Genomic DNA, 137,057 nt, shown 5'->3' on the forward strand with positions numbered 1-137,057 from the left:
AAATTTTTGGTTGTTAATTTATTTTTTTAATTACTGGTCCATTTACAAACATGTTGTTCTTTCTTTTTATTACTTTTAATTATATTTTGTTTGTATTTTAAACAAAATTTTTTAAATAATAAGTATTTTCATCAATGTTTACCAAATAAGACTAAAGTAAAAAAAAACTGTTTGGAAACTATCAGGCTAATTTTTGTATTAAATACAATTTTTTTAAAGAAATTTAAATCGAATTTTTAGAAAACTTAAAGGTCATTCTCAAACAGTTTCCTTTTTTCATATTTTGGAAATTATAGTTTAAACAAATTTCTATAATCTAGCACCAAATCGATAAAAAAAATAATAAAATAATGTGATATAATATATATTAATAGGTAAATACATAATTATGAATATTCATAAGATTTAACATGAGATATGTTGTACTATTTCTATTATTTCATGAATGATTTATGGAATGAATCCTTATTCAATTTGAAACGTCAATGTCTGCCATTTATACCATGTTCACACGAACAGTTGAATAACTTGATTCGGTCATTGAATTACAATAGCCAATAAACCCCTTTTCACGACTCATTCGTAATTTGTTTTGACAGTTCAGTTGAATGACGAATGATAGCGTGATTCACGAATAATTGTTTCGTGTGAACGGGGTATTAATCGTGAAAAGATATACGCCTTAAGAACATCTGTAAATTATATTTTATTATCAAAGTTCTCGTCACGACTTCGGTTGACGAAGTTTAATCACTAGACATAATATATATTGAATAAAATACACTTGCCGATGGTACAACGAGGAGGAGAAAGATACTTTTCTCTGTCAATAAGTAGCATTATCAAGCTATCGATTTAATTGTTTTGAATCTTATTTCTTTCAGGACCTTGAAGAGTTAAGCAGAATAAATGCATTTACAGTAAAACGATGATATATGAGCAAAATCACTAAAATCCTTTAGGATAATAAAGATGAGCACCACAACAAAAGTCTATTGTCTCCCAGGATACCGAAACTTAAAGACGCTTTTACACTGCATACACTGAAAATAATACATGCTTAACTTTACGTAAAAATCGCAATTACTTCTTTTCGTAATATTTGCGAAAATTTCGTACATAATACGAAATATTATTTAAAGGTCCTTCAGACTATCACACTTTACGTAAAGTCTAATGAAAAAGTAATATGAAATTCCTTCCGTATGACAAAAAAGAAAATAAAAGTCGTATGATTTATATTTTTTTGTGTTTACTCGATTGGTATAAAACAATAACAAAGTAATACCCCATTTACACTACATCGAAATCTAGTAGATTTCAATCGAAATCTTTTTTCAAATCTAGACCGTTTACACTTCGTACTTTTGATATTTGGGAAGATTTCATTTGTTCTAATATTTCCCCAAATTGTGTTTGATATGAAAAATTAGAGGGAAATATGAAAAACATGAATTTCATTTAGAATAAAAAAATAGATATTTAAATATTACATTACCTTCTATTTTAAATAAACTTTTCATTCATGTTTTCCAATTTATTAAAATTTTGTCGACATTTTGATTTTTCTTTGTTTCTTATTTCTTTTGCAGCGTCGTATTTTTTAGTATTATTTAGGAAAAAACAGAGTTGCATTTCTATTTTTACTAGATTTTGACAAAATCTACTAATGAAGTAGATTTTGTTTTGTATGGGAAATCAAGTTAAAATCAACTAGATTTGCTCGAAATCTCATAAGTACTAGATTTCGCTGTAGTGTAAATGGGGTATAAGAGGGAAACAGCTGTTTCACTTTTTTTGTATGTGTTTACATAAAAATACATCCCTGATCTAATGCGACTTGCTTGTTTTTTGAATCATTTCAAAAAATGAAGAGAGCCATACGACTGACAAATTTTCCATCCGTATTTTCTCTGAATGTGTGAAGATTTCACAAAATTTTGACAGATCATATTACTTGTGTGCATTACATTTTACAATTTATGTAATTTAAACAAATATTACGCAAAGTAAAGGATATTTTTCTAAAATTAGTTTGCATCATACATATTGAAATATTTCCTAAAATTTCGTATAAAACGTAAGAAACTAAGAAGCATTTCGTACAATATACGACATTTTTCGTATATATTAGGCATAGATTATTTTCAGTGTGCTATATCGAATCGATAAAACATTTCCTGTTTTACAAAATTTACATTAAATCCAAATCTGAAAAACGTTCCTTAACCAAAGATATTTTATGAATACTCGTAGTAAAAGTTTTTAGTTTAAAAGCTTTATAATAGAAAACTTATATCCTCATTGGTAGACACTTTCTTATCCATAAGGACATCAAGGTCATTTAAATATGGGTGCAAATTACTACTTTACGACATCGATCGAAATTCCTATTAAAATTCTATAGGGATTTCCAGTGATATCGAATGTCTTAGTTTGGCGCCTGATGTTTATTTAATTGGTCAAAGTTCAATAACTGTTTTTGTAGTTAATTATAATTAAAATGATTATTATACATACATATACATATGTATATGTATGAATTTCTAATGGCAGATGTGCATGACCCCTTTTTTAATAACGATGATAAGATTTATATTTATGTATGAATATGATTGAAAATGATTGTATGTTTTTACTATATAAATGGATTTTGTAAAATGTACAATTGTAAATAAATAATTCTTTATTTATGTACATGTGTAATTATGTATAATATACATATTTATATATAATATGTATGTGTGTATTTGAATTAATATTTTTTTTTTCATTTATTAAAGTATCACTTGAGGATGAGTTTTTTTGTTTTTTGTTTGTTTTATTAATATTTAATTTTATAAATTTTTGTTTTTATTTATGATTTAGTAAAAAAGTTAATCTATTTATTATTTTATATTAAATTTAATTATTTAAAATTGAAACTTATGCTTTTAGTTGTTGCTGTGTTATTATTTAACAATCAAATTAATTAATTTATATGAATTTATTTTACTTAAAATAATCATTCAATGACTATAGAACAAAGTTACTTTAATGCAATTTTATTAAAATTATATTGAGTTTTGAAAAATAATTTTTCATAAAATTATTTTAAACGATGGCGAGTATGATTTTAATTTGTAATTTTTTTACATTTATAGAAACACATTTTGTTAACAACAAAAAAAGAACAAATATTTTTAACTTTTATTAATTTTTGGAAAATTTTCGAAATTTTTATACAATTTTCCTAAATATAACTCCTTTTTATATGTATTTTTTAACTACGAGTAAAAAGTTTTGGTGTCCAGTGTCTTTTTGTGGAAAACTTTGCCTCAAAGACACTAAATTAAAAAAAAAAAAATCACTTAAATTCTTTCCTTAAAGGTACTTTAGTAATTTTATATTTAGTATTAAAATAAACTATTTAAACTTATGAGTAGTATTATGTAGAATTAACAAAGTGTTTTTTTTTTCTTCCTTTTAAACAATGTGTATGAATGTATGTGTACGTAGTAGAGAGGTAATAACATATAAATATAATATACATTCATGTACTTTTAATAAGGGTACTCACAGTTAACGTAATATTAAAAAAAAAAAAACATTTTAAATATCGAACATATTTGTGGACCAGTTTAATCACAAGAAGTAAGCTTGAATAATCCATAAACCGAAATCAAACAAGATGTCTGTTGTGTCTGGAATCAATACTTAAGTAAACAAATCTATATTATTTAATCATGGTAGTTAGTCTCCGACCTATTAAATACTGACAATAACGGACAAGATTGTAATATTGTGATTATCAGGTAAGTCCTGATTAAATTAATATCAATCACGATTTTCACTAACCCATTGCCCCAATCGAGTTGGAGACTCTGTTATACCAGGTCGGATTTTTTTAGCTGACATCTACAAAAGTTTTAGTAAAATAAACTAGTATAAAGTGGTAAAGATTAAGAAATTACCATATATTTGAGCTCCTAACCTTCATCACAAGTAGACTGTAGTCGGTCCGAAAAACAAAAGGGGTATGGGCTAGCAACAATTAAATTACTACCCAATTGCAAAACACTTTCTGAATGTATGGTTAATTTAAAATTTGTCAAATATTAATGCCAAGCTAACACGAATAGTTGAATTAATTGATTCGGTCTCAGAATTACATGAATGAAGAATGAAAGCTTGAATGGCGAATGATTGCTTCGTGTGAACGGGGTATAAGTATCCAACAATTTATTTAGAGACCGGCAGAGGAAAGATGTTATAATGAGAGCGTGTATGACGGATAATTCCTTCGTGTGAACGAGGTATAAGAGTCAAACGATTTACGGGCGACTTAAAGGAAAGATGTTATAATTCCATTCAACATTTAGGAAAAAGTAAAATAATGGGATTTGATATTTACATGGCATTCGATAGAGAGTGGTATGGTGGACTTCTTGATCTTCTAAAATAACTACTACTTCTTATATATCTTAGTGTTGTTATACAGAGACAAGTTTTGTGGGTTTGAGAATACAGGGACAAGTGTCTCGGTTTTATTAAATGCTGTAAAACACCTTACTACCTTATATTTGATTGCATATATATACTCTCACACATGGACCGGATCTTTGTATTCTATTTGGTTGTACTGGAGCAACGTGCAATGTAATTCGCTGTTCTATCGATATTAAAATGGAATGTATTCTTTTGAACTTGCTCTTCAGACGAACCGTCCGTAAGTGGAACAAACTTCCTGCAGAAGTATTTTCTGCCACTGTAAACATATTTAAACACTACTCCCTCTATCCTCCTTCTCACCATCAATTTTCCCAGTTCCAATACAATGCACTGCATGAGTAGTGGTAATACAATGAGTGCTGGTCCAAGAAAAACTATTCCTATTGTAATGTTAATTTAATGATGCCCATATGATCTGATAAAGTTTCATTTCTGTTCTTTAGGCAGAAATTTACAACATTTGATAGATTTATTAATAAAAGGTTCCTAAATCAAGATTTGCCAGAAGTACTGATAGTAAAAGTTATTTATAGATATACATACATATAGTTACCTGAAACGCAAACGGACCTAACTACATAAAAAATTGGACTCCTCCGACCAAGGTTAGGTTAGGTTGATAGAAGGATGTATACTACATCAAATCCGTAAAAATACACCTAAGCCACTATCGAGCCTTTTGTGCGCTCCTTTTCACGAAAGAAAATAATTCACTGAATGTATTATGTTTCCATGTTCAGAAATTTAGTATCCTGGACGAAATTCCTAATTATCCAATTAGTGTTAGTCAGGAATGTTATTTCTGGAATAACATCACTTCCAAGATACTTGGATTTAACTTTGACGAATGCCTGACAGTGGCAAAGAAAGTGCTATAGAGTTTCACTGTCCTCTCCACATGCTTTACATTCGTATGAATCCGCACGTCCAATTTTGTGTAGATGAGCTCGTAATCTTGTGTGTCCACTCAGAATACGTGCCATCATACTAACCTCAGACTTCCAAATTTTGAGGGCCACCCCATAGGATCTTTGTGGTTCGACTCACCGTTTCATTATTCCAAGAGGATTCTCTCGCCCATATTTTTAGTTCAGCTTTTGTTGCGTCGAAAGGTTTTGCGTTCGTCAGGTTAACTACCTCGAGCCCCCTTCCCTTTATAGCAATTACATTCGCCCTTTCGTTGCCGACTACTCACAAGTGGCCTGGTACCCATATGATGAAACCTTACCTCTGGGAAAATAATCAGTTAAGGCTTTCTTACAATCCAATACGGTCTTAGATTTGATTCTATCTCCTGATACCGCCCTAATTGCCATCTGGCTGTCGGTAAATATATTAAGCCCATATATATTCTAAACCAATTAACATATTCCGTTATTGCTCGGACTTCTGCCTGGAAGCTTGTGTTATGATTAGGAAAACGGTGGTATATTTCTGTTTTGGGTCTTCAAAATTGAATCCCAGGCCCACTTTGTCCCCCAATTTAGAGCCATCCGTGTTACAACGGATTCCTACTGGTATTTGCTCTAATGTTCCACTTGACCAAGACACTCTGGGTTACCACGATTAATAGCCTCCTTGGCAAGAAGATACCGCTGGCAGACAAAGTTAAGTACTAAGGTGTAATCCTTGACCGGAAATTAAAATGGAGATTTCACATAGAGGATAGGATCAACAAGGCACATCGATGCTGGGCGATATGTAGGATAACTATAGTCATGACTATGACAAATTGGCTTTATAAAAGTGTAATTAGACCAATTCTAGCTTATGCTTTAATAATCTGGTGGACAAAAACTATAATATCAAACTCTTACAGGGAGTTTAGCGTACATGCTGCTTGGGTAAAAGTGGTGTTATGTGTACTACTTCAACCTAGGCTCTGGAAACGTTACCAGATATTCCACCCATTGAAACATATTTAAGATATGAGGCGGCGCTTACAGCCGTTATAGGACACGTCGTCATGTATACTGAACACATTGGAAGGTTATACACAGTCATAGGACGTGCCTGATCGCATACCAGACACAGAATATGTCGGAAACTTTGAAACGTTGAAATGTCTTGGTCAAGCATCCGTTCAAAATTAGCGATTTTATTGACAAACAAAAATTTAAATATTAAAGGTAAAGAGTCCAATTTATCCATTTTTATATACGCCATTGTTTATTTACTACAAATAAATCGCGTTGATAGAAACAAACATTTTAATTTCAATAGTTTTTTGCTTATCTTGTGAAATTTTAAAAATGTTAAATAGGGGCGTTTGGGTTTTAGGTGACGATATATACTTCTGTAAAGATTCTCTATTAAGCGAAATAAATTTTGAGGATATGGTCACAAAATATACACTGAAAATAATCCATGCTTAACTTTAGGGAATAAAATTTCTTAACAACTTTTTCCTATTTCTTATTTTTATGTTGCAGCGTTGCCATATATTCATAATATTTTGCTAAAAATCATGCAAAATTGCAAAAACAGGGTTGTTATAATGCGCATTTTTTGAATGAAATAAATATAAATTAAAATGAGAAAACATATTATATTTGTTCCCGTATTTTGTTTTGAATAATTTTTTAATCATTTCTATTTATTTCTTAAAAAATAATTATAATTTAAAAAATAACATCATTTTGCATTGATTTTTTGTGGTCTATCGACAGTAGCTTAATTTTAATTCGTCGCTCGCTCTTTTTGTGTGGTTTGTCGACAGCGGTTCCAATTGTATTTAAGCTGTTAAGCGGGGATTATTTTCAGTGTAGAGTGTCCGGCAACCGATATCATTTTTCTTTATTTATAAAAAAACTGTTAATTTTGAAAGATTATTAGGTTTAACATGTATATTATTAGTGTGGCAGTTGATTCTAACAAAATGGTGGTATTTTCTTAAAATTTTATATCTTTTTACTTTACAACAAACTGTGAGTAACCTGTAATTTAAAATGAATAGTATATTTTTTTTTTTTGTAATATTTAATGTACATGTTTGTATGTATGCGTGTGTGTAGTACTTTATAAGTATGTTGTACAATAGTTGATTTCCTTGTTTATTATTTTATTTATATTTTGGATTAAAGTCTATTTTATAGAGAATTATTTTTGAAATTGTTGTTAGATTATTTTTGTTTTTTAATATTAAATGTTAAAAATGTTTTTTATAACTGTTTGTTTTTTTTCATATTTCGTTTCATATTTAGTCTACTATTAAAATTATTATCATTATCATCATAAATTGGTTACATTTGATTTATTTTTTTTATATTTGAAATTTTTTTTATTAAAAAAAGATTTATTTTTTTAATCATATTACATATTTGGTTGCAGTTGTTTTTTTGTATTTATTTTAGGGATTTTTTTATATTTGGGAAATTATTAAATATTTGAAATTTTAAAATGTTTTTTTTTTTATTAAATTTTAGTTTGTTATTTATATAAAAAAGTGTGCTAATTAAAAGTTAACTAATGCTAAGAATTGTTAATTTTCTTTTTTGGTTTTTATTAAATATTTAATTATTTCATATTTATAACAATTCGTTTTGGGAGTGTTTTCAGTTTTATATTTTAGGTTTTAGGGATTTTAATATTTGGTATTAGTTAATTGTTTTTTTAATTTTTTACATTAAAGGTCCAGTTCTTTAGTGTCTTGAAATGACTAAAATTTATTTATTGTTGAGTTTTCTTTTTTTAATTAAAACTAAAAAACTGGTCCTAAATTATTTTAAATTGAATTTATCTAATTAAACACCTGGTTACTTATTTAATATTTGGCTCAAGTTATAAATTGAGATACGTGTTGCCCAAGAATGTTAACATAATGGTGGAAACCGCCAGTGGACTTAGAGTAGGGGAGGCCGTACTATTGCCAGCTAAAATTTCAGCCCTTTTGCGCATACGTTCCTGTTTAAAAATAACAAATAATATGAATAAAAATAAAACAAACTATAAATAAATAAACACACCCGATATTTATCATCTTCACCCGGTGGATCTAAACATTCAAATTCACAACATCTCTCTCCAACACGAAAGTTTTTACAAAACTTTACATTTCATTGGTCATGAAATTGAAAAAAAAAAATTAAAATAAATTTGAAGGAAAAACATGTAAATTAAAATAATAACTGCTTAAGTGTCAATGTCAAAATCAAGACTACATCAACAAAAAAAAAAAAAACAACAACTATATTAAACTAGTATGAACTAAGTAAAAATTAGTTAGTCCTTCAGTCATACTCCAAGGAATACTTACGTAGGGGGGATCACAGTAAATTGCTTTACACCACAAAGGCTCCGAATGGTAACACACACATAGACTGCACACACCTGGCCCTGGTACATATAGCATGCCGTGATTTACCGAATTACCTTGAAAATCAATACAGTCTTCCTCCAGACACGCTATCAAATGAAACGAAAAAAAAGAGAGAAAACAAATAAAAAAATTATATTCATAAGTTCAGGGTAATTGGCGTTTTTTTAGTTTTCTGTTTTCGTTTATTTTATACTAAATATATCGTGCATACATATAGATGTTTGTAAACATATTTAAAAATAAATTTGAATTTAAACGTTTTTTATTTTTATACTATAGACCTAATTTGGTAAATTGGTAATTTTTTAGGTTTCAGTAGAAATGACCAAGAAAATTTGTTTTCGTCATTGATCCCACTCTTATTTTCCAGCGTGCTTACATGTCGGCAGTTTTGTAAGTACTTACTACGATTACTACAGCTATTAGTTTTGACAAAAAGGAGGCCCGATAGTGGCCTAGGTGTATTTCTTCGGATTTGATGTAGTATACATCCTCCTATCAACCTAACCTAACCTAAGTAGAAATCATTACCATATTTTTGCTGGGATGTTGTAACTGCATACATAAACCTATAACACTATCAGCAGCTTTAATATTTGTTTAATCAAAAACTAAAATACACAATTAAATCATTTAAATAATGTCAAACATCAATCAATTTGATTAAATATGTAAGTTCAGAAAAGTTATCGCCCTTAGTTATGTGAAAAATAAAAAATAAAACAAAAATCTAGAAAATATTAAGAACATTTTATGCTAATAACGTTTTCCTTTTTAAAGTTCACTTTGGAAATCTGTTAAATAATAAGTTTTTTTCTTATTTATAAAGCATTACGTATAAATTGCTAATTAAAAATTTTTTTTTTCTTTTTTATTATTATTTGTAATCTCAAATTAATTGAATTTGTTTGAAATAGTTTTTCCAATAAAAAGGAAAATGCAATAAATAGAACATTTACATAAACTAATAGATTTACATTGTACATATTTTATAATTAATGAGTTTTACTATTTGTGTGAAAGAAAATATGTGACGATCCACTGATTACTTTTTGTACCATTCGTTATATGAACATATGTATCTGTGTTCAAAGAAATATGTAATAATATACATAACTCGAAAATCATAGTTTCAATATTAATTAGAAGTGCAAATTTCACGTAAATAAATCATTAATAAATTATATAAGAACATGTAATAATTTGATATTCGGCTATGTCGAACATAGAGGATAAGATCAACAAGGCACATCGGTGCTGGGCGATATGTAGGAGAATTATAGGCATGACATGGGGTCTTAGTCCTACTATGACAAATTGGCTTTATAAAAGTGTAATTAGACCAATTTTAGCTAATGCTTTAATAATCTGGTGGACTGCTTTGGAGAAAACGTGTAATATCAAACTACTACAGGGTACTACTTCATGTGTACTAGGTACTTCAACCAAAGTTCTGGAAACGTTGCTAGATATTCCACCCATTGAAATATATTTAAAATATGAGGCGGCGCTTACAGCCGAACGTCTCTTTACTTTAGGCTCACTGGCCAAAAGCGGTTATAGGACACGTCATCAATGTATACTGGACACATTGGAAGGTTATACACAATCATCGGATGTGCCTGATCGCATACTAGACACAGAATGTATCGGAAACTTTGAAACTCTGATCCCAGATAGAATGTCTTGGTCCAAAGGTAAGGGTACCAGAACACTCGGGAGTAGTCGGCAACGAAAGGGCGAATGTAATAGCTTTAAAGGGAAGGGATGCGAAATGATCGGCGGCGGCGGCGCAACCATTTTTGGGTCGGCGGCGGCTTAATTTGTCGGCTCAATTTAACTTTTTCTTTAGAAATTGACCTTATAAGGTTTATTATATTGAAAAATCTTTGTATAATAGTCTGTTACATAGAAACCTGTCTCTATATAAGTTTTTTCTGCAGAAAATGGACATTTATAGAAGTTTTCACTATTTTAATATTAGCACAATATTGTGTGGCAACTCTTTTCAATTTGCCATAAGAATTTAAAATAGTGGCAACTCCGTTCAATTTGGTGAAATTATGTTCTGAAATACATGTGTGATTCTAATCTTTATCAGCGGCTACGTTTAAGCCGGCTTAGCTTTTGAGCCGAAAGACGTCGACGCGGCTTGCAAAATATTACCGGCGGCCAGCCGCCGCCGATTTGAGCCGTCACGGCTTGTATCTCTGAAGGGAGCTCGAGGTAGTTAACCTGACGAATGCAAAACCATTCGATGCACCAAAAGTTGAATTAAAAATATGGGTGAGATAATCCGATAAGGCCTCTTGGAGTAATGAAACGGTGGGTAGAACCACAAAGATCCTATGGGGTGACCCTGATGAGAACAAGACGAGAAATCTCCTCAAAATGAGCAAGTCTGAAGTTAGTATGATGGTACGTATTCTGAGTGGACACACAGGATTACGAGCACATCTATAATAAATTGGCAGTGCGGATTCAGACAAATGTAGAGCATGTAGAGAGGACAGTGAAACTCTGGAGCACTTTCTTTTCCACTGTCAAGCATTCGTCGAAGATAGATCCAAATATCTTGGAAGTGATGTTATTCCGGAAATAACTTTCCTGACTAACACTGATTGGAAAATTATTAGGAATTTTAAGCATGTTATAGGTGCCTAAGTAATTTTCTGAAGTGGACCTTATAATCAGTCCACATTGGATCCAGTACTCGATCCAATATGGTCCTACTAAATTTGACAGATAGATTTAAGTTCTTTTAAAACTTGTTTATCTTTAATTTTAAGCAAGTTATAATCTTTAAAGTAATTTTCTGAAAGGGTGCTTATAAGGGATAGGGTCAATGGGATCGATTCCTATAAAATTAAGTTTGTATTAAACTTGTTTATGTCGTATTTCATAGTTATTCATTTTTAAGAGGGAACTTTAGGGTAGGGTTAATTATGGACTAACTCCTTATAAAATTAAGTAAAAGATTCTATTGTCTATGAAACTTGTTCATGTCGAATTACATTGCTATACTTGTACTTTTAGACAAGTTATGAACTTTGAAGTAATTTTCTGTAAGGGCATTTTTATGGGTGGTAAGGTCAATTATGAAGCGCTTCCTTTAAGCAGATTTATGTTCTTATAAAACTTGTGCATGTCAAACTTCATTGGTATTGCGGCATTTTTAAGCGAGTTATGAGCATTGAAGTTATTTTCTGAAGGGGATCTTATATATGGAGTGGGGAAATTTTCATTTAACCATTATTTCTTAAGCCCAAGATAGCTTAATGAAAGTAGGCACATGGTTTTGTCTGATAAAGGTTACCACCATTCATCCCATGTATGATATTGGAAGCCAAAGGTTACAAATAAAAAATTTCAAATCTTTTTTATATGAATCAGGAAAATCATTCAAACCAACTAAGTGCGTTTGTTGAAAAGGAGTTTTTACTTGTTAGTGGACATATTAGGTTAGGTTGATAGGAGGACAGAAAAAATACACCTAATCCACTATCTGAAATGTTGTGCTCGATATTGACGAACAAACATTTTCATGTAAATATGTGGTATTCACTGAATGTACTATCGCCCGATATTAAGAAACTTAGATTCCAGGATGTAATTCCCAAGAATTTTCCAATCAGTGTTCTTGAGGTATGTTATATCCGGAATAATATCACTTTCAAGATATTTGGTTCTAATATCGACGAAAGCCTGACAGTGGCAAATTGCTCCAGAGTTTCACTACCTCTCTCTCTACCTGCTCTACATAAGTCTTAATCCGCACGTCCAATTTTGTAAAGCTGTACCCGTAATCTTGCGTGTCCACTCAGAATACGTATCATCATACTTGCTCATTTTGAAGAGGCTTTTATTCCTACTCTCGTTAGGGTTACCCCATAGAATTTTTGTGGTTTTACCTTCCAAGATGTCTTATGGGATTCTCTTACCCATATTTTTAATTCAGTTCTCGTTGCAATCCCATACGGTCTTAGGTTTAACATTATCACATGATATCGCCCTAATTGTCTTCTGGCTGTCGGTAAATATGTTAACCCCTGTTGGCGCTATATTTAATCTAATCCAATTTACGGACTACGTTATTGCTCGGACATCTGCCTGAAAGCCAGTATTGTGATAAACTGTAGTATATACTTATTTCTGTTTCTGGGTCTTCAATATAGGACCCAAGGCTAGTGGATAAACCTAATGGTTGTAATGGAAGATTGGACCCGGATAACCTTTGGTTTCAGTAGCATTGCGCACCATATAACACATATATATCGTTCTTTTGCTCACTAAGTTGATATCAGTTACGTAAAGTTTGAATGTTTCTTTCTAGACTGTATGCACGCGATCAAATATTAGAGGAAGTTAGTGAGATAGTTTGAAAGGATGTATCTTAGATCGGAAGAATTATAAACGGTCTTTTGCGCTTTCTTTACAAGAGTCTTTGATGTAAATCGAAATCACGACCTCCGTTCTGTCAGACTAGAACACCTCCAACTAACCTACCGAAGCACACTATAGATTCGTTAGCACGATCAATGATTACAATATGATTATTGGAAGTTATTCTTAGTAAATTTCCAAGAGGGATATTGGGGTATTTCGAAACTAAAAATCCTATGATAAATATGTTAAAGTGTTAATTAATTACATTTGATATTTGATTCAATAATTTAATATTGAATACTTGCTAACTATAACAATATATGGCAGATCCAGACTTTGGAAGTGAAGTTGTTCTAAAAAACTAAGCATTTAAATAAATTTATGTATATGTAATAAAATTTAAAGATTGTAACCAGTATTCAGTTGTAATATTGAGTTTTTCTACTGAATATGTAATAAGTAGTATGCAATTGATTCTCTTATAGAATGTTTCTCTTAATTTAGTTTTCTCTTTATTAAAATTTAAGCAAAGAAAATGGAACAAAATAAAAAAAGAAAAATAAGGATACGATTTGTTGGCTTTTACAACTAAAGACGTCACGTGAAATTAGTTTGAAACGAACATTAGAAAAACGTGTTGCGGCACATTTTTTCGATTCGACGAGGTATGACAGACAGCAACAGCAGCAATTACAACAATAATATTTATAAGCAGCAACAACTACTATATACTTAAAATCATGAGTAGGACAATAATCACACACAAATACTCAAACACTCAAACCTTTACACAGATGTTTATAGCAGAACAACAACAGCAAAATCAAGGAATAAAACTGAGAAGAATGAGCTTGAGGTTGCAACATGCTAAGACTGGGCTAGGAAAAACTAACAGTGGCAGGGCAAGGCAGGACATTATTATAATATGTGCGGTGAAGGTGAAGCTTTACGTACGTATGAGAGTGGAACCTAGGAAATCAACACAAATTACTACCAGACGGCGTCGTTGCAGGAGTAAGGAGTCATCACAAACAAAGTGTAAAGAAAACATATCCGTAGAAATGTTTTCATTTATTTTTTTCCAGTTTTGTTCTTAGAGTTGATGTATTTTATTTTTGTTACTGTTGGTTTTGGAATCATTATGAGTACTCTATAGTAGGCAGTGTGTTTTAAATAGGATAATGATTTAATTTATCTTTCGTGTTGATTGTATTTTCGTTAAGATGCAATTATATAGTTTCTATTTTAGAGGGTATATGGAGTAGAAATTAACGATCCAGTGATTTCCAAAGAACGTCGTTTTAAGTGATGCAGGTATCTGAGAGTAAAACTGAAATAATCAACCAGTATTACACCATCACCTGAGCTGCAAGTCAAATTGGGGGTACAGTTAAAACAGGATATATTTAGAGGATCCTAGTTGACGACCTCGCTGTGAGCTGCTATTTCCCAGTAAAATATTTTCACATTTTGGTAATGAGTATTGCAGGTAATGTAGTTATTTCACACATTACTTGGTAATGAGTGGTATTTTTTAATAAAATAATTTCATTTTTTTGTATAGGCCAGATGTATAGAGCGTATGTCTAATAAGTTAATTAATGGTTTTAAACCTAGTTGATATTAGAAGATTTTTGAATAAATATTGATTTTTACCTTTGTGTAAAAGCTATTCCAAATAGCACCACAAAACAACTTGTTAATGGAGCATTTGGGTAATAGAATAGACTAATAAACACAGAAAATAACTGTAAAGCCGGTTTTAAATCCGGAAAAGTCTGGTAAGCACATTTGTAACCAGTTATTTTTTGGTCATCGTCAAACAAAAATAAGTAGTTATTCACCCAAAAAGAAAGTACTTACACTTTGCTCCAATATTACTTGCCTACTTACCGGGTAAGTAAAGATTTTGCTGGGTTGGTTTAAGGGTGCCGTTATTATTGGATCAAATACCTTTCTGTACGAGGGTCCTTCCTACAAAACTGTCAGAATTGGGGACTTGAAACACAATAAAAGACGACTAAAAGAAAAATCAGAATCTCTCGACTCATACATTCCTCTCAAAGTGTGTTAAGGGCCTATCACATCTTAAAAAGCTGGAGCAGAAATCCAAACGCACTTCGGGGGATGTATGTAAATGTATTAGCATCACAAGTAGTAGCAAGAAATGAATAGTTGCGTTTCATAGAAAAAAAGTTCCACCAATGATGGTGAACTAAGAAACTGTATTTAAGTAGGCAAAATTACCAGCGAATCATCTCATAATATTTCAACCGATCTATAAATTTTTATACTATTTTTTTTTACTTGGTAAGAAGAAAACATAATAAAAGGTAAGAAGAAAACACATAAAAGAAACTCTATTTCCTTTACCCGAACAAACAAGGCATTTGAATATTCTGCTAGATTAAAAAATAGTTAAACCCATTGTACAGAGTCCAATGAAGAGTGCATTCGTATAGTCGTTGTGGCAGAAACATTTTATTTTTCTTATTTGTTTCATATCATGTAGTATATGAAATATTTGTGTTGAACAAAGCGGATGGAGGCATCATCTAAATATTTGGTGGTTGTGGAATGTAATGAAATAAAAAATACTGCAGCTGTTTTTATATTTTTCGTTCTATATTCTTTTTTTGTATTTATTTCTCTGTTTTGTTTCGTATTTTTTCTGTTTCATTTTCTATAAAAAAAAACTAGAAAATGTTTTTTACTGATTTAAAATATAAGATGAGGAGTGAGCGGCCAAAGGCATGACATCGTACTAAAATAGAATTTTTGTTTATTTTTCTTAATTTGGAACACTGAGCCTTAAATAACCGTTTAGAGGAAAAAAGGGTTAAATTTTGCAATTGTATGCATTCTGGTCTTTCACGTTTCCCACCAGCAACTACTAGCAAATACATACATATGCATGTATGTATGTCGTATGTATTAATTTAGTATCTGATACTAGTTGTTGCTATCATCATCCTAGTCGTCATGGACACCGTCATATTTATATTTGTTTCCTATAAAATACAATGTAGTACAAAACTTTATGTAGTAAATAGAAAAATTTTGATGTAACTATATCAAATCCGAAGAAATACACATGGCCACTAACGGGCCTTTTCATGGATAATGTTCAGAAACTCAGTTTTCTGGACATAATTCCTAATAATTTTTCAATCAGTGTTCGTAAGGTTTGTTATATCCGGAATAATAAAACTCCCAAGATATTTGGATCTAATTTCGTTAAAAGCCTGACAATGGCAAATAAAGTGCTCCAGAGTTTCACTGTCCTTTCTACATGCTGTGCCCATAATCCTGTGTATTGAGAATACATACTATTGTACTTACCTCAAACTTGCTCATTTTGAGGAAGTCTCATCCTGTTCTTGTTAGGGTCACCCCATAGAATCATTGTGGTTCTATCCACCGTTTCAATATTCCAAGAATGGGTTTCTCTCACCCATATTCACAAATCTGCTCTCGTTGCGTCAAATGGTTTTGAGTTCGTCAGGTTAACTACCTCGAGCTCCCTTTCCTTTAAAGTTATTATATTCGCTCTTTCGTTGCCGACTACTGTAAACCTTACCTATGAGAGTGTATTCGGTTAGAGCTTTCTTACAATCCAATACGGCTTGATTTTATTATCTGATATCGCCCTAATTGCCTTCTTGCTGCCGGTTAATATGTAAGAGCAGCCTTATATCTTATATATATATATTTTTCAATAGGTGGAATATCTACAACGTTTCCTGAGCCTTGGTTGACGTAGTATTTGTTTATCCTTTCCTCTATGTGGTGTCTCCATTTTAATTTCCGGTCAAGGATTACTCCTTGCCTAGGAAACAGGTTCAGGTTCATAGAAATTGTTGTCTTTCTTGTGAAAAGACAGATTTTCACTTTCGCCGAGTTAACATTGAAATAAGAAGTGTGTATGAGGCCTCTCGGTTTAGCCCAGCTCAAGGCCGTATTCAGTATTCAAGTAATTTGGATCCTTTCCTCTTAGATGTATTAAGACATCGTCTGCATGAAAGACAGTTCTAAGTCCTTTCTCGGTTAGAGTCCTTAGGAGGCTATTAATCGTGGTTACCCAGTGAAAAGGTGATAAAATGTCACCTAGTTATATCATACATCTCGCAGCTTATCCATTCCTTAGCATGTAGTTTATCCAGATACGGAGCACCTGGTCAACATAAAACTGTTCTAAGGATCGGATAAGAGTATCAGTGTGCACGTTATTGAAGGCGTCTTCAATGTTAATGCATACCGCCATTGTATACAGTTTGCTATCGAAGAGTTCACCTAAATATATTGGACAACTTCGTTTAACGCGGTTTCCACCGATCGCCCCTTTACATGTGTACTAATTACCTTGACATATTTTGTTTTCAATTTGTATACCCTTCACCTTCGTGAGAAGGGTATATATAAGTTTGTCATTCCGTTTCTAATTTCTATAATATAATTTTCCGACCCTATAAAGTATATATATTCTGGATCCTTATAGATAGCGGAGTCGATTTATTTCCGTCTGTCTGTCTGTCTGTGTGTTTGAAGTCGAAGTGCTTTACGTGCGTACCTGGCGTGTAGCCCTATCTCACGGTGGTACTTTTTCAACCACTGGGTGAGTATCAAGTAAACAACTCACCACTGCCCCTTTGTGTTTGTTACACGCAGGTCGCAATTTTTGTACATGGATATGCCGGTCCATGTACAAGCACTTTGCTCAAGTACTCGAGCTATCTAATCTCTTGCCAAAGTAGTCACGTTGGGGAAAGACAGGTGTCATGAGCAAGCTCAATCTACCCCGACATAATGTCGCCCAACCTCACTACTATGGCTCTACAAAAGGTACTTTTTGAATTTTCTATAATATTGAACCTAGAAACATGAAATTAAGTACGTAGAGCCCGGATTAGGCCAGAACACATAACAGGGGACTTTTTGGTACTTTTTCGTTATACAAGAGGTACTTTTTGAATTTTCTATTATATTGAACCTAGAAACATTAAATTAAGCCCGGATTAGGCCAGAACACATAAAATGGGACTTTTTGGTACTTTTTCGTTCTACAAAAGGTACATTTTGAATTGTCTATAATATTGAACCTAGAAATTTGAAATTTAGCATGTAGGACCTTGACTAGGTAAGAATTTATAAAAAGGTACTTTTTCTTTGGTGCTTTTTTGTTCTACAAAAGGTACTTTTTAAGCCCGGATTAGGCCAGAACACATAAAATGGGACTTTTTGGTACTTTTTCGTTCTACAAAAGGTACATTTTGAATTGTCTATAATATTGAACCTAGAAATTTGAAATTTAGCATGTAGGACCTTGACTAGGTAAGAACTTATAAAAAGGTACTTTTTCTTTGGTGCTTTTTATACCCACCATCAAAAAAGATGGGGGGTATATTGATTTTGTCATTCCGTTTGTAACACATCGAAATATTTGTCATAGACCCACAAAAGTATATATATTCTGGGTCCTCATTAAATTCTAAGACGATCTAGCCATGTCTGTCCGTCTGTCCGTCTGTCCGTCCGTCCGTCTGTCTGTCTGTCTGTTGAAAGCACGATAGAGTCCGAATGGAAAGAGCTAGAGGGTTGAAATTTCACATAAATATTTCTTATAGGTAAGGTTTGTTTGGTATTGAAAATGGGCAATATCGGTCCACGTTTTCGGATAGCCCCCATACAAGTGGCCCTCGAAAAGCAGCTTTAACAGCCATAACTTGTTTAAAAATACGAATATAGCGATGAAATTCGACATAAGTAAGTTTCTTGTGATCCAAAATCACTGTGCAAAATTTTATGAGGATCGGTCCATAATTGACCCTACCCCCCATATAAGGTCCCCTTCAGAAAATGACTTTAACGCTCATTACTGGCTTAAAAATTCTAGTATATAGATGAAATTCGTCATAAGTAAGTTTCATACGAGTCAAAATCTATCTAAAAAATTTTATGTTGATCGGTCCATGATTGACCCTACCCCCCATATAAGGTCCCCTTCAGAAAATTCCTTTAACGCTTATAACTGGCCTAATAATACGAATATATAGATGAAATTCGACATAAGTAAGTTTCATTCGAGTCAAACGAGGTTTGATGGTGGGTATATAAGATTCGGCATAGCCGAATATAACACTCTTACTTGTTTGTTCTACAAAAGGTACTTTTTGAATTTTCTGTAATATTGAACCTAGAAACATTATGTAGAGCCTGGATTAAGTGGGAACCCATAAAAGGGAAGTTTTTGGCACTTTTTCGTTCTTCAAAAGGTACTTTTTGAAATTTTTATAATATTGAACCTAGAAATATGAAATTAAGCATGTAGAGCCCGGATTAAGTTAGAACGTATAAAATCGGATACAATTGGTATTTTTTGATTTTTTGTAATAAAATTCGTACTGACTGTTTTTTAATACATCATGGTGAAGGGTATAACGGATTCGGCACAGCCTAATATAGAACTCTTACTTGTTTTTTGTGAAAACTAATAGTAGACACACACGACATATCCGTGTAGGATTTGTTTCTTAAAAGCAAAACTACTTACTTAACTCATTATTCGCAGGAGTTCGAAGGAAGCACTTACCTAACTCCCTATTTGTAAGCGAGCCTAGTAAGTACTTACCTCCAATATCCAATATCACCGTGTATAAATAATAACTTAAAATGCTATTGTGTAAGTAAATTTTAGTTAGGTGTTAATTAAAGTTTTTGCTAGGATCATAATTGTGTCTCACTGTATATATCATAATCCATATTTTAAACAACACGTGAGAACTTATTTTTTATCGTTAGCTGAAACATATAGGAGTTTTATGTAATTATTTTAGAAAATTAATAAGTAACTGAATAAATAGTCCTTTAAATAGTCCTTTGCGAAATTTTCAAATATTACTTAGGTCTTATTTAATTTTAATTGACGATATATTCCAATACCGTTATATTCTACTAACATATACACATAGATATATTCTTACAACTCTTTGTATAAACTGTCTTTGGAAGTCAGTCATTTGTTAAATAATTAATAACAAACTGAGCCATATGTTTTTATGTGAATGTTTCTTTTAGTATAATAATCAAGTGGTGTATAATACTATTTTAAAAGTGTACCAAAAAGCTTTTAAAATGGTACCTTTTGCTATTTAGGTGATATTTTTTCTGAACTTATAGTAGCCACTGCACATTGGGGTCTCCTTTAAGTAAACTTGGCATAAAGTAAATATTTAGAAATAATTTTTTTGATAAAAAATTAAATATGCCTGGAAAGATAAGACTTTTTTCTGTATAACCCCATCATTAGTTTTCCCATTTTTATTGTATAGGCCTTTAGATGATGCAGCAAAGTTTATGTTTTTATGTATATTTTTCTACAAGTTTTTTTTATTATTTAATACCATAACTTTTTTTGTACGAATCTACCATTTAATACAAGTTTCTAAAAATTTCCTTTTTTTGTAACAAATATACTATTGTTATGTATGAAAAGGTGTTATTTTAAATCGTCTTTACAGACAAAGATTTAATTATTAACGACTTTTTAAAATACAATTTTTTATAGATATTTATGTTTTTTTGAAATTTTTAAAAGTGCAACTTTTTCTTTTTTACTTCGTATCTAGAGGACTTCCTCTATCCATCGATACCCATAATTTATACCAAAACATTATAGCTTAGTTAATGCCAAGTTTTGTTCAGGGAGACCCCACTGTGCAATGTTAGTGTACAATGTTTTCAGAATCACTTACTTAGGCAAAAATCAATCCAGTCTGGAGGCAACGACAATTATACACGACCTTAACATTTATATCAATTGTATATCTGCTAAATCGCATAATAGACTAAAAGAGTCAGGAGCACGATTGAAGTCGTCTAATGGTGCTAAGACGACTTTTTTTAGAATAACCCCAGCTAGCATTTTCTGAAATTTTTTATCACATACGAGTGACTTTTGTATTTATTTCTTTCTATCATTTATGAGCCCCACTTCTGATCAGTTCTGACTCAGTTTAGGCCACACAACTCTTCTGAAAGAATCTTTTATGAGCCCTTTTTCTAATCAGATTCGACTTATTTTAGATTAGAGTTACGAATAATTTTTGAGTAATTGTTGTTATTCCGTTACAAACAAAAACAACAAACTATATCAAATAATCAGTTTTTAGTCACTTATCGTCATCATTTTCGAATCGTTTTTTTAACGCGCAACTTATTAGGTGATCAAAGGAGTCAAAAATGACTCAGTTTACTGATTAATCATCCAACAATCTTCCAAATGATAGATTTATTTTTACACTTGTTTAAAAACAGAAATAAGATTTTGTTTTAATTAAATTATTCCCGAATTAAACAAAGCGGATTTAAAATACACCTGCCCCTCATGATAATAACTATACTAATTCTAAAAGTTTCCTCCAATATTTCTGATAAATTTTAGATTCTTGTGAGATACAACTTAAACAAATTTTAAACATCATTGAGACAATCTAGATCATTAAAGTGACTTGTAGCTTGTCGGAGCTCTTGTAGGGCGCGTCAGCAGTTCTTATTCTTTTGAACAACTCATATATTGAAGTAAAAATAGGTTGGACTTTTCGAGAAGATTGTAAAGGAAGTTGGAAATATAAGTATATGGTACATGTTTTTACTTAAATTGTCCCCATTTGTAGTTACTTTATTATCCCTGTAAATTTCTATTTTTATATTGCAGGAAATGTGTTACTTGTCTATCTTTTGCTATTTTCATTTGTTCTTCATGTACATTTTCATGTCACTTTCAGACGTAGTACAACTTTAAGATTTTAAAACATAGTAGGTACGACAATTCGAATACTATGGTATACATATTAGAGTGGTTCAGCGGTATATGGTATAAATTAAGAATATATTTTTAACAATTATGTTTCTACTTTCGCGCATTTATTACTTTTTATGTCCAGTTTCGGAACACATTTATATTGGCGCTTGGCAAATTAATGGAGCGAAGTCAAAAGGCTAGATACAAAATTTGATTGAAGTACATATTTTCAAAAGTGCGATTGCAAGATTCAAATGGACGGACATAGGTAAATGGACTTCGAAACAGATTCTGAGTCGATTGGTATAATTAAATGTGGATTAATCAATATTTTGTGCTTTTACAAACATCAATACATATCAACTCAATGGTGTAGGGTATAAGAACAAAGTAGATCGTATAAGTACATCGTATCTGATGTGGCAACTCTTTTCAATTTGTTTGAAAAAAATGGGAACTCAGTTTAAATTTTTTTAAGAAAAACATACGTTTTTGAGTCGGCGCGGCTTGTCAAAACTTGGTGGCGACCAGCCGCCGCCGATTTGAGCCGAGACGGCTTGTATCTCTGGTACATACCCATCAAAAACAGGGTAATCACTTGTAATTACTCAACAACTTACTTTTCAATAACTACTACTTACATACCGTCTGCATTACTTAAAAGGAGTAAGTAGCAGTAATTACTTACGAATAATATGTGATGTAAGTACTTACTTTTTAGCCTTGACATATTGTTTTCGTACTTTGTTTTTAACATAAACGAAAACAAATTATTTTTGTTGTAAAAAATAATAGTAGACGCAGTGGACGTATCCTCGTATGTACAAAACTACTTACTTAACTTTCTATTTGTAAGCGAGCGTGGTAAGTACGTGCCTCCAAAGTCATCACTGTGTTAAAATAATGACTTAAAATGCTGTTGCAAGTCAATTTTAGTAAATTTTACTTTTCAATGTAAATTTTTGCTGGGTATATGACATTATGATAGAATGAAGACTATTACATGGTTATATTTGTAAAAAGTGCATTTGAACCATTCTAATGCCCGTAGAAGTGTGAGAGCGCGTGTGTTCGTAAAAATGTTTTTGTGAAAATTATAAAAAATTCAGTTCTCTTTGAAATAAGAAATATACCGTTAACAGTCATACACTCAGAGGGTTAAAGGAAAAGAAAAAAATATGTTTTTGCAATTGTTGCAGGATTAAAAATATACATACATACAAACAAACATATAAAAATGAAAAATGCTGAAACTTACTAACACAGATTATAAACAATGCTTTCTTTAAAAAGGGGAAAATAAATATTGTAGTTAAGCATTAAATAATAATGCTTTCAAAATTACCACATCCTCGCTACAACATAGCACAAGGACTAGTATTTTCTACTTCCAGAAGAACTTTTTTATAATGCTTGTAGCTATAAAGAAAGAATTCCCAAACTGGGAATATTACGAGGAACTAATTAGAAATAAAGAAATGTTTTTTGTTTTTCAAAAGATGTACTCCTACTACCTTATTCATAAGAATTTATCAAAGGTTTATAGAACAAAATTTGTATGAAAATTTGATAAATTGTTATGAATAAGAACTCTAATGTTTAAGTATGGAAGCAAAATATAAAAAAATGTTTTAAACAATATGTAGGCCAGTTTATATCGATTGTATTCCAGACGTTTTTCACTCCCGGCAACTGATATTAAAAATTATACATTCCAGGGAAATTTATAAAGTTTTTCAATACATAATAACCTGCGACATTTTTAAGGAAATATTGTATTTTTCTTAGGTTATGTTGATAGCAGGATATAGCAGGAATATCGGGCCTATTGTGCGCTGCTTTTCAAGAAAATATTTTGTTGGTAAAAACAAAAACCTTATATAGTTTTCACTGAATATATTGTCGTCCGATGTTCAGAATCTCGATTTCCTGGACCTAATTCCTAAGAATTTTCCAATCAAAGTTCGTGAGGGTCATTGGTCAGCGAAAGCCTGACAATGATAATGAAAGTGCTCCAAAATTTCACTGTTCTCTCTATATGATCTCTATTCGTCTGAATACGTATGTATAGCCATTCCCGTAATCCTGTGTATTCACTCAGAAAACGTCCCATCATACTAACCTCAGATTTGCTCATTTTGAGAAGGCATCTCGTCCTGCTCGTTAGGGTCATCCCATTGGATCTTTGTGGTTCTACCCATTGTTGCATTATTCCAAGAGGCAGTATGGTTTTATCTCATCCATATTTTTAATTCTGCCCTCGTTGCTCTCTATGACAATTATATTCTATTATCTTTAATTCCTCTCGATAAAGTTATAGTTAAATTTGGTCAAATCTTTAAGGAAATCAAGAGAAATTTAACATGTTTATTAAGATTATTGTTAATTTTTACATACATATGTATGTATTTGTGAAAATGCACACATTAATACAAATTTGTACTAATTAATATTTGTGCCTACAAAATATGTATTTCCTGTGTATGAAATAATAATGCTGAAAATAACTTTGAGAAATGAGAATATTTAATACCCACTACATTAAGGTCATGTCTGAACGTTTTCAATATGTCAATGGCATATTTATTATTTAAAATGTAAATACTATGTGACGTTAATATTTTAAAAATGTCAAATCCATATGTTTCATTCGAAAGTAGATAGTAGAGAGAGAGAGAGAAAAACCTTCAAGATAATTTTTTGAAATTTTAATCAAGTCAAGTAATTCTCGAAATATTATTCCCACGTAAGATTTGAATTTGAAGAATTTACCAAATTCGTTAAGTCTCTCTTTTTTAGTTTAAATAAGTAAGAAATTATAATCGGACGAGGCCGACCATATAATACCCTACACCTGTTTCAAAAATAAAATGTGATTAAGTTTTAATTTGAATTGTACATTGTCTCAGATATACTTAAGCCATTTAGTGTTGAATAAAATTGTGGACATTTAAGTCATATTTTGAAGGGGGCTTTGTGTAGGGGCTATGGTCAAATGAGAGCCTATAATTATAAAATTCATGAGGGTCATTAAGGCTAGTATAGAACTTAATGTTGCAGCTTTTTGTCGGGTTCAGTTGTATGGGGGCTAGGTGAAATAATGGACCGATCGATAGGCTTTGTGGGACCATAGAAGATCATGTGCCAAATTTCATTCAATTATCTTCAAAATTGCGACCTGTAGGTTGATTACAAAGTTTACAAGCCATATTCGGGGTTCAGCTGTATGGGGGCTAGGTGATCATAGAGGATTATGTACCAATTGGGACAATAGAAGATCATGTACCAAATTTCATTGAATTATCTTCAAAATTGCGACCTGTAGTTTGATTACAAGGACATAGCTGGAATACTCTAAGGTTGTTATAGGACCAATATTATTGTGCGTTATAAACATCAGCACAAACCCAATATACCCTCCTCACTAAAGTGGTGTAGGGTATAAAAAGCCCAGTCACTTTGAAAGCGATTCGCATGGATCCATTATAACAGTGATATCTGCAAACTGAATAGGAAATAGTGGCTGTGTTCCAGATGGCTCATCCAATATTGTAAGAGAAGAGTTATCAAAATATTATCAGCAATTCGAGAACAATAACTATAGTTCGGCTGTTATACAGTTGCCTTCGCAAGTACTAAAATAGCAATATCCTTCAGAGATAAAATGAGGAGGAATTTACAGCCGAACGGCTCTTAACTTTAGGCAAAAAGCGTTTATAGAACTTGTCACTAATGCATACTGGGCACTTTAGAATGCAATGCAAACATCGGAGATGCATAAACATATACCAGTTATAGCATACGCCGGGAACTTTGAAACAACGATTCGATTTGTGTGAGGAGTCCTACAAGGCCTCTTAAGCAGGACTAGAAGCGCCCTCAAAATGAACAAGTTTGAGGTTAGTATGATGATGGGTATTTTGAGTAGATACACAGTATTACGGACACAACTATACAAGTTTTCAGACAAATGTAGAACATGTGGAGAGGACTGTGAAAATCTTTAGCACTTTCTTTGTCATTGTCAGTTTTTATCAACAAACATTTTTAATGAAAAAGAGCATACAGCAGGCTCGATAGTGGCCTAAGTGTATTTCTTCGGATTTTATGTAGTATATGTAAATCAACCAACTTAATACTTTTGTAATTACCCATAAATGTTTGATATGTATGACTTTGAAAACGCCTTTTGAAGACCTTTCATATGAGCCAATATTGTAATTACATTGGATCAATTAAATTTAATACGCTTTGTAATACATATTAGTAACAACCACTCAAATTCATTCAGAGGGAAAAATCCTTTTTTTGTTCTTACAAATAGCAACACAACCATAATATAAAATCGCAAAAAAATGTACATATATATTATGATATATATCGCACCTTTATTTTTGTAAAAAACTGCCTTGTACCATAAGAGCATTTAATGCTCATTTAAATGACAAATTGTTAGTCATATAAAAAATATAAAACCCATTATTATAAAACAGTTTGAATGAATACCTTTTTAAGTATCTATCAATTACAATATAGTTTCCTATAACACTTACAGTTTGTACTTATGTGCATTCAACCACCCTCCCAACGATAAGAGCCAAACAATTACATTTATATACTTGTCAATACTCTTTCCTTCATCTGCATGTCAACATATCCTTAAAGGATCCCACACCACAGTAACATATGGATGTATGTAAATATGTATAACTATGTATAACTATTTGTATTAAATATGTATAACTATTTAGATATATTACCCAATATACAATATAATTTTTGACAAATAATAGAGTTTATATATGTTTTTAATATTAGTGTTTCAAAGTACAAAATATGTATATATGGCACAGCCGAACATGTCGATTCGTCATTTACGCTATCTACCTGTTCACGGAAAAGTTTCCAGGAGTCTTGTTTAGCTTTTCGAATGATTTTCTTTTATTCAACAAGTTTATTACGATAATCATCCCAATAGTTTAAGAAGAGTCTTCCCAAGGTTCCGGATCTCCTGGGCAGATCTTCGCTTTCACAGAGGGCAGCTGTCCTTGAACGATTCAACTAGGGCACTTGTAACGTTTCTACTTTCGCGTCTATATCCTCTTTACTTCGACATTGAAAAGTGTCCTGACCTAAACGGTTCTTCAGTAAGGTTCCGAATATTGTTCAATTAGTTTTAGACCTATTCCGAAACTTTATCGGCTTTGTATTTAGTATTTTAAATCTCTCTGAAACTCTCCAATCCTGAATTTTGTTTATAATATCTCTGAACATAAAACATATAGTAGTATAGGTACTTTTTCTCTAATTCTATTGATGAATGTAGCTTTATTACCTAAGTTCAAAGTGATCAAGTCTTTGGTATTAAGGAGTCCCCTGCGATTGGTGTTTGTACATGGTGGGAGTTGGCATCACAACCTATTATAATTTTCTTTTTTTTCATTTTTGCCTCTTCAACCAGTTTCATCATATCCGACGTTGGTGGCAATGTCGGAGAATCGATGGGTAGTTTTTGAGTTTTCTATTATATTGAACCTAGAAACATGAAATTAAACCTGTGTAGGACTTTTTGGTACTTTTTCGTTCTTCAAAAGGTACTTTTTGAATCGTATTTTTAATATTAAACCTACCGTCACAAAGTATACAGAGGTGTCACTTTTGACATTTAAAAAAGTCTAAAATCAGCATTTGTTTGATTTTGAAATTGTTTGGTGAGAAGAGGTATATAAAATACAGCTAAAAAAATTATTGAATTCGTTTTGTGCGAAAGAGAGGGAAATAGTTTTTTGCTCGTGACGCCTCTGTATACCCTGTGCTACCGTTTTCTATCTGGTATTTGTTAATTTTTTGTAATAAAATACGTATCGACTGTTTTTTTGTGGTGAAGTGTGTGGATACTATGTATAATTAATATACTTTGTAAATTATATACTTTAGATATAATTTTATTTTAAGTTTTCTTTGAGTTTTAAATTTATTAATATTTTTCTTGAGAATCAAATAAATTTTAGAATTATATTTTACTTTCAAAAAAAGAAACATTAAATTTAAATAAAACTTTATATAATATTTATAATACATTTATTAAAAAGAATATTAACTACAAAGTGTATATTAGATTCGGCCCAGCCGAATATAAAACTCTTACTTGTTCTATATATATCAGGTTAGTATGTATAAGATTGGATCAGGAGTAAGTTTGAGTCGAAAAGATTCGAAATTTTAGGATTAAGTCATTTACAAAATGTAGATTACTTAATTCCTTTCCTGATACATATACTACTGAAATGATAGTTGAACTTTAATTACACATGTGGTAGGAATTATTTATTTTGTCTGTCCATATGCCAAGTGGGTTGTTTTCATGTAGTGACTACTTTTTTTTACAAAAAAGTACTTGTACTTAAGTGTCTTCCAAAGACAATCATCAACTAACTACGAATGAGAGTGGGTGGGCTCAGGGAGTGTGTATTTTGAAACACTGCTTACAGAAACTATTCTTAACATACATACTTGCCAGTGAATGTAATATATATTTCTATGGCTACCCTGCAGATTGTGATCTGCTAGAGTTATATATGTACATAGCCCATGAAGCCAATATTATTTGCTTATTTTGTTGTGTCGCTTTCATTCAGTCTGGGGAACCCTAGATTAGGAAAGATCCTCGCCAGCTATGTATGTATGTATGTACATCCAAAGAACTGTTGTCCGATTTTTATTATACTCTTAGACTTCATAGTTTCACGATCTTTAAAGATATTTACCCCATTTGCAGAACCACAGTTTGTTTATTTAATAAATAAGAAAATCGTTACAATAAATTCCAAATGGATCGATCCAATCATAACCTAAGTCCAGAATAGTGTGTGTCCATCCGTAAAAAGTCACTAATAACCCAAACTAAAATAATACTTATGTATATACGAATTTGCAATAAGCAATCACCTAATGGAGGCGCTACAGCTCGCTGAACCAAAATTCAATATAGGATTTAAAACTCCGACCCTACTTTTTAAAACTACAGGGTACATAAATAATATCCTTGTAATGATATACATATGTATGTAAACAAATCCATGAGTGTATTAGTGGTTTTTAAAGAAATTGTCAATATATCTAATAGAATAATGTTTTAGACCTCGTAGTCGTCGTCAACCTTTCGAATTATATAGACGAAAGAAGCTACTGTTGTTTTTAATAGAATTTCAGGATAAGTGTCTTTGTCTTGCATGAATATATCTATGTATGTTTGTATGGATAGGAACATATGTATATGAAGAAGTGTGTGTGTTAATTTTAATGATTACTTTACTACGACTTTTGCTGCTATAAACAACTACTTGACATGTTGTCACTGACATTATTTAAATATTTAATAACAAATTGTATAAATATTTAAATATGTAGTGCCTTTCTTTATTTTTCTTTCTTTGTTACAATTTTTGTCTTTTCATTGTTGGTTCTTTTTTTTTTTTTTGATTTACAAATAAAAAATGCGTGTTAAATAACAAATATTTTCATGACTTTGAACATACATAAATTGTAATCATTATAGACCGGAAGTAGGCAAGACATTTTTCATATATTAACTTTGAAAGTTTTATTTTTATTTTTAAATACACTTGTTACATAACTTGGATGTATGAATTTAAATAACGCTTTTATTTCACTGTTTATTGTTGTCATTTTAACTTGAATATATTTATATAGTCTACAAGTAAGAATATTTATCAGAGTACCAAATATTCTTTCATTTATCACTCACAGAAATTGCTAATTTCATTCATGTCTATTTATTACGAATGTATCGATCTATATATTCGTACATGAATATTTCTGAACCCTGATATTTATATAATAATTTTTAATAATTCAAGTGGAAAATATACTTAGATGCACAGATAGATAAAGAATGTATGACAATGTACGATGGTAATATATTATGTTTTAATGTGGATTATATGCGGATATTACATACACATATGTACATATATAAACATGAAATACTAATACAATTCTGCTACTTTATTCAAAATTTACTTTAAAAATTATAAAATAAATGTACGCGCTTCCATAGACCTTGATTTGTAATGCATTGTCAGTAGTGAACTACATACATATCTATTATATTTGGGATCAAGAAATAAAAAGGTCCTTTTTGAGGTTTTTATATTTTTTTTTTCGACATTATTACAAAGAAACTACACGCAATTATATTCTCATCTAATTTACCTTGCATGGTGATAGCGACCGTACGCTGGTTGTAGTGAAGCAGATTAGAGCCTCTAATGGTAATCGAACTCACAACATTCACACTCATAAGCTAGACCATTATCGACTAGCCGGGGCACCCACTTGGTATTCTAATTTTAAATATGGGTAATTTCGTGTCAAGTGACCCAACTTTTAAAATCGATGTCTTACGATTTGAATGAAATTGTCCAAAGGAGAATTTTTGCTAGGACCAATAGGTGAAAAGTTACACTCATTTGAATTAAACCCTGTATGATCAAAATATCCAACTTTGACCCCCTCTAAGTCCGGCAGTTCTTGACCGATAGCACTGAAAATTTTGTGTCTTACCTACTATCCAATAGTACTTGGTGCAAATTTTTCCGAATTCAATTTTTTGAGTTGGGTCACTTGACATGAAATTGCCCATATATATGTACTTCTTCTCCTTGTAACATCAAAAAATTGGAAACCCCTTAAAAAATTAGCTTTTTATCCTTTGACCCAGCTCATCAAATATGAAACGCAGGATACAATTTTTGAGAAATGTTATCTTGGAATGAATCAAGTTTTCATTTTCGGCGGGAATATCAGTACCTTAGTGTTATCCTAATGTGTGTACAGTAACCTGCATTATTGCAATATAAATTCAGATACTAGATATTTAACGAGACTCTTAAAGAGGATTAAGGCGTTGTATGCGTTTCGGATGCTTATGATAATTCAAATCCTTAATAACCTACTGTGTGGGAAGCACAGATGTATGTAGCTAATAGCTATCATATATCATACCGAAACAAGTATTAGAACACGACTAAATCCATGTTGTATATGTCACCAATGTATCAATTACGAACACCAACTTACAAACTCGTGTTTTACACTTATCAAAGACGGCGTAATCAAGACAAAAATGCGGTGGTGATCAATGACAATAAAGCTCATAAGTTACAAGTAGCTATCCATGACAGCCTAACGGTAAATCTACTACAGACAGATGACTACTAGCTCGGAATGAGATTGCTAACTTTGTTGTATTATGGATAACAAGTAACTTTATTCGATGTGGCACTGAGGGAGTCTCTCTCAAAAACTGCATTCAAGTAGTTGGAGACTTTATTTTAACGCCGGTATAGAAATCGTCCAGCTAGCATAAATTTCTTTTCAACGACAATGAGAGTGATAGTGTAGCCATTCATCAATTTCTAGGATATAATGATGCATCACTAATACATGTTGAGCAATAGATTAAAGGGCAATTAAACGAGGATACAGGAGAGAAAAGATCTTTGGATCAGAAATTATTAAAAATTTGTTATCTTAACAAATGTACTCAAAAATATATGTATGCATAATTGTTTATAAAGTAATTGTCTAAAGAAGTAAGGGCTTGATTGGAGTCAGTTAAGGACCTCCGTTGCTCTTACATGTTTTATATTGCAAATTTATTACTTACTTGCTATATCCAGTGTGCTTCGCTACCCTCATCGTAATGAAATAAAAGAAATATTATTATACATATATACATATACTTATCGGAAATATCAAAAAGTCCCCTTTTATATAAGTTTGATTTTATGATTCTAGTCTCAATATTACAGACAATTAAAAATTATAGATTTTAATTAAATCAGGATGATGCATGTTTGATTTACAACCAGAAATTCCTCGCATACAGATTTTTATACAATCAGGAAGCTGCGTGTCCAATTTTATGTTTTTAGGGTCAATATTATAGAAAATTCGAAAAGTATTAGTAAAAGAACAAAAAAGTACCAGAAAGTAACCCTTTTAAATTTTTGTTAAATCAAGATACTTATATATTCAAGATGTTTATATATTCAATATTTTAGAAAACTCAAAAAGTACCAGATGAAGTACGAAAAAGTACCAAAAGACCTCTTTTATTTAATTTCATGTTTCTAAGTTCAATATTATAGAAAATTCAAAAAGTACCAGTTAAAGAACGAAAAACTACCAGAAAATACTCCAGTTTAAATTTGCATTCACTCAAGTCCCTGATTGCGTAGTTTTATGTTTTTAGGTTCATTATAATAGAAAATTCAAATAGTACCAGTTGATGAACGAAAAAGTACCAAAAAGACTAGTTCAGTTCCAGTTTAATTTCATTTTTATAGGTTCAATATTATAGAAAATTCAAAAAGTACCTTTTGAAGAACGAAAAAGTTCCAAAAATTTTCTTTTATATTTTATCACTTACTCAGGGCGCTACATGCTTTTATGTTTCTAGGTTTAATTTTATAGAGAACTCAAAAAGTACCAGTCGAAGTACGATAAAGTTCCAAAAAGTTCCCTCTTATAGATTCTCATTTACTCCAGGCTTTAAGTGCTTAATTTCATGTTTCTAGGTTCAAATTTTGTAGAAAACTCAAAATGTACCAGTCAAAGAACGAAAAAGTACCAAAAAGTGCTCTTTTATAGATTCTCATTCACTCCGTGCTCTACGTTCATAATTTCATGTTTCTAGGTTCAATTTAATAGAAAACTCAAAAAGTACCTTTTAAAGAACGAAAAAGTACCATAAAGTTTTTATAGGACCTCACTTAATCCGGGCTCTACATGTTTAACTTCATGTTTCTATGTTTAATATTATAGATAATTCAAAAAAATCCTTTTGAAGAACGAAAAAGTAACAAAAAGTCCCCTTTTATAGATTCTCATTTACTCCGGGCTCCACGAGCTTAATTACATGTTTCTAAGTTCAATTTAATAGAAAACTCAAAAAAGTACCAGTCGAAGTACGATAAAGTACCAAAAGTCCCCTTTTATAGATTCTCATTTACTCCAGGCTTTAAGTGCTTAATTTCATGTTTTTACGTTAAATTTTATAGAAAACTCAAAAAGTACCAGTCGAAGGACAAAAAAGTACCAAAAAGTCCCCCTTTATAGATTCTCATTTACTCCGGGCTCTACATGCTTAATTTCATGCTTCTAGGTTTAATTTTAAAGAAAACTAAAAAAAATACCTTTGTAGAACGAAAAAATACCGAAAGTCCCCTTATTATTAATTTCATATTTCGATTTCAATATCATAGAAAACTTAAAAAGTACCAGCTGGAGAATTAAAAAGTACCAAAAATATCATTTGGTACTGGTGTTCCAAATAATACCCCATTAGCATATTTAGTGTTTCTAAATCTAAAAATTTTATATAAATTGGATCATTATGTTTGAATAAAATCAAATTTCCCATTTTTAACCCATTTGGTACTATTTTCCTCCCCATTAACGAAATACAAATCCTGTTCCAAAAAGTTCCAACATCGTATTGGGAGCCCGTTATTATGTATTCATATGTATAAGTTAAAAAATCAAAAACAATGTTTTATGAAAAAAGTACCAAAAATAGGTACAATTTTCACCCCTTAAACGTCCGAATATTCAAAAATTATTTCGTCAAGTTATGAAGGAGTCAAAAATATTTTTTGAGAGACCAAAAAAGTAAACTGTTTTTGTATCTTTTCTAGTTTAGGAGATATAAGGTTGCCAAATTTACCCGTTTTACCCCTTAAACATTCGAATTTCCGAAAATCCCGTCTTAGTGGATCAAACTCCTGTCCAAATTTCAGCTCTTTAGCTTCGACCGTTTAGGCTGTGCGATGATGAATCAGTCAGTGAATCAGTCAATCAGTAACGTTAGAATTTTATATATAGATAAATAAATTCGTTGGGCTTTTAGGTCAAATTCGGGAGTTCTAAAATGTGTAGGTGTCTAACAGTATCGGATTTTTTTTAATAATCGGACCTCATTTGTTCCTAGCTTCGTACGAAATCCCTTTTCAGATATTTGATTTTAATGAATAGTATTGTTAATAATAATATTTTCTAAATGATTAATGGAAGCCCTGAAAAGTAATTTAAAAATGTTAAACATGTGTTTTCTTAAATTTATTATTCTTATTCGAAGACAGCTATTAAGTTGACCAAGTTCTTATTGTATTCAATTTGTTAACCAGAATAATTAAAGGATCTGAACTATCTGAAAAAAACTAATTAATTATTGTTTGTGACTTTTTAAATGACTTTAAAAGGGAAAACCACAAAAAATGCAATGTCTTTTGAAAATATGACCACGACATTGAAAATAGAAAGAAAAATTATACCAATTATTTGTCGTTGTTTTGGTTGTACTTAATGAACAATAACGAAAATAATGAAACTAAAAAAAAAAACGTTTCAGAGGAAAACGAAAACCAACAAATTGCATTAAGAAAGTTATAAGTCAAAAGTCTCAATTTCGAGTAAAATATCTTGAAATATTGAGTTTGTATTATTGTCAAAATTCTTTAAAAAAATTTTGTTTTTGCCTTTTCTCCCTATTTGCTTTAAATTCCAAAATGTTGACAAAATGTTGCCCTTAAACTTTCTTGTTGCCCTCATGCATGTTGTGTGTGAAAATAAATTAAATTAAAGATTAAATCCCCATTAAAAAACATCTACAACTTTTCAACCGTAATTCACCTTTGTGAACTTTTTTGTCCATCTGCGGTTAAGCGTCACATGCTTGACCAAAAGCTTTTAAATACTTTTGTTGAATTTGAAAAACTACAAACAATTAATTTATTTGTTTTAGTTTTTCTTCTGGTGTTGTTGCTGTTGTTGAGAACCTTAAACAATACATTTGTTGATTACAAATAATTACAAGACTACATGTGGTTGTTGTTGCAATTGTTTTTGCAACATTTAGTGTGTAACATGCTGTGAATAAAACTGTGCAAAATTTACAAATACTTGTTGTAAATATTTTATGGAAATTGTTGTAAATGGAAGTGTAATAGTTCATGCGGAGCTCTAAAATGTAATTAATTCTTCAGTGGTTTCAGAAATGTTCATTATATTAATGCATAACAAAATTACTACCGAATGAATGGACTCTTTTATATTCATCGTCTCAAAAAAAAAAAAAAAAACAAACACATGAGCAAATGTAAATTTCTATTTCATCAGTTTCATGCATTTTTGAATTTTTGCTTTATTTTCCTCGTGTAAATAGATTTTGCAATATTTTTTGACCATTTGTTGACACAATTTAATTATATTTACGCACAGTGTTGTGCCAAAACAATCAACTAATTTTTGGTGGAAACTTTTTTAATTGACAGGAAATTAAACATGAACATATACATATGCATGTAAGTATGAATTAGTTATGATTGTATTTATCAAATATGTGAATAAAATTAATTAATTCAAATTTATGTATTTTAATTCTTACAATAAATAATTGTATTGTAAGAATTAAAACACATATAATTGTCAATAAAGGGAATTTTACTATTATTATGTCTAAAATTGTAAAAAAAGTTAAAACTCTAATACATATTTTTCAATAAGGGAATAAGAAGCTTAAATGTCATGTTCTGAAGGGTAGGGTCAATTATGAACCGATCACTATAAAGTGTTTTTAAATGATTTGTGTTCTTATAAAAGCTGTCCGTGTCGAATTTCGTCACTGTACTGCTATTATTAAACCAGTTATGAGCTTTAAAGTCATTTTCTGAAGAGGATCTTAGGGTTAATTATGGTCCGATGTCAGGCATACATCACAACATATTTTCTGGGTGGATAAAACTAATTTCTGCCAAGTTTTATTAGGATTGTTTGATAATTAACTTATTAATGGCTCTTTAAACTGTATTCCGGCGGCCCTCTTGATGAAAGACTCCATCTTGGTGTGATTGCAATCCCGGGGAAAGTGGTGCTACCAATACCTCTAGTCGGCCGGGACTATAAACTGGTGATGATCAAATGTACTCTCGGCCTTTCCTTGGAATGATTTGACATGAGGTCGATCCAGTGAACCACATAATCCGGTGCCACGGGTACCGGTAGCCCGCGGGGCAGAGTTTCGGACTTTGTCTTGTACCTGTTATCGGAGAGGTCCCTTTGGGGAGCACGTGGTGGCTGTGTCTTAAACTAAAATCGCGGAAGAGAATGTCGGTTAAAAGACTGATGCATGGAGAAGTCTATAATTCGGGATAAGTTCGGTGCTGTTGCCGATGTCAACAGACCACCCATAGAGGACGGACAGTGGGACCAAGCATTGGAAATGAGTTTGTGTTAAGTGTAGCATATATGTACATGAATGTAGGGGCATACTGATCTTACCCTCCAGCATACCAGAGTGAGTGTGTCAGATGTTGTTCTCTATTAGTGTGTCGGATGAATGAGAAATGTGCTAGGTAGAATGGTGATGGGTGAAAGGTATATTATACAAGTAATACCATTGAATTTTCCTTCCTTGTCTAGGTATGTTCAGGGAAATCTCTCTTCATACCAGATTTACCGCAGTGTGATCTTTCTGAGGAAGAACAAAGTCTTTAGCTTATTTGATAGATTCGGGTTTCGGTCTACTAAGTGCTGTTGCCGACTCAACAGAGGCCATCCCATCTGAGTGGCTGTAAATGGAAATGATGTTTTTGCATACCACCCCAGGCCGACACAGCAGATGTTCATCTTGTATTCCGAGCGCCCACTTGTTAGGGGTTAGGAGAAATCGTGGATCGATATTGCTCATTTTCAATACAAAACAAACCTTATCAATAGAGTATAAATGAGCAAAATTTAAACCGGACGGAACGGACAGACGTGAATAGATTGTCTTATAATTTAAGAAAGTCCTAGAATATATGTATATACGTTTATGGGTCTACGACCAATAAACCATCTTTTTTAATGGTGGGTATAAAAATACTAAATGTTACATTGAACTTTGTCAATGTCATGAAAGTGTGGCAGTTTTTGTTATAAATGAATGAACATATGTATGTATTAAAGAAAGGTATCCTTAATGTGAAAGTGTATTTCTTCACAAAATCATAAATTTGTTATTACAAACATTTACATATATTTTACAAGTGCGAATCAAATTTTCTTCTTTTGTGTTTCCATAAGTAAGTCCATACATCAGTGTGTATGTATGTATATACATACTGCTGAAACAAATGCCATTTGTTAACGGTATAGAAATACACGGCGTAAATTGGTAAAATAAATAAATAAAAAAGAAATTGTTAAAAGGTAGGAAATAAACTTAATACAATTATGTTGGTCTATTAGTGGTTAAACAAATTATAAATATGTAACGTGCTATTTCTACTTTCCAGCCATATTGTTCTAATGACTTTGTTATGTACATCCGAACATACTGACTGACGGGCATGAACATGGAATTGTGTTTGAATATATTCGATGCCAACCATGAGCAACTGAATATTCCATGTGGAAATGAACGAAAGGAAAAGTCAAGTATTCACTTAAAGGCAATTAACCTTTTTCTACAGCAATTTTCTATTTGTAATGTCTAATATAAAATAGAAAAAACCTGTAGAGGAAGCAAAATTTGCGTTAATTTCTCTTCACTATAAACAATTGTACTAAATTCACACAATCAGGTAACAAATTAATTTTATAATCGTCTCAACATTTGTTGATTGAGTTAATTTGTGGTCTAATAAAAGTTTGCATATTGAATGAATTAAAACACATGGAATAGCTAAACACCTCACTAAAATGTAAAAAATTCAGATTTTTTTTAGAAAACGAGGATTTGTTTTGAATCTCTCAAGTTAAGATCTCAAAAAAAAAAAAGAGTTTTATTCAATAAATTTAATTAGTTTAAGCAAATTATTTTTCAAATATTGGGTTTCGATTACTTATAGTAGACGAACAACTTACGACACAAAACACAAAATATGCATTTAGTTTGTAACACAAAAAAAATATGTTTTTTAAAAAAGCATTTTCCCAAAACACTTGAAACAACAGTCAAGGCTAAAACTATGAACTAATTACAACATAAGGAATGTTAAACACTTGTACTATGTAAGTGTGTACGAATACTAAAAGTACTAAAAAAGAACAAATAAGCAAAAAGAAAAAAAAGAATGAAATGAACCAAATTGCATGTAGTTCAAGGTAATTAAATTACAAATATTAAGAGAACTATCAACATTAGGGTTACAATCAAAAATAGGCCCTATCACTACGCGTGTCCTAATAACAAAAACATTTTTCTCTGGTCATTTTGATGCAACAAATTTTCTTTTTTGACGTTGAGCCCTATATGAAAAGCAAATTTCAATCAACGTTAATTGAATCAGTCCTTAGCAAATTTATGTTAGGATGTGTGAAAAGTTTTGATTAATTTTTATATTATTTTTCTGGAACCAGCACTGGGGGGATGACCCCGACTTCTGGCAGAGTAGATGGAGGGAGTAGTGTTTAAGGACATTTACACCGTTCTTATAAGCGAAGACACTTGAATGCTTCTTTCGACACTTGGATTTTGTATATTATGTATAGTCCAACGACTAAGTGGTGTCTGCACGATGTCAAACTTAGGGCAGGGCACCCCTTAACAAGATGGCGAAACATTCCACAATAGGACTGTATTGGATTCCAGGACATCAACAAATTCCTGGTAATACCATCGCGGACTCTCTTGCCAAGTTAGGCTCCTCGCTTGCAAGAGAGCATACCGACCCTTTTGTCGGTATACCGCTTTCAACCTGCAAACGCTCGATACGTGAAAAACTATATGAGCTTGTGCAATGCAGATGGTCGACTGAAGCCACCTGTAGATAGGCAAGGATCATGTGGCCATCTTTTCTACATTCCGAGAGATAATCTACGGAGCTTAACGGCAGTGGTAACTGGCCACTAGCCTAACTTACCCAGTAACGACTTCTGCAGGAGCTGCCAGGATGAAGAGGAAGAAGAGAGTATAACTCACTTCCTGCCTACCTAACCTAACCTATAGTCCAACGACATCGTCCTATATTTCCATGTCCAGAACATCCAGAGTTTCTGAAGTTCCTCAATATTTACACCAGTCATAAGTATAGAAGGAACAACATTAACTGTCTTGCGTTTATGTGTTAAAAAATTGAGTTGGGTCGAACATTAAAATCAACTCTATTAATATAACCTAGATTTTTAGTAGAATGTTATCAAGTCGTGGTATGCCTCACTGCCCCAATATCCAAAGAGGAATTGAATGAATAAGAATGGCAAATATTGCTGTCATCGTTAAAAGAATACAAATTAAAATTTGACATAAATGTTTATGAAAGTTAAAAATAGAGTAGGGGAAAGAACGGAGTCTCGAACTCGATTGACGAGATCTCATCTGTAACAACTTGTATAGTGCGACCTCTGAGAAAACTCGAAATAAATCGAGAGAAATTTTACCGACATTAAGTCAATCAAAATATCAAATCAATCATGCCAAAATCAATCAAACTCACCACTTTACTGTAGCCAACATAGTGAATGGCATGACATTCCTTTTTCCGAATGAAGGCTAGCAAGTCTCCCATAAAACGACATCTACGAAAGTCATACCTACAGGTAGTCATTAAGTAAATTGTTGATCTCTAATGGCAACCTGTGCCTGTTTTCTGTAACTTTCGAATCGACAAAAAAATTCTAAAAATTTATAATCGTGTTCAGTTAAAAAATTATTTAAAGCACGTAAAAGGCTCTAATATTTCAATGTTTTTTCCCGACTCGAAAGTTACAGAACACGGGCACTGTTCTGCACATTTCAAAGTTATGGAGTGTATGGTTAAACATTCCATAACTGTGGAAAGTACATAACAGATTTCTACTGGTCGATAATTTTCAGAATTATTAGCCTCTCCCTTTTTGGAAATGTTAAAAAGATTAGCTAATGAACGATCTAGCATAGAAAAGCACTGTTTTAAGACAAGTGTCAGTAATAATATGCGCTCGAAATAGTAGAGTTGGCATTGCTAGTGATACTCTTTCGAGCTCGGGCAGTAGTGGATCACTTTCCTGCAAGCAGAAATTACGTGCAAATAACTCAGCTAAAAGGTATCAACCGGGTAAATGTTTGATCACACGTGAAAGCGTAGGAATTGAAAAACTATATTTTTAACCAATGACCAAAAACAATTTCCATAGAAGCAGTAAAAGCCTTAGCACTAGGGCGCTGCTCTGTTTTGCATCTTATCAGTTTTTGATAATACTGGATCTTCAAAGCAACGGAAAACGTTTCTCATTGTGTAGCCATCGAAAGTATCCTAGGAAACATTGCAATCCTGATCACGGGAGCAATGAGGATGACGCCAACGAAGGCCCTGAATTGCTTACCAGCTGACCTGAACACTTCGAATCCTTGCATCTTAATGTAGACTATTGCGTTGCGAAACCTCACTTCGACAGACGCTTCCGTATCCGAGTTCCTGCTAGGAATTCAGTATCCGAGTCCCACTCAACTAATGGTGTAACAAATGTTTAAACTGACTGCTCCAGTTTATGGCTTTTATATTGAAAGAATACTTTTTGGCAGAGATATCTGCTGTCAAGCGAGTCGCCAACTGGCTGAGGTTTTATCAAATATCCGGTGATATATGTATATATACGGGCAGCAAAGCTGCGATCACAAATCATGCTGGCGTTTTTACGACATTTAGGTTAACCGAAGAATGGCGGGTATCTCTGAGGGAGATAGCGGGACATTCCAGGATAAGCAGAGAATATTGTTTCGACTTTGCTACTCTATCTTGTTTAGATGAGCTATCCTAAACTTTGTGAATCAAACCGGCTGGTTTAAATCTGGAAGTAGAGAGTAATACTTAAATAGACCCCTACGACCACTAGGGTATCACAACGGGACCACAACTAGGTGGACCCATGGGAGCTATCTTTCTTACCTAAACCTAACCTTGATACTTTTTGATGTATTTCCTAACGTTTGCTCGTATTTCTTAACGTTCATGGAGGCTTATCTAAAAGCTGCTAAATCAACAATAACCACAAGTAGCTTAACCATGCTGTCTGCTTGTAAATCGAAATCCTCCATTTATGGCGTTGGTAAGTTTGCTACCGGTTGGGTACCTCTGTCCGTTATTAAAAGTAAAAAGTTGCCTGTTTACTTTTTGTTGAAAAGTCTGCCACTTTGCTTTCGTCGGGACACAATACTGTCTCCCATGTTGTGCACAAGGGGAACCATTGATCATGACGTTGGGTTCCTCTCTACGCTAGAAAAGTCATTGAACTTGATGCCGGAATCTTCCAGTGACCCCAAACTGTTCGCCCTTGGCACAAAACTGCCTGGGCATTTGTCGAAGAATGTTCATTCGATACGCTGCCAACGACTAAACGTTCAAAAAGGAACGCCAACCGTTATTATCAATAGGCCATTCATTAAGCTTTATCGACTGCTGCATCAGCAACGGGACCCTATTGTATAGAGACTTATTATCTGACCTTAGCTTCCTACATATGTACGTATCGTTGTATTCAGTTTTGTAGAATATAATAAATATTTAAATCAATAATCGTCAATTAGGTGTTTTAAATCTCTACTTAAGTATTTGTTAAAAGCAAAATACGTAAATGAGGTAACAAACAATTGTAAACTAAGGCATAAATACTTATTTATTTATGAAATACATACAAGTATCTACACGGTATGAATAGTATTTTAGTATAAAATTCTTTAAAATATTTATTAAATAATGTGCACTCACCCGATAATGTTATGCACATGCAACAGAATATTAGCAACACTTTCTGCGGCATAGTTAAGCACGTGAAACATTGCATGTTAAAATCAGCTGCTGCTCTTCTTCTAGGCGACGATGATGATGATGAATTTGATGATTTTGTAGACGATTTCGAATCGTCATGTGTTAAACGAACATACATTTTAAATTTCTTTTAAATGAATCTTTTTAGACCAATTTATATTTATGTGATATTTTTCACTATTTAACAGTTTAACAGGCAGTTTATTTTATGTTTTTTATCTAATTTAATTTATTTTTATTTATTTTTTTGATAATTAAGTGATTGGCAGAGCTTGTATTGTATTTTAACAGATGAGTACTTTTCTTTTTGTTGAGAAAAATTTACAAGTAAAAAAGAAATTGTCAATTGAGATTAAACGATAAATTTCTTTTAATTTAAGAATTTGTATTTTTTGTTCATTTTGCAGTTTCTACTATAAGTAGATGAGTGTGTGTGTGTTTGACGTGGCATGAGAATCAACGAGAAATTTATACAAAATGTTAGTTAATATATCTAAATATTGGGGATGAGAAGAATAGAAATGTTTTTTGGTAATGATATTAAAATAAATTTATCTAGAAAATATTTTGAATAGAATAATTGGCATCCATGTATTCAAAACTTATGTAGAAAGTTATCGAAAACCCTTTATCGTAAAGTTTTAAATATAGAAAATTAATCCAACATAAACATGCAAAAATCGTACACAGAGGGAAAAAGAAATATACACGCCTGGTACCAAATTGACACCAAACTGTTTATAATGTTTCAATAACATCCGTTGCCAAAGTATATACAAACGTACGACAACACTATGAAATGTTGACAACATTGCAACAATTCGTTGCGAAATCTAAATTTTATCCACATCCGTTGTCAAACAAACAATCCGATGCCAATAGTGAGCTTACCACGTTTGTTAACATTTAGACAACGGATGCGTAAAAAATTTAGATTTCGACAACGAATTGTTGCAACGTTGACAAAGTTGCGTTGTCAACATTACATAATGTTGTCTTACGTATGTATATACTTTGACAACGGATGTTATTGAAAAATCAGAAAATCTTTGGTGTCAATTTGGTACCAGGCGTATATATTTCTTTTTCCCTCTGTGTATAGATCTTTGTATTTGTATTGTTGATATTTCGGAAGAATGAGGTGAAATGGAAGATTTCTCAGGAAAATTTTTTGTAAATTTTAGTTTTAAAAAGAAAATTGTCTTAAATAAAACTAATAAACTTGGGGGAAAAAATTAATTAATCAATCAATATAAAGAAGGAAACTAATGAAGCTTAAAAATGCAGACCAAAACTTTTTATCATATCTAATAAATTTTAAACATCTGCACATCCAAACATTTTTACAAACACACACACTTACATAAATACCACAGTCATAAATTGTTGAGCAACAACAACCACAACAACAATGAATGAAAAAAATAAAGAATATAATGACAAAAGAAGAATTAAATGAAAATCGTTTATCTTTAGCTGATAAATTACAAATGTCTTTTTGTTTGTCTGTCTGACTACCTACGTCTCTCTCTGTTTTCCTTGTTCTAAATCTTATTAGTTTGTCGAGAGCAAAAAATAAATTGAGGAAGAAAATGCAGAAAATATGCGGATAAAATTGACACACTGATCAGAAAGGAATTGTTTTTGTTTCTCCTTATTTTCCTTTATTTTGGTCGTGTGAAACACACGTTCGCTCAAACACACAAATAAACACACCACAGCAGACATGGTGACAGACAATGAAGAGGGCGTTAGGAATTGCAAGGCAAAGAAAATACTAAAGACAACAAGAAATTAAAACAGAAAAAAAAATTACAAAAACAATTCTCAATTGTTTTTCATAATGATGTTGTTGGCTGGCAAATGATTCTGAAGATGTGGCAAATGATGGTGACGATGTTTTGTTTATTTGTGTTCTTTACAATAATAAACAAAAATAACAAAAACATTTCTTTGGGGAGACAACTCCTTTCCATTTCTGTTCTACATTTATATGTAACACTCTGTCTGTGTGTGTGTGTGTGTGTATGTTTATTTTGGCATCTTCTTAAAAGCCAACCAAATTTTCGCTTGGTTAAACTCTTTACTTTTGCTGACGTTGTTATTGCTGTTGTGTCGAGTGTTCATGTGTATGTGATGCATTTGTGAGAGAGTTGAGTGAATTTGTGCAAGTGTCAGTATTATCATCGTGGCGTGAGTTGTTGTAAAAATATTTAGTGAAAAGTGTATAAACGCGATGCTGTATTTACTGCTATAATAAATTTAAACAAAATGGTTGAAAAAAAAAGAATAAACTACGATGGTTGAAGTCTTGGCTTCATTTCCACTTATACAAATGGCCAAAAGAATATTACTGAGTGTTTGTGTCTGTTTGTAGATCAGTTTGTTCCCTGCCAGCAATTTTGTAGTCGACTACGAGAAAAATACACTTCTAGTTTACTTTTACAGACTGACTATAAGCTAACTACAATGTAGTGCAGAGCTATCCCGAAATTTTGTATTTGGCAACGTAAAGAACCGACTTTTAAATAATAACTACAAGCTAACTATAATGTAATGCAGAAGTGCCTCAAAATTATCTGGAGAGAATTAATTGTATTTCAACATGTTTTCTCTTATTTCTCTATTATTATAATTTTATTTGTTAACTTTGACTATAAACGAACAACAATGTAATGCAGAAATGTTCCAAAATTTGGTATTTATTAACGTAAACAACCGACTTTTAAGGACTAGCTACAAGCTAACTATCATATAATGCGGGAGTACCCCAAATTATCTGGAGAGCATTTTGTTTCGACAAGTTTTCTCATGTTTCTTTATTATTTGGTATTTTGTTTTACATTTTTGTCATTTTCTTGTATACGTTGTGAAATTAGAGTCAGTAAATTGGAAAAATGAATTATGAAAGGTTAAATATTTCAAAACTCGGTCCCTAAATTCTAAATTCTGCTGATTAATACTGTAAATATAATATATTAACAGTTAACATTACACATAACATTTTAGAATTTATTTTAGATTTGGATCAATGGGAATCATGGAAATAATGAACAAATCATTCATAATTTTATGGATACCGGTGTTATTATTAGTTCCCCTGCAGAAAACTGATGTCTATTAATTTTAACGAACTAATATCATAACTTGTATTAAAGCGAAATGTAATTTAGATAACTAGAAGTTAAATTTTAAATATATTTAATTAAAATGTAATTAATTAATACAGTAGGGAATACAAAAGAAAACTATTACTTGACTTTTCTGCAACTAACTTTAAGTTAGTTAATAAAGAGTTACCTTTAAGCTAATTTTTTAGTAACTAACTTTAAGCTAGTTGAAAAGTCATGCAGAGTCGGACAATTGACTACTGCGTAGGACATAGCCATGTTAAAATAGTCAGTTGGCTCCATTAAGAATAATCCAAGAATCAACCATAACTAGTTGATGAAAAAGTCTGCTTATAATGCATTTAAAGTTAGTTGAGTTGCTGGCAGGGTTATTAAAAAAATTGTATATTGTTGTCATTAAAAGGAATATTTTATAGTTTATTATCTTATTCTTTCATTGTAAGTGCTCTGAAAGAGGCTAAACCAAATTGTTTCACCTAATTCTTATATTATTTAATGTGAAATCAGATCAGGCTTAGGGGGTAATGATTTCCGAAAGTAATTCATTTCTTCTGCCAATACATAAGAGTTTTATGTATTCTATTTTCCGTCAGATGAAGTGAAAGAATTCAGGACTCTTGAATGCTTCTTTCGACACTTGAAAATATGTTTTTTTTCAGCGGATATCGAACTGTATTCTCATGCCCAGAATATTAAGGTTTTCAGAATCCTTAAATATCCCAGATGCGGTAATGCAATATTGTTTCTTATGTGCGTTAAAATTGACTTCATTTGCACGATTCTATTCAGAGATACTAAGTCCTGGTTGAGCGATTTATTCATGTTTTGCCACATTTGTCAATCTTCAAAGGGCTTGGCGTACAATTAAATAAATGGAAAGCTTATATTTCCACATTGCACTGACATTACTGACACTATAAGCTCATCACCCTAGGTGAGTTCTTAGGCAATGCTGATTGATGCCTAAATCAAGTGCAATTTTGGTTGTCCATAGCACCATTGAAAACATACTAGAAATACTATGCTGGCTTATTTTGGGGCAGCAGATGAAACAAAAAAAGGGAAAGATTTGTCATCATACACTTCCACCGGGCGAAAAAGAGATGCTGCTCATTCCTCTAGTCTGTCGGGACTCGAATCTCGAAGTGCTTTACGTGAGTACCTACCGTGTTGGCCTATCTCACGGTGGTCTTTTTCAACCACTGTGTGAGCTTTGTAACGACTCACCACCTCCCCGTTTACAACCACACAGATGGGATGGCCTCTGTTGAGTCGACAACAGCACCTAGAGGCGTAACCGGTACACCGAAGTACGAAGTAGTCTGTCGGGACTATAAACTGCTGGAGTCATATGTATACTCGACGTCATATGTTTATATGGAGCCTTATAATCTGATATCACGGGACTCCGAAACTCTGCCTTGTACGCAGATCCCGATTATTTGGAAGGCACCTTCAGGGTCGTATGCTTTAAATTCGCGGTAAGAGAACGTCGGTTAAAAGACTAATACATGGTAAAGTCTATAATTCAAGATAAGTTTGGTGCTATTGTCGAGACAACAGATACCCCTGAGAGAAGTGACTGTGGCACTGAGCGTTGGAAATGAGTAAGTGTCAAGTGTATATGATACGCGCTGGATGTGGGGGTATGCGAGCCTCACCTATCCATTTGCCTAGAGTGAGTTTTTTTATAATGATATTAGGTTTCATATACAGGTGATACCATTGAATTTTCCTTCTTTGTCAGGGTATGTTCAGGGTTTACTTTGTTCATACCAGATATACCACAGTGTGTTCACTGTGAGTAAAAACAAGTCTTCGGCTTATTTTAAGTACATATTCGTATTTCCTACGAATTACGTAAGTAGGTGCTGTTTTCGAATCAACAAATTCCATCTCATCTGCGTGGTTGTTAAAGGAAGTGATGTTTTTGTATCTCGGAAATTACGAAACGGGGCAACAATTGTCAGAGATTAGATAGCTTGAGTACTTAAGGAAAGTGCTTGTACATAGGCCAACCATGTACAAAAAGTCGGTGGTGAATCGTCTAATTAGCTCACCCTGTAAAATTACCACGTAAAGCACTTCTACTTATGTCAATAAACACTGTTCTTCGGGACGACCTGATCTCAGTCTCCACTGACAGGTACTGGCTGCTGAATTTTCTCCGATGCCTTTGGTTTCTTGATTTCCATCAGATTGCATGTGCACTCCTATTAGTTCTCACAGAAAGGAACTAAAACTCTCTAGGATATTGATAGTTCTTCTTATAGTCATACTTAGTAGATGTCACAGTACAATTAAATCTGTGTCCGATCATATAGGCTAACCACATAATAATTACTGATGTTGCTTAGCCGAAGAAGAGGAGTTGACATAAAAGCTTCTGATTGATTGCCCTGCTCTATAAGGTTAGATTAAGATATTTGATCTTTGTGGAATGTTCTTTCACGATCTGGATTAAAAAATGTTATATTTTGGCTTTTGTATTAAATGTGTCTACATATTACCCTAATTAATGTTAACATTATTTAGGTCAAATTAGTTGTATTCTATAATACTACAATTTCACTTCCGAATAACTTCCGAAAAAAAGCATTAAAATTACTTCTTCAGAATGACTTCAGAAATAGTGAATTTAGAATCAAATAAAAAGAAAATCCCTCCTAGTATAAGCCTGTACTAAAATCATCACTTCTTCAGTTCTTTTTCAGTACTTCCATGGTGTAAATCCAACTTGTTTTTCGCTTCTTTGGAAGTTCTTTTTTTGCTGGGATTTTTTAACTTAAAAAATGTTATGGAAAAACCAAATAAAGAAAATATGGCCATCTTGAAAATATGAAATAATACATCTCATATCTAAGAAATTATTTCAAAGAATTTTTTAGTTGTGCCTCTTGCGTGCACATTCATGCTTGCAGTTATTTTTAGATGAAGAAGAGTGCAAGTGAGAATGCAGATGTTTTTGAATGAAAATGTTCATATGTATAAGTGAATGTGCGTGTGTGTAACAGTCAAAATTTGGCCTTTAAAGAAATAAAATTAAAATAAATGAAAGGCAGAACAGAGAACAAGTAGAAACTTATGTTCCTTGTTCTCCTTCAGTTTGTTGGTAGCAGAACAGCCAGTATTTAATTATATACAAACACTCTCCACGCACACACACAGTACATAATTTATAGAGTAAATTAGTGTTTTTTTCCAAATTATTTTAACGTTTTTTCTCTTCCTTGTTGGTGTTTTTTCATATTATCCTTATGTTGCTCTATAAATATTTTCACTTTTTATTTTTCGTCTTTCAGTTCACACTCCTTTACCTTAAATGAATTATGAATTGATTTTTAGTTGTTGTTGTGTGAGCATGCTAGTATGTGTGAAAGTATGTTATTGTATATGTTTGGTTGTAATAAGAACTGCATGTAAGCATTATATTAGTTTAGCTTAATATTTTTTTCTTTCGTGCTGCTAAATTTTTCTTTTATTGTTTAATTTCCTTTATTTTTTTTTTTGGTTTATTTTTTATGTTCTGGGTTTAACACAATTTTCAAGGTTATTTTTTTAACTTTGCACGTGCATGCACTTTATTTGTATTTAATTTTTGATGTATTTATTTCACATAATTTACCGTAAATAATTTGTAATCGACACTTTTTAATTGGCGTCAAGAATTAAATTTCATGTGCAAACAACGACATTAATCTTTGAAACGAAAAAAAAACAGGACACTTTTTTATTGCTCTATGTAATTCTAGTTTTGTTTCTATTATACTTGTTCTTCAAAAAGAAAAAGACACACAGAAATGAATACTTTTATAAAAATAATAGAAACAGCAGCAGCACAACAACTACTAACTATTCTTGTTTAGATTTCAATTGCAACTGACGTTCACGTTTGACGTGTGTAGAGGTTTTAATGAGCACTTTTAACAAACTAAACTGAACTCTGAAACGAAACTTTTTGCAAAGTGTATGTTTGCATGTTTGTGCATGTTGTATGTGTATGAGAAATCGACTTCTCTCGTTTTATGTGCGTTTTTGTTTTTTATTTCATTTTTTGTCGTTTTATTATGTTGTTCGTTTCTCACATTTATTTTTTTTTTCTTCTTTCCCATGTCGTGTGATGTTTTTGAATTGTTGTTGCTGATGTTGTGTGTGTTTGAAAGCATCGTTTACGTTTACACGTATTTTGCATCAATATTTCTTTATTTACTGCAGCACAACATGTTTGAAGGTTCGCTTGGATTTGTTGTTGTCATAGGTTCGTTACTTTTACTGTTAAATTTTCCTTTCTAACATAAAGCTTTACCGTGTGTTGATGTTGAAAAAGCTTTTTTTGTGTTTAGATTTTAACATTGAACATCATGTCGTATGAGTGTTTTGAAATTAAATTTCACATACATTATACGTTCCGTATTTTCAAAAATACTATTTTAAACGGAAAATTAATGATAAAAGGAAACTTTTTTTATCGGAATAATTTTAAATTATTACAAATAATCAAAAGTAATCCAAAAACCGATTATGAACTTGCAAGAATTATTTTTTTTGCTGATTCTTATTTTTAATTCTTTTTGAATATTTTCCATATATGTATATGCATATGTAAGTATGTATGTATGTACATTGTGCCAAAGAAACACAGTACGATACTAACGTTCTTAATTAATTATGAACATTAAAGTGATTTTCTGAAGGGAGCCTTATATGGCGTCTAAGGTCCATTCATTAAAACTTGTTTATAACATCAAGTTTTTAATTCAATCATGATTGTTAAATGATTTAAAGCATTCTTATATGTAGGCTCAAATATGGTCTGATTTCTGGAATCTGGAATCCATCTGAACACAATATCACAAAGGCTGGATAGTAGTGGACCTTGTACTATTCACCAGGGAGTATTAGATTGAAACGTTTACACTACCTTGTCTGATCGGAGTTGTCCTCCCACTTTCGGATACCAACATAACATCATGGCAAGATCGACAAAAGCCGTAACGGCAATATCAATCTGCAGGAAAGCTATAGAAGCAAAATGTGAGATAAAACCCGATCTTGTTAAAAGGATTTTTGAAGCGATCATCAAGCCATTAGTTTTTAATGGAGTAATTGTTTGGCGGAAACAATTACTGACAAAGTTCTAAGGCAATGTTGATCCTAATAACAGGATCACTGGGTACAACTTTAACGAAATCCCTATTTGCGTTGCTAAACTGGATTATAACAGGCTTGTTGTGCAATTAGATTGAATGAAATAAATGCTTGCCCTTCCTCCAGAAAAAATTTGGTTACGTCATCTCGGAAAATTCGGGACTGGAGGAAGGTAGTTCTTCACGAAGCCTATCCGTGTACACGGAGGAAAAGGAGTAGGGAGAGGAATTTTCATTCCAGAATCTGGAGTCAGGTTTACTTTCAGGATCAGCAATGATTGTACTCAAATTCAGGCCGAGATATCAACCATAAAAAGAACAGCAAACTGGCTCTCGTATCATAGGATATCAAGCATCAGTCCCAGATAGTTGTATACTCTACATCACTAGTAGTCCAGGAATGCCGGACATCATTAAACAGAATGACGAGACATTCAAACATCGTACGAGTATGGGCACGAGGACACGGGGATTTTACAGGCAAATATGTCTCTGATGAGCTCGCAAAAATAGGTTCACAACTCGAACATTGACCATGTGGTACTCAGATAGGAGTATGCAAAAGAAAAATAGACAATATGCAAGATGGAGAAATGAACCAACTTACATTCAAATGAGGAAAATACATACGGCCCCAACTTTGCAAAATGATAGCTGTCATCACAGGGTACTGTAAATTAGGTAACCATGCAATCAAATTGGAATACCCTACAATGATTACAGTAGAGGCTGTCCGGGGGACATCCACCTCCAATATCTGGACATTGATTTTTGGAGGACGCTTCGCATTTATCTGGAATGATTTGATTTTCGAAAGTGGACCTTATATGGGAGCTATGACCGATCCGGAAAAAAATTGGGAGGGTTGTTTATATGTATAAATTTTTCCGATATTTTTTGAATTTGAGGTTTTTGATAAATGGGCTTCGACACTATCTTCGATTGAATAAAAAGCAGGAACAGTATGATATGATTCAAAATCGATAAAAAAAAATTTAATCTGTAACATAAGATGTGTTCACGTTATCTATATATTTGACATGAAGAATTTTATCAGTACAAAATTATTATTGAACACAATGAAAGGTATTGAAAATAAATTTTAAAATATTTTAATTTGTTGTATTTGTTAGTTCAAAAAAAGTTAAAAACCGTAAGCCTCTTTAGCTCAGTGGCAGAGCACTGGTCTTGTAAACCAGGGGTCGTGAGTTCAATCCTCACAGGAGGCAAAAAATCCAGTTTTTTGTGAAATCTATTTAATGTTAAGTTTATTTAAAAAGTCTTCACAAAGTAAAATAAAATAATTTCAATTAATCAATTCTTTTCTCATAGTCTCGTCTAGAGGAGGAATGGCTTCACGTGGTATTAAGAAGGTCGATAAATTAAACAAGTCCAAAAACACCTTGTAGCGATCACTAAAATTGAGATTGAATAGATTAATATAAATAACAACAACAATGACTAGTTTTGAATTACCTCAAAGTAGAACGTAAATATTGATAGCCAGAAGAGCCGCCTGTGCCCAATTGTTGGGAGCCAATCATACGTTGTACCATTATGACATGATTATCTGTGAGGAATTTGTTATAAACCATAGTAATTAGTAGTAGAATACTCCAAAACTTATACTTACAACGCCATTTTGTAATTAAAGAATCAATATCCATCAACAGAGTTAATAATTGATGAGGCTGACTGAAACGTGGCTCATCTCTGTAAAATGTAATCATAATGGCTCCTTGCAGGGCTTTGTGACTAAAACGACGATCACCGCGCGACACTAAGGCATCGTGAACAGCTGGATCGAAAATGCTGCGATAAACTTCACGACGTTTTTCAATATCCATTAAACGATAATTTTTAGCGGTTTCAACTTTCTCCATCTGAAATTATTTAATAAGAAAATTAAAATAAAATGGTTTGAATTGTCTTTATTGTGATTCAAAATTACCATAGCACTTTTAACTTGTTCAGCCAGAAATTTATCAACACTGACTTGAAATTTATGCCAGAAATTAAAACCATTCTCCTCCAAACCCGGTGTACGCTCCAACCATTTCTCTATTAACTCTAAGAGAGAAGGTTCCACTTCCGATTGTATGATGGCATTGATAGCCGAATTATCACAACCGAAAGCTTCCGAATACTTTTGATTGTATTTAACACGATGTTCGGTTTTGACACCCAATTTATTTTCAATCAAACGAAATTGTAAACTTTGGAAACCGGATGCTGGTGCCAAATAATTACGGAAATCCATGAAATCTAAAGGCGTCATAGTTTCTAAAATGGGTACTTGATCGACAAGTAACTGTAAGAGATATCAATTTATATGAAAATAAACTTTCTGTGCATAGTCAAGAGCAAGCACTATTTACCTTTAATATGAGCACTATGCGATTGAGACGTTTTAGAATTTCCAAGGTTTTTGTTTCCTCAATAACTTCATCATTTAACATTTCACGTATGGAATCCAACTCAAAAATGATTTGTTTAAACCAAAGCTCATAAGCTGGAAATAAATAAAAGTAGTGTAATTATAATAATAATAATAATAATAATAATAATAATAATAATAATAATAATAATAATAATAATAATAATAATAATAATAATAATAATAATAATAATAATAATAATAATAATAATAATAATAATAATAATAATAATAATAATAATATTAATATTAATTTTCATAAAATACAAAATATTTACAAGCAAATTAAATATTAATTTATTTGAATTCATTCATTTGAAAATTTCATACAATTTTTGTTTCACTTAGTGAGAATTGTAAAACCCAGCCTAAGTCTATTTTCCCATATCATTAGTTGTTTTCGAGATAAATTATTGCAATGTCCATCTATCCAAAAATTCTGAAAGAGTCACAGGCCATAAATCTAAGTAAAATTTGAAATAATAAAATTTTATCGAAATCATACTACGATTTAACTATACTTCTCCAAATATGTGGATTGCGTAATAAACTGGTTTTTCTAAACATTCATCGCCAATTTCTCGCTTAGCGATCATAAAATTAATACTGGCTTTTAGCACCTTAATTGAGACCTCAAGACGAAGTTCTCAAGATAATTTTTTAGGACGTTTAGAGTTTATATTGAATTTAAAAATGGGTTTTATTAGAAATAAAGATAATTATTTCTAACTGCCTCTTTAGCTCAGTCGCAGAGCACTGGTCTTGTAAACCAGGGGTCGTGAGTTCAATCCTCACAGGAGGCAAATATTTTAAACGTAGTAGTTTAAAACGTAAAGACTTATTAAAACGAATTCACATTGGACTTATATTACGCAGTATATGATAATAAGGAACTTTGTAGAAGTAATAATTAAACTAGGATATAAGATTTACAAGTTTGAAAGTAACGATCTGTGAATCTGAATTTGTTTACAATCTTTCCGATACCTCTGTCTCTGTTAAGTCATTAATAAATAAGGTTTAATCAAGGCTTATTGAGAAAAACATGGGAAATTCATGGCCACTAAGACATTATATGCAATAACAAAATTAAAAATAGTGGTTACGTATCTTAAAACATATAACTTCGGTTCTATTCCAATATTTTATCTTTTTTATCAAATGTTTTATTACTTAGATCTGAAAACATGCTTAAATATAGGAAGATGATAGCAAAAATTGGACTCTTTATCTTATATCTAAATTGTCTCCATCTAAAATACGCATTAAAATTTGTTTATTTCTTTATTGAAAATAAAGGCAGTTATATCTAAGAGCCTCTTTAGCTCAGTGGTAGAGCACTGGTCTTGTAAACCAGGGGTCGTGAGTTCAATCCTCACAGGAGGCAAGTATTTTGAACGCAGTTTGAAACATTGAAAACAACTAGTAATTGCCTAGAGAAAAGAGATTTGACATATAAGAGAATAGATCTAAAGTCACTTTTAGAACGACTGTCAGATTGTGGATCCACCTAAACGTTATAATGAGAGACTTTCTACAAGGAATGATTGAACGTTGACGTACATTTCACAATTTTGAAAGTAAAAATCTATGAATCTGAATTAAAAAAAAAAACTTCCGATACCGTTGTTCCAGAGTTTCTAAGCATCGGACGATAATACATTTAGTGAATACTATATAAGGTTTTATTTTTACCAACAAACCTTTTTCATGAAAAGGAGCGCACAACAGGCCCTATAATGTCCTATCAACCTAACATAACCTAGTAGTCATAGAACATAAAATGAGTCAATTTCAAACTCTTAGAAATTTTTGCAGCAATTAAAATTTAAAGTTAATTATTTTTTATCAATCTGTATGGTAGCAATTGGAGTTTTTATCTCATATGTATATAAAATAAACACTTAAATAGTTTATATTTGTAATAAAAAAGCATTTTTATTAAAAATAAAGACAGTTACTTCTAATAGCCTCTTTAGCTCAGTGGTAGAGCACTGGTCTTGTAAACCAGGGGTCGTGAGTTCAATCCTCACAGGAGGCAAGTATTTTAAATGTAGTTTAACATATTGTGAATTACTAGTGTAGAGGAACGAGAAATGAACTAGGTTGGAGGTATTCGGTGATTTGGCAATATGTCCCGTTCTTTAATTTATCAAATCTATATCTATAATAAAGATATATACATAGATTCTATATATCTTTATATATAAAAATGAATGTGTGTTTGTTTGTACTAAACGGCTGAACCGATTTTATTAAAATTTTCACAGCGTATTCCTGTTTGTCTGGAATAGGTAATAGACACCTTTTTATTTTGAAACTCCAAGTGGGCGAGGAGTCACACCCATATTAAGAAAATATTAAATCCGTATAATTTAGATAATATAACAGTTAGAGTCCTCAAATTTTGTCGGAGCAACTTTAGTGTCAATATAATTATTTAGGACAAAAAGTACGCGGACTAGCATTAGGGGGCGTGGCACCTCCCATATAAATTAAATACAATAATACGTTTATCTTGGAAACTATTACAGTTAGAATCTTCAAATTTTGCACGAATAACTTTAACATCCATCTAAACATTTTGGGTAATAAATTGGCGGACTACCCATGAGGGGAGCGGCACCTCCCATATTAATTAAAGACAAAAATTCATTTATCTGGAAAACTAATGGAACTAAATTCTTCAAATTTTGCACAAAGAACTTAAATATTCATCTGAACATTTTGGAGAAAAAAAGCGGACTTTCATCTGGGGGGTCTTGAAGCCCCCATATGAATCAAATAGAAAAATTCGTATATCTGAGAAACTATTAGAGCTAGAATCTTTAAATTTTACATAAAGAACTTTGAAATTTTACATGAAGAACTTTGAAATTCATGTGAACATTTAGAGCATAACGGGCGGACTTTTAATGGGTGGCTGGCACAACATATATGAATTTAATAAAAAAATGTATGGAAAACTATTGTAGTTAGAATCTTCAAAATCGTTAAGTGGGATTTTTATTTATACATATTCCTTTTAGGGTAGCAAAGCACACTGGGTATAGCTAGTTATAAATAAAATTAATAGTGACTTTTAGTAGCTTAATTGAGGCCTTAAGACGAAGGCATGTGCCAACATCTATCGGTTAAATATAACCGGAGATCAAGAATATAAAAATGGTTTTTATTGGAAATGAATACAATTATTTCTAACTGCCTCTTTAGCTCAGTGGTAGAGCACTGGTCTTGTAAATCAGGGGTCGTGAGGTCAATCTTCACAGGAGGCAAATATTTTAAACATAGTTTAAAACTTTACGTTTTAAATTTATTAAAACGAATTTACACTGGACTTACATATATCACGTAGTATATGATTATAAGGAACTTTGTGGAAGTAATAATGATTGAACTAGGATGTAAGATTCACAAGTTTGAAAGTAAAGATCTATGAATCTGAATTTGTTCTTTCCCACAACCTTGTCCCTATCAAGGCATTATTGAGAAAAACATGGGACATTCATGGTCACCAAGACATTATTTGAAATGACAGAAATCATATTAATAAAATAAACATTTACAAAAAATAGTAGTTACGTACCTTAAAATAACAATTTCGGTTCGGGTTAATAGAGAAAAGTGGTAAACGATAAAATACTTTAAATTTTTGTTTAGTTAGTACTATATACCAATATTTTACTTTTTTTTATCAAATGTTTTGTTATTTCGATCTAAAACATGCTTAAAGATAGGAAGATGATAGCAAAAATTGTACTCTTTATCTTATATCTAAATTACCTCCATCTAAAATATGCATTAAAATTTCTTTATTTCTTTATTGAAAATAAAGGCAATTATATCTAAGAGCCTCTTTAGCTCAGTGGTAGAGCACTGGTCTTGTAAACCAGGGGTCGTGAGTTCAATCCTCACAGGATTGAACGCAGTTTGAAACATTGAAAACTTCAAGTGATTGCCTAGAGAAAAGAGTATTGACATATAAGAGTATTGATCTTAAGTCACTTTTAGAACGACTTTCAGATTGTGGATCCTCTTAAACGTTATAATAAGAGACTTTCTACAAGGAATGATAGAATTGAATTTCACAAGTTTCAAAGTAAAAATCTATGAATCTGAATTTGTTTAAAAAACCTTCCGATATCATTGTTCCTATCAAGACGTTAATAAATAGGTCTATTTAGCAGCTGTATTTTTTAGTTAGCAGGATCTTCAACTCACCAAGGTGGAATGGAAACAAATACATTACACTTTTATACATATGCATATTTGTATATACTATATATAAATTATTTATCGATTAATAATATCTAAAACATATAATGTCGGATTGGGTAAGTAGAGTATTTTCTTTGCCATTGTTAGGCTTTCGCCAAATATCTTGGGAGTGATATTATTCCATATATAACATCCCTTACGAACACTGATTGGAAAATTCTTAGCAATTACGTCCAGGAAACTGAGTTTCTAAATATCGGTTTTTGTTTTTACCAACAAACATTTTCCGTGAAAAGGAGCGCACAACAGGCTCGGTGTATTTCTTCGGATTTGATGTAGATACATCCTCCTATCAACCTAACCTAGTACAGTAACAAGCCACAGAATATTAAATTAGTCAATTTCAACTGTTAGAAATTTTAGCAGTAATTTTAAATTTTAAGTTAATCATCTTTATCAATCTGTATAGTAGCAATTGGAGTTTTTATCTTATATCGAAAATTTATCACATCTCATATATAAAATAAACATTTAAATTCTTTATATTATTAATAAAAAGGTATTTTTTATTAAAAATAAAAACATTTACTTCTAACAGCCTCTTTAGCTCAGTGGTAGAGCACTGGTCTTGTAAACCAGGGGTCGTGAGTTCAATCCTCACAGGAGCCAAGTATTTTAAATGTAGTTTAACATATTGTGAATTACTAAATAGGGAGTGGAAGGAGAACTGACTTGGAAGAGTTTACAAACTCTGATCCAAAGTAATGTTGAAAAACATCGCTCTAAACTTAAGTCACTTTTAGAATCACTGTAAAATTGAATAGCAAGAATAGCTATGAATCTGAATTGGTTAAGCAGTATCCTTCCGACATCCTTTCTAAACGGACATCTTAAGGGTTAAAAAGAAATATGGACAGTGTGGTTCCAAATCAAAATCAAAATTCTTTACTGTATTCTAACAGAAAAAATATATGTATGTATATGATGGACAATTTCAAACAGAATTTTAGATAAGAGATACGAAATTTAGATAAAAACGTATGTTTTTTTAAATTTAATAGTTTCATACAAAGAATATAAAGAAATTGGGGCTTGTCAGTTGGTACGTAAAGGAGTTGTCATTCGGTACCTAACTCTAAGTATGTATTGGTAGAATTTTTGTATTAGTATTGGAGCTCCAACCACTTTCACCACACTTTCCAAACATACATACTTGCATAAAATCGTACATAAAAATTTTAGGAAAAATAAATAACATTTAAATTTCTACATTCGCAGATTTTTTAATTTATTTTGCCCACATCTAATCAGTAAACATTTAATGAATATATTTTTCGGACTTAAAATCTCTTTTTTTGCAAAAAAATAAGTTTATTTTAAATAATTTTTTCATTTTCAATACCAAAATATGCAACTTTGTTTTGTCAATTTTAATTTCAACACTCAAAAATTAATTGTCAAAAAATTAAAAAAATATTTTTTTAGTTTGTGAAAAATAAAAATATTTCGGATTGTTAAATGCGATAAAATTGTGTAAAAAATTAAAAAATAGTTATGTGTTTGTGAAAAAAACGTCGTTCAAGCCCTATTATCCCGGTATTTTCGCGAAAAAGTTTTGAAGTATTGTGAGAGAATTGAGTTCTCACAAGTGTGTTGAATTTACACAGAACTCGTCTGTGAAGAGAAGGAAATGTTATTGTTGTAAAACAATGTCATAGTCCAACTTCTTATTATTCTTTGGCATACGGTTTAATGGGGGTTATATAAGATTCGGCATAGTCGAATAGAACACTCTTACTTGTTGAGTTTTGTAATGGACAATTAATTTTTGAGTGTTGAAATTAAAATTGACAAAACAAAGTTGCATATTTTGGTATTGAAAATGAAAAAATTATTTAAAATAAACTTATTTTTTTGCAAAAAAAGAGATTTTAAGTCCGAAAAATATATTCATTAAATGTTTACTGATTAGATGTGGGCAAAATAAATTAAAAAATCTGCGAATGTAGAAATTTAAATGTTATTTATTTTTCCTAAAATTTTTATGTACGATTTTATGCAAGTATGTATGTTTGGAAAGTGTGGTGAAAGTGGTTGGAGCTCCAATACTAATACAAAAATTCTACCAATACATACTTAGAGTTACGTACCGAATGACAACTCCTTTACGTACCAACTGACAAGCCCCAATTTCTTTATATTCTTTGCCGTATGCCGTAAAAGGAATGCTCTCCTATAAACATTAGGTTGATATTTGAAATAGGGCTTAAGTCAATTATGGGCACACCCCTTTCGGATTAAAAAAATATTCATTTTTAAAAACAAAATATTTTTTGTCCAACTTTTAAACCATGAACATATTTGGGCGGTATGGTCAATTATAAAATTCGGTAGAGAGATTTTGGATTGCAAGAAACTTACTTCTGTATCAAATTTTATAGTTATACTCGCATTTTTAAGCCAGTAATGTGCGTTAAAGTCATTTTCTGAAGGGGACATATATGGGGGGTGGGGTAAGTTATGGACCGATATTCATAAAATTCGGTAGATAGATTTTTGCGCTAGACTCGTATTTTTAAGCCAGTAATGGGCGTTAAAGTAATTTTACAAACGGAATGACAAAATCAATATACCCCCCATCTTTTTTGATATAAAAATGTCTTCACATTATTAGATAAGAACATTTTGTGTCATCAATTATTTTAATGGATTTTACTTCAAACAATAGATATCAGAGATATCTTATTTATTATATAATATGTTTCTTATCAATTTTCTTAAAATCGCTAAAATTTCTTTTGAAGATAAAAAAGGTTATTTGTTATTGGAAATAAAGAAAATTATTTCTAACAGCCTCTTTAGCTCAGTGGCAGAGCACTGGTCTTGTAAACCAGGGGTCGTGAGTTCAATCCTCACAGGAGGCAATTATTTTAAACCTAGCTTGAAACATTTCTAGTAACAAGTATTTCTAGAGGAACACGATGATAAAATTTGTCGTTAGCAGTAATACATTAACTAGGCAAAGTAATAGAGATTTTAACAAACATACAGACAGGTGGACTCTGCAATCTATAAGGATCCTGAATATACATATATATGTACATTGTGCATATATACTTTATAGAGTCAAAAAATTATAATGCGGAAATTAGAAACGGAATGACATAATTATATATACACTTCTCACGAAGTTGAGGGATATAAAAATATGTACCATTCTGATCTAGGAACTCACATCAAGATATCTAAAAATTTTTAGTGCTTGTTTTTATAAAAAATCACTCACATTTAAGATTCTGTGTAGTTCTACATAGTTGATCTTACCAAATCTATTTAATAAAATATGTTAATAGTTTTACAAGGGCCTCTTTAGCTCAGCGGCAGAGCACTGGTCTTGTAAACCAGGGGTCGTGAGTTCAATCCTCACAGGAGGCAATGTTTTTTCATAAGCAAAAAACTCGTAAACAATTTATGACATGTTTGAGATCAACAAATTAAAAATTTTAAATGTCTATTGTTCCTTTCTGTAAGTACCATTACGAATCTCAAAAATGTGTTTACATTATCAGAAATCTTATACATACATAAATATGTATGTACATAATAAGTATCATCAATTATTTTAATGGATTTTTCTTTAAACAATAGATATCTGTGATATCTTATTTATTACTTAACATGTTCGTTATCAGTTTGCTTAAAATGTTTAAAAATTTTTAAATTTCTATTGAAGATAAAAAAGTTTATTTGTTTTTGGAAATAAAGACAATTACTTCTAACAGCCTCTTTAGCTCAGTGGCAGAGCACTGGTCTTGTAAACCAGGGGTCGTGAGTTCAATCCTCACAGGAGGCATCTTTTTAGTTATAAACTTCAACATAGAGATAAACAGGATAAGTTCTAACCTTCGTATAACGTTTGTTCACTCACAATAGAAGTCGTAGTTTTTATACCCTAAACCACTATAGTGCTGATGGTATTATGCGTTATTGCTAATGCTTTTAACACAGTCAAATATTGGTCCTAACCTACATTAAAGTATACTGATTGGCTTATGATAATTTTCTATATGCATTGGTTCTTCGCTAGTCCATACATAGCATTCAAAGTGAAGGTCGCGATTTTGTAAATCATTCTATAAAAATGCCATTGATTTTGGTTTAAATCGGTTCATTATTTTACTTAGACCACATATGGCTTTGGAGTTCAAAATAATTATGTTAAATATATTCCCTAGGGTAATAAGTTAGTTTAGATTGATAGGAGGATGTATTACTACATCAAATCCAAAGAAATACACCTAGGCCACTATCGGGTCTTTTATGCGCTCCTTTTCATGAAAAAAATATTTGTTGTCGTAATTCCTAAAAATTTTCCAATCAGCGTTAGTCAGGAATAACATCACTTCCAAGATACTTGGATCTAACTTCGACGAATGCCTGACAGTGGCAAAGAAAGTGCTCCAGAGTTTCAATGTACTCTCTACATGCTCTACATCCCTCTGAATCCAATTTTGTATATTTGTGCTCGTAATCCTGTGTGTTCACTCAGAATTCGTACCATCATACTAACTTCAGACTTGACCATTTTGTGGAGATTTTTCGTCTTGCTCTCATCATGGTCATCCCATAGGATCTTTGTGGTTCTACCTTATGAGATTCTCTCACCCATATTCTTAATTCCGCTTTTGTTGCGTCGAATGGTTTTGTGTTTGTCAGGTTAACTACCTCGAGCTCCCTTCCCTTTAAAGCTATTACATTCGCCCTTTTGTTGCCGACTACTCCCGAGTGGCATGGTACCCATATGATGTAAACCCTACCTCAGGGAGAATATTCAGTTAAAGCTTTCTTATAATCCAATACTGTCTTAGATTTAATTCTATTACCTAATTGCCTTACGGCTGTATATTTCTATATCTATGTCTTCAATATACAACCCCAGGCCCACTTTGTCCCCCAATTTAGAGCCATCCATGTAACCACGGATTTTTACTGGTAGTTACTCTAATGTTCCGCTTGACCATGACATTCTATCTGGGATCAGCATTTCAAAGTTTCCGACATTCTGTGTCTGGTACGCGATCAAGCACGTTCGATGATTGTGTATAACCTTCCAATGTGCCCAGTATACATTGATGACGTGCCCTATAATCGCTTTTGGCAAGAAGGAAGCAAGTTTCAGTATACGTAGAAATTTTTGTTTTTCTTGTGAAAAGACAGATTTCCGTCTTTGCGGGGTTAATATTGAAGCCTCTCGGTTGAACCCAGCTCAAGGCCGTATTCAGAGCTCTTTTACATAAGTAATTTGGATCCTTTCCCTTTAAAAGCATTACGACATCGTCTGCATAGCAGATAGGACTAAGTCCTTTCTCGGTTAGGGTCCTTAGGAGGCTATTAATCGTGGTAATCCAGAGTAAAGGTGACAAAATGCCACCCTGTAGTATACCGCGAAATACCTATTTCCTGAGAGTTTTATATCTAGGGATTGGATAAGAGTATCATTGTGCTCGTTATTGCAGGCGCCTTTGATGTCAATGCAAACCGCCAATGTATACAGCTTGCTATCGAAGGATTCACCTATGTAGTGGACAACTTCGTTTAAAGTGGTTTCCATCGATCGTCCCTTTACATAAGCATGCTGCGAAAATCGGTACTATTATTAAGACGTATATAGAACTAAATTTGCCGATTTTTGTAGAGATACCGCAATATTTAACATAATTATGAACTCAAAAGCCATTTCCGGGAGGTAGGGTTGTATGGGGGCTAGGTTAAATAATGGACCGATTTCATCCATTTTCAATAGGCTTCGTTGCTGGGCCGAAAAACACATATGGTCCAAATTTCAGCAAAATATCTTGAAAATTGCGACCTGTACCTTGCGCACAAAATTTACATGGACAGCCAGCCGGACAGACGGATGGACATGGCTTAATCGACTCAGAAAGTGATTCTGAGTCGATCGGTATATTTTAAGGTGGGTGTATGACCAATATTTGTGTTCGTTACAAACATCAGCACAAACGTATAATACCCTCCCCACTATGGTGGTGTTGGGTATAGAGATCATAAATATTGGTATTGAGTTAAAATACGACATCAATACAACAACACATAACTAGTGTAGAGTATTTTATTATCGTTAAATATTTGTTAAAAAAATATATTTAATTACAATATATTTCCGAATTCCCAGATCACTATGATGTTTAGAAAAACTGTGGTCAAGGTTCATACTATATGCGACAAACAAACTAATTTTGAAATATGTACCAAAAAATAAGATTTTACTATTGGCCATTAACCTATATAGAAATCGAGTTTTTGTAAAAATTATTCATATTTGCTGATGAAACATCCATTAGCATCTTTATATAAACTAAATAGTATTGTTTGTTATTTCAAGGGTTATCATTGAAATAAAATTCTGTTTTTTTCTTTTTTTTTAATTTGTCTATGAGTTAATTAACGTCAAAAATTCGTATTATCAAATTAAAGTAAACAAACCTTGATGGGTGATTATAAATAAATGTTCGTCATGGACAGGACGTTTATCTTCTTTTGAAAGCATGCATTGGGCACTTAAAAGTTTATCCAACATCAGGTATTCCCCATAGATTTTACCAACTTCTGTACTGAGCGGCATCGCATTATCGTCATGTTCCGATCTAGACGATGAAATAAAACACCAATTAAACAGAGATCATACACGCAGACACTTAAACATGATTTGACAAAATCAGCACTTTTCTTAATTGCACAAATACCCACCCATTTAGCGTAGAAGCGTAGGGGCAACTCATTTTAATGGAAATTTAATTTTTTGTTTGTTTTTATGCAAAATAAATTATGCCGTAAGAATATTAGCAATTTGCAACTTGTTGCCTTAAAGTAAATGCGACCGTCTTAAACGAATTCGAAACTTAAACTGAATTTAAAACTATTGACTTAAATTAACTCGTAAAATCATAGCTAGAGTGGTTTTTATATTTCCATGCTCTTATCAGTGAATTAAAGGAATGTGTTCTTTTCATCATCATTTTTAAAAATAGATTTGCATAATATGAATCTGTTATGGTAGCAAAATGTTTAAATGTGTGTATGATTAAGTGACTGAATTTAAATTGTATTAATTTCTGAAATTCATTACACATTATCCAAATAAATTTCAACGAATTAATTCATTTAATTTTTGTCAGATTTGTACGTACTTAAAGATTAATATGAAAAAAACATCTTGTTTCAACTCAAAAAGATTTGGTACGAGTATTTTGTTGTTTGTTTTTCCTTTCAGTTTATTATTATTCATTCATTGGTGTCATCTATCAGTTCTGCAAGATTGAGTTTAAGTGAAGGTTTGTTATCAGTTCTACTTATAAGTATTTTAAAAAATATTTTTTAATCTATACATACAGATCTGTGTATTTAATATTTAAATACTACGAATGCACAAGTACCAAATAAATCAGTTTTTTTCTCTTAAATATGGAAACAAATTTAACTAAATTTTTTGATTCTGAAGTGTTGAAATAATAATGCATACATCTATCTATCTGTATGTAATTTATTAGATCCATATAGAAATATTTTTCTAAGTTATTGAAAACTTTTAAACAAACTAGATGTGTACATTAGGGTGGCCCCTAGATTCAGTTTATACCATAGCAGAAATATAGAAGGTAGTCTCAATCAAAAAAATTAAAATTAAATAAGGTTTTTTGACGTTTTCCTTATTTTAAACTTTATATACAGAGTTGCCACATGTTAAAAATAATAATGGATTTCAAGAAATATTTTACAAAAAATGTGTAGGTAATTTATCTAAATAAAATATATGTTACATTAAAGGAAGTTAATTAAATTACTGATTTCCTCTACAAATTTTACATATAATTTGGATTACTTGACAGTGAATTTTCATTATATCTTATAAAAATTGAATTTAAGTATTCCAAATGGTTCAAAAAGTTGGTATTTGGCTTATATAACCCTCCCTCGGACAATTAATTTGTATAGGTATAATTTTGATCTTTTTTTTCTGAAGTTCTAAAGCCAAATTCTGTAAGACCCATCTTTGATATAATGTAACCGCCAAAATTCTCTAAACCATAGAATTCAACATCATTTAAATCGCAAATCTCATCTAAAAACTGCTCAGTTTCTTGATTTTCTGAAATCTGTAAAAATAATTAGATTTTTCTATATAAACTTGGATCAATAGTTATTTGCCTCAAGTTGTTCCAAATCACATTCTAGTGTATACTAAACCAACGCATGTACATACCTAGTAGTTATTGGGATAGCATCTCTATCCAATCTTTCACGTTTTGAATTGATTGTAATGTCACTTTTAAAGAAATGATCTGAACAAATCATAGGCTCTTTTGGCAAATTTTCTTCGTTGGTTTTGCATCTTTCAAGCCACTGTTGGCGTTTACCCGGTAATATATAGACTTTAAAAAAATCTTACATTGGAATTTTTGCAGAAGTATTTCGTATTTTCGCAGTTCGGGAAAATGCAGCTCATATTTATTCTCTAATTAATTTTACAAATTAGTTTTCAAAGATTTTAATATAAATGTGATTGAAATTATTTTTATAATTTTTTTACATAAACTTCAAAGCATATATAGAAATCTATATATATAAAAATGAATGTGTGTTTGTTTGTATGTTTGAACGTTATAGACTATTAAACGGCTGAACCGATTTTCTTGAAATTTTCACAGCTTATTCCTGCATGTCTGGAATAGGTAATAGGCTACTTTTTATTTCGAAATTTCAAGTGGGCGATGAGCCACGCCCACATTAAGAAAATATGAAATCCGTATATTTGAGATAATATAACAGTTAGAGTCCTCAAATTTTGTCGGAGCCACTTTAGTGTCAATATGATCATTTAGGACAAAAAGTAGGCGGACTAGCATTAGGGGGCGTGGTACCTCCCATATAAATTAAATACAAAAATTCGTTTATCTGGGAAACTAATAGAACTAAATTCTTAAAATTTAGCACGAAGAACTTTAACATCCATGTAAACATTTTGGGTAATAAATTGGCGGACTACCCATGTGGGGAGCGGCACCTCCCATATTAATTAAAAACAAAAATTTGTTTATCTGGGAAACTAATAGAACTAAATTCTTAAAATTTTGCACGAAGAACTTTAATATTCAATAGAAAAATTCGTATATCTGAGAAACTATTAGAGCTAGAATCTTTAAATTTTACTTGAAGAACTTTGACATTCATCTGAACATTTAGAATATAACGGGCGGACTTCCAATGGGGTACTTGGTACCTCCCATATGAATTAAATACAAAATTTCGTTTAACTGGGAAACTAATAAAACTAGATTCTTCAAATTTTGAACAAATTATTTTAATATTCATCTGAATATTTTGTAGGAAAAAGGGCGGACTTTCATCCGGGGAGCTTGAAGCCCCCACATGAATTAAATTCGTATATCTGAGAAACTATTAGAGCTAGAATCTTCAAATTTTACATGAAGAACTTTGACATTCATGTGAACATTTAGAGAATAACGGGCGGACTTTCAATAGGGGGCTTGGCACCACATATATGAATTAAATACAAATTTTTCATAGATAGAAATTGGCGAACTTGCAATAATTTGCTTGGCATCTCTCATATATATAAAAATGAATGTGTGTTTGTTTGTATGTTTATATGTTTGTATGTTTGAACGTTATAGACTACTAAACGGCTGAACCGATTTTCTTCAAATTTTCGGAGCGTATTCCTGTATGTCTGGAATAGGTAATAGGCTACTTTTTATTTTAAAATTCTAGGTGGGCGAGTAGCCACGCCCATATTAAGAAAATATTAAATCCGTATATTTGAGATCATATAACAGTTAGAGTCCTCAAATTTTGTCGGAGCAACTTTAGTGTCAATATGATTATTTAGGACAAAATGTAGGCGGAACAGCATTAGGGGGCGTGGCACCTCTCATATAAATTAAATACAAAAATTCGTTTATCTTGGAAACTATTACAGTTAGAATCTTCAAATTTTGCACGAATAACTTTAACATCCATTTAAACATTTTGGGTAATAAATTGGCGGACTACCCATGAGGGGAGCGGCACCTCCCATATTAATTAAATGCAAAAATTCGTTTATCTGGGAAACTAATGAAACTTAATTCTTCAAAATTTGCACGAAGAACTTAAATATGCATCTGAACATTTTGGAGGAAAAAAAAGCGGACTTTCATCTGGGGGGCTTAAAGCCCCCAGATGAATTAAATAGAAAAATTCGTATATCTGAGAAATTATTAGAACTAGAATCTTTAAATTTCACTTGAAGAATCTTGACATTCATCTGATCATTTAGAGTATAACGGGCGGACTTTCAATGGGTTACTTGGCACCTCCCATATGAATTAAATATAAAATTTCGTTTATCTGGGAAACTAATAGAACTTGATTCTTAAAAGTTTGCACAAATTACTTTAATATTCATCTGAACATTTTGGAGGAAAAAGCGCTGACTTTCATCTGGGGAGCTTGAAGCCCCCACATGAATCAAATAGAAAAATTCTTCTATCGTATATCTTTAAATTTTACAAAAAGAACTTTGACATTCATGTGAACATTTAGAGCATAACGGGCGGACTTTCAATGGGTGGCTTGGCACAACATATATGAATTAAATACAAAATTTCGTTTACCTTGGAAACTCTTATATTATTAAAATTTTTCATAGATAGATAGAAACTGGCGAACTTGCAATAATTTGCTTCACATCTCTCATATGTAACATATTATAAATCTGGAAAACTATTGTGGTTAGAATCTTCAAAATCGTTAAGTGGGTTTTAGGGTAGCAAAGCACACTGGGTATAGCTAGTTTCATTATAAAATGGGAAAAATTAAACTGTATATGGATGGTATCACTAATTTAACGAAAACTTCAAAATCCTTAAGCATGTCAGATAGAGAATTTAAAAAAATAATGAGAGATTGACACTACCTTCTATATTTCTGCTATGGTTTATACCATCTTTTTGATGATGGGTTCAAAACCTCAGGTTTTTGTCATGTCATTATTGGCCCTTATTTCGACCTGATCTTTCAAGACGACTTCTGCTACCAGATTTTACCACCGTTTAATATAAGTAACAAGTACCTAAATATTTATAGTGTACTTCTTGTATTCGAAAAAATAACACAGGACAACAAATTTTGATCTGTGAGATAGACTAAAGTATATTTTTCTAAAGAAATAACTTTTAAACTGATTGGCGGATTTGAAAAATACTTTTTGTTTAAAGTCTATAGACGTCTAAACGCTGAACCTAACTTTAAGTAGACGAAGTGCTGCTCACAAAATAAGTATGGGTGGACTTAAAATAGGGGGCGTGCCGCCACCCAAATGAATTTAATACAAAAATTTTTAGTCTGGCAAACTATTGGGTATAGAACCCTCCAATTTTTCACGAATAACTTTGCTATACATATAGGTAATATTTTGGTGGTTTGGAAAAAGGGGCTGAGGCATAAGACCTAAATACAAAAATTCATATATCTGGCAAACCATTACTATATAGAATCCTCATAATTTTAACGGACAACATTGAAATACATATGAACAATTTGGGGGGAAAATGGACCAGTAATAGGGAAGATGGCACCAAATATATTAACTAAATACCAAAAATTTTTATATCTGAGAAACTTTGGAAACAATGTGGTAACTTTAATTACTTAAGTCCCTATATTTGGGATACTACATCAGGTAGAAGTTCTAAACTCTTGCACAAGGAGCTTTGATTGAAGTAAAAGTTGAATAGCAATAAGAGGCTTGGTATTTCCTTTATAAATTAAATGCTAATATTCGCATATTTTGGAATCTATAACAGTTAGAACCCTAACATTTTAAATGGTAAACGTTTACATCCATATGAACATTTGTGGAAAAATGGCCGAACTATTATTAATGGAGGGGGTGTTGGAGATGTTGGATATCAAACGACAGTCTGATTGACTCAAACCTGTCTGAGCCCAGTACCTATCTCGATTCATCCTTCATCCCTAGAATCGCCCGGATACTAGGAGGATTCTATTCCTAACACCCGTTTAAAGAGTGAACCAACCTGTACCGCTCGATAGAGAGATCTAGATGCTCTAGATCAGTATAAATACGATATTACTGCCATATAGAAAATGTGTTAGACGGGGGATTCTGTCTATAAAACATCTAATAGAGGTTAGCAATGTAATGAAACACTTTGTATCTAGTATTATTCCAGTGGACGAGTGGCTAACTTTTATTCGTATACGCGCAAAATTTTTCAAAATCACTCTTATATATGCCCACGCGCCTACAGGATATACATATGAAGGATACTTTTTATGATCGCCTTGAGCGGACATATCACCTTTGCCCCGGCCATGATAGATTTGACAAGATAATCTTGGGAGACAAAATAGGTAGGCTGAATTTACCGATATTTATGGCTACAGTCAAGCCATAAATATTGATATATTATATGTTACGATCGAACTTAAAATGGCGGCGTAATATATGTATAAAAAACAAAAAGGGCGGTATTTCTAGGCGTGGCAAAAAATATTTTTTATATTTTTGGAAATGTTATTAACATATCTTTAATCCTAGGGGGTGACTGACACAACTGTTTTTTTGTCCATAGAGACCGACCCACTAAAATGGACATCTCTATATGAACTTACTAGGAATCACATTGGCCATATTATTATTGATGGAAGACGCTCATCGAACTTGATTAAGCAAAGTGACAAACACAATGGGTACATATTGCCCACTCCCTGGAGTGGCCAATATGTATGGTTACGCTACTAGGGAGAAGAACGAAATTTACATGGCATTACATCGATCAGTGGTAACATGAGCTGCGATGGAAAAAAAGAGGGCGGAAAAGCGTCTATTCCGGCGCAAAAAGACAGAGGTGGAAAGACATGAGTGTGAGGAATTTAAAATGAACAGGAACAGAAATGAGAGCCTAACATCATATGGATGGCTTCAGTTCAAGTGTCTCTTTCTTTAGGGATGGAAATGGGAATTTCGTAACGGATACATTTGGTATGTTGAACATATGGAAAAAGCTTTTTTCTAGACTATTGGTATCTAATGATGGTTTATTAGTACGTTCGAACCGATCACGGATGACAATGTCAAGTGTACAACACCTGGAACTATTTAAAGCTGGGGGAGACGAGTTACTTGGTTACATGCATAAACTAATTGAAGACTGGAACCTTAGTGTATGGAGTCCTGTCCATAAAAAGGGCGACAAGGCCATATGATCCAACTACAACCATATGATCCTATGGCATACAAGATTCTGTCAAGCCTGCTGTGTAATATATTAAAGGCTAAAGTCAACGGGGTAATTGGTCTATGTGAAATTTTTTTACCTCTATATCGCCATAACTAAAAACAATGATATCTACATAAGTATATGGAGATAAAGCGAAGAATAATACTTGCATGTAGATGTTATGTCGGTATTAGCAAGCAATTTGGAAACAGCTATATAAAACTTACGCTCTACAGATCGCTAATACTACCTGTACTATTATATGGTGCTGAAACATTGGTAGTTACACAGGCAGATGAAGCTGTCCTTGGGATTTTTGGAAGAAGAATCCTCCGAAGAATATATGGCCCTGACTGCGTTCATCAAGAATACCGATATCGAATGAATGTATGATGACGCAAACATAGTCAAACATATCAAATTACAGCGATTACAATGGCTCGGGCATGTTGTCCGGCAAGGAAATCTTTCGATTATGTCCCAGAGAGAAAATGCAGAAGAGGGCGGCCAAATCACAGAGGGAAAGATCCGAACTTGGTGTTTGAAAATGGAGAAGAAGTGCTGTAGATCGAAGCGCATGGAAATTTGTTTTACATATGTATGGCTTAAGCTCCAAATAGATTGTAATATTTGCCAATAAAGAAGAAAAAGAGTAATAATGGACGTTGAACCTTTAATACAAAGTAAAATATGTGTTTATTTTAGAATTTAGAATAGTATGAGTTTTAAAATTCTGTATCAGATTCGTAATTATGCTATGTGTGGATAAAGACCTTCGCGCATCATTACCATTGCTTAAGGGTAATTAGGCTGTCCTTCTTTCGCTGCCTTCGAGAGTTTTGCGTTTCACTCTCGCAGTGGTTGAATACGTATCACCGCATAACTGTACCGCGTTAGGGTCCTTCGAAGTTTTATGTATTAACCACATGCTTTTATTTAATAACCTAAAAATTCTTTGATACATGGTGGAATACCAAACAAAACTTATTTAAGATTTTAGTGGAGACCAGTAAACTCATGAGTGGAGTTTTGGCTTCCTATACGAAAGTATAGGTCGAATTGGCAGTTCTTGGACGAGGCCAAGATTTTCAATTGTATTTCAGAACTTTCCTATTGAATTTTATTAATTTCTGAAATACAATTAGAAATACAATTGCAATTTTCTAAACTACAAATGGAAAATTCTGAAATATAATTAAAAAATTTAGAAATGCAATTGTAAATTGTTTAAAATTTCTTTTCTAACTTTTGTTTTTCTGCTGAAAATAAAAATGCATTTTTTGTTAATATATATAATTATGTATATATTTCTTTTTTTTTAATATTTACGAGTTATTTACTCAGTCATATATTTATTAATAATGTATATTTCTTTATAATTATTACAATAAATAATATTTTTTTTTTTTTGGTTTTTTATGTTTATATATATGTTGTAATTATAAGTAGTATTTTGTGTAATTTGTTGTTTTCTTCATTCTGTTCCTATTCAATATTATTTTTATTATTTTTTTGGTAATACAATTGTTTTCTGTTTTTTTAAGTTACGGTTTAAATTCAATATGTAATTTTATTTATTATTTATTTATATTTATGTATATATGTTTGTTTTTATGTCTTATATGAACCTTTTTTTTATTTCATTAATACGGTTACTATATGTAAAATATCATCATTATTTTCACATTTTACAATTATATAAGAATTGAAAAAATGAATTGAACAATACAATGACAAACAGACAGACAGACTGACATACATAAATAGTTACAGACATTTACACAATAATATTTAAAGAAAACAAAAATGGAGACAATGAAAAAAGTCTTTTTTGGGAAAAAGAGCGATAGTTTGTGAAAGTTTTTGGAAAATTTAAAGTTGAATTATTTCAATAATGTGAAAAATGGAAAATACTCTTTATGTTTTTAGTTTTTTTTTCAAAATGTTTTTATTTTATTTAAATCTAGTAATTATTGACTGACTATTTTGGTTTGTTGTTGTTTTTCTTTAAGTAATTTAATATAAATTATAATAATACTAAACTATAAGAAATAAATAGAATATTTTTGAAAATAATATCATAATTTTTACTAAAACTGAGCGTGAATAGTTCGATCTTTAATCATTTTTACAGACAGAAATGTATTTCATTTGTGATCGAAATGTCATTCATGATCGAAAATTTTCACCCAGTATGATACAAATGTCAAGAGGTTTGTCTTCAAAACAATTAATTTTGTAATAAGTACAATTAATTTTAATTAAAAATTTGTCAACTATTTAATTATTATTTAATTTGTTTATATTTATATGTAAGTTTATCTATGTATGTAAGTATTTATGTATAATATTTATACGAATAATTAAAACTAATTTTATTATTTTAAGCTTTAAAAGTTTTCTTTTGTTTTTGCTAATTTTTTTTGGTAAATTTATTTTTAAAATATATATTATATGTATGTATATAATTTTTGGTTTTTTATTAAATTGTATTTCGTTATTTTACTTTTTTCACCATTTTTTTTTTTTTTTTAATTTAAATTGTTTCACAAAAATATTCAAATGTCAATTTGTATTAATTGCCCATTCGTGTTTATAAAGTATAATTTTGTTTTATAAATATTGAAAATACTAATTATAATAGTTTAGTTTTTAATTGTTTTTTACTACTATTTTTTAATATTTTTACTTATTTGTTTAAAAAATAAATGTATTCAAAGATATTTGTATCTTTAAGTATTATTTGGTTGTTTTTTTATTTTTTTTTTAGTGGTTGAGTATTAAACATAAATTTTCATAAAATTTTAGTTTTCTTTTCAACTTATTTAATTCAAATGGTTAATAACTGTTGAAATAATTTCAAATTGTTTGTGTTTTTGTTGTTTAATACTATTAGTTTAAATGTTTTGGTTTTTTAACTTTTAAACTTAATTCTATATATTCATATTTAAATTTAATTCCTCTGTAATTTTTAGTATTGAATTTTCTTCTTATTTTATTTTTGTAATTGTGTGTTTAAAATCATTTAATACTTGTTTTAATAAATTTATTTTCTTTTTCTTTTTGGTATCCTAATTGGAAGTAGTAGTAATTATATACTTATTTATTTCAAAATTTTTATTCAAAATGTATTTTTTTTTTTCAATTTTATAATTGTTTTTTTAATTTTAAAATGTTTTTTTTTTTGTGTTTAGTTTTTCCCTTCGTGATTTTTTTCTTAAGTTTTTATACTAAAATAACTTTGGCACTGTTTTATTTTTATATTTTTGTTTATTGATATTTAATTTAATTATTTAAACATAAATAAAATAGCAAATTGTTAATGAACTATAATAATATTTTAATAATAAATTTGAAATATTTCAAAATAAATTCAACCGAAGCTAAGCTCTGCATAATTTAAATGTAATCTATTTTTTCATAGATTTAAAAATAATTCAATTATTTTTTTAACTTTTATTAATAAAATTTATTAAAGATTGAGCAAAATCTTTTAAACAAATGTTCTATTACTTTTAATTAATTAAAGCACCAGTTGTAATGGTAAATTAATAAATAAAAATTTAAATTTAAATTAATTATCGAACAATTTTCATTGGAAAACTTAAAATTTTGGATCCCATTAAATGATTATTGCAATCGCATAGATGCCTTGGAATATTTTTTTTATTAAATTAATTCAAATGTTAATATTTAAACAAAATTAACTAAATCACTGGCAAGAATTAGGCAATTTTCAAATTGCAATTAAAAATAAATTAATAAAACTTTTCCCAAATAGTTTAATAGAGAAACCTTTGATCCAAATAATTCCTTTAAATATAGTGGGATAAAATGAAAAGTTAAAAAAAAAAACGAAAAACAACAATACATTTATGTATTTAATAATTTCCAGTTCGTTGTCATTATTTACCATATGTTTTCAAAACGATTACAAAACATACTTTTTAAAAAAATGTTTGCTTTCGCTGAAACAATACTAAGACTGTAATCAAACAAAAACTAAATGCGAAAACTGAAACGGAAATATGCCAAGAACTGTGCGTTTGGTTTTTCTTCGTAATTATTATTTATTATTATTATTGCTAAAAATCCATTTTCTATAAATTGGATTCGTTTTTTATTTTTCCTTTCTTTTTTTTGATTCAATCATGCATTCATTCGTTTCACTTTAAGTTAATTTAAAATAATCATTCTTTCTTCTTTTTTTTTTGTAGCCAATTCAATTTTAAAATACTTCATATCTATTGTGTACATTACTAAATTCCATAATGGCAGCTCTCATTCAGGTGTGAAGAGGGAGTAGTGTGAAAAGGGACAGGGGGATGAGAAAGGATAATTTAAGGTGGGGTGAAGGTCTGTTTTTTTGGTTTCATTTCTTAATTAATCTCACTCTACCGCGTACTCAATTGTACTGATGTCGATGACATCTCTACACGTTGGCATTGGCGGCGTTCGACTATAACCGCCGTTGACATTGACTAATCAGCTGTGGGTCATACGTTCATGGCATAATACACGGATCCCTGGGCTGCCGACTGCATATTATTTTGTGTTTGAGGTTGGGGTTGCTGCTGCTGTTGTTGTTGACAGTTTATTTGTTGCTGTTGTTGTTGCTGCTGTTGGACCATCTGAGCATTTTGCTGTAGCTGCTGCTGCTGTTGTTGCATGGCGATTTGTTGGCCAGTTGTGGGTGATACCATTCCACTACTTGTGCAATCGCTATGTGAGACAGCAGCTGCCCCTTCGGGCACGCCTCGTTCACTGAAACCCGCCATACTGGCTTCTTGGGCAAATTGGTAGCGTTGTGTCATGATACGTTGATGCTGATGTTGATGAGTTTGAGCAGCAGCGGCTGTGGCATATTGGGCAGCCTGTCCGCGTCCCGCCACAACATGCAACTGCATACCGGGTAAAGCATAACCAATCGGAACACGTATAGTTTGTTGAGTAACCTAAATTTTACGAAATACGAATATAATTAATGAATATTTAAACATATAGAGAAAATCAATTAAAAGACAACAAGAACATTGTCCCGACCGAACTCTCATTTGCAGGAGTTTCAAATCGGCGTTCGTTTCCAAACGACAATAAAATACAATTAATTAACTTTACAACCAATCACCAACCACACAAATAATTACGAGTACAAACATTTAAATTTAGAAAAAAATTGAAATTTCGGTCTTACTTGTGTCATTTCGCCTACCTGTTGGTATTCCAAAATATTCTGACGCTGTATGTGCGCCACTTTTGGATCCATATTGGTAGCGGCGAATTGTGAATAGGTTTCGGCGTTATAGGGTATCAGTACCATAGTCTGATGATAGTTGCGTAGTGGAGGTGGGGATTCGGGTCGACGGGTAGGACTTCGGGCATAGTGACCATAATGTGGCTGCGGTTCAATGGTTGTGGCCATTGCCTGACAGTTTTGAGCATAGAGCATTGCTTCTTCGGGCCCGTGCTGCTGATGGATCATTGTATGACGGAACATTGCACCAGCCGGTAGAGTTTGATAGTAGGTCTGTTGCATTGCGGCTGCAGCACTTTCGACCGGAAGACGTTGTTGCTCACCAGCTCCACCTGTTTCGCTGTAGAAACTCCAGGTGCGCTGCTCAGTTTGTTGCTGTGAAATGGCAGCATTAGATGGCATTTGCATAGTCTGCGTTGGTGGAGCAACGGCATTGCACATTTGCTGCTGTTGTTGGCCTAACTGTTGCTGTCCTAGCTGTTGCTGTCCTAACTGTTGTTGTCCTAGCTGTTGCTGTCCTAACTGTTGCTGCCCTAACTGTTGCTGTGAAGTGGCCGCAATAGGGTGGGGTACATTCTGTGGTGACGGCTGTTGTTGAGACAATTGCTTGGTCATGGCACTAGCACTGGATTGTTTGGGTAAGGTGTAGCTCTTCATGGCTTGTGGCAGAGTCTGAGTAACACCGGGCATTTGCTGTGAAAGTTGGTCTTGCATTTGTTGGAGAATTTCATTGGTCGAACTGAATTTCGGCTTAATGCCGCGTACGGAGGGTCGCTTATTGAAGCCGTAGTCATTGCCCTCGTCATCATCTGAGTTGGCCTCTTTGTTGATTTCTTTGGTATTAGCCGGTTCGTTGCCATAACGTTTCTTAATTTTCTCAGTGCGATTAGCTTCTTGCTGGGCAAAGGCAGCGAGTTCATCTTGTTGCTCTTGCCCAGGGGTTCCGGCTATAACATCGGGAGCTACTTTTCGCACCTCATCACCCGTGCTTTGTGAGATTCCTGTAGAATTTTGTTCGCCCGCCATCATAGCAGCTAAATTATATTCAGCTGCATGAGCGTTCTGTGCCGCCTGATTGTGATGGGCAGCGGCCAATGTGTAATACGAAGACAAATCGTCCTTATTACCAGCCACACATGCGGTCAGTGGCGCTAAAGTGGAAAGGAATTGACGTTTTGGTTCAGTTTGTCTGGGAGGGGTGCGATGTATTTGTGTATGGACCACAGGCACCTGAACACCCATACCCAAATCTGGAGCAGCAGGACAGCGACATTCCTAAAATTTAAAAAAAATGTAAATATTAACAACTTTGAGTTCTCGTTTGATATTCTCTGCATTACCTGAGGTATTATAACGATAGGATTTTCTTCCATTTCCATAATCTTCTCCTGGTTCTTCTTTTCACGATTGAAAATCTCGGTTATTTTCTTATAAGCCGATGAACCGCTCGATGAACTTGACACCGAAGAATTGGGCGAGAAACTCTTGTCGCTATTGTTGCCATTAGCTGTGAATTTCTGTGGATTTTCTTCACCAGCCGGACTATCACGATGTGATAGATCGGCGTTATCTTCAATTTTACTATTATCGTCATCGCCATTTTCGAATGCTGACTCATCGTTGTCCTCGTCGATGCCACAAGTGAGCTGTTTAATTCGTTCTTCTAATGATATATCGGATTTAACGGCTTTTTTCCTAGAAAATAAATATGAAAATCATTTGAAGATTTTTATAAAGTATATATGTAATTGTGATTCCATTTTTTGATCAATCAAAGAATTTTGCTTTTTATGTCAGCAGTACATAAAACCAACAAGATGAAACGTGAGCTTTAGAAACTGTGCTGGTTCGAAATTTTTCTCCGAAGCCTTTGGTTGGTCTTCAGAAGTACCGGTTTATCATTTTGGATCATGTTAAGTTTTCACAATAGTCCAAATAATCTCATAGTGTTCTTACCTAATTGAAAGCGACTAATGTAACCTAATCTAGCCCACTAACTAAGACCCCATATTTTGCATTTCGATTAAATACGTTTCCAGTTACGCAACGATTAGAAGAAAGGTATTATAACAAAAAACGTAATCGTAGGAATCGAGAACAAACTTATGGGACCAAGTCCTCCCCCTCTCTGTTGGGCATCTATGAGAATAATATTTGTGGTCACCATCTAACAAGATAATTTTCGGCAGACGCACAACCGCGACTTACTGACTACATCTATGTAGCTAAAGAAAGCAGCCCGATGCCATACCATGAGAAGAATTCTTGGACTTTCAGTAAGGCAACTTTGGCTTCTTGTGTCAGAGTAGTAATTGAATATATTTCAATGACATAAATGCATCGGATCTCGGTTTTGTAATTAGTATTGAAAATACATACAATACCACCCGAAGTATGTTACTTTCTAATTGCAATCCGGGGGAAAGTATGTGTGATGATCAAATGTATACTCGTACTTTCCTTGCAATGATTTGACATGATGTCCAACTAGAGAGCCTCATAATCTGGTACCACAGCAATCGGTAGCTCACATGGAAGAGTTTTGGACTTTGTCTTGTTCCGGTTATTGGCTGTGGTTTAAATTCGCGGGAAGAGAAAGTTGGTTAAAAGACTGATACACGGTGAAGTTTATAATTCGGAATAAGGTCGATCTGTTGCCGAGACAACAGAAACCCCGCAGAAGAGTGACAGTGGGACTAAGCATTGAAAATGAGTTGGTGTCAAGTGGATATAATACGGGATGGATGTAGGGTGTATGAGATATACCAAGGGCGGTGTGTGAGATATACAAAGGGCGGTGTTTTGTCATCAAAAAAGTTCTCTCTGTGGATAAGAATGACCACCGTGAAAGCAGGTGTTCACGTAAAGCATGTGTTTTAGATTAGGATTCGGTAGGTAATTAAGAGATTAACAGAAATATTTAAAACACATTAATACATAAAGAAATCTAAAACTCTGTTAAACACATTATTAATTTTGTCTAGACAGTTGATTTTTAATACAATAAAATGTTATTCAATTTAAGAACATTACCAACTTCACAAATACATTTAGTGCTCAAAGTAACCATACTTACTTTATTAATGAACGTCTTAAAATATTTCTCTCCATGCTGCGTCTAAGTGTATCAGAATCTCCTGCACTACCAGGTAAAGTCGACACCAAACAACCAGCTCTCTTCGACTCATCAAAAGCACGCAATGCCTCCGAAGTGAGAGTTTGATGCGATACCGTACTAGGAAATAACTGTTGTACAGCCGAATTGGGCCTCAAAGCATTTTTAAAGAGGGTTGAATGTTTCTTAATCGGTATTAGTTCGTTAATTTGATTATCCTCATCGGCATTGGATGACTGGCCATCGACTTCATCGTTGCTAATTTCTTCGGTGACAAAGCGTACTGAACGTTTTATGGTGCCATTTGAAGTAGAACCAGCCTCATCTTCGGAGGTGGTGTTATTTTGGTCATCAGACTGCTAAGCACATAAAAAGAAAAGTGAAAAAAAATAAAATTTAAATTAATTAAAACTGTTGGTGGCTCTCTTTTGGAAGTGTTTATATTAATTACCTGGGAAATCGAATCTTGTTTCCATAGTTTGCCACCCTTTAAGATGCCGCTAATCTGTGTAGTGGGTGAGGATTCCTTAGGTGGTATTGGAGGTGGTTTCTCCGAATCAGATGAATCATTGTTGATGGATGCTGCTCCCGGTTTGGCTGGCAATGCAGGTGGTAATAAATCACTATCACCACCTGCTGACAATGCATTAGCTGTCGCTGTTGCTGCTGGGGACGCTGTTGCATTGGCTGCCAAATCCTCTGTGGCCTCACGTACAATACGTCTCTCTGACACTGTAGTGGTAGTCATAGTTATTGTTTCAACAACGTATCTTTGATTGTTTGTTTTTTGTACAGTAATAAATTTATTTCTATTTTTACTTGAATCCCTTCTATTTTTGACTACACAAAACATGGGGCGCCATATTATAGTTACAAACATACATGTTAATGAACAGTTACGTTACAGTTACATTTTACAATTACAGTTAAAGTTACATGTACAAGTTACACACAACATTAGTTAGTTGCAGTTATTGGCAAAGTGATATGGTGGGAGTTAGTAGATGTTGTTGTTATTATAAATATTTTAAAAATTTTATTTATTTTTAAACAAATATTTATTTTGATACTCAGTCATACACACATTTTTAGAATAAATATTATAGTTGTGTATTGGTGTGTTAACACACACATACGCAGACAAATATATACACAGACACAGAAACATTTATTTGTTAAACAAAAAAGTCAAGTAAGTTTTTATTAAGTAGATTGATTCATTCATTGCACATTGAATACCATTGATTGGTTGATTAATTGTTTACAAAACATTCGTCGCATGACGCATAAAGTGGAGAGCAGTATACAGTGGAGTGGTTGAATAAGAATATCGATTCAATTCAATGTTTGTTTGTTCATTTACATTTGCATTTTTATCGTCAACGTTATCGTCGTTTTGTGGTAGTGGTGGAGGTGGTGATGGTGTTTCATCGAGTACAGTGGATTGGGTTGGTTGTTCGAATGGATGTTTGATGTAGATTTTTTTTGTTGATTGTTGTATTGGTGTTAAGTAGCACGAGTTTTACGCGAGACCGCAATATTAATGAGCAGCAATAATGAAAAGTTACATACATAGATACGTTACAAAACGAAACGAAAGAAAAGTTAACCAAACCAACAGACAACATTTGTGGTGATGGTGATATATTGGTGATAGTGCCATTATTATTGGTGGCAGGCAGTGATGAAGAGATGGTATTATATTAGTTGGTTTATTTTATAAATGTGCTAAATGAATATAACCAACAAAGCGAAGAAAAAATAGCGAAGAAAAGCTAAATCGCGCAATAGCAAGTATGTATATGGAACACATGGAACGACTTGATGTCTATCTGAATGACTACTACTTAAACTCATGCAATGAGGCAGCTAAGCAATTGTGTATGATTATTTACATATGTACTTGCATGTCCACAGAAAAGATCACAGAAATTGCAGTGTCGTTTTTGCGAAAACAAGTATTTGCATTTTTTTTAAATTTAAGCTATTTACACGCAATAGAGCAGTATTTTTATTAACAAAATAGGTCAAAAGCAATTTTTTAATAAGCATTATCTAATGTAATAATTTGAGTTAAGTTTCCCAACTACACCCTGAACAAATTTCCTTCAAAAATAGGGGTGAGTTTTTTAATTACTGTAGTAATTGCTTGAATATACAAGTGAAACCGAGTTCCATGTCATCTGTTGCCTCATCAACGAGCATATTCAATGACATTCTCAGAGAAATATGAATTTCCTGGGAAGTATTCATGTCTTTTTAATATTAATTCCACCAAAGCTGGGTTTCCACATACACCGTAATCGACTACGATATCGAAAACTGAAACTGAAAAACGTCGGTGTTCGTCACCCTTTCATTTCCAAATTTTTTCGTTTCAGTTAGGATCGTTGCCGGAACGAAAACAACCTACTTGAAGTTGTTTTCGTTCCGGCCTCAAATGACTTGTTTTTCGTTGCTGATCGGTTTCGCTTCGTTCCTAATTTTCGTTGTCGATTTCGTTTTCGGTGTCGATTCCGGTATATGCGGAAATGTACTAACGTGTTGCTAGAGTGGGAACAGAAAAACTTTTTTAGATCGTATTAGGTCGGAATTGAGATCATGAATAATGCATTCGTATGAATAATACAATTAATAGTTATATTTATCTGCTGCTACTTTTATGATCATTATTGTATGCAACATACAGTTTTTTTCATTTAATGACATTCATTTAGTACATTACAAACTATAGGTAAGTAGTACTAGTTACTATTTACCTTTATTTTATTTCTCAATAAAGAATTTTATTAAATGCATGTATTTCAAACAAAAATGTAGGCAAAATTTACTGCAAGAAAAATAAACGTAAATATAGTCATGTACTATTTAAGTACACATTTATATGTATGTATAGGTTTAAGTACAATACTATAATATTTAAGTTATGTTTAAATTTTCTTTTTATGTTTAATTTTCTTATACTTTCTTTATTTGTATGATTCTTGAAAATCATATGGGATTCTGCTTTATTAAGTACGTACTAGAAATGCTCTTATATATTGTCTGATGATTTGTTTTAATTTTTAAAGGTAGATACTTCAAGTCGCTATAGTACTAGTTAGTATTTTAAATAATCCTTATACATATTTACAGTAATATTAGGTGTAACTTTTAAATGTTTTCAACTTCTAAAATGTATATACATTAAAAATATTATAATTTAAATTTTCATATATTCGCAGTAATTAAGCTTTCAAAATCATAGGTCGGTAAACTATTTGTATAAATAATAATAAAATTTTACAGAATTTACAGATCGAAATTCTGTAAATCGGTTACAATAGTTGTTCTATTGTTACATACTGTTCGGAATTTTGCTATGTAATACCTCGTTCCAGGACAGCTGTCCTCTGTAAACAGTTTACAACTAGTATGGTAAACAGTGCAATCGGCAGTTTTGCACCATAAAAGACTAGAGGCGGTCTGAGGAGGCCACTAAATATGATTCTAGGCTGGGTTCAATCAAGAGGGCTAAATGTCAACCACAAGATGGCGGAAATCTGTCTTTTCACAAGTAGTCCTTCCTACTAAAAACCTTGGAACTGGTAATCTATGGTGTGGTTAAAAGCAGTATACCATACAAGACCTCAAATGAAATGTAAAGTGTCGAAACCACGTTAAATGAAATTGTCCACTATAACACAGGCGGTGTGCATTGACATCGAAGACGTCTTCAATAACGGTCACACTGATACTCTTATCCAATTCTTATATTTACCGGGTGCTCCGTAACCGGATCAACTACATGCTAAGAAAGAGATGGATAAGCTGCTATATGTAAGATGTAGCTACCAGGAAAGGGGTATTTCACACAAGTGGGCATTTTATCTATCTTTGTTGTTTGTTTGAGTAAGGACTTAAACCTAAATGCTATGCTTCTAAGGAGAAAGGATCCAGCCGACGAGGTTCTGAATACTGCCTTAAGCTGGAAAGTAAAATATAGACACCACGTAGAGGATCAACAAGGCACATCGATGCTGAGCGCTATGTAAGAGAACTATAGGCATGAAGTGGGGCCTTTTTCCTACTATAACACATTGGCTTTATAAAAGTGTAATTAGACCAATTCTAACTTATGCTTCAATAATGTGGTGGACTTCTTTAAATAAAAAGTGTTATATCAAAGTTCAGCGTAGATGCTGCTGGGGTATAAGTGGTGCCAAGAGTACTAAGTCAACTAAGGCTCTGAAAACGTGGGCTTTCTTCTTCTATATTGAAGACTTAGACACTGAAATATACCACCGTTTACCTAATCACAACACAAGCTTTCAGGCAGAAGTAAGAGCAATAACGGAATACATCAATTGGTTTCGAACGGCTTAACATATTTACCGATAGCCAGAAGGAAATTAGGGCAATATTAGGTGAAAAAGTTAAATCTAAGACCTTATTGGATTGTAAGAAAGCTTTAACTGAATACTCTCCCAGAGGTATGGTTTACATCATATTGGTACCAGGCCATTCGGAAGTAATCGCAACGAAAGAGCGAATATAAAAGCATTAAAGAGAAGGGAGCTCGAGATAGTTAACATGACGAACGCAATGGGTGAGAGATACCCATAAGGCCTCTTGAAATAATTAAACGGTGGATAGAACCACAAAGATCCTATGGTTCGACCTTAACGAGAGCAGGACGAGTAGCCTCCTAAAAATAAGCAAGTCTGAGGTTAGTATGATGGTATTCCGAGTGGTTTATCGGTACAGCTATACAAAATTGTTCCTGCGGATTCAACATATAGAGAGGACAGTGAAAATCTGGATCACTTTCTTGGCCATTGTCAGTGTTTCGCCGAAGTTGGAACCAAATATCTTTGGTGTGGTATTATTCGGGATATAACATCCCTCACCAACACTGATTGGAAAATTCTTAGGAATTACATCCAGGAAACTGAGTTTGTGAACATTGGACGATAAAACATTTAGTGAATTTTAATTTCATTAAACATTCATATCAATTTTGCTCGAAACGACTTATTTAGATTATGCCAGTCTTGTAGTAAATGAGTGACATGTGCTACATCCTCTTTTCAACCTAACTACAGCTTTGGTTGTTCTGTTCTGACAGAACGATATCCTGTTTTCTTTGTTCAGTTCAATATCAAAAATCGTCTTATGGCAATAAATTTAACATTCATATCGATATCGTGATAAGATTCAATATTTCCAAACAACATTAATCACTCTACGAGATTCTGTAGGTATCAGTTACTATTTTAAAAATAATGTTATATACATATTACAGGTGCTGTAGCTTTGGAGCATGTTGTTATTTTTTTATTAGAAAATTTCCAATGAATTAACATTAAAAAATTCAATATTTTTGCATTCAATGTGTATGAATAAGAAGAGTTTGTAAAAAAAGCATCTAAAGATATTCGCATGAAAATGAAGTTGAAACCAAAAAATGCTTAATGACGACTAATGTTTGAATTGCAATTTTCAATTTATTTTTTTAGTTCGTTAATTTTGCAAATACAGGTACATACTACGATTAGCAGAAGCAGCAGTTATCAATTAGATAAATGACGTCTGGTTGTATGCAAATCTATAATACGTGTATCTATTTATAATATAAATTTTATATAAATATTTATGTTTGTGTATTTAATGCATTATGTATGTATGTATGAGTAATTTTAAGCAAATATACATACTGTAGTATGTATGTAATTAATATACAAGATACAAACATACATATGCATGTATGTAGTTATTTGTACATTATTTATTTTGTATAATTTTTAATATGGCGCACGTGCAATTATTGTTTCTGCTGTCATGATGATTATTTACAATGATGACAGATATACGTACATACATACTTATGTATGTATGTACATATGTATGTATATATTTATGTAAGAGTATAAATATTACATAGAATATTTTATTATGGGAAAAAGTCATTGTATGAAATTGCATTTCATTTAATTTCATTAAATAAAGTGCAAACAACAAATGAACAAATGTTGTAGTTGTAAAGGAATTAATAATGAAATTAATACTAGAGGAAGATTACAAAAGCAAATGTACCTGGTGATGATTTATATTGTGCCTGCAGGACATAACGTGGGCGTTCTTCGCCAGCAATAATTTCCTTTTGTGTCATACGTCTTTCTGGCGAACTGGTGTGTATGGGCAATAGAGCAACAGCTGGTACACCCAAAGGTGCTTGCAGATCCTCTTGACATTGAGGTGAATTGCATTCTGAAAATGAATATGAATAAGAAAATATCAATTAAATAAACTAATTACTACTTGTTGTTTGTGTATAGATAAATATTAAAGAAATATATGTACGAATAGAATTTAGCTCTTTTAGTTCAAGTGATATTTAGATTAATATTAAATTCGAGACAATTCTCGATTTTTTTATCACATAATTGATTAAATAGAAAGTCCATACCTTACAACACTTTTTAGGTGTAAATTTTTGGTTGTATCTGAAAGAAAGTAATTTTCTTAAGTGGGTTTTGTATGTGGGCTAGGATCAAATGAAGTACGATCATTAAGATATTTGGTATGATAATCATGATCATTATTTTCAATATTTAACATGTAATAAGCTCAAACCCGAATTCAGCGGGTTCGGTTATAATGCGACTAGGGGAAATTATTTACCGATTTCAACAATTTTCGATAAGCTTAGTTAGTTACCTTGTTGAATCTTCTCCCATCTTGATGTTATTGCAATCCCTGGGAAAAGAAGTGCTACCAGTACCGCTAGTCTATCGGGACTGTAATCAAACGTATCCCCGTCCTTTCCTTGGAATTATTTGACATTTACGGGCTCTATCCGGTAGCCCACAGGATAGAGCTTTAGATGTTGTCCTGTACCGGTTATTGGCTCAAACCGGCAAAGGAGACAATGCCCAAAAATTTAGGTATAAATTCTCATAGCTCCACCTCGAAGCACCTCTAAAAGGAAGTGATCAATTTCACCACCTCAAATATTGGCTTTGTAATCGATGGGGCTAAAATTCCCGTTAAACACATTCGACAGCTCATGTCACTGAAATTCTGCCTCCATTTTCCTTGATAATCTTTTTCACCTTGGTGTTATTGTAATCCAGGGGAAAAGAGGTGCTATCAATACCTCTACTTTGGCAGGACTATAAACTGTTGGTTTTAAGTGTATTTTCGGCCTTTCTTTAAAGAGGTCCCTTCGGGGAGCATGAGGTGGCTATGGTTTTAAGCCCAAACTCGCAGAAAGATAATGTTGGTTAAAAAACTTATGCATTCGGGATTATTTCTGTGCTGTTGCCAAAAAGAGACAATCTAGAGTGAGAGTGCCAGATATTTTTATCAAAGAGTGGTAATGGATATAAGTTATCTTATACAAGTGATACCATTGAGTTTCTCTTCCTTGTCAGGGTATGTTCAAGGTTTAATCTATTCATACCACATTTATCACAGTGTGTTCTCTGTAAGTAAGAAAAAGTTATCGGCTTATTTGATGGATTCATAATTGGGTCTACCGATTACGTTTCTAGGAGCAGTTGCCGAATCAACAGGGGCCATCCCATCTGCGTGGTTGTAAACGGAAGTGATGTTTTTGCTTCTCCGAAGTAAAGCAATGCGGCAACAATGGTTAGAGATAAGATACCTCGAGTACTTAAGTAAACTGCTTATACATGGATCTCAGAAACACAAAGGGGCGATGGTGAGTCGTATAACAAGCTCACCATCCTGAATAAAGTAATGCACTTCGATTTGATATACTTTGTTAGCAACGTTTACCCGAACACACAGACGGACGATTTCTATACTTTAAGATGGATATACATATGACTAATATTTGTGTGTATTACAAATATCAGCACAAACCCAATATGCCCTTCCTAATAAAGTGGTGTAGGGTACAAATAGAATATAACTTGTCAAAACAAGTTGACATGTTCGTGCGTTTGTGACGCTTGGAAAAGTAGAAAAGAGTTTCAATGGTCTCCACCAAGCTATTAACATTCAGAGTGTTGAATGATCTCCACCAGGGTAAAAACCGTTGAGTATTCTATGGTCTTCCCCAATCAAACATAACCTCACTTTGAGGTGATACTAAAGCAAGCAGTTAACGCAGACAACGCATAATTTTGAAAAGTTATACGAATTAATACCAGTGTAAGCGAGACGCAAAACTGTCGATTGATTTCTAAAGTTTTGCGCCTCGCAAACCGGTACACAGTGGGACAAAATCGGATTTTTTGCAAATAAATCTGGCAATTCTATACGGCTGGTCCGATCAGATACTATTGGGCGTAGCCAAGGAGTGCGTATAACAAACATACATAACATTGGAAATGTATCAATACTTCTACATTTTTATTACTTACGCATATTTAGTGTTAGGTCCCAGCAGCCAGCAGTTTGGGGGGATAGTCCCGAACTAGATATTTAACTTATTTTTGTAATCTATGGAGTCATGATTGATTTCCCTTTAAAACAATAACATGTTAAAAAAAGCTAGTCATTTGGGTGTTCGGCACTGTCCCCCTGAACGGCATGGGGTACTTTCTTGCTAAAAGGGAGCTAGATACTGCTGACAAAAAGTCGGACTACTTATTATAATTTGGTTATATTTTCAAAGGTATTATTGTATAAGGATGTATGTACATTAGGGTCATAACTAAAAGTAGGCACTATCACTACCAGGTAGACAGTAGTGATCTAATAAAGAAAACATTTTACTTGTGTCATTTGGGTGCAAAACCGTACTTTTTATACTCTATGTGGAATGGAATTGTATAAAAGCTATACCCTAATGTACACAAAAAACAAATTCATTTCCTAAAAAAATAAATTAAAAATGTCAAAACTAAATTTTTGTTTATAGACTTGTTGATTATACATAGTACATAAACCTTATTACTATTCGTCCACCCAACTCTGCTCTTTAATATACGGAATTATGGTTGAAGGATTTCAAACTATTTACAACACAACAACAACAAAAAATATTTTATTAAATTTGTCTTTTTTCAGTTTGAATGACAGCTACTGCTGATGCCGTTAACAAAATAACAACTCACAAATATTCTATGATGTCTGCGCTTTGCTGCTCCATAAGGGGTGGAATTAATTATCAATTAAATCGTTCAGTCAGACAGTCAGTTAGTTAGTCAATCAGTCATTGTATAATTTAAAAATTTATTATTTAAAGGGATTGGTCGGACGCACAATAGCTATAAAGGTAAATCAGAAGTACATAAGTTTATTCTGTCTTTGTTTTCTTTTATTATTATTTTTTATTTATTAATAAATGTTACGGTTCGTTGATATTGGCAACATACAATTTTATTATTGACGTCATTCTTAACAAATCGGGAATGTTAAATGATTGTTATTAAAACAAAAGAACAAGAAAAATATAATAAAAAAGAAATGAACATAAAATAAAAACCATTGAAAATAATTTTTTTTGGCACAGATGATCTCAATTGTTGGAATGAAGTAATCGAAATTGAAGGAATTTTTATATAATTTCTTTTATTTTTTTTAATATTGCAGAAAATCAGAAAATTTTTGCAACAAATTTGTTCCGAAACATCTCGGTTTTGTTTTGGCCAATTTTTAATTAGTTTGTTTAGCAAAGACTTTGGTATAATTATGAAAGAAAAATGTTTGGGAAACACTGTGAGAGCTAGCTTTTAATATGTATTTCCATGTTACGAAAGAATATTTAAACGCACATACATTTATATATTTGTAAGTTTATGTATGTATGTATATAAGTAGGTAAATATCTTAAAGATAATATTATTTTATGGACAATTATGTAAATGAGCATACATACACAACTCAATATACAATAATTCATATATGAAATGTTCAATCATTTGTGAACATTTTCGGGTGGTTTTGTCGTTATTCGTTACACATTAATGGAATTGAAATAATTTTATATTTTCTCGTTCGGGTTTATAAATGATTTACATTTATTTTTGGTTGCAATAAGTTTTGTTAAGCATGTAAAACCTGGAGTACCTGAGAACCTATAAAAGGGAACTTTTTGGTACTTTTTCGTTCTTCAAAATGTACTTTTTGCATTTTCTATAACATTGAACCTAGAAACATAAAATTAAGCATGTACGCCCCAGAGTAAATGTGAACCTATCAGGAGACTTTTTGGTACTTCAAAAGCTACTTTTTGAATTTTCTATAACATTAAACCTAGAAACATAAAATTAATCATGTAGGATGATCACGAAAAAATAATATCATATTGTGAATTTGTCTGTTCACTCTCTAGAAGGTGTTGCTATGGTATTTCTAATAGTTGCAAAAATTATAAAAAGTTATAACCCTTCTCAGCTTATAAACGCTTTAATGGTATGTATGTTTTCAATACCCAGCAGTTCGACAGAGTCAATGCATCCGAAAAAAACAGTAATTTCCACTAACGTCTAAACACTTGGTTGGCTCTCATTCGACTTTCGGCACGAATGTACTTTTTGTAAACGAGGGTGAAGATAATCGTCACTCCATTGTAAGCAAGAGAGGGAACACTGAAAAAACAAACTTAAGCTTTTTGTAACCTATGGGGTGACGATTGACTTCCTCGTACGACAAGCACATGTTAAAATAGCTAGTCACCTGGACTGTCGGTGGCTAGCGTAACCATAAGTGGTAGGTTAAATAGGTAGTTCGGGGCTGTCTTTCCAACTTCTGGGTATTGAATGCCGAAGTGCTTTACATGAACAACTGCCGTGTTGGCCTTATTTCACGGTGGTCTTTTTCAACCACCGGGTGAGCTAATTTGACGACTCACTACTACTGCATTGTGTATCTTACCGCAGGTGGCAATTTTTTTACATGGCCGTGCCGGTCCATGTACAAGCACTTTGCTCAAGAGTCTAGCTATCTAATTTCTGACCATTGCTGTCCCGTTGCTTAACTTCCGAGACCGAAGTAGACCGGTAGACCGACTCATTTCCAACGTTTACAACAGCACCCAACAAAATCAGTCCTTTAAACGTCACTTTGTCTTCCCGCGAATTTGGATTTAAATCACAGCCACTACGTGGATTCCGAACTCGCCACCCGAAGTGCCAGATTATGTGGTTCTCTGGTTCAACCTCATGTCAAATCTTTCCAAGGAAAGTCCGAGGAGTGAATTGACATTACCAGTTTATAGTTCCGGCAGACTAGAGGTACTGGTAGCACCTCTATACCCCGGGGTTGCATTACACCAAGATTGTATCTTCATCAAGGAAACAGTATTATAAAGTGAATGAATTAATCAGCCGATAACGTAGAAAAAAGATATCATAAAGACAGTATTCATATAAAAATTGTCCTAACCAGAATAACTACCGGTTAAACAATAACCGGAAGTTGTAAAAATGGGAGCAATAATGATTAATATTATATAACAATGAACCTTTAACCAAATCAAAATCAAACATTTCGCAAATATATGTATAATAGAACTAAACAGTCATTTTAAATGTAAACGTGCATCCTTCGCATCCATACATCATCTTATCCATAAATTATGGTTGATGTTTGCATTTATTACGCAATTTGCAAACGTAGTCGTCAGTCATATGTAAATGAAGTTCAAAAAAAAAAACAAAAAATAAGCCACAACTCTTAAAGTTGTCTTGAGCTTTTTTTCTTTTTTCCCATTGTGTTTGGGTGGTTTTGAGATGAATCACAACATTTAATATGTATGTAAAGTCGAGCATAATGAATTCAAACACTGTAGGAAAGGTTTAAGAGGCACTCTGTATGCAGAGGCGTCTAACTGTGGACGGACGTACGGACACATAACACGTAAAATTATGTGTGAATATGTATGTAACACATGCTAAAATACACACATAGAAACCAATTGGGTAAAATTTGTTGTCAAAAGCCATTAGAGTCACCCCAGACTAATTGCATCATTGCCAGTCGGTATATGCACACAGTATAATTGTGAAAATGAATGGTTGAAAGGGTTGGTTGGGGACGTCAGAAGAATTGTTTTGCATGGATGGAAAGTTTTACACCTAAAACAGACATCAAATGAGTGCAAGTGGACTGTAAATATGGGTAAATGGGTGGCACAGTGATGACATGTTTGCCTTGTCACACATTTGTCAGATTGTTTTTTTTTTCTGTTTTTGTATTTTTTAATGTCCTGACAAACATTCTACTTAACACAACCACACAAGTTAATTCTCATCAAAATTCTTTCCTCGTCATTATGAGTATTTAACATTCACATTTTGCAACATTTTGTATTTAAATACATATTTTTTTTAAATACATATTTTTTTGCAAAGCAAACTGGCTGTTGCGGATTTGAATAATAAAAAACCGAGTTTATATTCGTATATTATGCTTTCTGAGCGTTGGTTATGTTTATTATATGATAAATGAAATCATAGGCTGACTTCATGCAATTTTAGTAGAAAAAATAAATTCGGCCAAAAAATCTTTTCATTTTATAACAAACAAAGTTTCGTAAACATTAGATTTACTTTCGATATAGGTGTAATGTGCATATATTGGAATCTAATCATTAGGATTTATAAGTTTTGATCGGTTTACAGAAGTAAAATTTTAAGTTAAAGAAATAAAACTGAAGAAAACATTTTTAAACGATTTAAAAACATAAAACATTTGTTTAGATCTTTCTAGCTTTCAATTTGAAATATCCAGACCAGTCTTATGTATATGTACTGATAGTCAAGTTGCTATTAAATACCTAATCGATGAGTAGTACTTAGGGATGCCAATCCCGAACCCCGGGACTTGCAAAATAAATCCCGGGATTTTTTCGGGATTAGGATATCCCGAATCCCGGATTTGTTATAAATTTTTTTTTTTAATTCTTTTTTGGGCCATAATTTCTTGTTTTTATTTAGGAAGTATGTATGTAGTTACCAAATTTCTGAAATTATGATATTCTAAAAGTTTTTATTTAAGAATTGGAATTAATTGGATTGCTTTAATTTAAAATTATCTTCTGTCGATTAATTTCCACAAGATTAAACAATTCTCTTCACAAACATGAAGATTTAAGATTTTCGTGTATAAAATAATTAAAATTATGTAATCCCGAAATCCTGGGATCCCGAAAAATCCCAGTCCTGTTTGGCATTCCTAGTAGTACTACACATAAAAACTAGTCAATGAATAAAATGAGTAGTCAGGGTGAAATTCCTCTCTCTATAAAATGGGTTAAGGCCATTGATCAGAACAGCACATTTATATGGCTAGTAGCACCTTACGACCTAGAATGGACTCGATTCTAACCGCTTATTTTCATGATCGTCGCATATTTCAATTAGGTACTCTTGTGTCTGTTAATACTTAGAATACATGCTAGAAACATTTGAACATGATAATACAAAATTCAGGTTGCTCAACTTCTGAGTTATTATCCTGCAACTTGAAGTTGAATGTTACCAGTTATTAAGATGAGCTTTATTGTGATCTAAAGTTCATAGAGAGTTATAGTTATTGTCTCAGTTTCTCTCTGACATCAGAATCGGACTATATAGTATTTAGTAAAAATACTTCGCCAACTGAGCCTCTTTATAATATAAAAAGGTCCGATTAACTAAATCCGAATCATTCCATGTTACATCACTTAATAATAAGATTGTGTAGAAAACATTAACCGAAAAAAATAGAACCCGAGAGTAGAAATTGTTAATAAAAACATAATTTACCTGTATCCTGCTGTAATTGTTTGGCCGCACATTCTGCGCATTCGGCACACTCAGTACACACACCCTGTGTATCGTCATCTGGTGAATGCTGTTGTGTTGCAGCACTTTGGTTCATACTATTGTTACTGGCAACGGTTGTTGCAACAACAGAAGCAGCACCTGCTGCTGTGGCTGACGGTGTTGACGATGATGAAGATGTCAGTGGTGAGGATGTTGATGATGCCGTTGATGATGATTGTTGATTTACAGATGCTGCTGATGCTGGGGTAGCAGTAGCTGGTGGTGGTGGAGGCGGGATTTGTGAATTATTTCGAGCTGCCAGCATGGCTGCACGTTGCTGTTGCAAACGTTGTATAACTTGTAATTGCTGGAGGTGTTGAGCACCAAAGATGTGTCCGCTCAAAGCACCACCAAGTGTATTTTTCAAGCCATTATCTTTGTAGCCGTCGGGAGGACTTAGAGCAGCTTCGTCAACAAACTCAATGGGTGGTGCATATTTAGGACTCTGTAATGATAATGAAACAAAACAACAAATAAACATTTGTTTTAATTATGTCATCATTTTTGTATGTTGCAGGTGTGTGTGTTTTTTGTCATAATTTACAAACACATTTAACATTTTATTATTCGTCCTACTGCTGCTACTAGACACTTCGAGCTTTAAGTATAAAACTAATTTAAATAATGTTGTAAAATAAGTTCTCTTTCATATTTGTTTGAGTGTGTGTGAAGAAATACATGAATGAATGAATTTCTAAAGTATTTTCCATTTTTCTTTATTACCTTCAATTTTAATTGAAAAAAGTATAATGAAAGCTATTTATTCTTCAATTTAAGTAATAATAAATATGAATACATACTTATAATGACAGTTAATACGGAATGTATTAATATTCCAAGGAATCGCCGAAACAAAACGGACTTAAACATATTATATAATATAACATTTGTTTATTTAAACTATTTTATTAAAAGTTTAGTTCCAAATTGTATTCATCTTTTAAAACTTATACAAAAAAAACAAAATTACTATCAAAAAAATAAATAACAGAAATATGTAACATAGTTGTCTTCTCTGCTTATCATAGTAAATTGTATATCTAACTTAAATGTTGGCGAATTTGCCAATTTGGCTTAGTTTCAATAATTGTTTATGAAATTCAATGTAAAGTTGTGTAAATTGGAACAAACAAATTTGAGATTTAAACTATATTATACAACTAGTTTACAACATATTGTAAAGTAACTTTTTAATTTTATATATATTTAATGTAAAAAGCTTTTCATTCTAGAAACTTGTTTGAAAATAATTTACTATAAAGTTTACAATAGTCTTAAGTTTAAACGATTAATTTCAAAACCCTAACTAAAAGTTACATTCACATATGGACATAAATTTCAGTTAAGCCGTGTTCAAACCTGTTAAATATTTGACAATAGTGCCGCGACCACAAAAAAAATTTTATATGTGTGAATGAAGAAGGCTCCTCCACCGTTTGGACCCCATATTCCTTTTTATAAAAAACTCTTGGTATTAATGCCTCCTGGACGTAATTCCAATGAATTTTCCAATCAGTGTTCGTGAAGAATGTTTATCCGCAATAATATCGCTCCCAAGGTATTTGACTCTAATTTCAACGAATGCCTGACAGTAGCAAAGAAAATGCTCCAAAGTTTAACTGTCCTATCTACATGCTCTGCATTCATTTGAATCCGCACTTCCAATTTTGTACAGCTGTTTCCGTAATTCTGTGTGTCCACTCAGAATACATAACATCATACTAACCTCAAACTTGTTCATTTTGAGGAGATTTCACGTTTTGCTCCCATAGGAACATCCAAAACTTTATCACCTGATATCGCACCAATTGGCTGTCGGTAAATATTTTAAGCCCTGTGTTTTGCCCTGTCCACTTTGTCCCATATTTTGTGTTTGGTATACGATCAGGTAAGTCCGATGATTAAGGTCGAAGTTCTTTACGTGAATACCTGCCGTGTTGGCATATTTCTCTGAACATACCTGGACAAGGAACGAAAATTCAATGGTATAAAATACGTTTCATTCATCAACAAGCCCGGGGGCACGTTTCCTTGATTGTGTATAGCCTTCATATGTGTCAAGTATACATTGATGACGTATCCTATAACCGTTTTTGGCCAGTTCGCCTAAAATTGCGTGCCGCCTCATATCTTAAATATGTTTCAATGGGTGGTATATACAGCAACGTCTACAGAGCAAACTCATGGCACCACTTATACCCAAGCAGCAATTTTATAAAGCCAATGTATCATAGTAGGACTAAGATCCCATTTCATGCCTATAGCTATCCTACATACTGCCCAGCACAGATGTTCTTTCTTGATCCTATCCTCTATGCGGTGTCTCCATTTTAATTTCTGGTCAAGGATTACACCTAAGTACTTAACTCTCTCTGTCTGTCACCGGTATTTTCTTGCCCTGGAAACAGGGTTCAGTACACTTATAAATGTTTGTCTTTCTTCGAAAAGTCAGATTTCTGACTTCGCCAGGTTAATATGGAGACCTTTCGGTTAAGCTCAGATCAAGGCCGTATTCAGAGTCTCCTCAGCTCTTATACACAAGTAATTTTGATATTTTCCCATTAGAAGTATTACGACATCATCTGTATAGCAGAAAGGTCTAAGTCCTTTCCCGGTTAGGATCTTAGGAGGCTATTAATCGTGGTAACCAAAATTAAAGGGGACAAAATGCCAAATGGTGTAATGCGAAATACCCTTTTTCTGATAGTTATATAATACATTTCGCAGCTTATCCATCTATTCCTTAGCATGCAACTGATCCTGTTACGGAGCACCTGGTCAAAATAAAACTGGACTAAGGATTGGATAAGAGTATCAGTGTACACGTTATGGCTCCTTCGATGTCAATGCATACAGTTTGCTATCGAAGGATTCGCCTAAATTAAATGTTCAACTATTTCTTCTTACAGTAATTCTAAATAAAAAACTTCTACATAAAATGTTTTACAAATAAAACCTTCGATTTTATCGACTACAACAAGTATCGCTATAAAATATACAACAAGGACACAGTGTTAATAAATAGAATACGATCATAAACATTATTACTTGCATTAACTGCACAACATCCTACTTTTAAACGTCATCATCATTACAATCATTACAGACAATGTATGTTCACACTTACACATTAAATACTATTTACGAACTCTGTATTCAGTACTGAATGTTACATAAAAACTAAACACATAAATCACATACGACTCAAGAAACTTTTCTCAAGAAATTAAGTTTATGTGCTGATTTTGGTGTTGTAAGGCGAAATAGAAAACACTGAAAGAAAAATGTTAATGCAAACAAAAAAAAAAACATATTTTTTGAAACTTTTTAGCATCGACAATAATGATGTTTTTTGATGTCAATAATGATGATGACGACAACAACGAAAAGGGGTCGATACAGGGATAAGAGGTGACCCTTCAAACATTTAGAAGACAAAACTATTGCGCATCATCCCAGACGCCACGTCAGAAACACTTCTGGACGATTGTCAGACGAGAACGCACATTTTACAAAAACAAAATACATTGATTTCGAATTTTCGTCTTCTAGAAATACACTTTTAAGTTACTTCCGGATGATAGTTAGAAGAGTGCATCCATTTTGCTTAAACAAAAAACCATGACTGTTGAACTTTTTTCATCTGGAAGTATACGTTTTAGTGACTTCTGTATGAGAGTTGGGTGAGAACACACATTTTACAATAACAAAATACATTGTTTCCTAATTTGTGTCTTCTTGATTTGTATGTTTATGTCACTTCTGGAAGACAGTTTGAAGAGTGTTCAGATTAATGTTGTATTTTATTCATCTGGAAGTGTGGATTTTAGTCACTTCTGGACGATTGTCAGACGAGAGCATACATTTTACAAAAACAAAATACATTGATTTCTAGTTTTCGCCGTCTGAAAGTATAGTTTTAGGTTACTTCCGTATGAAAGTAAGAAGAGTACAAAAACAAAAAAATATAAATACTCCATTTTTTAGCGTGAACGCGAAAAAAATAAAAATAAATAATGCAGAAATTTAGCTAAGTTCAGTGATGTTTTGCGTTTTGTCCAGTCATGTTTAGTTTTAATTATTCATTGTTAAACTTAAATGAGTTATTGAATTTAATGTTCATAGAAAAATAGTGTAATTATTATAATGTGAATCTTAAGTAATAAAAAACAATATGACAGTGTTGTGTTAAAAGTCAACTGTTAATAAACATTTAAGAAGGTTTTGTTAATTGGCGAAGTTTATTAAATATATACCAAAAAGTAATTATCTTCAAGGATTATATAAATTAAATTAAAAAGTAAGTTGTCATATTTTACATTAAAATACTATTTTAGGAATAAGTTAACAACTCTAAACGGCTTCCATTTCCATTATTTTTAAACGAAGTCTAATATGTTTAATTAAAAATGTTTTTATATTAAATTTCGTATCTCTCTTAAATGGTTTAGGAGTTATAAGCATTTAAAGACTTTTTCACGTTGTACGTTTTTTAAACTATTAGCGCGTTTAGGTCCTGTTTCTAGATTACGTATGATCACTTTGAGCTAAAATTTTATTTGTATTTCATTATTGTAACAAAAACAAAATACATTAAAATTTTTACTTAAAGTATTCAAACGCTATCTGGAATCATTATATTGAAATTAATACTACTGTTTTATACATAAATTATTTTTTGACTTGGGTCACTCGACACGAAATTGCCCATATAAGATATTTAATATTGAAATCAGATATTTTTAAACCCACCTTTTTTAAATAAATACAATTTTATTAATTTTCATATAGCTTTGGATTTAATTATTCTAATTATAGGTACTTTTTTAGTTATTAACACCAGGTCTTTCTATGACCTATCATATGATACTAATATTCTTAATATTGAGCATGCCGTTCCCAAGATATTAAACCTAAGTAGATAGTTTTTGAACGTGTATAACTCCTTAATTAGAAGAGAGCAAAATAGTATTGCAGTATTAGTGTTAGTGACTGTAAATAATTTTAAAAATAATCCATGGCTCAGTAATTTCCAATCTTTATAGATGGTTTAATTCCAAGTTATTTAAAAAATGTTCATGAAAGTTAATGTTTTTATTGATTAAAAACAATAAATTAATTAATTAATTTTTAATTATTTTATTTTTTTAGAAAGTAGTAGCTAATATTGTACCCCCCATTAAAATACTTCTAACCGAATTAAAATATAAAAAAGGGATCTGGTAAGTTATATATGTCTTATTTCATCACGCGGTTCCATTAAAAATGTCGATTATTTGCAGAAAATGTAAAAAATGGATCTGACAGTTTAAACTTTGGTGGTAAATGTATTGGACATAAGAGAATCCTATTTTATTGCTTCCTAAAGTATAACAGGTAATTTCAATAAATACAAAAGTATGTATATTCAATATTAATTATAACATTATTTGTATTTATTTTGTTGAAGGATTAATGCGTTCCAAAATATAACTTTTACAATTTGATGGATTGATCATAAAATTTATGAAGAATTACAAAAATATTCAACGTTTTACAATTTTTGGAAGTATACCAGTCAGCAGTTGGAATATTAATAAAGATTTCCTGAAAATTATCTTATTATAAGGTAATTATTCTAAATTTTTGATACATATGTACATTAGACCGACCCACTTTGTATGGAAAGCAAAAACGTGTTTTTGTTACCCCTCTCAAAATGTTCCTTTCTTTGTTTTATGATGATTCCCAAAATATTTTAAGTCTAGGGATGACCGTTCGTGAGCTGGACCAAATTAAAAAAAGGTATTTTGGAATTATTTTTTTTTAAATTTTTGTTTGTTTTGAAACAAAATATCCAATACGGGGTATCGTTTAAAAGGTATTTTAAAGCCGCGTCCAACGATGTATTAATCATAAATAACCATATGCTTATAATTGTCATATTCCAAAATATTTAAAACTGTTATGTTTTTCACTAAGAAAAACGCGCACAACTAGACTTGTCTTCAAAAAACCTTTCAACTGATACCACATACTATATATATTGTTTAAGAAATGCTGTATAATTTAAAACAAAATAACTAAAAAGGGACTTTTTTGTAACCGGTTCAGCTCACGAGCGGCCATCGAGAGACTAGGAATATTTTGGGAACCATTATAAAACATAACAAAGATTTTTTGAAGCTGGGTTAAAATATTTAATTTAACATGAAGAATCGTGTTCCCATACGATATTTTCTTTAAAACTGTCCAGCTCACGAATGGACAACACTTAACCGAAAATATTTTGGGTAACATCATATTACATAAGAGCGAATATTATGAGGGGGGTAACTCAAGCACCATTTTTTGTGAGTCGGTCTAATGTACATATATTACTTTTTTTGTTAAATCAATTATATTTTCTACTATTTTAATTTTACTTATTTCAATAAAAACTATAAAATTTCATTTTATTTAGATTTATTTTTATAGATTTTATTTTGGTGAGTATACAAATAGAAGAAGAGAAAACTCATCTTCTAGAAGACGAGAATACTCATCTCCTAGAAGAAGAGAAAACTCATCTTCTAGAAGATAAGATAGGAACACTTCTAGATGATACCAAGTAGTCACTTCAAGAAGTGACTTCCTAGTTACATCTAGAAGAGTCTTTGGCAATACCTTACTTCCAAGAGTCATCTAGAAGTTTCTTCTGTGGGTCTTCCAGAAGTATCTTCCACGTTACTCTTAGACGTTCCCCAGCTCGGCATCAGTTCTTCCCGACTGGTGACAAGAATTCTTATACTTCCGCAACATCGCTGGCGAGCTTTTAGCACGTTTGGAAGTTTCACACGGGTAACTTCCGCAATAGAAAATGTTTGTAGGGGATTCTTGCCATAAATTTATACACTAACACCCACAAATAAGCACACACATACACATTTAGACTTACAAATAGAAATAAACACATGAAAAATAACGAGTGTTAAGGACTTTTGTACGTTAAAAATTTATATGAAGACAGACAAATACATATGCATGTATATATTTCGTCTACAAACATGTAAAGGATAAATCATGATGATGATGTTGATGCCTAAAAATAAGAAGAAGAACTAAATAAAGAAGGCTGCTGTTCAATTTTTTATATTATGTATGCGAAAAAAGTTCATTTTCATTATGTATAGAGGTTTTTTCGCATTTTATGTTTTTTTTCCAAATGCTTAGAAATCTAGCTGTATTAAAATACTTTGTTGGTATTAATGTTGAAGGACTTTTTCATTTTACGAATACTTCATATACAAAATTGCTATTGTTTTCATGTTTTTTTCTCCAAAAGGTCCTTGTCCGCACCAGTAGTTGTTAGAATTATATGATGGTGTCAATGTATGTGTGTGTGTTAAATGTGAGAAAATGTATGGAAAGAGACAGGCTTTGTTAGCAAGTCTAGTAATTGTTTCAATAACTTATTCAAAAGCAACAAAAATAATCAAATAATAATAATGATTATAATGACTAAAATGTTCTTGTTTCATTTACTAGTTTTGCAATTAAGTTAACTTCAAACAAGAGCTTTTAATTATCATTAAACACTCGATAAAATAACAAAAAAAAAAAAAAAAACAGATTAAATATTATCGATTAGTTTGGAACAATGAAATGGGCACAAACTAAGTAAGAGTTCGCTTAGAAACATTTTCGACGGGAATTCGATAGAAAAATTAAAAAAATTGACGACAATAAATTAAGTCTAATAGAATAATTACCAAAATTATACATATTTGATTGGCGAATGAACAAACAGACGCACAAAGAGATTTAAAATACATACTAATTGAAACTGAGATAGATAGATGGTTAGAAGTTATTTGCTAAACCAAGCATTACGCTTTTCCCTAAATCTTTAGAATTCAAATCACTAACTTATCGCTGGTCTAAGCACGGCTTGAGCTCGTCGGAATGGGGGTGGTTCTTTCCACTAGGTTTGTTCACATTTAAAAAGTTTCGTGCCGGGGAAAATACATGTAACATTGGGCAGAACACTTAGGATGGAAAACCAATTGAAGCAGACGGACTTGCGACAGTAGAATTCATGTCATATGCCACTGAAGGTTATGATTTTAGGTTGAGGACTGAGATGGACTTGTCCTCGAAGGTTGCCCTCCCCTAGTATGACGTGTTGCAGTCATCCTTTACTTCCGGTCACCTTGGTCATCGTTTTCTAGAAGTCCCTTATCAAAATAATACCTTGATTTGATGACTTACAAAAAATATATTTGTAAATCAGTGTTGTAAGTACAGTGTTGTAAGTACGGTATGTAGTAGTCAAGTACTACTACATACCGTCTGTACGTAACCTATTACTAGAAGGAGTCTAGTAATGGCTTACGAATAATATATTATGTAAGTATGTACTTACTTTTTAGCCTTAAGATATTGTTTTCGATATTTGTTTTTAATACAAAAACTAATATTTTTGGGAAAACTTATAACAAACACTTAACTTGTTATTTGAAGGGGATAAGTAAGTACTTACCTAACTCCCTATTTGTAAGGCAGAGTTGTAACATAACCACTTACTTTTTAATGACTACCACTTAACGTCTGCATTACTTTTAAGTACTGCAATAATTATTTATATATAATCAGAAACCGTGTCGTTTTATTGTATCGAGCGCAACTGCTTTTTACACACACAGAAAGAAAATAGTTTTTATGTGTGAAAGCCAGGGTTGGCAAATAGAATTTTCAAATTGTACAAAACAGCATTAACAATTGTACTTTTTTGATTCCATTTGTACCAAATCATTTGTTTTTTTTTTTTTTTTGGAAATTATATATCAATATAAAGTACTCTCAAAATTAACAGTTCATCTGTATCTATGGGCTAGATTAGTCATTAGACTAGTAAGTAAACAAGTCCATTTTGTCACCAGATTAGTCCATAGACTAATAGGGAGTCTATAGACTCCCTATGGACTACACAATAGAGTAGTCTATAACAGGGTTGGGGGGTAATGACTACATTTTCAAATACAATTACATTTGAAGTAATTGTAATTGAAGCTTTACCCATAAAAATTACTTGTAATTGTAATTGAAGTTTTTCCAATTATCCAATTATTTGTAATTGTAATTGAAGTTTTGACAATTACAATTACTTGTAATGGTAATTGAAGTTTTGCCAATTACAATTACTTGTAATTGTAATTGAAGAATTTCCAATTACAATTACTTGTAATTATGAATTTTGTTCCTTAAAATTACATGTAATTTATAATTAGTAATACCTTAATGACGATTACAAGTAATTTTAATTGGAAACTTCAATTATAATTACAAGTAATTGCAATTGGTAAAACTTCAATTACAATTACAAGTAATTGTACAATTACAAGTATTTGTAATTGGTTATTGCTCAATTACACATTACAAGTAATCGTAATTGACCATGTAATGAATTACTTTGTGTAATCATTACCCCCATGCCTGGTCTATAAACTAGACAATAGACTACTCTATATGCTAGACTAGATTATAATGTTATATATATATATTATTATATTATTATATATTAGTCCAAAGGCAAATACATAGAGATGTCTAGATAATAGAATAGCCTATAGACTATACTCTAAATACTACATAATAGGATAGTCGGTAAATAACCCAAGGGCTACTTCATAGACTAGTCCCTAGACTAATTTATAGACCAGACCATAGAAAATCATTAGACTACGCCAAAGTATAGTAAAATGTACATTAAAAGTCTATTCAAAATAGTCCTTAAAAGACCCTTAAAATTATTTAAAATCGGATAAAATAAGTCCTAAATAAATAATAAATAATTGTGAAAAATTATTACTCTGCATCATACATGGGAGTAGTTAATTATATCGACTATTTAATTGACGATTTCATTAGCATTAAATTGAAAAAAATTATAATTATTTTTTTTTTTTCATTAGCATTATTTTGTCTAATGCTTTTTAATGAAACGATTTCATTAGTAATTATTTAAAAAGAAATTTTCATTACCATTATTAAATGGATTTTAAAAATTTTCAAACATTAGTTCGAATTTCGAAATTAATTTCGAATATCCGAACATTATAATGTATTGTCATTAGGTGAAATCATGTACTTATACCAAATTTTAGCACATTAGAAGAACTAGTTTTAACAGCTTTAAAAATTTTTCGTACACGAGTTCAAATTTTCGAAAAATTTTTTTTAGTTTTTATGACACAGAGATTAATTTAAAAACATAAAAAAATTTTCGAAAATAACTTCGAATTTTCGAACTTAATTTCGAATATTCGAACATATTATTGTATTGTCATCAGATGTACCTATGACTGCTAAATTTCAGCCAATTTGGGCTATGGGAACTGGTTTTAAAAGCTTTCAAACCTCGAATCTTCGAAAAATTTTCCTGAATTCTTATCAAATATATTTTTCGACAATTATAAACACTAATTAAATTCGTTTTTGAAAATTCATTATCAAATTCATTACCATTATCAAAAATAGTTATAATGAAAAAAATATAATTTTCATTAAATGGTACTTAAAATATTTTTCATTAGCATTTTTTCTATAAATGGTAATGAAATTTTAATGCTTAATGAAAAATTCCCATGTATGCTCTGCATGTCTGGTTGTAATTTTTTTCAGGTTTCTAAATAATATGAGAGAATATAAACAAAAATTTTATTTTTCCTCTTCAGAATTTATCGAAGGATTTCCTCCCTTTGAACTTTATGTTAGAAGTACAATTTTAGATTATTATTTCAGTAAGAAAATGAATTTCAAATTGTACAAAATGGGTCATTGATGTACCATTGTACTTTTGAGGATTGAATTGTACCAAAAAAAAAAAAATACAATTGTACCAATTTTTCCAACCCTGGTGAAAGCCATTATTAGACCCACAATAAAATAATGACGCAATACGACAGCGAACTAACGAACAAGAAGCCCAGGTTCGTATTCTTTGTAAGCAATTTTTTGTTTGTTTTTAAAACAAAACAAGTTTTGAACTCATTATTTGTAACTATTTATTTAATTAGTTATTTGTAAGATAGCATGGTAAGTACTTGCCTCCAATGGCATTAACGTGTTAAAATAATTAAAAAAATCAAAGAATATTTAATACATAGAATGTGCGTCTCCTATCAATAAATTTTCAATAGCGAGTCGTGATACATAAAGAATACTTGTAAATCATAACAACCAGCACGACGAGATGCGTATTCTTTTAAAAAATATTCTTTGGTAAAATGCTAATGAAGAAGTAGTGAAAAGCGGCTGTTTTGCTTTTTAACTCATTACTTTTCAATGTAAGTTTTTGCTGGGTACATTGTACTTGCGAATATACAAATAAAATTAAAAAACTCATTGTGGTAAGAATAAATATTATATAAATTTTCCATAATGATACTTTTATTTGGATCATTTAAAACGTATTATTTAATGTCTGAAGAGTTAAATGACACCGTGCAACAAAATAATTTAGAAAGGTCGAAAAAAGGACAATCTTATTCCAAGATGTGGCTTAGACGAGGTAACCTACTTAAGCAAAAATTTTCATTACTGTACATTGACTCCTTCGGACTAGCTTTTTGACCATCACTTTGTAATCTACAGAACTTTAAATTGTAAAAATAACTCAAAAGAGTAAATTTGGTAACCAATGAATCAATATATTCCTGATAATTTACCAGAGTACACAGTTCGTTTGACAATTAACCTTTTCGTAAGTTCTATCGTTCTTTAAATTTTGTGTTAAATTTGATCTTAAATTTAAAAACCTTATACATATTTTTTTGCAGCACAGTGTAATCCTTTATTTATATTTTCCTATTTCTATTGCCAAGGTTTCAAACTACATACAGACTTATTTATTTAGTGCAGCCATTCATGGTTCTTAAGCAAACACAAGTAATATTTTATATAAAATGATGCCAAAACTTATTTTCAACGAAAATAAATGTTAAAATTCATAAAATTTCTATTAAAACTAAATGAGTTTTTAATGTAGACATCTTGTTCGAAGAAATAATTTAATAATAATTGCCAGAGACTTAAAGCCTTGCTCAGTACCCAAGAGGCCAACGTAAGGAGAACATTTCGATATTTAATTTGTGTAGGAGGAAGAGCACGAAGGTCACACAGTAATCAATTTTAGAAGAAAATATATTTTTTTTTATATTTGTTAAACTTATTGGAAAAATTTTAAATTAGTTTGCTTGTATGTATGGTTTGCCTGTTTGTATTGAGTGTAATAAGTTTTGTACATACATATGAATGAATGTACGTATTAAGTAATAAATATTAAGTAAACTATATTATTATTCAATTCATAATTGTAATTGATTGATTATACCGTGTTTCAGCTGACATTGAAAATATGAAAAGCTATTCATCACTTTCGATTATCTTCAATGATGGTTAAGCAAATAAATTTGCATCATATACATACACATATATGTATGTATGTGTTACCAAGAGACGTAAGTATATTTAACTGAACTTTGAAGAAATAGTATGTACCAACTACATAATATACATAAATATTACTTTTAGGTTTATGGAGAATTGTATTATCATGTATGGATATTAATATGGACATGTGGGTAATTTTCAGAATGAAGCCTTTAACGAGAGTTTGACTCATTTGTGGACCGATGTCTATAGAACTTAAAACGGTGATTAATTTCGTTAACTAACCATTTTTGTAGATTTTTATCATACTTTCTTAATTTTTTATAGATTTATTGACTTTAAACTGATTTTCTGTATGAGGTGTAGGATCAAATATAAATCAAAATAGAGATAGAGAGATTTGGGTTCCTATTAAACTTGTCTACATCAAATATAGCTATATTGGTATTTTTAAGTCATCTAAGGATCCATATATGGAAGCTAACCAAACTGACTTATCACGATTACTAAATTAACAACATATTTTTTGATGTTTTAACTGAACTCGGGGGGCTCTTATATGGGGAATAGGTGAAACCATTGCCCACTGTTACACATTTTAATTACCAAACAATATTTGTTATCAATGCTCCAGACGTAAGGGCATCGCTAGATCATGTTATAAGGACCAAGAAGAAAATAGTTATTACACTCTTAAATTTCAGATATTATAGACATACATACATATTAAATAATGATATACACCAAAAATCTGTTTTTTAGTCAGAGAATTGTAAGCAACTTATAAAAATTTGTACGACAAAAAATACGTCAGCGTAAAAAGTCGAATATAGCTTAAAAATCAGAACAATTTCGAAGATAATTTAAAAAAATGCCCTCCTATAAAATTTTGTTTTTATGAGTTACGACTTTTTTGCGAAAAGGGCTTGATATGTACAGACAGACATACATTCATATATTTACTATATTTAGGTAGTTGGTTTATATTTTACATAGCACTTACTAGTATTTCGACCTAGAAAAGAATTACAAATTCTCCTTTTAAACTCGTTCATGTGTTTAGTCGGTAAAATCAATAGCATTATAAGTGGTAATTACTGTTTATAGATATACATACATACTTACAAACATGCATATTTGTACACAAGTAAGTATGTAAGTGCATTTAGTACCAACTGGTTGTAATTAATGTATGGCAATTATTTATTATTCGTAACATTTTATTCCATAAGATTTAAAATTGTTTAGAATATATTTTGAAACTTTTTCCATTACCAATAAGCAGAAAAACTTAAATTAAGTGTATTTCATTAAGCTTTTTGTATACATACATATTTACATAATGCAACTTAGAATATGTATTGTATTTGTATTTATGTTGAATTTTTTTTAGTAAGAGAACTTTTGTAACTGTCGCCATGTCGCATAAGGTAAAATACTAAAATTGCCATATTAATAAAATTTATTCCATTAATCCTGGTTATTTCACCGAATGAATAGGTTAGGTTGAAAGGGTATGTAAATTCTAGTGATCAATGGAGGTTATTGTCATCCGATGTTCGGAGACTCAGTATTCTGGACGTAATTCCTGAGAATTTTCCAATCAGTGTTCGTGAAGGAAGTTATATTCAAAATAATATCACTCCCAAGATATTTGGATAAGATCTCGTTGAATGCCTGATATTGAAAAAGAAAGTGCTCCAGAATTTCTCTGTACTCTCCATATGCTCTACATTCGTCTGAATCCCCACGTAAAATTTATTATAGTTGTGCCCGTAACCCTGTGTGGCCACGTATCATCATACTAACCTCAAATATGCTCATATTGAGGAGGCTTCTAATCCTGCTTTCGTTACGGTCATCCCATAAAATCTTTGTCGTGTGTACCCAGAGTTTCATTATTCCAAGAGCCCTTATGAGATTCTCTCTGATTAACTACCTCGGGTTCCTAAGTACGTTCGCTCTTTAGTTGAAGATATGGCTTGTCTCTGAGATAGTATTTGGTTTAAGCTTTCTTAAAATCTTAAGTCTCATTGCCTTTTGGCAATATTTTTGGCGCCATATTTATTCTAATCCAATTTACGTATTCCGTTTTTACACGAAATTCTGCCTGAAAGCTAGTGTTGTGATTAGTTTAATGGTAATATATATCTGAATCTGGATCCTCCAGTTTAGAGACATCTGTGTATCAACGGATTCATACAGATATTTGCTGTAATGTTCAGTGTTATAAAGTTCCCGACATATTCTGTGTCTGTTCAGTTCGACATAAGTCAATAGCCATTCGGCTGTAAGTGCCACCTCATATGTGTTTTAATGGGTGTAATACCAAGCAACGGTTCCAGAGCCCTAGCAATGCTCATGACAAAACTTACACCCAAGCAGCATGTACGCTGTAGTAATTTTATGTTCCACTTTTTGTCCAAAGAAGTCCACTAGATTAATTGAAGCGTTCCTAATTTAGAATTGGTATAATTGCAATTTTCGGGAGTAGAACTCAGCACTTTTTTAGCAATAGAACCACATTGGTTGCAGCCTTTTAATGTTTTTATACAAAATTTACTAATATCAGAGACTTTATGAGCACCGATTTTAACATGTTGCTTCTTTTGGTAGGTGGTAGGTTTATCAACATTCTTGGGTCCGACATGTTAGAATGTCGGAATACAGAATTTAATAGCACAGTTTTAACAACAAAGAACTATGTAAACAATGTAGTATTAGTTAAAATTATCCGATTTAATTTGAATTTTTATTGTTGAGAAGAGTGACTTAGTCATACTAAACTATGAAGATCAGTCTACAAGAATAAAAATTTTAAGAAGATCGGTCCATAATTATTCCAAAATAATTACATTACTGTCTTAAAAGTATTAAAAACAGCTTTTGGAACCATATCTCTATAATTGACAGTATTCTTTCAACATATGTATAACCACTCTTCGGAAAGCTGTTTATTATTTATTATGAATCCAAATGTTATGTTTTATAATGAAAATAAAATGATTTGTTTTTAAAAAGGAATATCTCTTTATTATTCGGAAGAACATCTTCCATAATTATACCAAGCCCTCATTAAATATTCGATTCCAATGTTCACATTGACTTCAAATTAACAAAAGTCAAAATTTTAGATAGTCTAAACGCAATATGTAATGCATTGAAAGAATATACACGGATGAAAAATTTGACAGACCAAATTATTGGATTTCAAATATAAAATGAGATATATCATATATTTCAAATCTAATAATTTGGTTAGAAGTTATTTAAGAAATAGTAAATTGTTATAAAATATTCAAAGTCATATTTCTCCAAAAAGTTTTTTTGGATTATGCCAGTCTTATAGTAAAAGAGCGATATATACAACATTTCCACTTTATGCAATTAGGGGAAATGTTTCCATTATGTTTAGTATACATGTTGCATTTAACAGGTGTTATAAACACCTGACAGTATGAATGACAAGAACTCTTTTCTATTACAACAACAGTGATATATCTGTTTTCTCGATTTTCATAATTCTATGTATGTTTAAGAAGATTACATACTCTGGCAACGAAAACTAAAATTAATATTCATTTAGTGAATGCAACAAATTAAAGAGTCGAAAAATATCATTTTACAGTTGCCACAAAAATACAAAACAAAAACCATATTAATCATAATTAACTTTAATTATATGTATGTATGTTTAGTATGGAATCATTAAATGTTTTTCATATTATCATTCATTTCATTTAACATACCTGTGGTGTACGATTGTCATCTGTTGTAGCCGGTGCCGTCGAATAGTTACACTGGCACCCCTCCTCACAGCACAAACGCACCAATTCATGTTCACCGCACGTGCAGGGTTCTTCGTCTTCTTCGTCGTAGGCACAATCCTCGCGTATCAAAATAATATAATCGGCTTCAAAAAATTCATTACGCGTCTCATCGAACACGACACGATTTTTACGTGTAGGAGGCGGACGATTTGGTTTCTTGAGTAAACCACGCAATTGACCGTTAACTTCACGCATTTTGAATTGTGTTGTTTGTTGATGTTGTTTGAGTAATTCTACGGCTTCTGTTTCGGTTAGTGATACTGCGGGTATCACGATATTTGTGTCAATTGAAAATAAACGCTCACGATCGCGATCTATTTCTTGTTCCGATTGCTGTTGACAATTAATACAATCGCACGGAGACGAATTAGTTGAACTTATTGAAACTAAATCGTCATCTATTTCGTTAGCAACGTCTGTTTCAACAGCCGTTCTATTTGTTTCTGTTGTAACAGTGGAAGAGTTAATAGCTTGAAATGGTTCGGGTTGCTGTAACTCTGTTTGTGTTTGGTTTAGATATAGTAGTTCGTCATAGCAGTAGGGTGGTATTTCCTGTGGATCTACTAAATTTGTTGCATATAACAGATATTGCTGTTGTTGTTGGGTTGGCAACACGTGCGTTATTTGACGATTAGGCGAGTTGTTATAGTTATCGTTATAGTTGTTGTTGTTGAGGGAAGTAGATAAATTATTTAAATATAAAAAATCACTGAACCGTTGTGTATCAAATTCTGATAGTGTTGCAGTTAAGGGAATAAGGGGAATTGTTGCTGTGGTAGTTGTTAAATTCCCGCTTGTTCCTGTTAAGGGTTTAATAGATTTATATATTTCCGGTTTCGTTGGCACAAATGCACTTTTATATTCATTTAGTTGAGAATCCGAATCCGATGTTGTTTGTGTTGCTTTTGGTAGAGGTGGTGGGGGCGAACAACTTTTTGTTTGAGTTGGTTTTAAAATGAATTCTTTTTCCTCTTGTTGCTGTTGTAGTAGTTGTTTTGTTTTTACAATGTGTTGTAAATTTAAATTACAACGTTTTGAAGGTGATGGTTTTTGTAAAATTTCCGTTTTGTCAATATTTTCTGTGGGAAACCTTAAATTAAAAGAATTTTCAATAACAATTCCTTGTTGGTGCTGCTGCCCCTCTTGTTTATGTGTTAAGTCAAGTTTGGCCAAAGGATTTGTTGAGTACTGAGAATGTTGGTGATTTTGTCGTAGTTGTTGTGGTGGTTGTTGTGACAGGCGCACTATTTTCTTGCTGACATATGCCCGTGGTGAATTTCGCTTATTTTCTTCAACATTTTCATCTGTTTCTTTGTTATTTGATACGTTTTCTGTGGCTCTTTTACCAATTTCTTTTTGTTTTTCTGTATCCTTTGCTTCGTTTTCTACTTCGTTAACTTTTTCTACTTGTTCCTCCTTTAGGCTTAAAATTGGCTTTTGTTCCTTTGGATTTGTATTAATTTCAATTATCCCTTTTTGTTTGTGTTCGTTTGTGTGTAATAACGACGACCTTTCTAAAGTTGTTTCATAGTCTGCTTGAAGTTTGTTAGCCTTCGTTAACGTCGTTATCGTCGACGTCGATGTATTCGTCTCCGACTTTGAGTTTGTGTTTGTATTCGTATTTAACACCCCCTCTTGATTGCTGTTGTTGTTGGGAATAAATAAATTGTCCTTTGGTATCTCCTTTGAATGTCTTGCTATTTCTGTTTTCAAGGATTCTGATTCAATTGTTGTTGTTGTTGCTGTTGTTATTGCATTAGTTTGTTTATAGTTATCGAATTGGGTTGTTGTTGATGTGGTGGTTGTATCATAACGTGTACGAAATTGTTGATGTTGTTGTAGTAAACGTTTTAAACGTTGACTAGCCTCGAATTCCTCAAGATTTAACTGGTCCTCTTCCACTTGCTTCTCCTTTTCTAACAGCAATTGCTGCTGCTGTTGCTGATGATGGTGGTTGTTGTTAGTAGTTGTATTTGGAGTAGGTGTTGCATGCAATAGTTGATTGTTATTAATGTTTTGGTTTGTTTCATTTAATCTTTTAAGACCCTTATTGAGGTTAAGTATATTTTGAATGTTATCTTGATTGTATACACTTTCCGTTTTATTCAAATTGGGATTATTGCGATTTATGTCTATCGCCAGGGATTTTATATGAAAATTATTCTCTACTACAACTTGGTCAGCAGTAGTATTGGTAATATTTTTGGAATTTTCACTTTGTAATACACATTTTTCACTTGTTAAGATAAATTTTTTGCAACTTTCTTTACATAAATCTTTATCACTTTCTTCATTTAATACATTTATTTCTTTTGCACTTTTTGCAATATTTTCTATATTTTCTTCATTATTTTTAATTTCATGGTAATGATTTTCACTTTTAAAAACTTTGTTAAAATTTTCCTTTTTATTTTTTTCTTGTATAAAATTTTTATTTTGAAAATTTTCACTATTCTTTGTTTCTTGAATTGTATTGTGTTGTAGACATTGATTTTTGTATTCGCGTTTTTGTTTATCTATTAAGATTCTTTGTTCGAATAAATCACCATCACAATCGCAAACGCAGCAGCAGTTATTATTATCATTGAAGTTTTCTTCTTCGTGTTTTTCTTGCGATTCTCTTTCTACCGTTTTTAGCTGTCGTCCTTTATGGCTGCCCCCAACATGCTTTTCGTTACAGGTTCCATATGTTTTTTCTAATACTCTCCTCGCAAATTTACAGTTACATTCACATTCATCATCAACATATTTATTTTTGTTGCTCCTGCTGTTATACTCTTTTTTTGTTTCTTCTCCTTGCTCCTCTTTCTCTTCGTCTTGTATTTTTTGTATTTCGTTTTCCCCCTGGTCGTCGTTACCTTGTCGTCTCGTCGTCACCACCTGGCCTTCGTTTTTTGTTGGCCATACAAATGTTAAATACAACAATGGTTGGGAATACTTTTCTCCAGTATAGATTTTTTCATTACAATCAAATTTTAATTCATTATCGAAATTTTCGATATTTTTAAATGTCTCGCAAGAGTTTTCACTGGGATACTGAGTTTGAAATTCGACCCCTTCTTCGTCGTGTTTCTTTAGCTGTGACTTTTGGGCGTCTGTCCCTTGTTGGTTTGTTGAATTTGAAAATTTAGGTGTTGACAAATTTTCAATTTCCAAAAATTGTGTATCCTTTAATTTCACAATTTCTTGATTTTCTAAAAACTTCGGATGCTTTAAAGCACTTTGGGGCTCAACTTTAATTGGAAAAGTTGTCTGGCCTGCGTGTGAATCATTAATGCCATTGTCTGCCTTTAAATTTTTATTATATAAATTATTTTCATTAATTTTAATTGAATTTTCATTAAAATTCAATTGTTTTTCACTGAAATCACAATTTTCTATTGATTTTATTGCACTTGAGACACTTTCAATTGAATTGAGTTGTTGTTTATTTGAATTTAAATTAGAATTGGAATTGAAATGAAATTTTTGCAATTTTTCTTTTTCATTTTGATTTTGTGTAGAATTCAATGTGTATATGATGTCCTCGTCTGCTGATGGTTTTAGACATTTTGCAAAATCCCTTAACGTATACGCACTGGTGAACTGGTCTTGTGTTCGTTCTTCTTGTTCTTGTTGTTGCTGTCGTTGCGAATGGTGGCAATTATTTTTATGCTCAGCACCTTTTTCTACTTGTCTGAGTGTATGTTTTTGTTGTGTATTTATTGTAGAACAGGAGGATATGGAAGCAGTAGCTGTATCAGCAGTAGAAGTATTATTTGTGTTGGCACTCTGATTCGGATTGTGACTCTTTTGGATTTTGTTTTGGGTTTGTGGTGAAATATTTTCGATCGATGACGATGAGCAAATTTTATTTCTTTTAATATTTTCTAATGGCACTCTAGTTGTCGCTGTAGTTGTTTTTGTTGTTGTTGCTGCTGCTGTCAATGTTCTGACAATACAACTGTTTGGAATTTGACACGTCTCTTTTGGTTGTAGAACTGCGCAGGTCTCGTGCTGCTCTTTACTGTTATTTTTACTGTTTTCGTTGTAATTTGAATAAACATTTATACACGTAACTGGTGTTTTCGTTGTCGTTTCATTCACCTCATCCACCATCAGAATGTTTGTATTGTCGTTGTTGTTATCGTGTATGGGTATGGGTTTGTCGTCGTCGTTGTCGTTGTCGACGACATTGCCGTTGCCATCGTCAACACTCTGTATTTCATTCACTTTTTCAAATGTTTTTATTACTTTTGATGTTTCTACTACTTTTGCTTCTGTTTGTGTTAATTCAGCTGTTGTTGTTTTTGGTAAAATCTCTTTGCTCTCTAATAAGTTTTGTTCTTCTAACGTTTCGTTTAAATCACAATAGATGAGATTTTCAAAATTGCACTGCTTTTCAATGTTGTTGACATGTATTTTTGTGTCTGAACAAGTTTGTTTTTGTTGTTGATGTTGATGATTTTGAATTGAATTAATGTTTAGAGATTTGTCATTAAGTAGTGCGTTTAAAGAGGTTTCATTGTGTTCTAATTTGTTGCATTTATCATCATGTAACATCATATTTTCTGTTATAAAAATAAAAAATAAAAAGAACAAACAATATAATTAACTGAAATTATTAAAACATAACTGAAAAAATTAAAACATAAGACAATTATATACTAGTTATTATTTAGTGTGGTCCGCTGTAGTGTTCTAGTCTGGTAGACCAGAGGGTTCGATTCCCACCTGAGACACTGGTAAAGACAGAGGCCAATGTGTATTTCTTCGGATTTGATGTTGATCTATCAAATCCGAACACTGGCCGACTTCAAGTTTGGAGGCAGCAAGGAGGACATACAGAAAAGATTGAGAAGAGCAGGCTTTTGGCATGCTCAACAAATTCTAGAGGCCACAAAACATCCCAAGGAACATAAAACTTTAAGTTTCTAACTCCAATGTAAAAGCCGTGCTTCTATATGGCTGCGAAACATTGAACATATTCCTCGAGAAATTAGTAATTTATAAGCTTTTGTCACTCGGTGACTCCGTCACTTAAAGGACTAGATACAAATATATGACTTTAAAATATTTCTTTTCCTTACCTGGTCTATCACATACGCTTTTTGTATCATCACTTAAATCTATCAAATCGTTGCATTCGGGAACACTTTGATTTAAATTTTGATTTTCTAACTTTACAGCATTTAGGAATTTTTCAAAATTTTCCAAAACACTATCAATTGGACTATCATAAAACGGCAAAGCAGCATTTTCGATTAGATTTCCTAGTGGGGCTTCAAATCGTTCACTGTCACAGCAGGGAGAGAAACGTTCTTGCTCTCCCAAAAGATTGGTTAATTCAGCTATTGTGAAATTGTTGTTCCCACTGTTTTCATATCCGTTTTGTAGTTGTTTTCTTGATTCTTCTTGTTCGCGCTCATTCTCGCATGTTAAGCGAGAGCACTCAACCGTTACAAAACTGTTTGTATTCAAAATAACATTATTGTTATTATTATTATTGCTACTCATGTTGTTGTTGTTGATTTTATGTTTGTTGTTACTATTGTGACAAGAACTACCACCACCACCACCATTGTCATCGTCATTACCATGGTAAGTGACACTAATACAGTCACTATAGTTATTTGGGCTGCAACTATGTTTAGATGTCTTTAGTGGCGGAAACATACCTTCACTGGCTACATCTCTCATCATGCCAATACCAAGTTGAGAACTACAACTATTTCCACTACTATTTACATTCTGTAATGTTGTTGTTGCTGTCGCTGGTGGTAAAACAAAAGTATTAAGGTTGACATTATTTTGAATATTCGCCAACATTATTTCTTCAACTCGTTCTATATTGTTTTTATCAAAATCTAAAGCTTTGGATGTAGCGGCACTAGTGGTGGTGGCATCTGTGGTGTTTGAGGCATTTGTTTTGGTTGCATCGATGTCGATGGTGGTGTTGGTATTAGTTTCGCTGCAGTTATTGTAACAATTGTGGTGGCATTTGCAGTTGTATGTTGCAGGTACTTTACCCCATTCGTTGGCTCTGCTGTTGTCATTTCTTTTATAGTTGTAGTTATTGTCATTGTTTTGTTGCTGTTGTACTTGGGGCATTGTATTGTCAGCAATTGTCGTATTATTTTCAATTGCTGTCATTGCTAGTTCGTCATTAAGATTTTCATTATTATTATTATTTTTAATCATTTCTTTTATTTTATGCGGAGACGATGACGACTTCTTTTGTAACATGAATTTTTCATCCACTCTGTTTTGTTGTAGTTGTTGTTGCTGTGGATCTGTTGTTTGTTGTGGTGGTTGCAGTTGTTTGTACTTATTTGTTGTCATTTCACATAAATCGTTTTTGATTGTTGCTGGCGTTACTTTTAAATTGTTAACAATGTTGTTGTTTTCTTGTTGCTTAAATACTGATGATAACGACGATGTCGTTGGGTTTAAGGTTGGTGTTGTCGTTGCTGCTGCTGTTCTTGTAAAACTCAATGAGTCCAATATGTACATTTTTATTGGTTTATTTTATTCCATTTATATTCTAACTGTAAATATAAAAAAATACATATTTATTAAAGTGTTTTACAAAGTAGGAAATTAAAAAAAAAATAACAATAAATGTAAGTAAAACAATTGTCTCGAAGAGGGTTTGTATTCCAGGAAACTTTTCCCCTAGGTTTAAATAAAATTAAATATTTTATTTATCGTTTTTCAAGTTTAATTGGAAAATATACACGGTTGACTGATTATTTTGAAATACGTTAATTTTTAACGATAAATTTAAATTTGAAATATTCAGAAATGAGCTGGTTACAATCTAAATCTTTTAAGTTTTTATTCATAAATGTTATACAAAACTATTAATTCTCCAAAATAGTTTAAAATTCCTAAAAATTTTAAATCGGTTGCGAATTTGTGGTACAAAGTTGGCAAAGCTTTCATTAGATCCACCCGATAGTGGCCAAGGTGTATTTCTTCGAATATGATATAACATATGTACATTAGGGTTATGACTTTTTGCAATTTTTGTAAATATCAAAAATACCATAGCAAGAGCTTGTAGGGTGTGAACAGATGTTAAGAAATATGATATTATTTTTTCGCGATCGTGAAAAAAGTTCCCGCACCATAGATGGACGATGAAGTATAAATTTAACTTTTTCTATATGAGAAAAATAAATTTTTGCATTTGTATTACATTATCTTAAAGAGAACATTGCTCTTTAAATCCTTGTTATGGAAATTTTAACAAATCACAATAATGCATGTTATAGAAAATTTTATATGAAAATTATTAAAATAATTTTTGAAAAATAACGAACGAAAGCATTTTAGAAATTGCTTTCGGTGCGGGAAGTTTTTTGACCGAATTGACTTTAAAACAAGTAAGAAAGTATAGTCGGGCGTGGCCGACCATATGATACCCTACACCAGTTATGAATATTAAATGTGATTTATTTTTCATAATAAAGCATTTATCTTCAATATTCCCTTGTTCCGATACATTTAAGCAATTTATGGATGAAAAACCAATTTTCTGAAATAGGCTTTATATGGGGGCTAGTATTTTAGGGCTAATATTTTATTGTGCTGAATTTCATTGCGATATTTGTGTTTATAAGCTAATTTGGGACATTCAAGTAATTTTCTGAAGGGGACTTTGTATGGGAGCTAGGGTCAAATGGGGCCCGATCTTTATGAAATTTGGCAGGATCATCAAGACTTCTATAAAACTTAGTTGTGCCGTATTTTATCGATATATCTGTATATATAACATAATTATGAGCTCAGAAGCCCTTTTCGGGGGGTTCTGTTCTATGGGGGCTAGGTGAAATAATGGACCGATTTTAACCATTTTCAATAGGCTTCGTCCTTGGGTCAAATAAAATGTGCGCGCCAAATTTCATCCAATTATCTTGAAAATTGCGACCTGTACCTTGAGCACAAGGTTTACATGGACAGCCAGCCAGCCAGACGGACGGACAGACATAGCTTAATCGACTCAGAAAACGATTCTAAGCCGATTGGTATACTTTAAGGTGGGTCTAGGACGAATATTTTTGTATGTTACAAACATCAGCACAAATCCAATATACCCTCCCCACTAAAGTGGTGTAGCCTTATATTATCAGGACAGTATTAGCTATAAAGCAGTGCTATGGTATTTTGCCGTCCAAAAAAAGTCATTACCCTTTTAAACTAACTTATAAAAATCTAGTAAAATTTAATATATGTAAGTAATAAGACCAAACGTTCTCGGTTTTTGATAAAGTATGTGATTTATGTATGTAACTGCTTATTCAATGAACCAGAGAAAATTTATGTAATTTAAGCGCCCTGTTTTATTAATTTCAAAACAATATAAAACCTAGAGTTTTTTTTAGAAATTATTGCAATAAACTGTGTATTATAAACATATTCGCATTAGAGCTACTTAACTGGTATTTAAGATAAACCAGTGTAAATAAAATAACTAGTAGTATGTACATAATATTTTATTACTTTCTTTTCGCCATTAAGTCTGTAAACTTAATTAACATAAGCCTTGTTCATAAACATTTATCAAAGATTTATATAACAAAATTTGTATGAAAATTTGATTTATAAATCTTTGATAAAAGTTTATGAATAAGATCCAAGATGTTTAATTACTGTAAAATTTCAAGTGTTAAAAGAGTAGTAGGTTTTTGCAAAATGGTCAAAGTTGAAATCTAATTATGGCATAGACAGCCCATTTACGAAAAGTTTTGTAATTAAACAAGTACATCAAAAGCATTAAGGGTGTTCGTTGAAACTTTCAAACTGTTTACTCTCTGCATTTACGATTAGATTTTATTTGCACAATACTGATATACATACATATGTATGTGTTTAATCGCCTATTTAAACCTGCAAATTTAAACTAAGTTTTCTCATTTCTACAATTTTTAATTCCCTTATTATTCTTTAAATACAGTATTGTATGTACAGACATTTGTATACGCACCTTGAGAGTATATTATTTTAGTCATTCTGTTTGTAACACATCGAAATATTGGTCATAGACCCATAAACGTATATATGTATATTCTGGGTCCTTATAAAATTCTAAGACTATCTAGCCCCGTCCGCCTGTCTGTTGAAATCACGATAGTGACAGTTTAAATTTTGCATAAATATTCTGTATTGATAAGATTTGTTTAGAATTGAAAATGACCTATGCCGGTCCATGATTTCGCCTAGCACCAATACAAGTACAAGTAGTATCAGACAGATAATGCCCAGTACAAGTACAAGTACAAGAATAACTGTTTTAAAAATACGAGTATAGCGATGAAATTCAACACAAGTAAGTTTCTCATGAGCCAAAATCCTTATCCCATATTCGGTCAACTTCAGAAAATATGTACATACCATGGATGAGAAATATTAGGGTTAGGTTTTTTAAAATTTTTAAAACCCCCATTTCATTTTTAGTACTTTTTATACCCTACACCACATTAGTTAGGAGACTGATGTTTGTAAAGCACAATAATGTTGCTGCTATACCCTCCTTAAAGTATACCAATCGGATTAGACTCATTTTCTGAATGGATTTAGCTACATATGTCCATGTAAAACTTGTAATCAATCTAAAAGTCGTACTTTTGAAGAAAGTAAATTAAATTTGGTACATGATCTTCTATTGTCCTCATAATTATATTTAATATACTCGTATTTCAACTAAAGGCGGTACAATAAAGTTGTACATTTAACTTGACGACCCTACTCACCTGACCCTAACCTTCAGAAATTGAGCCCAGAAATTGTCCACAATTCTGGTTAAATGTATTACAAAGAATTTAGTAAGGAGTGTTCCTTTGATCCTGAGCATTTTATTTTAAAACTGGGCATTATCTGTCTGATACTCCATAATGTAGTTCAGTCTATATTATGGAAATAAAAATGGCACGTTACGTTACGTTAAATCTAATTAATTATATTTTATTTTAAGAATCTGGCAAGTGTAATTTTCTGTGTAAACCCCAATCTTTCCATGTCCGTCTGTTGAATGTGCGGTAAAAACCAGCCTGGTAAATACAGAGAAATACATACATATGTATGTTGAAATCAAATTTCTGAAGATCGCAAAATCCCAACAAGAATCCAAACCTTCAACAATTCTGTCAGGCATGTTTTCGAGAAAAAACATCCAACGAAATAAGTTTTTTCAATTTTAATACAATGGAATTTGCGGAAATATATTACTAAATCCTATTGAAACATGAAATATACATATGTAGGGTGCCCCGTAGGAGGAATACCTCTAAAACGATGCGTTTCAATGTACTAAATACGGGAAAATAAAAAAACGTTCTTTTGAAAAGGTTCCCTACCTGCGATTGAAAATCTTGGTCTCCGTACAATATGTTCAAAACAATTTTTTGTAATCTTTTCGAATTGGGTGTCAAAAATTCCGTAATTTTGAGCTTGTCGCGGGAAAAATAGTTAAACATTTTAGGTAGTGTATTTCTGATCCGCAAAACGACTTTTATTGTATTGTCATATAAATTTTAAAAAAATTCTGAAATAGACTAAACCAAATGCTAAAATTTTTTTTGAATATTTTTCTGTATGAGCTAAGAATTACGACAATGTTGACACCCATTTCGATAAAAAGCGAAAACAATATGCCTCTCCAACCCACTAAAAATCATTTTATGGGCCAAAAATATTCTAACGGCGCAAAAGTAATACTACTATCAGAAAATGCTATAAATTTTGCGAGACTCCTAATGTCATTAGGGGTCTCGTAAAATTTATTGTATTTTCTGATAGGGGGATTACTTTTGCGCAACCTGTTATTTGCTATTTTCTCTTTTTATTCGCTTTGTTTTGTTTATTTAAAATTATTTGCTCAAAATAGGTACTTAACGCTGATCTCACAAAGAATAAATTTTTGTTTCAGTGTAGTGGGATAATTTTCTTTAGAAGTACAACTCAATATTAAATAAAGTTGACATCAAAATTTAAAATGATTTGAAGCACAGTGAAGCTGTGAAAATTTTTATTTTCATAAAATTAATTCACATTTATCAATTATACTTTTCCATGAAACGCACCAAGAAATATGTCTATAAAGGGTCGTAAAAGGCGGAAAGTTTTTTAGCCAGTTCTAATACCGAAATCTTTACCTTATTTTGGTCAATATGTGTGTCTTTCTTAATAAGTCAAAATTGAAACACATCCATTCCGGATATAAGATCCCTCACAAACACAGACTGGAATAATCTTAGCAATTACAATCCAGGAAAAGAAGACGACAACAGGCCCGATAGTGTCCTAAGTGTATTTTTTCGGAATTGATTATATTAAAATATATTAAAATCGATAACGAATTAGTTAACCTTCCGAAATTCACTTTAATTTACGGGACGTTTTTAGGCAAAGCCGCATATAACCACTTGTTTTTATTAGCTACTCGCCCCGATTCTGCATTTCAATTCGAATCGAAATTTTCTCCGTTTGGCAACTTTGGTATTCTGCATTTCGATTCGACTCTCCGCCACATAAACAACAACTTGCAAAAACGTAGGTACGATCGTAACGCAGAATACACACATTCGTAAAGCATTGAAACGAAATGGAATTGCTTCTTCTTTTTCTTACGATTCAGTTTTTTGTTGGAATACCTTTTTTCGATCGTTGCGTAACTGACTGACTTTTTATATTCCCGATTTCAAACCTTTATACATATTTACTTCAAAACTAATGTTTTTTATGTCTAATATCGATTAAACCACTTACCGTTTTATAATTTATTCCAATTTCGTATTTAGCATAATCGTAGAATTTTGTTTTCACTTCCATTTTTCAATTCACACACTATTTTTCCACACAAAAACTTATTTGCATATTAATTCCATTTAAGGCTTTTTCCACTTTGTTTAAAAAAATGTTCTTATCAAAATTACTTTTTTAAATTCAAACACTTTTTGCCCAATTTTGTTTTCGGTGGGAAATTTGTTAAACAACAATAAATTTATAACATCTAAACAAATGTAAATAAATTTCGAAAACAACCACTTGTTTTTCTCCTTTTAAATTTCACTTGTTTCTTTGAATTCATTCATGATCTTAAGGTAGCAGGTGCTACAATACACGTGAATTTATAAGGATAATTGTTTATTTGAAAGGACATTAATTTGCTCTCTCTAGTAAACTCTCTCACACTAATACAATGTTAAATAGTTTTATTTATTAGGGGCTGATCATGTATTTTGTAATTTCTCGAGGGTTGTTACGCATGAGTAGCGTTTGCGCGTAAATGTCGACCGCACCGAAGATAAAATTACTGCTATGAGTTGAGCAGTTTTATAGAGTGATAAATTTTTATTTTCTTTTAGATTTTCTCCACTCCGTTGTTGTTTTATCTCTATTATTGTTTTAGTTTTAGCCGTTAATAAGAAAATACACGTCCGTTCTCGAAGACATTTGAAAGTGAACTAAAATAAAAATGAACGATCGTAAAGTCTAACAGAAAAATGCCAAAACCTGGTAGGGAAAATTGCTTGGTTTTTTAAGGTCTTTTCATTGTTGTTTTCATTTCTGTTTTTTACTTCCAAACCACCTTTTCCTACAGTGAGCATGTCTTGATTACTTTATGTATATTTGCGGCAATTCAACTTACACAAATACGTACATATTTATGTAGTTACTCGTACTTAAATTAAAACATATACGAACTTAATTTTCATTGTTTAGTTTTAAGTTGGGTTTTAGTTTGTTTTGCGTTTTGTTGGATTCTAAAAATTCTTGCGATTGTACATAAAAAAGAATAAAAAATATTCTCTTAAGTTTTGAAAACAATAGAAATTCACAAGAAACCAAAATACAAATTCACATTACTAATGATTGGGCAGAACTGTGATTATTTAATGTTGGTGTTGTCAACTTTCATGAAATGAAAACCAATCTTAACACTTTAGGCTCAAACAAATGTTCATATGTAGGTCGTAATATTCAGGGGCCAAATTAGAGCATTCGACATTGATTGAAATCTTGATAAGGATTTTTGAAATAAAGTGATAAACTGGAAGATTACACAATATATATACAAACATATGTGCAAAATTTCGTAGTGATACCGATATTTTTGACGAAGTTATTAACGATAAACCCATTTTCGAGAATATGTACCTTTGTATGGGGGCTGTGGGAAATTTTTGACGTTGTTTTGCGTTGTGAACCGATTTTGCTGATTTTCAATAACAAACTGTTCAATAATGAATATTTTCGGAGAACTTGGTTGATTTGCTTTGCTTAGTTTTTACACAGACAGACAGACAGACGGACATAACTAAATCGACACAGAATTTGATAAGGACCCGGAATATATATACTTTGTTGGATTTCAGATGAACATTTCTTGGTGTTAGGCACGGAATGACAAACTTATATATACCGTCTATTACCACTGATGGTGGTGGAGGGTATAAAAAGATATAAAATAAGTTAAAACTTTAATTTAATGCCACGATACTTCGAAAACAAAATACTTTAGAAAAGTATACGTTTGATTCGAGTCATAAATTTTTAGTCGTTGATCCCCCAATTAATAAAATCACAGACAGCATCTTTCGTATTTTACTTTGCAATATAGAATTTCCAATCATCTTAAAGAAGCCAACTAAACGAGCTTCCCTCCGGGGATGGGCGAACCATAAATAGTACAGTTCTGACATAGCGCGCAAATTTAGTAGTGTTTACACGCCAGCTACGATTCATAACAGCCTTTTCTGGACATAGTTACCTTACCAAAATTGGGACTACTCCGCATAAGCATGTAAAAAGTATTCCTCAATGGACTAGGAATTCTCCAAAAATAATCGAATCCAATTTCAAACATAAATTTAGATATATCGAGCCCTTTTTGCAAAATGGACGTAAGCGACTTGATTTTCGATTTTCGTTTTTTTATAGAAATCGATAATTTAGGTCCATTAGCATCATCTCTAAGCTATAGACCCAATGGTTTCAACTTTACAAGAAAAAGAAAAAAAGACGTAAGTACACATCGAGGGACTATATTCAATAGTCTCTATCTGTCATTTTCATAAAAATAAAATTTTGATGGCAAAATATCCAGCAAACTATCCCGCATCAGTGACATAAATTTCAAAAGAAAAAAACATTTTTTGGTAATTTTATAGCAGTTTTTAAATTTCTCTATCTTATAAAAAGAAAAATTCTGAATGCAAAACTCTCTATCTTATCCAAAAATTGCTCAAACGCTATTATTTTGAATAATTTTCTGTTGCAAAACAAGTGTTTTTACTAATTTGGACATGCTGAACACAAATCCGCAAAAATATTTGAAATCGGTTTAATAGTTTTCGAGATATCGCTCATTATAACAATAATTTGATTAGTTTTATTGCCGTGTTTAACCATATAACATTGATTTTGGACCAAAACCTTATAATCTGTTGCTTTTTCAACAATTTGGGTTATATTACTTCATTAAATTGCATAAAATATAATATTTATTGATATTAAATCAAATAAAAAATTTATATTTCTATGAAAAACCTTCTATCTGAAGGTTGTAAAAAAATTTTTCGTAGAAAAAAACTCTATCTGATATAAAGTTGTGAATAATTCTGGAAATAAGGCAAAATCTTAAATTCTTTTTATATAACGATTTAGAATATGATCTTAAAAATATATTGTAGAAGAAAAAATTAAAAAATTTTCACGAACTAACTAAATAAACAGTTTTTTTGCTCTCCTGAAAACTTGTGTTATTACAGATAGAGACTATTGAATATAGTCCCTCGACATTAATTTTTTAACAGCAAAGTGTCGGTTACGTAATTTTCTATAACTTTTTATGAATTTAGTTCATTCTAAATACTAATTACATTGCATTTATATTATTACCATTTAACCATCTCTTATATTTGGTTGTAAATTTGTGGATTTCGGAAGGCGGACCTGTATATGGACTCTTAATGAATCAATACTCCCAGAATTTACTTATTTATTCGATATAAGACGAATTGTACTACCATGTATGGATATTAATGTAGACATCAGGGTGATTTTCAGAATACGGCCTTTAATGAGGGATTCGGTCAATTGTGGACCGAGGTCTATAGAATTTAAACGCGTGATTAGTTTTGAAAACAAATTTTTTTTGTAGAATTTCATCATACTTTCTTAATTTTTGAAAGATTTATTAACTGTAAACTTATTTTCTGTATGAGGGGCATAGGAAACCATCCTAAAACATCATCATACATCAAATTTCCTTGCTATACTGGTATTTGTAAGACTGCTATGGTCATTAAATCTTACAGGGTCCATATATGCAGGCTAGGGTTAAATATTGCCTGACATTTGTCATACTTCCCAACATAATTTACAGGTATATATAACCGACTTCTGCAAAATTTTATAGCGATTGCTACATAAACAACATATTTATTAATGTTTTAACTATAATCCGGGAGGTACTTGTATGGGGGCTAAGTGAAATCAAGAACCGATTTTGCCCATTATTAACACAAAACAATATTTGTCATTAATAAGGATTTTTGGAGAATTTCATCACTCTAGCTCATAACGGTCGGAACCTATCCGGTTTTCAACAAAAAGACTGACATACAGACATCGCTAGATGGTCTTAAAGTCTTATAAAAAATATTTATTACACTCTTAAATTTCAGATTTATACAAATTATATAAAGATATACACAAAAAATTATTTTTAGACAGAGAATTTAGACGTAACCGCCTCAACATTGTTTATATCATAAAAATTTGTCTCGGCAAAAAAGACGTAAGCGACAAAAAAATCGGAAGCGTCAACATAAAATCGAAACAAACTGCATCCCATATTTTAGATGTAATAATATTTATTAACGAAGTTTTGGAGTAATGCTATGTCCTACTTCGAAGATAATTAAAAAAAATGCTCTCCTGTAAAATTTAGTTTTTGTCGGTTACGTCTTTTGTGCGAAAAGGGCTCGATATAAAGTATAGATAAATGTGTTTCTAACCTATCCTAACAAACTAGAGTTTTACAGCAAAAAGTCACTATAACACCGAAAATAACAGAAGTTTGTTTTAAATATATCAAACTATATGAACAACTTAAAAACGACAGAAATTTGATGTTCAAAAGTACCGTGATAAAAATTGGCCATCCCTGGTTAAAAATTTTGAACTTTAGCTTCATATCAAAAACACTATGTTAAAAATAAGGCTGTGCCTAATTTTATATCCCATTTACCATAGTGTATTTAAAAAATATATATATTTGATTGGAGATTGATGCCGAATATATCTGGGGTCATCAGAAAAATTATTCCAACAAACATACATATGTACATACAGACGGACATATGAAGCTAAATCGACTGCGCTAGGAGAAGAACAGATTAGGAGAGGCAAGTAGAGCTGGTCTCACATTCACTCCAGAAAGTACCGATCGGAAATAGAAAATGCGGTCGAAACTATGAAAGAAACAAAAAATAGCAGACCCCACGGAGGTCTTCAGACATTGCGAAATCTCGCAGAGAATGGCGCAAACTATTTGGCGAGACAAACAAAATAGATTATGTTCTTCTGTAGCGGTGCGGAAGTTCCTCCGATACTAGTCGTCTACGCAAGATCTTATAGACAACTCCTTCTTTATCAATATATTATTTAACCAATTATTTTTCAGGCTGTCAATCCCCGGAAAACATGGATTTACAGATCTTCCAGTTGTTATTAGAATATCCATAAATGAAGATCAACTGGGCAATAAACAGTTTGGACCCCAATAAATAACCGGATGCAGACGGTATTATACCAGCGGATTTGCAAAAAATTTCTGTCCATCTAATGCCTTGGCTAACACGGTCTGGGGTAATCTCTTTCACGTACTAGAACGGAAATTTTTTTTCAAACTCCCCGACCAGGCTAAACTATCGACCATAAATTGGTCTGCAAACTAACTCAGGATTTACCGCAAAATACTGTGCTAATATTCGAATATATATAGGAATATTGGATTACAAGTCATCAGCAGATACCTGGAAATATTATCGCGAACACTCCTACTAGCAAGTAGGAAAAATAAAGTATCTCTCACTTCCTCTGTCATTGCTCTGCCCTAGATTGAATCTGCTAGGTAGCAATTTTTTGCATGACTTTTTTCAGATTCAGATTCTTTCATTCGTGCGACAAACTGGTCAAACTCTCCTTTCAGGTTTCACAAAGGGATCAACGTATTGTCCCCAGTGATGACAGCATGAGGACAAACAGCCAGACCTGGGATAAATGCATTAAATGTGTTATTGCATTAACAATTTTTTCTACATTAAAAAAATTAATGTTAATGCAAGTTTATTGCATTAACATTAACATGGGTACATTTAATGCATTAAATTTGCATTAACATTAAATATTTTTAAATTTAATGCATTAATTTTACATTAACATTAAATATTTGTGAAATTAATGCATTAATTTTGCATTAACATTAAATATTTTTGAATTTAATGCATTAATTTTTCATTAACATTAAATAATAAATAATAAAATTAATGCATTAATTTTCCATTAACATTAATGTATAAAATAATTTATAAAAATAAGAATACAGCGCTAAAGACCTCGGTCTAACTAAATTCAAGTAAAATTGAATGTGTTAAAGTCCTTTCTAATAAGTCCTATACTCTATAATACATATTAGAAGAATAGTATCACTTCCCAGATATTCCTTTTTTAGTTTATTTTGTTAAAGTCCTTTCTAATAAGTCCTATACACGATAATACTTATTAGAAGAATAGTATCACTTCCCAGATATTCCTTTTTTAGTTTATTTTGTCTGTGGAATCTTATATAAATATCATATTTAAAACACACAAGTTTGAATGGAATATAGGAGTTATTAGAAAGGACTTTAACCTATTTCATTTTAGTTGTATTTAGTTAGATCGAGGTCTTTTGTGCTGTATTTTTATTTACGTTTATCAATTTTTATATATATTAATGTTAATGGAATATTAATGCATTAATTTTATTGCTTATTTAATGTTAATGTAAAATTAATGCACTAAATTCAGATATATTTAATGTTAATGCAAAATTAATGCATTAATTTCAAAAATATTTAATGTTAATGTAAAATTAATGCATTAAATTCAAAAATATTTAATGTTAATGGAAATTTAATGCATTAAATTTTTCAAATTTAATGTTAATGCAATATTTTTTACATTAAATTATTTTTTTTTTTAATTTAATGTTAATGCTAAATTAATGGAAATCGCCCAGGTCTCCAAACAGCTAACCTAATCTAACTTCAGACAGATAGGCGGACATCGTTAAATCAACTTCACTATCAGAATTTTGCTCATAGGAAACTATTTGAAAGCATAAATAATTATTTCTTATTGATCTCATAAGTCTAGTATTAATGTTGCGGAATTCACTCCTTTCTAAAAACTTCGGAATATATAAAATGCGTTTAATCGTTATTAAACATTTAATTGACAACACTAAACGTATCCAGCAGACATAACGGAAGAAGAGGAAGTATAGATTTCAGCAGTTATAATGACAGTGTTACAATTTCCTTGGAACTGGACAAATATATACTTAAATCAGTTGATTTCAACACCGAAAGTATAATTAAATTACAAACGAACAAGTTGGTCATTGTCACTCTTGTGGTTTTAAGTCATTTGATATGAAATGTTGGCTTTAAAACTGAGTATGTAATTGTCCGGCATTAAAGCTGAATGTGTGTGTGTCTTTATTTATCACTCATTTATATCTTAATATTGTACTCTATCTGTTGTTTTTAATACAGATTGTGGCTCGTACTTACAAAAACGTACATACATACATACATACATACATACATACATACATACATACATACATACATACATACATACATACATACATACATACATACATACATACATACATACATACATACATACATACATACATACATACATACATACATACATACATACATACATACATACATACATACATACATACAGACTATTGTCACACATATCAATTGAGCATGCGTCACATACATATGTGTGCCTGTCTGCCAACCTGCCTCAACTAGCTGTCAGTTTAACCTGAGTTATCGCCGCATTATATGTACAGGTTTTGAGAAACAATAAAATAAATAAAAAATATTTGTATACCTTTTAAAACTCTTATATGGTCGTTCCTTTATGTATCGTCTGTATTTCTTTTCTTTCAACAATTAAAAAATTAAGATGTTGTATCTGTTTTATTTTTATGAATCTTTAAACGCTCACATACAGTATTAAGTCCGCACAACCGAGTTTGTATTATTTAGTACATAAGGGCTAAATAAGTAGCACCATCAGACAATTAAAAAGTATTTTGTGATGGTGGTTTATATAGAAACAGTGGTAGAAATTGTAAATATTTGAGCACAATATTAAGTACAAAAGGTTTTGCTTAAAAATTAAAGCAAAATATAATTAAAAATGTTGTTATCTGAATCTCCTAAAGATTTAGTATTATCGGATGTTAACTCTCTTAATTTATCATATTTTTATGAAGATACCAAACAAAATATGGTGTAGCTGGTGGCTTCCACATAGCACATACAAGAACTGAAGTTTCCTTCAAACTCCCAGACCAATGTAGTTTTTTTCAAGCTGAACTATCGACCATAAAACGGGCTGCAAACTGGCTCAGTTTTTACCGAAAATACGGTGCTAATGTATTGGATTCCAGATTATCAACAGATACGTCGAAATACTAATGCCGATACTCTTGCTAAAGTGGTCGCCTCACTAGCAAGGATGAAGAAGTGATTATCACACACTTCCTCTGCCATTGCCCCACCTTAGATGATCATAGATTGAAACTCTTTTCTGCACGACTTAACGTATCTATCAGAGGTTGATATTTGAAAGACGGATCCTTTCATACGTGGGACGAACTGGTTTGGATATCGTCTTTGATCCATCATTGAAAACTTCACAATCTGCTAACAGTTTTTCAGTTCCCATTCATTTGTTTGCCAACGTGACTGAAGTCAATCAAATGCAAAGCTTTAGTCATATAGTTGTTGTTTACTAGTTTACTAGATAGTCCATAGTCAATTACTTCAAATCCGAAACCTACACTATCAAAACTTTAAAGTTTTCAAAGTTTTTTTAAAGCCAAGATCTTCATTAATCCAACCACTGTGTTATTTAATTCCTCGTCTTGTTAAAAGCTCTTCTTTGATTTTTTTTATTCGTTACATTAAATTCAAATTATGGGAATTTTATATGACGTCGTGGGAAAATAATTAAATACTCTGTAGCGGCTACATACATCTTCAACTATTTAACACACAATGGAAACATTAAAAATCTCACAACATCGAAAACATACTCGTAATAATAAAGTAAAGTACATATAAAGGGGGAGAGGCGTTGTGATCGTAGTTGTTTGTATAGTTTGCTGTTAAAATCATTGCAAACCCGTCAGATAAGAACACCTTGACGATGAAACACCCTCATACTGGTATTCATATTTTCTCAACATCTTTTAGTTTCTTTAAGGAGGTTTCCATTGTTTTTCAACGGTGGCTTAAAACACGCGACCCAGAGGAAATTGAACTCTTCGTGTCATTATTAAATTGAATATTTTGTTATAATTTTTTTATTACTTTTGGTTTTTTATTTCGTTGCGTGTTAAATTAAATTTAAATTTTACATATTTAAATAAAGATGAAGGGAAAAACATAAGAAAACACACGAAATAAAAAAAATCAACTTAATAAAAATTAATTTCATTCCATTAAATTCCATTTATTGTGATTTCTTTGCGTTAAATTGCAATTATTTAAAATTATTCTGTTTCTGTGTTTTATGTTGTTTAACATTCCAAATAAACAATTAAAACTTTGATTGTGTTTATTTTAATAATTTAATTTTTAGCTTGGGAAGTGAAAAATGTATCTGTTAAAATCACACACACCAATTTCCGTACATAAATACATTAAAAACTTCGGTTGTGTGATCCTTTTAAAAATTTTTAGTATTATCATCTGATGTCATAGGGCAGGTTCTTTCCTCCTTTAAGAATTTATTTAATCAGATTCCCTTATACATTATGATGTCTATGAGGTCAAGATTCATAAATTGTGTTCCCCTTATTGTCCTAGATTTCTCAAATAAAACATAGCAAACAAAGTTTTTCATCTATGCAGGAATTACTCGCATGATTACCGTTTCTAATTCGCAATTTGTTACAATTTCAGTGACAAAAGTTGAATAAGAAAGGTCTTATCTCAGGTCGTAGTGCTTTGCAATTAACATAACTAAGATTTTCCGAACATAATATGCTACTGTTAATATCCAAGGGCTTGTAAAAAGTCTATGATCGAAATTAAAATGTTAAAATCTCCCTTTACACCCAATTCTCCATAGCTAAAGTCATACCCATAGCTCCATGTTCTTAGAAAAATCTAACATTTATCCTAAGAGTCGATAACTTGGGATAGTGCTAGGTCTGGTGTCCCTATTTCTGTTATATTAAAAAAGGTTATTTTAAATTATTAAATCAACTAGAAACCGAAAAAGAATTTGGTTCAACTATAGGGTATTGGGTATACAAAATACACACATACATACATACTTAATGCCTTATTCATAACCATTTATCAATGTATTATAGAACAAATTTTGTATGAAAATTTGTTTTGTGAACCTTTGATAAATTGTTATAACAGTTCCGAGTTCGGACAGTCCCGAACTACCTATTTAACCCGCCACTTAGGGATACCTTTAGACACCGACTGACCAGGTGGCTAGTTATTTTAACATATGCTTGTCGTACTAAGAAGTCAATCGCCACCCCATAGATTACGAAGAGTCAGACAAAAAGCTTAAGCCAACCAAGTGGTTAGACGTTAGTGAAAATCACCGTTTTTTCGGATGCTTTGACTCTTTGTCGAACTGGCGGGGTATGCTTGTAATATAATATTCGGTTAATTTTCATTTTAAAATTGCAAATTACGCACTTTATAGAGAAATTTAAATTCCCGGCACTAAAAAATAAAATTCAATTTAAAATTGCATTTAAACTACAATAACCAGTTTATGAAAACGTGAAAAAAGTAACAGATGTAAATTTATTTTTAAAACAAACAACAACAATTAAAGCTTTCAAAATGCTGTAAACAATTTAATGGGTTTCTTTTCACAAACAGTTGTTGCCTTTAAAAAAAATTGCAATTAAAAAAACAAAAGACACATTATTGAAGCATTCGTTGGTTAAATAGGAGAAGCTTTATCTGTTTGTTATGAATTAGAATAGTAAATTCTAATTTTACTCGTAAAAGCTTTCTAAACAAATCTCAACATTAATGGCATATTATGTAAATATTCTGACGCCGTTGCGGCACTGGCTTTCTTAAAGGTACGTTCACACCTTTCAAATATTTGACGAAAATAACGGGAACTAATATACATTGGGTATAACTCTCCAATTTTGACAAAAATTTTACCACTTATAAGCCTTTTAATTCTATGATTTATGATATATGTCTTTTGGTCAACAAATGTATAGTTATGGAGTTATAGATCTTCGAAGTTAAATATATATATTATCAATATCTTCTCTATTTAAGAAGCCATCCGGACAATATATATATATATCATTAGAAAGAGCCTTGAAATACCTTTTCAACGATATATAATATGATCCTTTTTATTAACCCTTTGAGGACCAATTCCACAAAAAGTATTTTTTATATAGAGTTTTTTTGACAAAAATGCCGTTATTTCGTAAATCCATCGATATAACGTTACTGATATATATTGGAAAAATTGCAGAAGAGATTTCAAGCTTTCATTTGATGTATGGATATATACTAATATCTTAATAAATATAGACGATATTGTAGTTGGAATAAGGTAAAGTACCTAAAATTAATGTTTTTTATTTGATATTAATTAATTGTTGTTGTTTTGGCAGGAATAAAGTATTATAACTATATAAAGTACTAAACTAAATATACGTAAAGTATTGAAAATTACATCAAAATACCTTTCCAACGATATATAATAGAAGCTAATTTATTAGCCTATTGAGAAGGATTAATACAAACTGTGCTTTTTATATTAACCTTTGTTAATAAAAGTTCTGTTATATCAAAAATTCATTCATAAGAAGGTACCGATTTATGTGTATTGAGTAAATTGCGATTTTTCTGGGTAAGTATTCGGAAATGGGTATGTAGCTCCGGACCTGAACAATTTTTTTAAATTGTTTGGGTAATGAAATGTTGTATTTGTAAACCCCCCCCCCCCCAAAAAAAAAAAAAACAAATTTTTGTGGGTAAACATTGGAAAATTGGATGATAGCGCCGCAGGTGAAAAATTATTTGAAAAAAATCGCGCGATTTTCTTTTCTAAAATTTTCTCGATATTTATCGGTACCATTATATCGATGGATTTATGAAATAACGGCACTTTCATCAAAAAACTCTATATAAAAAATACTTTTTGTGGAATTTGTTCTCAAAGGGTTAATAAATGCGGTCATATTATATATCTTTGAAATGGTATTTCAAAGCTCTTTCTAACGATATATATATTGTCAGGATCGGTTCATAATTAGAGAAGATATCGAAAATATATAAATTTAACTTTGATGGTCTATAACTCCAAAACTATACATTTGTTGACCAAAAGACATATATCACAAGTCATAGAATTGAAAGCTTTATATGTGGTATAAATTTTTTCATAATCGGAGAGTTATACCTATAATATATTTAAGCCTTGAGAATGTATTTTTTATTAGTTTCGACAATATTCGCAATTAAAAAAATCACTTAAAATCAAGAAAACATCTACAAAAAATAGTGGTTACGTATTTTCCTTCGAATTTTTGATAGATGTGAACGTACATTAAGTGATGACGACTTTTTTAAAACACGTTGTCGTTACACAGTTCTTTTTTCGTGCTCATTTTATTTATTATATTCTTCTCACTAGTATACTCTTGAAATAAAAAAGCTTTTTATGCAGTTAAATATCTACACTTAAAAAAATATTTTTAGCCACGTTTTGATTTTATACATTCATAACAAAGCAATAATAGGCAAGTAAGAGTTTTGTAAAATTGGATCAAATTGTATCCTGATTTGTTAGACGTGATATAAGACAACTAATAGCGGAAACATTTTTGATATTGATTTGCGCTTATTCCTATTCAATAAACCATTGATGATTGTGAACTGATATCTTCTGCTCTCGTGTCAATGACTAAAGACTGCGTTCTTGGTCATCCTCAGTGATATAGCATACGGTTTTTATCTATAAAAACAAAGCTCTAGTTTTTATAGATAAAAAAAAATCAAGAATAGTTAACTAATATTAGAAATAGTTGGTGTTTCATGGAAGGATAAGACCTTAGATGTGCCTCACTTAGATCTAAGGAGCTTCTCACTTAGATCTAATAAAAAAAAACTGATTTGTTTATTTGAAATAATAAATAATAAATATCTGAAGTCCATAACCTGGGCTGAATCGTCGATGAATGATAACTGTACATATTTACAATATTGTAGGGTATTGTAATTGGATTTGTAATATAATGCCGCATAGTGTCAAAGTCACATAGTGTCAACAGAATGAAGTTGGATTAAACACTTTAGGGTGCGTTTTTTTTTCTATAATATGCCAAAATATTCAATGTCCGCAAAAGAGTTTCAATCCATTATGATATTCCGTGCCATTTCGAGGTTCATAGATCTAAATTGTAATTCTTTTCAATAGAGATAGGTGATACATTGAGAAAATGGATTGAAACTCTTTTGCGAACATTGAATATTACCTACGTTCATGCATTAGCAAACTTCGGAAGATCGTTTTTGAAATGACATAAGGGTATATGTTAGAAAGTTTCCCCAGATCATATCCCAGAAGGAAATAGTTGTTCTCTTCTGCTGCTTTCTTTCCTCTCCATTTAAAATATAAGGAAATAGTTGTTCTATTCTGCTCTATTTTCTTTCCATTTAAAATATCACTTTTACCACTTATTAAAGTCCTGATGTTTGAGTATATTTACAACTCTGAAATATGTTTTCCTTTTTGAGGACAATTCAATAAAATGGAATTTGTACTTCAAATGAACGTGTATGTGTTTTGTTCCCCCTTAAGTTTACTAAAGTAAACATATTATTTTTAAAGTCGTTTTCCATTAAGGACGTGGTCGATACATACATATGTATACTAATCGAAATATACTCCTTGAGCCGATTAAATATTGCCCACATTTCCAGCCAAGTAAATCCTGTAAGCCAACTAAAAATTATGGATAATAATTATGAAAATTCCATAAAATTTGTTACATAAATATTATTGTGGGATTTATTAATTATTGGCCAAAGCCTCCTTCCATAAATAACGAAAGTGGTAGTAGTAACCACAAAGTCTAATTTTGAGGACATCGGTCAACCACATTTCAATAGCACCAATCAGTAAAACTTTGTGGATGCGTTGCCATCTGGAGATCGGATTTAATGCTTGCAACTTTTGCAAAATTTATCTATTATTTATGATGTTCTAAGTTCGCATCAGTGATAATAAACATCACAATAGACAGATGCTGTCAAAACAGAGTTACCCACCAACACCACCATTAGTATCCCAGCAGTTCGATCGGACAGTCCCGAACTACCTATTTAACCTTCCACTTAGGCTTACCCCTAACCACCGACTGCACAGGTGACTAGCTATTTTAACATGAGCTTGTTCTACGAGGAACTCAATCGTCACCCCATAGATTACGAAGATACAGACAAAACGCTTAAGTTTGTTATTAAAGTGCCCATTCTCTCGCTTACAAATGGGACACTAAAGGGACGATTATCTTCACCCTCGTTTACAAAGAGTACATCCGTGACGAAAGACGAATTAGAGCTAACCTGGTTAGACGTCAGTAGAAATTACTGAATTGACTCTTTTTCGAACTGCTGGGATTGGTTTGCAAATAAGTAACAGCTTCATACATAGGTACATATGTATGTAGTTTACCTTTTTCGCGGGGTTGTTTACAGATAAATTTACCAATACAAAACAAACAACAACGTACAGCCGTAAACAGCAGTAGAAATTAGATAATTACAATTTTTATACACTGTTTGGCCTGAGAGACAACGTGAGTGTGTCAGTGTTTTTCCCTTTTCCCGTCTATATCATTATTTGGAAGTTACAACATCTATAAAGAAATAAGCAAAAAATAAACTGACAATAGTTCAAGAATCGACTGAAAAATAATGCAACAGCAAAAACAGACAATACAAATAACTAAATGTATTGTATATAAGTATTAAGTAGAATTCACGTGTTGAAGTTGCGTGACAGTTATTGACAACAATAAAAACACACATTTGCGATTAGCAAAAATTCAAAAGAAAGAGAGGAGGGATTGAGAAACAATCTCATAAATACAAAACAAAAAGTTATGAGTTACATATACCCAGTAATGTAAACAAAAACAAAAAACAAACTTTGTACTCGTACATTTATAACAAATGTCTTACTTTCCCTTTCACCAGAGAGGCTAAACAAGTGGTGATAGGTAGAAGGAGAAAAACGACTTATTAGTAAAACTTCTCAAAAAATGTGCAATGTAAACATTTGTGGGTATTTAATCGTATGTACGGACACTATTTTGTTGTAGAGTATGTATCCGCAATTAGAAGAACGTAAAATATCAAACAAACATAGATAAATATACAATAGATATACTACATACATACACATGTGTGTTAATTAGGGAGTCTTTTTCAAAAACTTTAATTTAGAAATTGATAAAACAATTGACTCTATTAATCGAGGGCCGCGGTCATTTTGCATTTCCTTTAACATACGCTCTGTGAGAACGTAACTAGAAGCTTAAATTTGTTTTTAATTGTTTTTTCATAAAATTAAATCTAGTATGGTAGTAGTAGTATAGGAATTTAATGAAAGAAGTGCCGCTTGGCACGCTCTGTTGGTGCTGTTGCCAAACCAACGAAGCGTATTTGGTAGCCCGAAATATCCAGCCAATAAATCAGGATCCCTCTGTATGTCAGATAATGTGACAAAGGATGTAGAAATTTCCAAATTCAATTCAAACCCAATAATTGCCCCGACGAGTTGAGGGAACGGACCTCAACCATATGTCGAGTAGCATGAACCAATATGAATCCTGTTGAGATGGAAACAGCACCGAGAACTTCCCTGAAGTAAAAGGTCTACTAAATCAATACTAGTCTCCTGTCGGGAAGAGTTCCATTCTCAGGCCATAAAGAACGATCTACGGAATGACAGGCAACTACCAAGTGTCAACCTTAAAATTCCCCAACATATACTAGCGCCCTACTACGCGAAGAGTAAGAGATACTCAACGGGTTCAGGAATCCAGTGACATCTATTGAGATGGCAACAGCACCGGAGAGAGAATTCAAACATATTTGGCTACCCGCGAATTTGGGTATAAACCACAGCCACTACGTGGATCCCGAAGGAACCTCAACTAATTGACCAGTCAGGACTAGGTTCTGTGGGCAACCGGCCACCCGTAGTGCCAAGGAAAGGCCGAGGATACATTTGATCATCACCGGAAGACTAGATGTATTGGTAGCACCTCTATACCCCGGGATTGCAAAACACCAAGATGGAGTTTTCATGAAGGAAACATGCCCCGGGGGTGTTGGAAAGACGGTAAGAGGAACTTATCTCAGCTTCTTCGCAGAAGACACCAACGCCGCAGTTCATTTTTTAACCATCTGTATAGATCATTTAAAAACTCTATCAAAGTCCGTTTGCGGGGTAATATAATGGTTGGCTCAAGATTGGAGGCAGGCATGTCCATACTTTCTGATTTTCAGCATTCAGAGAAGTTAAGCCCAGCGGAAATGACCATTATATGAAGATCTATAGGTTGAATGTGCAATATAGTGTTCAGAGATTCTGAAGGACTAGTTCTTAAAGCACGTGTTATTCCAATGCATACTGATCTCTGAACATTATATAGCTATCAACAATAAATTCATTTTTAGTTGAAGTCCACAATACACGATATGAATAGGACGCACTATAGCTGTATACATCCATTTAACGATGTTGGGATTAAGACCCTATTTTACAGTGAACATTGCGACAGGTGTAGTAGGCAACCGTTACATTCTGACTCTGTGTTGGATGTTCTATCACACTCACGTAGTAGCGCCAATGACACCTTGTTTAGGACCACAGTTGGCTTTCTGAATACTGGGTAGGTAAAAGAGGATTCCTGCTTTGAAAAAACGCTAGAATTTCCTAATTGGGATGGTCACCGGAACCACATCTAACCTTGCTCCTGGCCACACTTACCGAAGGGACTCGATAGCTAGCTTGAGTGGCGCAGTAATTTCAGAGCTGCTATCGATAATAGCCCTTATCAATGGGTTTCTAGTAACATCACTGAAGGACCTATTAACGATAATGGTGTGCGCCATTTTTAGACGTTTAATCTCGGCTGCTTTTAATGCATCGAATAAAAAGTCATTTCCTCAGGACTTTGCAGTTTAATTTCCTCAGCAGCTGGTTAACTACTTATGTTTCAGTTGGAAGATCGGAACTCTTTAG

General features: G+C 31.9%; 3 protein-coding genes and 10 non-coding genes across 22 annotated transcripts; 10 read left to right on the forward strand and 3 right to left on the reverse strand.

Annotated features, from left to right (window-relative positions):
* Window positions 1–7,451: 7,451 nt before the first annotated feature.
* LOC119616504 lies at window positions 7,452–48,857 on the reverse strand. 6 transcript variants are annotated; one of them, XM_037972913.1, is made up of 5 exons: window positions 48,566–48,857; window positions 41,750–42,107; window positions 8,747–8,895; window positions 8,457–8,537; window positions 7,452–8,394 (listed from the first exon to the last, which is right to left on the reverse strand). In XM_037972913.1, exons 2-5 carry the CDS (start codon window positions 41,925–41,927, stop codon window positions 8,272–8,274), a joined length of 531 nt encoding a protein of 176 aa, XP_037828841.1. In that variant the 5' UTR covers window positions 41,928–42,107; window positions 48,566–48,857; the 3' UTR covers window positions 7,452–8,271. The 6 variants fall into 6 exon arrangements, with proteins under 6 accessions (XP_037828841.1, XP_037828833.1, XP_037828824.1 ...); XM_037972905.1 differs by having other exon boundaries at window positions 41,750–42,219; XM_037972896.1 differs by having other exon boundaries at window positions 41,750–42,222.
* Window positions 48,858–51,244: 2,387 nt separating this feature from the next.
* Window positions 51,245–51,316, forward strand: Trnat-ugu. The gene has a single exon. It is a non-coding gene; the product is annotated as a tRNA-Thr (tRNA).
* A 24-nt stretch (window positions 51,317–51,340) lies between these two features.
* Window positions 51,341–63,669, reverse strand: LOC119616497 (tryptophan 2,3-dioxygenase). The gene is made up of 7 exons (XM_037972867.1): window positions 63,511–63,669; window positions 63,247–63,407; window positions 52,466–52,599; window positions 52,039–52,398; window positions 51,721–51,970; window positions 51,564–51,657; window positions 51,341–51,502 (listed from the first exon to the last, which is right to left on the reverse strand). The coding sequence occupies exons 1-7, from the start codon at window positions 63,540–63,542 to the stop codon at window positions 51,394–51,396; spliced, it is 1,140 nt and encodes a 379-aa protein (XP_037828795.1). The 5' UTR covers window positions 63,543–63,669; the 3' UTR covers window positions 51,341–51,393.
* On the forward strand, window positions 53,256–53,327 carry Trnat-ugu. The gene has a single exon. It is a non-coding gene; the product is annotated as a tRNA-Thr (tRNA).
* Trnat-ugu lies at window positions 53,840–53,911 on the forward strand. The gene has a single exon. It is a non-coding gene; the product is annotated as a tRNA-Thr (tRNA).
* Window positions 54,494–54,565, forward strand: Trnat-ugu. Its single transcript has one exon. It is a non-coding gene; the product is annotated as a tRNA-Thr (tRNA).
* On the forward strand, window positions 55,728–55,799 carry Trnat-ugu. Its single transcript has one exon. It is a non-coding gene; the product is annotated as a tRNA-Thr (tRNA).
* Window positions 56,376–56,452, forward strand: Trnat-ugu. The gene has a single exon. It is a non-coding gene; the product is annotated as a tRNA-Thr (tRNA).
* Window positions 57,340–57,411, forward strand: Trnat-ugu. Its single transcript has one exon. It is a non-coding gene; the product is annotated as a tRNA-Thr (tRNA).
* Trnat-ugu lies at window positions 59,595–59,666 on the forward strand. The gene has a single exon. It is a non-coding gene; the product is annotated as a tRNA-Thr (tRNA).
* Window positions 60,106–60,177, forward strand: Trnat-ugu. Its single transcript has one exon. It is a non-coding gene; the product is annotated as a tRNA-Thr (tRNA).
* Window positions 60,524–60,595, forward strand: Trnat-ugu. The gene has a single exon. It is a non-coding gene; the product is annotated as a tRNA-Thr (tRNA).
* A 10,540-nt stretch (window positions 63,670–74,209) lies between the features above and the next one.
* LOC119616463 lies at window positions 74,210–114,962 on the reverse strand. Of its 5 annotated transcripts, none has more exons than XM_037972846.1 (9): window positions 113,510–114,962; window positions 108,360–112,990; window positions 92,140–92,644; window positions 84,512–84,685; window positions 78,888–79,168; window positions 78,398–78,795; window positions 76,662–77,016; window positions 75,262–76,596; window positions 74,210–75,022 (listed from the first exon to the last, which is right to left on the reverse strand). In XM_037972846.1, exons 1-9 carry the CDS (start codon window positions 114,930–114,932, stop codon window positions 74,564–74,566), a joined length of 9,561 nt encoding a protein of 3,186 aa, XP_037828774.1. In that variant the 5' UTR covers window positions 114,933–114,962; the 3' UTR covers window positions 74,210–74,563. The 5 variants fall into 5 exon arrangements, with proteins under 5 accessions (XP_037828774.1, XP_037828769.1, XP_037828755.1 ...); XM_037972841.1 differs by having other exon boundaries at window positions 75,280–76,596; window positions 78,398–78,792; window positions 78,888–79,276; XM_037972827.1 differs by having other exon boundaries at window positions 78,398–78,792; window positions 78,888–79,276.
* Between the last annotated feature and the right edge of the window lie 22,095 nt (window positions 114,963–137,057).

The sequence above is a fragment of the Lucilia sericata genome, unplaced genomic scaffold (assembly GCF_015586225.1).
Source record: "Lucilia sericata isolate MDLA Ls3-8-SP2 unplaced genomic scaffold, ASM1558622v1 Contig000003F_arrow, whole genome shotgun sequence".
In the NCBI taxonomy this organism is placed as follows: Eukaryota; Metazoa; Arthropoda; class Insecta; order Diptera; family Calliphoridae; genus Lucilia; species Lucilia sericata.

Excerpts from the sequence above, each read along its gene's own strand:
- LOC119616504 (XM_037972913.1), bottom strand. The coding sequence starts at position 41,927 with ATGTATGTTCGTTTAACACATGACGATTCGAAATCGTCTACAAAATCA. Across the intron at positions 8,538-8,746 it reads TTTACTGTGATCCCCCCTAC|TTTTGTAAAAACTTTCGTGT; the intron begins GTAAGTATTCCT and ends TGAAATGTAAAG. Across the intron at positions 8,395-8,456 it reads GTGAAGATGATAAATATCGG|GAACGTATGCGCAAAAGGGC; the intron begins GTGTGTTTATTT and ends ATTTTTAAACAG.
- LOC119616497 (XM_037972867.1), bottom strand. The coding sequence starts at position 63,542 with ATGAGTTGCCCCTACGCTTCTACGCTAAATGG. Across the intron at positions 63,408-63,510 it reads TACGCTTCTACGCTAAATGG|ATCGGAACATGACGATAATG; the intron begins GTGGGTATTTGT and ends TTCATCGTCTAG. Across the intron at positions 51,658-51,720 it reads TTTAATTACAAAATGGCGTT|ATAATCATGTCATAATGGTA; the intron begins GTAAGTATAAGT and ends AATTCCTCACAG.
- LOC119616463 (XM_037972819.1), bottom strand. The coding sequence starts at position 114,932 with ATGTACATATTGGACTCATTGAGTTTTACAAGAACAGCAGCAGCAACG. Across the intron at positions 84,686-92,139 it reads ACAATTACAGCAGGATACAG|AATGCAATTCACCTCAATGT; the intron begins GTAAATTATGTT and ends ATTCATTTTCAG. Across the intron at positions 76,597-76,661 it reads CTATCGTTATAATACCTCAG|GAATGTCGCTGTCCTGCTGC; the intron begins GTAATGCAGAGA and ends TTTAAATTTTAG.